General features: G+C 37.6%; 8 protein-coding genes and 2 long non-coding RNA genes across 14 annotated transcripts in view; 3 read left to right on the plus strand and 7 right to left on the minus strand.

Moving 5' to 3' along the window:
• The window catches only part of LOC114943803 (uncharacterized), a 76,626-nt gene extending 71,241 nt beyond the window's left edge, over positions 1-5,385 (minus strand). Inside the window, exon 1 of the mRNA XM_029319529.2 lies at positions 4,112-5,385. Within this exon, the coding sequence (XP_029175362.2) occupies positions 4,112-4,352 (241 nt within the window). The 5' untranslated portion in view covers positions 4,353-5,385. The remainder of the gene's footprint in view (positions 1-4,111) is intronic.
• Positions 5,386-56,186: 50,801 nt separating this feature from the next.
• Positions 56,187-59,322, minus strand: LOC114943586 (uncharacterized). Its single transcript, XR_014924598.1, has 4 exons — positions 59,008-59,322; positions 58,535-58,882; positions 57,018-57,260; positions 56,187-56,217 (listed from the first exon to the last, which is right to left on the minus strand). It is a non-coding gene; the product is annotated as an uncharacterized LOC114943586 (long non-coding RNA).
• Positions 59,323-59,905: 583 nt separating this feature from the next.
• Positions 59,906-63,571, minus strand: l(3)72Dn (UTP4 small subunit processome component l(3)72Dn). Its single transcript, XM_029319214.2, has 4 exons — positions 62,595-63,571; positions 60,950-62,489; positions 60,212-60,514; positions 59,906-60,131 (listed from the first exon to the last, which is right to left on the minus strand). The coding sequence occupies exons 1-4, from the start codon at positions 62,696-62,698 to the stop codon at positions 60,015-60,017; spliced, it is 2,064 nt and encodes a 687-aa protein (XP_029175047.2). The 5' UTR covers positions 62,699-63,571; the 3' UTR covers positions 59,906-60,014.
• On the plus strand, positions 63,346-67,853 carry Lfg (Glutamate NMDA receptor-associated protein 1 lifeguard). 3 transcript variants are annotated; one of them, XM_029319228.2, is made up of 6 exons: positions 63,346-63,405; positions 65,205-65,268; positions 65,792-65,896; positions 65,971-66,157; positions 66,244-66,514; positions 66,631-67,853. In XM_029319228.2, the coding sequence occupies exons 2-6, from the start codon at positions 65,223-65,225 to the stop codon at positions 66,988-66,990; spliced, it is 969 nt and encodes a 322-aa protein (XP_029175061.1). In that variant the 5' UTR covers positions 63,346-63,405; positions 65,205-65,222; the 3' UTR covers positions 66,991-67,853. The 3 variants fall into 3 exon arrangements, with proteins under 3 accessions (XP_029175061.1, XP_029175063.1, XP_085338491.1); XM_029319230.2 differs by lacking the exon at positions 63,346-63,405 and adding an exon at positions 63,433-63,804; XM_085482365.1 differs by lacking the exon at positions 63,346-63,405 and adding an exon at positions 64,075-64,171.
• A 399-nt stretch (positions 67,854-68,252) lies between these two features.
• Rab10 (RAS oncogene family member Rab10) lies at positions 68,253-71,035 on the minus strand. The gene is made up of 5 exons (XM_029319218.2): positions 70,455-71,035; positions 69,733-69,793; positions 69,501-69,639; positions 69,320-69,409; positions 68,253-69,197 (listed from the first exon to the last, which is right to left on the minus strand). The coding sequence occupies exons 1-5, from the start codon at positions 70,579-70,581 to the stop codon at positions 69,012-69,014; spliced, it is 603 nt and encodes a 200-aa protein (XP_029175051.1). The 5' UTR covers positions 70,582-71,035; the 3' UTR covers positions 68,253-69,011.
• Positions 70,487-75,431, plus strand: LOC114943574 (lethal (2) k01209). The gene is made up of 12 exons (XM_029319217.2): positions 70,487-70,885; positions 71,449-71,572; positions 71,932-72,092; positions 72,182-72,312; positions 73,040-73,210; positions 73,340-73,446; positions 73,565-73,735; positions 73,823-73,894; positions 73,968-74,219; positions 74,311-74,520; positions 74,705-74,890; positions 74,981-75,431. The coding sequence occupies exons 3-12, from the start codon at positions 72,037-72,039 to the stop codon at positions 75,290-75,292; spliced, it is 1,668 nt and encodes a 555-aa protein (XP_029175050.1). The 5' UTR covers positions 70,487-70,885; positions 71,449-71,572; positions 71,932-72,036; the 3' UTR covers positions 75,293-75,431.
• LOC114943572 (uncharacterized) lies at positions 75,360-79,431 on the minus strand. Its single transcript, XM_029319216.2, is given in 13 exon segments — positions 75,360-75,886; positions 76,000-76,135; positions 76,207-76,328; positions 76,632-76,847; positions 77,003-77,147; positions 77,265-77,398; positions 77,400-77,453; positions 77,531-77,606; positions 78,178-78,324; positions 78,435-78,503; positions 78,582-78,676; positions 78,752-78,829; positions 79,094-79,431. Coding segments are annotated over 13 exon segments (1,854 nt in total). The 5' UTR covers positions 79,376-79,431; the 3' UTR covers positions 75,360-75,586.
• A 401-nt stretch (positions 79,432-79,832) lies between these two features.
• On the minus strand, positions 79,833-99,323 carry Nhe2 (Na[+]/H[+] hydrogen exchanger 2). 3 transcript variants are annotated; one of them, XM_029319238.2, is made up of 17 exons: positions 96,934-99,322; positions 94,209-94,472; positions 91,638-91,834; positions 89,718-89,974; positions 89,060-89,277; positions 87,601-87,803; positions 86,834-86,923; positions 86,269-86,339; positions 85,768-85,983; positions 85,543-85,678; positions 85,123-85,263; positions 84,958-85,030; positions 84,751-84,876; positions 84,424-84,525; positions 83,955-84,122; positions 83,560-83,715; positions 79,833-82,741 (listed from the first exon to the last, which is right to left on the minus strand). In XM_029319238.2, exons 1-17 carry the CDS (start codon positions 97,397-97,399, stop codon positions 82,485-82,487), a joined length of 3,141 nt encoding a protein of 1,046 aa, XP_029175071.1. In that variant the 5' UTR covers positions 97,400-99,322; the 3' UTR covers positions 79,833-82,484. The 3 variants fall into 3 exon arrangements, with proteins under 3 accessions (XP_029175071.1, XP_029175073.1, XP_029175074.1); XM_029319241.2 differs by having other exon boundaries at positions 82,677-82,741; positions 83,535-83,715; positions 96,934-99,323; XM_029319240.2 differs by lacking the exon at positions 84,424-84,525 and having other exon boundaries at positions 96,934-99,321.
• A 7,870-nt stretch (positions 99,324-107,193) lies between these two features.
• On the plus strand, positions 107,194-120,637 carry LOC114943594 (uncharacterized). Its single transcript, XM_029319245.2, has 6 exons — positions 107,194-107,636; positions 114,054-114,262; positions 115,810-115,945; positions 117,496-117,629; positions 118,829-119,135; positions 119,404-120,637. The coding sequence occupies exons 1-6, from the start codon at positions 107,600-107,602 to the stop codon at positions 119,487-119,489; spliced, it is 909 nt and encodes a 302-aa protein (XP_029175078.2). The 5' UTR covers positions 107,194-107,599; the 3' UTR covers positions 119,490-120,637.
• Positions 107,304-108,993, minus strand: LOC146725222 (uncharacterized). Its single transcript, XR_014924604.1, has 2 exons — positions 108,177-108,993; positions 107,304-108,070 (listed from the first exon to the last, which is right to left on the minus strand). It is a non-coding gene; the product is annotated as an uncharacterized LOC146725222 (long non-coding RNA).
• Positions 120,638-122,634: the final 1,997 nt, after the last annotated feature.

The following is a 122,634-nucleotide window of genomic DNA, read 5'->3' on the forward strand; positions in this document are numbered from 1 at the left end:
AGCTACCTCTCTTCTTGTGATCCTTTCGGTCGAACGGAGCGATGCTCCGATTTCTGTTCGTTATTGTGAGCGAAAGGTAGATTGTGCACGAAAAGATACGAAAGAAAAAAAAGGAGCACAAGGGAGAAATGGGGAAGGTGGCTGCGCGCACGGTTGGAATAGTTAAAAATAACTCCGACCGCGAGGATCCTGCGGTTCCTGTAAACACGAACTCAAGCATGGCAAAACGAATACGACGCTGATCGCATACTCGCGTGTGTGAACCGGTGATCCGAGAGAGGGATTTTGGCGAGAGATACAAAAGTACGCGCGCGAATCTCATTCAGATGAATTTTAGGGATCGAACGAGGGATCGTCTTATGCTTTGTGGAGAATGCAATGTCTTTCAAAATACTGAGAGACGTTTACAATTCTTTGTGATTGAATAAAGCATTTGTAAAATTCGTTATTGATATATATTACCAAGAAAACAAGGGATTATATGATATTCGAAACAATCGGACAAAATATTTATTTCAAATCTATAGTATTTATTGTTAGTAGATATATTAGATTTTTAATCATTTTTTCTCGTCCCCAATCTGTAATCTTTAATTTTAATGAATATGTTTATGAAAATACACTACAAACTTTAACTTCGTTAATTAATGGCAATCTATTCAGATTTACAGATTTGTCAAAAGAATAATGATATCCGTTAATTAGATTTTCAATACAATTAGACTGTTCAATATTGTGTGTGTGCAGCTAACGTCTCATTTCGTGAAAATGTGCGGAAACAAGAGATCATAAGATTATAGATCAGAGACCAGAGACAAATTATGTCATCAAATCATAATTTAATTTTTTTAATTTCTTGTATAAGTGTGTATGAGAACGCTTAATTAAATTATTCACGTTACTAAATATTATATACTGTGTGCTAAGAGATTTTATTTAGCGATAGATGTGCTAATTATGTATACAAATTATCAGACGACGAAATAATTCGCTTGAGAAAAAGCTGATATATAGTCTACGTCAAATTTAGCAATCGACAGTCTCATTTTAAACATATCGGTACATCGCCTTACATGCGCCATCGATATTAATCGACAGTGCGAAAAATATCCCCTTCGAACAATATCTGAAAAATTTCCGGCACATATATTTGACAGTTCTTCGATACTTTAACTATACGTTCGGAAATAGTATTAATAATTCGCGTTATCGAAGGTAAATATCAATATAACCCGATAAGCCCCGTTAGTTCTCCCGCAGTTGTGTGTTTATGGCATGCCATATACTTCCTCCACTCCTCTGGTGTGTCGCAACCAGACATCCTTTGCACGTGCATGCGGGCGAAACATGCACCCACAAGAGGTTATTTTTGTTTAGTCTGTCGGTCGTTCGCGACTCTGTATTCTCTCAAAACTATCGCCCCGTATAATTGCCGCGCGCATTGGCGAAGCTGTCAATATACATCCGAATACTTAACTTTCCGCCACTCACTCCGAGAATGCGCTACGGCTGAATCTTTCATGCGATAAGAATCAGAGAAACGGTGATGCGACTTTCGCATTTACATTTCAGAAAAAAAAATTCTTTAATAATTATTAACTAAAAGTTAATAATTTTTTTGATTACATTTCATATAACAATAATTATTAACTTTTAGTTAATCAAAAAAAATGTGAAAATTTAATTATTTTTTGGATATCTTTTATTATATTCGCCAAACGTCAGTGAATTTTTTTCTAAATCGCTCTATTCTTCGTATCCGCAAAGAACGTTTGCAGACCGACAGAGTTCGCGATACGTTCGTCGTATTTGTGCACGACGATGGGCACAGAAAGGGCATAGAGAAACGATGTAAAGCCCCCGGTGCTCTTGGCACCCTCCACGACGGCTCGAAGGGGTGCACGACGTGGAGGCGATAGGCGAAATACGAGCGAGCGTTCACTTCGAACTGTAAAGTATTGACTCGCTCTCCCGTTGTAGGGAGAGCGCGCCATAAGCACCGTGTCTATAATGTTGGCAGACGGGACTCGCCTCCGTCCGGAAGGAATAACGTGACTTCCGGGGAGCGAGAAAGTAAATTTCACCGTGCAACCAAACCGAGCCGGGTTGGAGCTTTACGCGAGAAAAAAACGTGAATGCGTAAAAATGCCGATTACGACCAGCGGAATCCCCGTACCGATTTTAATCGTCTCGAAAAAGCTTAGTTCTCTCTCATCCTATTTTTCAGTTTAAATACAATTAGTTTCTTTGTCTCTTTTATTTTTACCCTCCTATTTTTCGCGTATATAATAATATTGTAAGAGGTCTCACGTCTTTAAAAAATTAAAAACTTCAAGTGTAAAAACGTTATAAGATTTTTTTTTATGGCAAATATTCAATAAAACATGGATGTAATATTGATATTTCGTGAATATAAGCGTGCTAATTGGATAAAATAAGAATTATAAAATATTTTTTGCTAATTTCGAAATTTTACGAATTTACTGTCGAAACGAGTATATTATAATTAGAAAACGTTCTATTATAGGAAACAAAATTTTAATTTCTTTGCAAAATTGATCGCTATAAAACTCTAAGATGTTTACAGAATTAAAATAACCCGCGTGATTATGTGAATATGTCATTCGATTATTCAAGCTTTAAAATCCGACGTTTCTATATTACAAGAAATATTCACCCTAACTAAACAGAATATTTAGATACTTCACAACGTGGCGGAAACAAAACCAACAATAAGACACAAGTCTTCAAGGTAGAATCCTTCGATCGGTTTCCACGCGTCTTTGATATAAAGATTGCCCGACAATAATTAGCGAAATAACGCAGCGCAAAAACGTTGTTGCGTAAGGTCCGTGACCGGAAGGGTGGCGAATGTTACAGGAGCAGCCCGACAGCAGCAGGGCGTCAGCAAGGGAGAGAAAAAGAAGGGGAGACGAGAGGACGAGTATCTAGGTCTGTGTAACGATTTTTAGAGCCTCGACCCTCCGATCGTTCGGGGCCATAAAAAACTTGAGGCACCCCACAGTAGTCGGAGAGCCGTGTGCCAGGGTTTCCATAGCGACGAAGCCCTTTCGCTCTTCGCCCGCGGGCCACCCTTCGTTCTGCTCTACGGTACAACCTACCGGCTGCCGGCTACCCTTAACGCTCTGTACCGGCCTCGAATCCCAGAGATATACGTCGTAATACGAACGCGACACAGAACCGATGGAAATCGCCCAGAGTCGATCGCTCGGTTAAATTTCTCGCCCTCTTTTATATCGCTTCGAAAAAAGGCCATAACCCTTTAATCCCTCGATATAGAAGATCCTCTTTTAACGAGGGTAGATACGAGGGTCAAAAACTCGTATAGTCTCCTCTAAGAATTATAACACGGGTTTAGATTTAAAATAGTTAAACGCACAACAAATTCATAATGGGATAAATTTGTAGATAAATATAAGATTTTGCAGATTATAGTAGATGAGAATGATGTGAAGAGAATTAAAGAATTTTTTTTTTTTTTTAGTACACACATACGCATTAATAAAGGAGACATTGACAGGGTGTCCAGCAGACTCGATGAGAAAATTCCCTGACTTTTTAGTATATTATTTCCAAATATATAATTTGCATATATCTATATGATAAATCAATTACATCATGAAATCCTTGAGGTATTTTTGTCAAGATTCGGAAATTTAAAAAAAAAAAAAAAAAAAAAAAAAAAATTTAAATCAATTATAAAATCTGCATTACGTACGATAATCGAAACAAAAATATCACTATAAACTATTTATTTATTATTATATTTATTTAATAAGAAATGTCAAATATATAATTTGTATATATCTATATGATAAATCAATTAAATCATGAAATCCTTGAGATATTTTTGTCAACCATGAAAAGGTTCGGAAATTAAAAAAAAAATTTTAATCAATTATAAAATCTGCATTATGTACGATAATCGAAACAAAAATATCTCTATAAACTATTTATTTATTATTATATTTATTTAATAAGAACTGTCAAATTATTGAAAGAAATGTAGAATATTGTGAAAAAATGCAGATAATTTCTAGATTTCCAGACACCCTGATTTATTCGGTTAAAAAATGCTTCGAGTACTCACGTGCTTCCATAGAGGTGTCTTGGGTCAGTGGTGGACGCTGCGTCGTCGTCGTCGTCGTCGTCGTCGTGGTCGTCGTCGAGGATACGAACGAATCTTCGACGTCGTGCGCGACGGTAACCTTGAGCTGCTCCTCGTCGCTCTCTTCGTTCCTCGGTGAATTTCGTTCGGAATTCGCGCGCACTCTTACACGCTCGGCCACCTGCACATCGTCTCCGGAGAACGCCGACCGCGACGATGACATCGGCTCGGCGACAGTCGTCGTTGTCCACTCGATAACACTATCACTACCAACTACGACCGCACCATTATCCTTGTTCCCCACGTGCACCAACCCCCTTCCGCTCTTATTATTACCATCCTTCACTCCGTCCTCGTTCACTTCCCCGACGTCATCTTCCTCGGTTCGCGTGCTCGTTCTCGTCGCCACCGCCGTTGTCGTCGTCGCCGTTGTCTTGGAGGCGCTCTCGTGAAGTAGGATATCCCGCAGGGAATTCTCCGGGCGCAATATCGATTCTCCGAACTTGAAGACGGGCTCTAACAGCGGAGTGAAAGCTCGGACTGCAGGGCGAAAGCCATCGTCGATGGTCGGCGCGGATTCCAGCTTGCGAGATGGTAGAGAGTGTTCGTCAATGCGTCGCCATGCCTCCGGCCAGGGGTTGATGATGTTCGGAGAGGTTTGATCTTTTAGCTTCGATCTCTTGCTGATTGGTACTCGTTTAGCTCTTCCTCGTCGCGCTGCGATCTCTTCATCCTCGTTGTTACGATCCGGGGTGATCTTGAGAGCGGAGAGATCTTGATGCTGGACGACGACAATATTCAACAGCGCTCTCGATAATGACGATGACGATGACGATGATGACGATGATGACGATGATGATAATGATGATGAGGACGACGACGACGACAGCGGTGGCGATGTTAATGACAGAGACGACGTCAACAACAACGGCGGCGCGGACGAAGACGAAAGACGCGTCGTCAACGTAGCAAGATGATGATCCAGAGTTCTCCGACTCGCGCGATCTTCAGAACCGATTTCGTTAAGGCTGGACGCGCACTTCCGTATCGTTCTTCGAAAGAGACGCGGCGCGAACGGACGAACAGATGCAGCGACGTCGGCTGGATGGAGGCTGTCCAGCGGCTGGGTTATCACCGGCGCGGCCGTCGTCGCGCGCGTGAGATCGTCGAGGAGAGCAACAACGAGAAGAAGCAGGGGCAAGCCCACCCCCGCCCCCGTGGTGGCACCCGCTACCCCCTGCCGTGCGATGAAAATCCGCGAGGCGGCCGTTCAGTCTAGTTGTCCGCGTCGTCGATCTCTCTCTTCTTCTCTCCTACTCCCTCTACTACTTCCTTCCTCACCGTCTTCTTCTTCTTCTTCCTCTTCTTCTTCTTCTTCTTCTCCACCTCCTCGCGATCTACATGCAAACAGCGCTTTTCCACGAGCACTTGCCCGCATTCGACGATCGGTCCACCTCGGCTCCTCGTAACGGCGTACTGCCGTTTTGGCATCTATTACTCCGTCACGCGTACCAGCCACGTGCTGCTGCTGCTGCTGCCCCTTTTGCGCTCGATCCTGCCGCCGCGATGGGCGATCGACTCCACCGTGTGCTCGATCGACGGGCCGGACGATACTGTACGCTCTGTCCGCGCGCATTCCGCCATCATCGCGCGCCTCGCGAAACAGAGCCGCGAGCCGCGTCTCGGCGATGCTCGGCGCGTCTACCTTGCCAGTCGCTCGGCATTCTCCGTTTCCGCTTCTTCCTCCGCGCTACTTATTCCTCGTGGTATTCCTAGAGCTATCTACTTTGAGGATAGCGCGAACGAGACTACAGTGCGATCTGAAACAATCGAACAATTCCACGGTGGAATTTAGATGCTTTTCTCTTTATGTAGTTTCTTAGTTAGTCCGACCGATATTTTACATTTTCGCGGGAATTTCGACATTTTTTCATGGCACTCATTTCTTCGGACTGTAAAAAGTACTATATAAAAAGTAGAAAATAAGTTCTTTTATTTTTTCTTTTAAATAACATCTTTTTGCTGATTTAATTTTGCTTACAAATATTTGTCTATACTTTATATTCTTTTTGCTTTTTCCTCTAAATTAATTTTGATCGAAATTAATAATTAAGATGAAACTAGATTTCTCTTTTAATCATAAATGGACTTTGATAGAATTTACATTTGAGATATACGTGTGTCTAATTATTATAATGTGATAAACGTGTCGCGCAAAATGAAGATAAGAATTTATGACAAGCTTATACGAAAATTTCGGTTCACTTAACAGTCGGTTGGTTAACGCGAGATGTGATCAAGCTCATGTATACCATTTACCGCCAATTATTCACAGGACGCAATTATCCCGCCGGGAGTAGAAGAGTTAAATAGTCCAATAACGAGCAGAAGTACAAATGTAATAGTATGTGTAGTACAAATGTATGTGTTTCAATGTGAATATCAAAACATTTTCCATAAGACTCAGTAGGGAATTATGCGACAAAAGTTTAAACAACCTATTATATACATATATTGTCGAGAGTATCGTTAACAATTCTTATATTATAAATCTCAGATATTCATAAATCTTATTAAATCTATATATATTATTTATTACATTACGCCTAATATATCTATATTTTGCCCGGATAATATACTTGGAATTTGCGTATTTGTGGACTCTACGCGAATAATATCCAATGCTCAAAATAGAAATATTAAATGAAAGTCTATAGATTTAGAAGTGTTATAAATTGAAAGTGTCACGGAAGACCAGCAATGAAAAAATGAATCAATTTCAAATTTTATTGGACACACTGAATAAACGTGAACGGAAACTATGTTGACTATCCACATACAATCTGTAGATAGTGGACAGTGATTACAGAGAGTGTCTACAGACTATGTTTGCATACAATATATATGTTCTAGACTTGAAATAGTTTTATATATATATATATAATGTATTATATATATAAAACTGCGATTTTTCATTTCTGACGCATCAAGTGTATCCCCTACGATGCTGTTTTATAATACATGTATTATACGTTAAAGTATCGTTATATTACATGAATATAGCGTGCCGAGCTCCAATTGGTTCTCGGCAAATGGGTTATACATTTTCGATATTCCATTCATTAATCAGCACGTCGATTTTGGAACCGCGCGTTACGACGTAAAAAGAATCGATCGCGCTTTCGCGTGCTCTAAATTTCAAATGCTTATGCATTGTTTCTTCTGGCTATAATAGCAAAATAGCTGAAATATAAAACTAATCCCCGTACATAATAAAGGTGACACGGCAAGCCATCTGCATAGAGCGAAGAAACACAGAAATACGGGCGTCTAGATGGGAGTGACTGATCTAAAAGTGTAACGGAGGAAATATAAAGGGAAATGAGAGTAGAGGAGATCGCGAGCCTATAAAGCCCTGTTAAGCTCCAAATTATTAAAGTGAACCTCTCGTCTGAGGTTAATTAATAAATCAGCAAATCAAAAGTCTCGTTATCGTAAATTTTCATTTTTTTTTATTTCAATCTTAAATTTTATAATTCTTTAAAAATTCTTATTTTTAATTATTTGCCTTCTCACAATTCTATTACCTCACAATTCTAAAATTTAAAATAAAAAAAATGTTTTATAATACATTTCTCTTGAAATATTATTTGCACGAAAATAAACTGTTTTTTTTTTTTTTTTAGTTGCTCGTTATTATTAATTCGACTTTTTACAACACATTCCTCGCATTAAAAGAAGGAATGGAAAATGTGAGACCTTGTGCCTAATATACTTATTGTATGTTAATAATATAATTATATTTATTGAACATCTTCTTAAACGAAGACGTGGCGAAAAAAAATTTTTTTACACACACGGTGTGCGCTACCTCTAAAAATATTTGAGACACGCGCTGAAAAAATAGATGGGCGAGCGAGTGAGGAATATACGGGCGGCGCTTCTCGTTACACGAGGGTCGACCCTCCTGAAATTTGTTTACTACGCCGAGGGACACCGGTGCCCGGGGCTAAGTATAGCCGTAAGGAGGGAGAAACCGCGAAAATGCTATTTTTATGAGCACGCGCCGCGCGAACATTGTTGTGCCCGATCGGCTGTGTCTCGACGACGACGACGACGCCGCCGTCGACCGGGTCGTATAGTCGTCATCGTTGATGTCGTCGCGATTATCGTCATCGTCGCTGCGACACGGGTGCGACTATAAAGATTCGGTCGAAACGATTACCTGAATTAAAAGCTCAACATACGACCGATCATTTTATTATTGAAAAACATTTTCCGAGAATAAAACCTGTTATAATGCGAAGAGACGCTTGTTCTTTTACGAGTGACAAATTTATATACATAAAAGAGTAAGTAAGAAAGTGTAATAATAGTATGATTTTTTATATAATTATATATAGAATCCCTTTCCATCCCTTCAATTTATACATATAATTTAAAAAATGTATCTTATTTGCCTATACAGCAAGAATTTATTTTGCTTTCCGAGAGGGCAATAAAAAACAAATCTCAACTACATTATTATCATGGCATTTTAGTTAAAATAAAAAATAAACAACATTAATGATACCACTCATATTGTTGAAGAGAATCTATTTTTAATCGTCGCCATTAATTATCTCGAGCAACGAATTCCAAAGATTTTACAACGAGGAGATCACGTGGGGCCAGCCTGTATCGCACGAATACCGAATTTCCAAGTGGTGGAGGGTCATCGGCATGGTAGAGATCTCGAAAAAGACCAGGGGACATTAGACTCGGGGTCTAATGCGAGATTCGTGTACGCGCTCGTTGATAACGATTGGAGAATGCACGCGCGGCCGATTGATCTCATCCCTAAAACGCGAGAGATCGCGCTTGCGCTCGCTCGCTCGCGTCTATGTATCCGCCGTACGTAAAACGCGGAATACCTGCTAATTATAGTCCCGTAGCCGAAGGAAGGAAACCGCGGAGGCACTATTTTTACGACTCTCCCGCCAAAATATCGTCGCGCGCGTCTGCCACGCGCTCCTCTTCTCCTCGACAGACGTTCACCTTTGTGTTACGTGACGTATTTTATCACGGTGCGTGAATAATTAAAGTAACTTAATTTAGAACGGAGTACGCGATATACTTGGTGTATTAAAGTCTGATTATTTGGGTTACTACGGGGTATCGATCGGCCGGATACCCTCGACGTGATTTTCGAGGAATTTTATTTTGTTGATCGCGAAGAGAAAGGTGAATTTTTAATGCACTTTGTAAAATACGATCAAAAATGTGTGCATGAATAATTCCAGATGTTTATTTCAAAAATAACAATTTGTATATATCGCTAACGATTTAACGATTAATGCTAATCGATGAAAATGTCTAGTAATCTAACGCGAAACATAATCATGAATAAATTAGTCGACGTTCTCGTTCGTTTTACATAGAATTGTGTGATTTAAATTGATCATCAAAAGCAAAACTGCGAGAATCTCTTTTAATTATCTTCGACGATTTGTCATTTAATTACATCCCCGTGTAATAAATTTGATTTTCCAAGAGGAGAAATTTACAAATCGTTTTCCAAGCAGATTTTTGAAAACGTGAAAACATTTAATTCAACAATAACAATGATATCGTGCAGCAGAAAATCTTGAAAAGTAAATTTACAGTTTCTCCGAAAGTTTCTCGAGCAGGGGTCGAATTCCGACGAAATTGGTCGCGACTCGCGTTATCATCAGCGTACGTGAAAACTCGCGATTTCCAGAGATGAATACGCGACCATCTCGGTATATATATATATATATATATACATATATGTTGGAAAGAGTTAATGCACGGGATATACAAGAGCCGGTCGTTCGCTCGATCGAGCGCGTGCTCGGACGAGCACTCGCGGGAATTCGCTGTTTTCACGAGAAAAATGCGTGCGTGGCACGCGCGCTGACATTCTATTTTCGAATGAAACACACGATCAGGGGACACGAACGAGAGACTAATGTAGAAACCCGGGGGGAGAGGAAGAGGGGAAGAAAAACCCTGGGGGAAGGGAAGGAGCGAGAGACTTTATTTGTGCTCCGGCGAAGCAATATGAGAAGAGGGAGCAAGAGAGAAAGAGAGAGACGCTACCACTGGGAGAGAAGATGCAAAACAGAGAGAAGGGAGAGAAAAGAAAAGAGCCAGAGGGAGCTGAAGCGAAAGGAAAAGTGCATTTGCGCAACAAAGATGCAATATATAAAAACAAGCGAGACGAAGCACGAGAGAGAGCGAAAGCTTTGCGGCGGCGCGAGAAGAGACGGAGAATGAGAGAGAGAAAAAGAGAAAAGTATATAGTCCGCGAATATGCGGAGAGAGAAAGAGGCAGACGGCGAGCGTGGACACCGGCAAGGAACTCCGATTCGTTTCGTGCTTAGGCGGCCATGCTGCGTCTCCGTCGCGTTCTGAGAACCATGAGAGCACCTTTGCGCCTGAAAAGCGTCGCGACTCCGATATCTCCGCCACGTTAGAAGACGTCTCTACCGTCTCGAGATCAACGTACGGAGACGGATAAAACGCTAGAGAGAGAGAGAGAAGGAGAAAGAACGGAGCGTGCGCGACAGACATCGGTCGCGGATAAATAAATAGATGCAGAGATATATACACACACGCAGACACAGGGTGGAAGATATTAGACCGCACACACGCACCATACAGGCTGCCGCGCATCCAGCTCGGGAGAAGGGAGGCCTCCTCTCTTCGGCGGCGATATTACAATACAGCGGCGCGCCGGGCGCTCTCACACACGCGTACGGGAGAGGTCTTCTACGCGAGAGCGCGGACGACGACACACGCGGCCGGATGCACGCGCGCGCGCGAGTGAGAGAGAGAGAGACACGACGCCCGCGCTTTCCACCCGCGAGTCGACCAGGTACTGGCTTTTCCTTCGTCGTCGCGGCTGCCACGCCACGCTTCGAGATGACACAACACAGAGAGAACGGAAGGAAGGGGGAGAGGGTGAGGGAGAGGAAGAGAGTGCGTGAGTGTGTGAGAGAGAGAGAGAGAAAACGAGAGAGAAGAAGAAGAGAGTCGGATGCGAGAGAGCGTGGCGGAGCTGCAACGAGAGCGCAGAGAGAGGAGCTCGGAGCGAGCCGAAGATCCGCGGAACAAGCGGTGCTGCCTATCGGATGGCACTGCGTTCAGCGCCGCGGTGCGCGACCCTCGTCGGCCCGTCTCGTCTCATCTCGGCGGCGCTCGTCGCTTTCCGCCCTTTTCCGTCCCGACGGGTATGCATCGGCCCTCCTCGCGCATATTCTGCTCTGCCCTGATCTCTTCTCGCGCTCGCGCGGTCCAGATTACGTGGTACTACGGTATTATATTATACGTGTTCTAGTCTCGTACGCTAAGTTCGCGACACCTCTGGCAGACTCCTTGGAAATTCGATTTGACATTTGCATTGTCCGGTCGCGCTAGTCGATCATATATGTTTTGGAGATTCACGCAGGGTTGGGTAATGACTGGTTGATTTAAAATGTAGTTTTTAATCTCAGGTATATAGGCTTTTTATTTTAGGTATAGGCTTTTTATCAGTTGTAATAGTATTGTTTTTTAAATAAAGTATTATTGATGTATTCATTTTTAACTTCAGCTATAGTTATTTTTCACCTTAAACTGTGAATACTATCATTATTGGCTTTTTATCAGTTGTAATAGTATTGTTTTTTAAATAAAGTATTATTGATTTTTATGTTTATTTGTCATCAGTTGTAATTACGAAAAAATATATTTCTATGCAAAAATCAAAATTTCTTTCTTGTTATAAATTTTAAAAGAGTTAACAAAATTCTAATTTAATATAAATGTTTTTAAAAATTAACTTTCGATTTAAACTTCAGTTATTTTCATCTTAACTTTAACCGAGTTAATTTCTTCTTCATGCAACTTTTAACTTAAATAAATTAATTTTATAAGCAGTTATAACTATAAAACTTAACTTAGTTTAAAATAATCATTAACTTACCCAACCCTGGAGATTGATAATTTATTATCTCTTGAAAGAACGACGATATTAACATGTGTTATATTATGTAAAGACAATGCTTTTAAATATCATATCATTTCGCGTTTTAATTCCGTTGCAAATTAAATGTGAAAATTCGATCGATTAATTTAAGTAGAATAATATATATTTTTATACAATTCCTCAGACCTTCTCGCGGTCTAGAATACATGTGATACATGTTCCATCGCACATCCTGGTATCCATCGCGAGGGTTGCGAGACTCCCTCATCGCCTTGGAAATTCGATTTGACATTTGTATCGTCCAGTCGCGCTAGTCGATTATGTTGTAGATTGATAATTTAATATCTCTTGAAAGAAGGATGTAATATTCCTATTATCATATATTTGTCCGAAAGGCAATGACTTTCATATATTATATTATTTCGCACTTTAATTCTGTTGCAAATTAAATGTTAAAACTCGACCGATTTAAGTAAGATAACATTTTTTACTATTCTTCGCGTAAAATAAAAAAAAGTTGTATAATAAAAGGTTTGATTGGAAAATAAAAAAAAATAGAATTAAAGATAGTATATTAGAAGATTATTTAATATGCGCGAGCTAAGAAGCTTTCATATCGGTCTCTTAATTGACGTGTGTATCGTGGTACGTATTTTTAAACGCTACTTTTTTTTCAAATAAAAAATTCGAAACGGAGCTCGACTGGCATTGATCGAATTAAATCTGTCGATCGTCGATCTGTTTCGCGGCAGCGAAGAAAGAAAGAACAGACATATCTCGCGCTGACATACGCTTCGAATGTGCCGACGTATTCCGGGTCAGTGAAAATAATTAATGGGAAGAGATGAGGATTGGGGAGTTGGGAGTAATCGTGGAACACAGATACCACGTGACGATACATGTGTTTTCGTATCTACGAGACAAAGCGATATCTCCCTCTTTCTCTCTACGTTTTTTCGTTCATATACGTCCCTTTTTGTTCCCTCGCGAAATTACAATATCGGTGTCACGACACTCCGGTTCGTTCCTTTATTTAGCGACAAAAGACGTCAGAGTCAAGCTTAACCAGGCGATCGGCCTCAATAATTCGTTGTTTAATGAATTCGTGACGTTCGACGTAGGAATTTCAAAGTATTCTACCTGCGGAGAGAAAGAAAAATACAATACTCTGCAACATATATAAATAAATGCAAACATTTTTAGGAGATGATTCTTTGTCGAAAATCAAAAGAGGGTTTCTTATAAACATATACTCTTATATATGTACCTATTCCTCCCTGAGGAGTTACACTTTTCTATAAAGAGGGAGGTAAAAATTAAGTTTTTTTTTCTCTTTCAGACAAATTGAAAAAATGAAATTTGGTGAATATTTTTCGTTCATCTTTTTTAATCAGGGAGGGATATAAAAAGAAAGCCCCCTTAATTTTCGACAAAGATTCATCTCCTAAAATCTTTCGCATTTATTTAGATACACCTTGTTGTATACATTGTCCACGTTCGACATGATCATTACGTCACGTATGTGGAATGTCGAATGTTATAATGCAGAAAAACAATAAAAATGCGCGGTCAAGAGCTATTGCGTGTTGCGAATAAGTATATATGTAGAATTTAAGTCGTGTCAATAAGAGACTGGAGAATGTTAGAAATGCCTCGTCGATTATGTTGCAGGCATTCATAGAGCGCTCGCTCTTTTCATATAGCATCATCATTTTCACTCCCCTTTCAATTCTTGTCAACCCGTCTAATTTCGATGTTCAGAATAATTTCACGTTTATCAATTTAAATTCATTACGCATGGATCTTTTATACTTATTGCAGATTTACCAATACAATACAGTTTCCATTTCTTTCTCTCCACAGATTCAGACTCCACCACTCGCTACGTTATATATATAATACGAATATCCAAAGAGAGAACTAATTGGCAAACCGGCGTTCGTAACAACAATAAACGTAATTAAATTCTCGTACGTCGTCGCCCTGAAAAACCGCGTATGAGCGGCTGTTGCAGCCGCGATGCATTAAGCTTTACGCATTGCACAAAGGTATACTCAGGGTGTCCAGCAGACTCGATGAAAAAAATTCTCTGATTTTTTCAGATTTTCCAAGACCAGAAATTCATTTTTTCCCTGACTCTTTAGTATTATTTTTCCCAAATATATAATTTGCATGTTTTTATATGATAAATCGATTTAATGTTAAATCATGAAATCTTCGAGATATTTTTATCAACAATGAAAAGGTTCGGAAGTTAAAACCAAAATTTAAATCAATTATACAATCCGCGTTATGTACGATAATCAAACTAAAACATGTCACACTATAAACTATTTAAACGATCACCTTTTTTATTTATATTATATATCAAATTTTTTAGTTCCGTCTCTATCAAACACATTGAAACGAAATAACACGACGATGAAAATATAACTTAACAAACACGCCGTAGATGAATTGATTTTGAACAACACAGAAAAGCGTGCTGGGAGTCGAGGAAAAGTTTATATTTTTATTATTATTTAGATATTTTTATCAACAATGAAAAGGTTCGGAAGTTAAAACCAAAATTTAAATCAATTATACAATCCGCGTTATGTACGATAATCAAACTAAAACATGTCACACTATAAACTATTTAAACGATCACCTTTTTTATTTATATTATATATCAAAATTAGACAAAAGTAGAATAATGTGAAAAAATCCAGATAAATAGTCAAATTTCCTGGCTTTTTTCCCTGACAATTCCAGATTTATAAAATTCCCCGGCAATGCCCGCACAGAAAAAAAGGAATCCTTGATTCAAATATATTTTTATTCTTGAACGCTATTTGATTGATATAAGCACATAATGCTCTTTGTAATCACAAATTTTCATTTGCCTTAATAATAAATAAGTTTGTGTAAACTATATTTTATCCTTAAGATATATTCTTGTTTTCAAAATCGCATATGGTATAAAAACAAACTTAGTCACATTTGAACTATTAGAATTATTATATATACTTGAAAGTACCTCTTATATCCGGTGCACACTTGTCACTTGTCCTTGCATTATTTATAAGTAAATTTCAGTTTCAACCAAGAATATTTTGCACTTTGTTTTAAGGATAAATTATCCTTTATCCAAAATTATTTACATTTGGCGCTATTATAAGGATCAAATATACTTGAATCAAGGCATATTTGCATTCTCTCCGGTGCACACTTGTCACTTGTCCTTGCAATATTTATAAGTAAATTTCAGTTTCAACCAAGAATATTTTGCACTTTGTTTTAAGGATAAATTATCCTTTATCCAAAATTATTTACATTTGGCGCTATTATAAGGATCAAATATACTTGAATCATATTTGCATTCTCTCAAGGATACTGTTTTTTCTGTGCGGTTTTCCAGATTTCCCTGACCATTAGACACCCTGATACTCTCTCTCTCTCTCGCGCGCGCGCGCGCGCGCGAGAGAGAAAGAGAGAGAGTACGATGTTCAGTGTTGTTTACCGCCTGCGATGACCGGTCGTCCTCGTCGCTCGTTCGCACCTTTCCTCGTCGCGCCGATTTTCTTCCCTTCGGTCCCCGTGTTCGTCGTGTCGGCGCCAACAACGGCGGCGAGGGCGGAGAGAGAGATGAGAGAAAGGAGAGAGGCAGACGGACACGGAGCAGAGAAGCGGCGAGGTGGTTTAAAAGAACCTCAAAGACCATAAAGACCAAGTGATAATCGGTCAAAGACCCTTCTGGGGCCAGACGGCGATGCACTCTGTCTGCGGCAGACAACGGACAGACAGACGGACGAATGGACGGACAGAGAGACGGACAAACAGACTGACGATGGACGGGCCGACATCGCGCAGCGAAATGTAACCGGAAGACCAAAGGAACAACCAATGTTGCATTCTCCCGTGTCCTTATAGTGTGCACAATCGCGATTCCACCCGTCCGGGGTTTCCGGGAGAAGGCGAAGTTTCTCCCACTCTTTCGATATGCGCGAGTAAATTCGCGCTCGCGTATATACACGGTATATACTCGCGGATGAGCGAGGCGATCTGTCTTTGTCAAGGCGAGTTTATTTTTGTCGGCGGCCCCATGATGTCCCGTAATGGCAAAAGCGATCTATACACCGGGAGATGCCCCGGCGAGAGATATACCACGGCATCGCTGCTCGTCGAAATTTATTATGCTCCTTGCATCCCAGACAACGTTAGCCAGATGAAGACCATTCGTTCGTTCCCACTCGCGTATTTTTTTTCCCTTTTTTTTTTTTCTCTCGTGCGCGTCGCATCCGCTCGAGGTGACGATTTGATTTTCGCGGATTTGCATAACGCCGCAAGCACGAGCGCGAAACGCCGCATTATTTTGCGATACTCGGCAAGAGAGGATGCTCCTCTCTTTCTCACTCTCGTTCGGGAACGATACACACTTACGCGCTATGCTTATGCTCTTATGGAAATCCATGCGTGACGGCTTCAATGCAGATAACAAGAAACAATCGAACGAGCGAGTATTATTGTCACGTTTAAAATATACTGTGCGGCAAAGGGTGTGACCCATCATTCCAGTGTCAGGAATAAATAATATATTCTTTGTTGTTTGTCGTCTACAAGACGAATGTATATGAATGATTTTTTTAATCGAATTTTACCGACATATTTTAACTGATCTTTTATTTTGTCTATACTCGCTGTATCACAGAAATATGTTTGCTCGACAGTAATATCGATAGAATCTAGTCTTATACATCCTTTGATTAATAATTTTATATTCTTTGATTAATATTTTCGAAACGAAATAAAAGTATCCGAAAAATATCTATTGAAAATTCTCGTATAGTCTCTGAATTTCTCACGTCGCACAATATGTATTTTACTATTCCTTAAAGCACGTGAATAAGAATAATGAAACAAAATAAATGTCCAGCCAAATTTTCTCTACACAGAAAAAAAGGAATTCTTGATTCAAGTATAATTTTATTCTTGAACGCTATTTGATTGATTTAAGCACAGAATGCTCTTTGTAATCACAAATTTTCATTTGCCTTAATAATAAATAAGTTTCTGTAAAGTATATTTTATCCTTAAGATATATTCTTGTTTTAAAAATCGCATATGGTAAAAACAAACTTAGTCACATTTGAACTATTAGAATTATTACACTGGAAAAAAAATTTTGTCGGATTAACAAAAATTCTATTCGAAAATGGACGAAACGGAATTACTAGTTGAATCTACCAGAATTCCGTTTCGTCCATTTTCGAACAGAATTTTTGTTAATCCAACAAAATTTTTTTTTCAGTGTATATATACTTGAAAGTAACGCTTATATCTGGTGCTCACTTGTCACTTGTCCTTGCAATATTTATAAGTAAATTTCAGCTTCAACCAGGAATATTTTGCACTTTGTTTTAAGAATAAATTATCCTTTATCCAAAATTATTTATATTTGGCGCTATTATAAGGATAAAATATACTTGAATCTGTTTTTTCTGTGTAGTTTAACGAGAAATAAAAAAGAATCGAAACAATGTGCGGTGTGAACCGATTGTGAGATTTCGTCGAAACACACGGAGTGATACTTTGACGTGTGCATTTAAGCGCGAATGTTATTGTTTCATCAAACATGAACAAGCGGACGAGAGCAGGCACGAGAGGAATGCACACGGCTCTCTCTTCTCTGCTACTACAAACTGAATTTTTACGGCCGATGTGTACATGGCTACACCTGCCGTTTTCAAGACACCGATCGTAAACGTCACGCACAGCGAACGGCGTTGCGTTCCTCATGCGTGGCATATGCGGACGAGTCTTGTGTGCTAAACTGACGATACGACGAGCAAAGACAAGCGGAGAAGAAGATAGCGCGCGAATTGTCAGCGGCGGAGAAAAGGAAAGAAAAAGAAGAGGAAACGAATGCACGGATCGCGCTCGTCGTGACAAAGCAGATGCGCGTTCCTCGTTGAGTCACGGTATTATGACGCGGACCTACGCGTCAGTCACGCGACTGTAAAAAAAGGAACGAAAGGAAAAAAAAAAAAGGAAGAAATCGATTTGTAACACTCGGAAAATTCCCTTTGTTTACCCGCATCGCAGCGAGCGACAATTTGCCCGTGGTTCATCTCTCAGCCCGATAATATTGAATGCAATGTCGCATGTGATGTAATTATCCGTAATTAAATGGAAATGATGTGTATATTATGTTGTAATATATACTACGTAATGAATGTATATAAATTACATGTAATTATGGTAAATTACGTTAAATATTATATCTCGTCGTTGGTAGCATATGTCTCATGATGGATGAGTCAGTTATACGAATTTGCATAATAGACGTGAAAATAATCAAAGAGAATATCTATTTTCCTATAAAGACACACCTCATTAACTATAATTTCAAGTATTTCATATTTTAGTTTATTTATCACGAGATAATGACATATATATAATCCTATATACATTAATTTTTTCCGTTATCATTAATCATGGTTAATTCGATTTTGTATATTTCTGTTAATACTAAAATTCTAATTGAAAAGATATTTATATATTTAATGAATTTAAAGATCACCAATGTTTTTTTTTTTTTTTTTTTTTTAAATAAATATACACGACATGACACACGTACGGAAATTGATTGATTCGATTAATCTCGATCCATATTCAATTATTCTTTTCAATTATTCAATTTATAAAATTTTCAAACTCGATAGCGTTCAAACGACAGCGTAAAGTTAAATGTCACGTCGAATGCATCGTGAAAAAAAATTGATATGCCGCGCGCGCATCAGTTATACGTGACGGCACTGCATCGTCGAGCTCTCTCGCAGTGTTTACAAGAGTACGATGACGAACAGGGGAATGTCCCTTTTCTTCCTCATTGGTGCTTTGATCATGACGATACGCATCATTTCGGATAATTGGACGATGGGGTGGTGCATCTGGCTGCGTCGTTGAAAAATATACGTTTCAATACGGCGCGTATATTTGTATTTACAATACCAGTTTGCGAGACGCGTCGAGAGTAAATTGGATTACCGATAATCGAACGTGAGATTCGATCAAATCCCCCCTATGAAAAAAGACTTCATCCTTTGTGTCGCGCGTCCTTATCGCCTAACATCGACGGCGTTTAACATCCGCGCGAAGAGAGAGAGAGAGAGAGAAAATATCTATGCGAGAGAGGACGCAAACATCAAAACAACCGGCGATGACGAATTAAGCGATAATTCTTTGGAATTCTTGGGAATTATGATGAGAGCTATAGTGGAAATATTAATATTAAATTTTACCATAGATAGAACGCAATGTTTTTTTGTTGGTGATTTGCCAAAATTATCAAAATAAGAATGCACATTTTAAAATATTTATTTATTACTGATGCAATTATTATGATGCTCTTATTAGATAGAAATGATGGAATGTTTCGGGGAAAAAAAATGAAATTATTTTTGATCTTCTCAAATGACAGTTAATTGAGCTTAAATGTTAAATTATTAAAACAACGGAAAAAGATGATAAAATTTACAGAAAACAATGTTGATTTTGTATTTTATTAACGGGGATGATAAAATCTAAAATTATTTCAAGTATTGCATTTATTTTGTGTTAAAACATTAACACAGCATTTGAGCCTTCATTTAACGTATTCATATATATTATAAAATGAATGAAATTAACACAAAAATGTCTGCGGACCGTTTGGAACACATGTGTATACATATACAGGGTGTCCGGTAACTAACGGACCAATGATTAAGAGCGAATTCTCTGGTCAATTTGGAGACGATTTTTCCTTAGCAAAAATGTTGAGAAGTCAATAATTTTCGAGTTATAAGCGATTGAAAAAAATGAGTTTTTCAAGTATATAGAGTTTACTCTAATAAAATTTTAATTTGAGGCTTAGTTATAAAAAGATACACAATGACAAAATATTGGAAAGTTGTAAAAAAATGATGACCTTTTTCGACATTCTCGCTGAGAAAAAATCGTTCCCAAATTGACCAAAGAATCCATTTGTGATATCGTTCGTCCGTTAGTTACCGGACACCCTGTATAACGAAGTGAATTTTTAAATAAATGAAATAGATGGAAGAAAATTCGTCATGCCCGTCGAGAAAAAGATTCCGAATTTCCATTCTCATCGCGCTCGACCTTCCGCTCTCTGAATACCTGTGGAACGGTCGATCCTGTCGCTCACGACGATCAATCGTCACCCGATGAACACGACCCTCGTGTTCCGCCGGCGTAACTGCGGACAATTTCATTGACAATTGCCACGCATCCAATCACGCGCGTATACACGCGCGCACATTCGGCCTGCGTGTGCACTCGCGCACTCGGCCGGCATGTGCACTCGCGCACTCGGCCGGCAGCAATCGAATCGCCGCCGAGGCGGCGACCTCATCGGTATCGCGCCTCCCTCGGGAATCGGTCGCTGAAATTCGCGCGAGGGAAGAGTGCGATCGAGGTCATGAGAGAGAGAGAGAGAGTGCAAAAGAGAGCCCTAGAGTTCTGTCTGCGTGCAGCCGTGACGGACCGCGCGGTGTTGCATTCACAAACGGCGATAAGTCTCGGGGCTTTGAAGACACCGGTCAACAGCGGGATAAGAGGCGGCGAAGAGGGGGGGGGGGTTCAACGACCCGTTGACAGCCAGACGGGCGGACGTGGGCCAGACCAGTGCATCAGCCCGCTCGGAGCGCGTCGGTAAAGAGGGGTTAAAGGGGGGGGGGACGAACAAGCGCGGACAAGGACGGCGGCAGGGTTAAAGAAAGCCGTAGAAGAGAAGGAGTATATCGCCGTTATTATCGCCATCGACTTTTATCGCCAGACGATAACTCCCGGCGCTCTCCTGACGGTTACTCTAGACGTTCCGGCGATGCTTCTTTTTTTTTTTTTTTTTTTTTTCGTTCTCGTATCTCTCCGCTTCTCCGACGCTCGTTGCCGATGCATCCCGTGTCGCGATAAACTTTTTTTTTTTTTTTTTTTTAGTTGCACTCTATACTCTGTGTCTCTTTTCTTTCCCGCTCCCCCTAATATATATTTTATTTTGAATTTAAATGCAAAAAATACGAGGAAAAGTACAGCTCGAATTTATATATATATATCGGTTGAATAAACATTCGGCGAGAGTTCAAGAGCGATCGAAAAGTGCGGCAGATGTCTGTCTTTTGACAACAAGCCGTTCTCATATCGCAGATGTAGCTTCTCGCACTATGGACGATGATGTCAGAGCGCTTAGTGCAGCGAGAATTCTCGGTTCGTTTGCTTGTTAGGAGTCAAGGGTAATAATGCGCTAACGGAGAGATTGAAATCAGAATTTCGCAGAACTCGGATTCAATGCTACGAGACTTTACTCTCATTTTATTAATGCTAGCGCAAATTATAATCAACTAGATTGCCCATTTTATCTTCATCGCAAGTAAGGTAAACGTTCCAGTGGTTGAACGTTACAAATTCATTTATTAATATTTTTATTATATAAAAACAAGAAATTTTTTTAAGGATTTGCATTTATCTTTATTGTTTAAAAAACATACAAACAATTGTTTTTATTAATTTTATTATATAAAAAAATAATAAAATATGAAGCTGTGTAAAAGTACCAGTGTTTAAACGATAAAAACGCGTTTGTCCTAATGGTTGAACGAATAATTATAGAAATAATTTGTCTATACAGAAGTTTTTTTCTTGTTCTTTCTTTCGGCATTATCTTCGAAATTATCTAAAATATAACAAGAAATGAAAAATAAAACGAATGTTCGCATACAATTTTTGGTGAACAAAGGTTATCTGTCATAATATTTTCCTCGTTCATTATGACATAAATATATATTAAGTTTTTTTTTTAATTCTTTAAATTTTATTACTAAATTAATATTGTAGATTTTTTAAAAATATTAAAATACTTACATTTTTATTGAAATTGAAACGAAAAAAAAACGATAAATAAACAAACGGTCGATAACTAGGCAACATTAAATTTATCATATTTAAATGAATTTGTTTAATAAAATAAAAATTTTAATTTAATAGTAAATTCTTTTACGAATCAAAATAACTTTTACTTGTTATAATAGCGTTTATATAAAAAATACACACACTTGAGTACTAAATGACGTTTCTTAACTAGATAGTTAAGAAGCTATTGAAAGAATAAATAAAAGCCGTCATTTAAAAAATAATTTTTTTCTTCAATCCGTTTTCTTGTTAATAAATATTAAGAAACGTTAATTTTAAATTGTAATATAATATTTGTAACTGTATGTATTAGAAAAAACTTAATAATTATATTAAATATGTATTGCATCGTTCAACCACTGGGACATTTACCTTACTGTACAATGTAAAAAAAAGTTGAATGTGTAGAATATATTAAACCGAGGAAATTAATTAGCAAAATACAAAATAATAATTTTTTTCTCTAAACCTTCTATGATATCAACAAAATTAGATTCAATTAATTTTAACTAGTATATATATGTGTACAGAAATATAGCTACACAACACGCAAATTAATCCGTGCGATTTCAAATTTTATTTATTAATAACAATCTTCAGCAATAATCTAAATGGAAAATAGTCTTAATAATTTATCCATAATCATGCAAATGGAGCGACTGATACGCGAAACGTATTTCAAGGTCTCGAGAAAAAACGTTACGAGAGAAGTTGAATTCACTGAAATTATACACCTATCTTAATTTAAGTGCTGAAACACGGGGAGAGAGAAAATTTCACGGCCGAGCTGTAAGAACTTATAAAACATTAATGACGTTTACCGTTTCCCTCTGTATTGTTTTACCCCAATGTATCCGTCTTCTCTTAATCAATTACTATAGAGAAGAAACAAAATCGTGAGAATACATCTTAATTAAAGAGATACATATTTTGACAGACAAACATCTTTTTTATCAAATCTCCCGACTTGAGAAAATAAGTCTGCATTCTCGAAGACGCGTCTCTTCGGACTTTCGAAGAAGTCAAGGCCAATTTAAACGTTTCATATATATCCCCTAGTTTCTCAATGGCGTTCGATACTCACGACGGATATTATTATTCGAGAGAAAGGCTTGAGACGAGGACAAGGGAGCGAGAGCCGAATAGAAGTTCGCGCGCGAATCAAACGCGAAGAGGAGCCGACTATCAAAGGAATGAATTTCAAATTAACGGGCGCTTTCGCATTTAAATGTCAGACATCTATTTTGCCGTCCGAAGAGGACGTTTTTCCTCGACAGAGATAAAAAGAGAGAGAGAGAGAGCTTCGCGTACAATACATCCCCCATTAAAACAATTTGAAAGACGGGGCCACTCAGCCGCGCCTCGTTTACGCGAAATAAATTCAAAGAAGCCTCGTCGCGCTAGGTTCTTTCCCACTCGCGCCAAAAAAGACACGCTAAAACGAATAAGACCGAGGAAATAGAGAGAGAGAGAGCGAAGGAATAAGGTGTCTACTAGAAATGGTAATAATAAAATCTAGAAGGGTTGGCACGAGACGACGACGACGAAGGAGAGCCTGCGGACCGACGCGACGCACGGATCGGTGCAGCACGAGGGGTGAAACAGTCTCAGGGGGAAGGCTTGAAAGGGGGTGGACGAGTCGGTAGACGGAGGCGCGAGGACAGAGTATTTTAACTTTTTAAGGGGGTGCGGCAGTGCAGAGTAGGAGCCGGAGAGAGCAGTTCACTCGAACGGTTTGGTTGGCCTGTCTGCCGGGGGTGGATCGGGGGAGAAGAGTCGGGGGGTTAGTCTAGACGGGAGGACCCCCGACTTCCACCCTCTCTCCGGAGCGGAGCAACGCCGTCTGCACCAACATCGCCGCCGCCGCGCTACACCACCACTCAGACTGCGAGTAGACAGATTGCGAGTACAGTGTCGTAGCGCGCGCGAGAGAGAGAGAGAGAGAGAGCGCTTCGCCGACGATGCCCTTGGCCAAATAAATTTTCGCCGCTGCCTCGACGGAGAAAAAACAAAGACCGCCGCGTTTTATTCGCGCAACGCACGCGTCACCGTACACGCAATTAACCTTGTGTGGCGTTTAAAGCCTGCTCCTCTCTCTCTCTGATATCTGATTTTATGTAAACGGAAAAAAAGCCGTGAAAGTACCCCTTGTTACGGTTTATCTTCATTTGTTTTACAGATCAGTTATTTGACTTTAATCTATTCGATATGTGTAATATGTTAGCGCTTGTTTTTTTTTTTTTTTGACGTAGTACCTTTTCATTAGCTAAGCGTTTATTGGTTTTTTTTTGTAGGTATATTTTATAATGTCGTCTATTAGTGTGAAAACATTTTTTTTCTTTTTGAAAAAGTGCAAAAGCGCTGTTTATTTTAACGAATAGGGTGCTATCGATTTAGGAGATTTATAAATCGTCGAGTTGCAAATTTAGAAAAAAAATATCTGTGATACGACAAGAGCTAATCCATATCAATAGGATACAATCTATGTATACTATATAAATTGAATGTCAACTTTCATTGACTTAAAAAAATATTGTCGGCATTTTTATTACATGTTTTGAGTGTCGAAGATTGTCGAAAAAAGCATATACGATATCACGCCGCAAATAGTTTGCAATCGATTAAAAAGTCGGATTAAATAACAACGCTGCAAAATATCGCGGAAATAAAAATTGATTTAATAAATTGAACAATGTAAATTTTTCCTGCATTAAAAAATATTATATATTGAAAAAAATAAGCGCGGAGATAAATATGGCAAATGTGTTCCAAATTTTAGCGACGAATGTTTAAAATTCATGTAACGCTCAGCGAACATTAGATAATGCAACGACGATTGCAGGAGTGTGCGTGCATACGGATGTGCATACGTGTGCACGTATGTACGCAGCCGCCGTATCATTAGACGGCGCGGGATAATGCACGAAAGATATAGCGAGAATATATAATATTGCACGTAGGAACAAAGACTGCAAGCACGTTCAAAACGCTCCAAAAAGGGCGGATTAAATATTTTGACATAACTCTGATATTTTTTCAAAAATTGAACGAGATTATTAAAAATAAAATATGATTCTTGATGAGATCACAATTAAATCATATTTTACACGGAGAGATTTTTCTCTTAAAATTTATCCTAAAAATCATTTATTACGATAAAAAGTATTAATGTTGTACATAGTAAAATTAATTATTATATTATATTAGTAGATATTAATTTTTTATTATGGTGTAAATATTAATCAGAGAAACTCATAAAATCTTTCCAATACCATATTATTTCACGATTACCATGATTTTCAGGGTAAATTATTCTAAGAGAAAATTCTCTCTGTGTATTCTTAATAATCTTGATCAATTTTTTAAAAAATTATATACGGTATAAATTTGAAACAATTGTGTGTTATCATAATTAATCTAAAAAAAAAATAATAATAATCTTATATGCATCTACACATATAAAGCACGAAATATGCATTTTATTTGCATAGGAATAGGCATTTCCAGTAAACCGTTAATTTTCACGATGCGTATCGAAATTTCGTGAGAGACGACGCCGGGCCAATATAGCGTAAATCTCGAAGGTCGCCCTGTAAATTTGCTCGGAAGGTACAAATTGAAACGTCACGACGTGACGCCCTCCTCGTGCGAAATCAGAAGCGGAATCCGGGGCCAAGTCCGCCGAGGACAGGACGGAGACGTATTGAAATGCCGGGCACGTAAGGGGTGCAGCTTTGATCTCGCGAGTGACCTTCCGGCGTCTCGTGTATCGAAATTTTCCCGACGAGGGGAGGTGAGGGAAGAGAGAGAGAGGGAGGGTCGTCCGGAGAAACTGCCAGAGATGGAATATAGATCGAGCGCGCCGGAACGAAGAGGAGACGCCGGTACTCTCAGGGATGAACGACGCGGAACGACGCGTGGAATGTAATTGTTGGACCGTCGAAGTATGCGCGCGGAGACACCGACAAAAACATTTTTGTCGCGATTCCCCCCGTTCGTTCGCGTGTCTCTCGCCGATGTAAACCACCAGTACGTGCTCTCGATCGGAGATTTATAGCCGCGACCATATTGCAAATACGATCGTATTATATCGGGTGCTCCTTTCGCGCGAGATTAAGCGACGTTAAATCAAACAAAATATACATGTAATTGACGTGTAACTGACGTGCACACACAATTTCAATATTAAAGATTCCGTAGTGACAAAATGTGGCAATTTTTTCCGAATAAAAAATAATAAATCTCCGAATAAAATTAATCTCGGTAATAATTAACTATCGAAGAAAAATTGTTGCTGAGAGAAAATCTACCTGGCATTAAATAAAAAATTAGATTTTATCATGCGGCGTCAAGATCAATATTAAAGGACTAATAAGAAAAATATTATGACCCTTTTTCCAAAGACTCTTTTGCGGTTATAAATTTCTTACTTTCATGCTCGTATATTTTTAAATCTATGACGCACTTCGAGCACATAGAGGACACGTTTATCTTTCATGTACGCATTGAAATCGATCGGCAATAGATATAATTATGATCGTATTTAGACGTAATATTACGACATATTCTTCTGTTTGTATACGCAATTCATTCATATATTTAATTGGAAATTCAGAGTGTCCAGCAGATTAAATGAAAAAAATTCCCTGACTTTTTCAGATTTTTCATAATAAATAATAATACCTATTATTTTTTTCCAAATATATAATTTGCATATATCTATATGATAAATCAATTAAATGTTAAATCATAAAATCCTTGAGATATTTTTGTCAACAATTAAAATGTTCGAAAATTAAAACAAAAATTTAAATCAATTATACAATCACCTTTTTAATTTATATTATATCAATTTTTTTAGTTTTATCTCTATTAAACACATTGAAATAAAATAACACGACGATGAAAATATAAATTAACGAAAACGCTGTAGATGAATCGAAAAGTTTATATCTATTTAGTAAAAATGTTCAAATTATTGAGACAAATGTAGAATAATGTGAAAAAATCCAGATAAATAATTTTCCTGACTTTTTTCCCTGACAATTCCAGATTCATAAAATTCCCTGACAATGCCCGGTTTTCCAGATTTCCCTGACCGCAGACACCCTGAAATTTTCGCCCTACGATTTTCGTTCTATGTAATCTGAAAAGAACCATCAATAAATATCTCTCTCGACACTTATCTTGCTTACCAGACGCTCTTAATATTATCCCGGGACATTATTGGTCACTCTCTGTCTGGCGGCTATTTTTTCATGTACACTCTACGCATACGTATCCATGCGCCAGACAGGCAAATAAAGCTCGATCCAGATTCAATGCCTCGTTTGGCTTCTTCAGTCGTCAACGAGAGCTATAACAATCGAATACGTGACAAGCAGTAGTTGCATGTGTTTATGACGATCGCAGTCTGCGCTCGTAAAGCTCGATTGGCTGGCCCGTTAAGGCATCCTCCTTCTCGGTGCTCCTTGTTTTAAGGCCGAGCAAATGCGCGATTAGTCTTTGTAGCGGGATACGTATATATACGGTTAAGAAATGCATCTAAATACGACCATAATTATGTCACTGATCGGTTTCAATGTGTACATGAAAGACAGATTAGCGTGTCCTCTATGCGCTTTAATTAAATCATTAATACAAATATTATTCGAAAACCAATTGTAAAAAAGGATTTGTCGAATACAACGAAGAAAATTGTAATAGATGACAAACATTCATTAAAAAATTAGTGATAATCGACAAACAAGTTTTTGAAGAAAGTTTCGCTCCTGTCTATATAAATCTAACATAATAAATTAAACATTAATTTTTGTTTTTTTTAGAAACTACAATAATCATGTATAGATTGTGTGATTATGTACATAACGTAGTAAAATAAGACATAGAAATGTCATGTTTCGAAATAAAAAAGAAATATTGATTGCACTGTGTGAGAATATATATAATTTAACAACCAAATTTTATCGGTAACAACCGTATTATTGTTTGAGAAAGAAAAGGATTAAGTAATCGGCTATTCTAACATATAATGGCTTATTTTCGACTCGGTTTTTCTTTTCTTTTCTTTTTCATTCTTAGTCGTTCAGGAGAAAATACGCGCTCGTGGAAAATTGGATTCGAGACGCGGTCGTTGAATCGTGTTCCTCGGGGTTTGTCGCTATCAGCAACCGATGAACGCGAGCGATTCGATTTGCGTTCACTCTCGACGGATACAAGGCGTCTCGATTGTGCGCAAACGATCGGTGGCGATGTCGTCGGCGAAATTTACGTAAGGATTCGCTCGAAACAGAGGCACGCGGCGGAATGATCGGAAATGCTAGAAAAAAAATGTAAAGGGGAAGTTGGGCTGGGATGCGAGGACATTCTTTGCGGTCGCGATCACGGAAAATAGAGGGAAAGATTTTGCGCGCGTATGCACAGACAGGTTAAACTCTTTTACGTGGCATGTCATAAAAGAAACGGATGTCTTGTCGACAGGAAAGCGGAGGCGGCGAATGCGAGATCGAATAGTGGGGATATATGTATGTATATATGTGCGTTTTACCGCTGTATCGACGAATATGGGTCTCATTTTAATTATTTATCCTTGATTTTATTCTAAAACGCAAATTCACCGAAGAGAATTCGATTTCATCCAAAATAATACAGATTTTATTTAAGGATTATCGATCGTATCAGTATTTTTTGGTCAAGATTTCTTAAAGTAGACTATATTCTATAGGGTGTATTTTTATAAGAACTTGGAAAAACCTCCCCCGAGAAAATATAAATAAATAAGAACGATAAAATTATTGAATAATAAATCGAAACTCATACTTTTTTATTAATGAGATCGAAATAATCAAGTTTCGCGGAGGCAAAATCGACCGGCAAGAGAGATGAGAGATGCAGATTGCGAGAAGAACATACGAAGCAAGCACGGGGAGAAGCGCGTCTTTGTTTTGCAATTAAATATAGTCGCCGATCGAGAAGCACGTTTTTAAAATAGTTCCCATTCTTAGCTTGCCATGTAGGTATGTAAGCAACGCGACGAAACGTTCTAACAGTGTTATAGTCATGACGCGAGAACTTTCTCTAGAACATGGATTTCAAACTTCCCGGTAGTATGATTCAATATAAAACAGTTTATATAATCTTGTTTTATTTTTAACACTGCGTAAAAAGAATTTATTAAAGATAGAAATAAGGTCTTGTAAAAATTATTAAATATGAATTTTAAAAATATTTGCCGTTTCTCTTTTTCAAAAACTAAAAAGAGAAATTTTTTATTACAAAAAATGATTAAAAATCTCGTTTGCTAGATTCATATTTAGTGAGTTAGAAAATTCATATTTAATACCAATTTTAAGAATTAATTTTTTTTTAAGCAAAAGCAGTGCAAACGGGAAAACACGAATGATTCGTATGATGATTCTTATGTTAGAAGAAAGAATGGGAATGACAAATATCTTCTCATCTAGAATACCTCTGTCTCGACCTGAACCGATCCAACTCCAAGTGTGAACTCTCTATCGTCACTTGATAAAAAACAGTTCGCCGTATCTCTGGTTCATTCCGATGCATTGGCGTAACATGCTGCAGACTTCGAATGCATCAAAACAAATGAATCAATGTTGATACCAAAAAATAAGTGTTGGTCTAAGAAAATGTTTATGGTATTATATATCATCAAAAATTTATCAAAAAAGATGTCATATAAATATCTTTTTATTGCAAATATCGTTACGTACGGTCATATATAATTTATCCGTAAATAATACGCATGTTCTGGGTAAGTAAATAAAAAATGCAACGTAAGAATGATGAATAAAACAAAATTAAAATTTTTCGCTTCGAGATCGAAATTAATCTATCTTCGCTTAAAGACTATTATTCGCACTTGAAAATAAGTTTCTAATATATATTAATGTGAATCTGACAGGTGACTGTAAAGAATAAATTTTTTGAATCCCGAAAATGATAGTCGTTCATAGATGTGTGAACAATGCTTATCGCACGATTTGGAAACGCTATTCGAAACTATTACTCGAACATGAAATATCAAGTATCTACCGCACATGCCACCTGGACAAGGCATCGATGCACACCGGTCGTGCATTTGCGCCTTGCATATCTAATCGAGACACGTGCGTCCGTCGACAAAGGTCGGTGCAGGTGCGAGTACGACGACGATTCCGGGAGGTCGCGTCGGCGTCGTCGTCGCGCGCTTACGCCAATTTCCATCGAAATGTCGTCGAACGTGTCGCCGGTGCGCGTCGACGCCACTGTAGAAATTATTCCCTGCGACCCCCTGGACCGTCTGAGCGGTGTCTAGCCAGCACCCCCTACCTCGAACCGGCTGAGCTCTCGCCCCCGCTGCGCCCTGTCTCTCTCTCTCTCTCTTTCTCCCTCATTCGGTCACCCTGTTCTCTCCCTTTCCTGCCTTCCGTTTTCTCTGTCGGGCACATTCGCACCCACGTTTTATTCGCTCTCCCTCATGGGGCCCGCCTGAAACCCAACCAACCAACCAACCAACCAACCCGACCAACCACCCGTCCACCCACTTTGCCTAACCCGTCGCCGTTTCTCCCGCTGGTATCCACAATCTCGCTCTCTCTATCTCTCTTTCCCTCCACACCAACCTTTTCTCCTCGGTCGGATGCAGGGGTACGGGGGTGCAGTCTAGCCAGCGACTATAGTTCCCATGTTATATTATATATCAGGCGGCCAGATGCACCGCGTCGAACGGATCGCGCGAACTATATCCGCTGGAAACCCATCGATGGGATGGAAACGCCGCCGCCGTCATTGAATCGCGGAGAAGTCCGGTTTTTTTTTCCGCGTTTGCCCTAAGTGCGCCCGCACTCTGTATATGGCACCCAAAATCGACGGATTTTATCTAGGACTTATTGGGAAAGAAACTTAACAGACGTCTTCTTATATGTGTAAAATAATTGTTCGCGTAATAAATTATATGTCTGCGAAGCAAATAATAAATTTGTGAGAAGCAAATATTTGTGTACTCTCCCTAATTCTCTGAGATGATTAAATATCAAATAAACATCTCCATTAATATTATTGTACTGCTAATGTATGATTTAATAAAATGTTTTAGTAATATATATGTTATATACTCTCTCTTATACTTAACTTATATACGTACTAATATAAGTTAAAATCTTAAAAAATTTAAAGGTTTAAAAGAATTTTCCCAGTACAAAGTCATGAATTTATAATTGAATATAACTTTCTATTTGTTTAATATGTTGATTTTAATAACAAAGTTTCAAAATGCGTTTTATATTCTTTATCATTAAATTATTTAATTATTTATACCTAATTCGAATACACATTCAATAATTTTTTATAAAATTTTAAACTACAAAAATCACAATTTTTTAAATATTCTAATTCAATGTATTTAAAGAATCAAGAACGAATTAATTGATTAAAAAAAATAACCGTAAAAATATTCCAAATTTTTTTGCCTTCATATAACTAAGAAAGTTTCAAAATGTTAATCAAATTTTGTCACCAAAAAAAAATTCCATATCTATTATATAGATTTACTCACGATTAATTGTAAGAAATGTCTGTTGGATATAATACATCGATTTGTTTCGGTTGACAGGACGCAGTTTTTTACAAGGATTGTTTGCAAGTCCCGTGAAATACACGAAAACAGTGACCGAACCGACCGATTCGATAGGATCGAAGTGATTTAATAGTCTCGCGTATTAAAGAAACTTTAATCCCGTTATAGAGAGACAGATCAGATGGGCGGGAAAAAAGACGATTTTATTCAAACAACATCTCAATGTTTGCGAGTCGAATAAATTAAACGCCGGTGTTTTGCGATTGCTTTGTCATTTTATAATTGTACATTGCACAATTGAAGCATTCCATATGAAAAAACTTTTATACAAAAACAAAGTTTCTTCAAATGCTACTACGATAAACTCTCAAATTAAAAACCGCACCTATCGAAAAAAAAAAAAAAAAAAAAGATTTTATTATCCATTTATATTTAATGCATATGTATGTAATTCGACATTATACACTGTAATTCCTGATATAAGTGACTCTTGTAGTATTCACTAAAAAATGAAATGCATTAATCTACCAATATATTAATGCGTCAATAAATAACAAGACTTTTTGCACGTCTAGCGAATGACGCAATTAAATAATGTTAGTTTCAATAATGTTGTCGGTTAATCGTGCTGTGAAAGCTTACTCATCCGCGAAGATTTCGATGGCATCATCGCTAATGTTCGCCAAGCCGCTACCAAGTGAATGGTGGAACGCACGCGACAGACTCCCTTGCGCTTTTCAAACTCGCCTTCTTCTCGTCGCGTGACTCAAGACGATTACCGTGCTTGTGCCCTAGCAGGGAGCGCAGTTCGTTTAGTTGGTCTCGCGTTTGATTGGGGTAGGTCTCAACCGTAACCGGGGCGTTATCGCGATGCAACGGCCAAGGAAAGATTTTCGTCTGCGCCGAGGTCAGTGATGATCGACCGCGGCGTTAGTTACTTTAATTTACATACATAATATCCTGGAGTGGCATTAATCAAAATCTGCGTATAATTTAAAATCGCATTGAGAATTGTGTTTCCAATTTAATTGATACAACGAAATACTTTCTCCGATTCGTATTTTCGCTTCTATTTAACATCGTTAAATGAAGAGATAGCAGCAGTATCAACACGAGATGCAAATCACGATGGCATATTTATAACACAAGGAAAATAAACGTCTTATAGCCGAAGTTTTCATTTACACTTAGCATTTGGTCGATGTTGCTCGTGCTTTGAGTATGACTAATACCACGAGCGCGTCGAATGTCAACATGAGACGAGAAACGGAGAGAGGGAGAAGGACGCTATTTAGCGCTAAATATGCGCCGAGAATACGCATGGCCTTTGTCTCCTCGTGCGTACGTACATACATACGATGTGTCAGAGTGGCTATTGACTTTGATATCGAGGTGAGCCGTTATGTACGTAGCCAATGGTAACGTCGCCGAACAGGCTCGCCCCGGCAGGGCAGGAGCCAGATGGTTGTCGTAGGTTAGTGATCGATAAAAAACCCATTTCTTCCGTGCATGTGCGCGCGCGATAGCCGTGCATTTACGCGATTTCCATTACCAACTTCTGTGCGCATTTTAAGTGCGAGGGTTGCAAGGGCGTCATCGTCATCGTCATCGTCATCGTAGGGGTCGTTTTGTTGCGTTTAGTTCGCGTGGAAGATCAATGGACGGACTCGACGACGCCAACTTATTGAAAAGCACGGAAATTACGTACATATATGTACGAGCGATAATGTGAGCAAGGAAGTATATACCTAATACAAGCAACTGCGTATATTCTACAAACATTCTGCGAGTTTGTTTTATCGATACGAGAAATTCAAGGTCGATTCGAGAGATTTCTGGATACGAGCGCATATAGTCAGAGATATTTGTTTGATACTATTCTGCGATAATTAAGAATAAAGTATGATAAAAGAAAAATTTTAGATTATTTGTAAATCGTTTTAATTGACTTTTTACATTGCAAAATTATTCATAACGTTTGATTTTACTCTTGTCTCAAAAAATATTTTTAATTTACATTTTCTTTTCATGTTTTATTCTATGACACAAATGTCAAATTGTAAATTAATTTAATTTGTGAATATATTTTTGCTGATATATATGTGTAATTCTATATGAGTAGCTCTGTGAGAAAGAAAATTTCATTATCTAAATATATAGAATGGGCGATCACACACAAATATAATTACTATCAGGGTGATGTGGGATATCTCTGCAACCCTCGGCCAGTTGTTCGAGAAACACGCAAATAAATTGGACGCATGCATCTCTTCTACGAGTCCAATTTATTTGCGTGTTTGTAATATAAACGCGTGGTTACAATGTCTGTCATCGAGCGAAATTACTATCTTTGTGGTTCTCCGACCATCGATCATTTCGAATTATATAATAATCGCATAAATGCGCGTATTCACGTAATTATTATATATGTAGTAATATAATAATAGCGTTCATTAAAGACGATTGACTGTATTATTCGCGCGAAAATGTATTTCAAGATCTGTGAGATCAATAAAAACAAGTTTTCTTGGAAGTTTTCTAAGTATACTTTATGGAACGACACCTCTAATTTTTATCGAAGAATTCGTAAGTATAAAAAAAAGTTACAGAGAGATTTGGGCATCCTTTATATTGTATACATTAATATTATATGAATTTACATGTTACTTATTACAAAAATATTTTTTATATATTTTACAAATGTCTAAATGTGCAATGAAGTTATTCGATATAATGAAAAAATTATTGAAATTGTTTCTCCATGACCATATGTAATATCATATTAGGTAAATTAAATTAACCTAATTATAACATTATATAATATAATTCTGCGAACTGAATCAATCGGTTGACCAGATGCACCACGATAATATTTAAGTTACCTAAAATCAATATAATGCAACGTTTTTCTTTTTACTTATGAATTCTTTAATAAAATTAGAGATGCGATTCGATGAAGTACTTATTCCAGAAAAATAACTTGGTTTTTATTGATCTCACAGTTCCTGAAATACATTTTCGCGCGAATAATACAGTCAGTCGTCTTTAACGAACTAGCTATTTCTCGCAGATACATTTCTCGGACCGTTCAGTCGCGGAAACAATATACATGTTCCCCGAACGTTTCGGTACATGTTCGCCGGATGTTTACAATTTTTCGCATCTTAAAAATCTTTTCACGCGCATTTAACCGTATGATGTAATACGCGGCGATGTACTACACACGCGGGGCCGCCCGCGCAAAAATACACGAGGACGCACGCACTCGCGCACGCACTCGCGCACTCACGCACGCACGCACTCGCGCACGCACGCACGCGCCGCGGTATGCGCGTTCGAACGAAAACACGCTTTTCTGCGTCCAAAAATAGTCGCGTGTGAGTCAACTCGAGGGTCTAAATAGGAGGTTTGCCGCATTTAGAGCTCGTATCTAGATTATATACGGTCCTCAAACGCGAAATAACCCAGAAAACGCACGACTGCCGAAAGAGGGTCGATCGTAATGCAACGCGTTGACGCGCGAATCAGCGTCGCGGAATAACGCGATGAACCGCGCGAGAGCGAGATGTACGAGATATATCACTCGCCTTCTCTCGCCTTCGTCGGGTTCACGAGCGTTTCGACGCGACAAATCAGGAATTTCCATTGTCAACAAAATTCGATACTCCTTTCGCTCCGATCCTAGGCAATAAAATTGCTTCTAATAAAATTTGCTCGAGAATGCAGTCGCTGGTATAATAAAAATATGATGGTAATATAAATGCTTTCGCAATATACATATATGTATACATGATATAAAAGATTCAGGGTGTCCAGCAGACTTAATGAAACAAATTCCGACTTTTTCTGATTTTCCAAGGGCGGTATTCATAGTCCGTTCTTATATTTAAGATCGTCTTAAAACCTCGTTCAACCAATCAAGAGATGATATTTCGATTGGTCGAACGAGGGCTTAAGACGATCTTAAATATAAGAACCAACTGTGAATACCGACCCAAGACCAGAAATTAATTTTTTCTCTGACTTTTCAGTATTATTTTTTCCAAATATATAATTTGCATATATGATAAATCATGAAACTCTTGAGACGTTTTTATCAACAATAAAAAGGTTCGAAAGTTAAAACAAAAATTTAAATCAATTATACAATCTGCATTATGTACAATAATCGAAACCACAAACATGTCACTATAAACTATTTAAATAATCATCTTTTTTATTTATATTATATCAAATTTTTTAGTTTTGTCTCTATCAAACACATTGAAATAAAATAACACGACGATGAAAATATAAATGAACGAACACGCTGTAGGTGAATTAATTTTTAACAACATAGTACAGAAAAAAAGGAATCCTTGATTCAAGTATATTTTTATTCTTGAACGCTATTTGATTGATTTAAGCATAGAATGCTCTTTGTAATCACAAATTTTCATTTGCCTTAATAATAAATAAGTTTGTGTGACGTTATCCTTTATCCAAAATTATTTATGTTTGGCGCTATTGTAAGGACCAAATATACTTGAATCAAGGCATATTTGCATTCTTTCAAGGATACTGTTTTTTTCTGTGAGAAAATTAGCGCGCTGGGAGTCAAAGAAAAGTTTACATTTATGTAATAAAAAATGTCAAATTATTGAGACAAATGTAGAATAATGTGAAAAAATCCAGATAAATAGTTTCCCTGACAATACCCGATTTTCCAGATTTCTAGACACCCTCACAGAAAAAACAGTATCCTTGAGAGAATGCAAATATGCCTTGATTCAAGTATATTTTATCCTTATAATAGCACCAAATATAAATAATTTTGGATAAAGGATAATTTATCCTTAAAACAAAGTGCAAAATATTCTTGGTTAAAGCTGAAATTTACTTATAAATATTGCAAGGACAAGTGACAAGTGTGCATCGGATATAAGCGGTACTTTCAAATATATATAATAATTCTTAGTTCAAATGTGACTAAGTTTGTTTTTACCATATACGATTTTTAAAACAAGGATATATCTTAAGGATAAAATATACTTTACACAAACTTATTTATTATTAAGGCAAATGAAAATTTGTGATTACAAAGAGCATTCTATGCTTAAATCAATCAAATAGCGTTCAAGAATAAAAATATACTTGAATCAAGGATTTCTTTTTTTCTGTGCTGATACACATACGTCCACGATATAAAAGATTTTTTGATCGGAATATTATTTACGAGTGGGTAACCACTTAATGTAATCGTGAGACAGTGTCCCCGAAATCATTATGAAATCCTTATGAAATCCCGTGTAATCGTTTGCAATCAGATGTAATTGATAAAGTCAAATGAAATCATGCGGAATCATTAGAAATCATAATGAAATCATATGTAGTCAGCAGAAATCATTTTGAATTTTCGTGTAATCATTGGAATCGTGTGTAATCATTATGAAATCTGTGATGAAATCATGTGTGGCACGAGCACTTTCCGTAGTAAATTGCGATCAAATTCAAGATAAAATGCTATTTATAATTTTATGTGTCACATAAAATCCTAAATGATTACATGTGCAATCACGAAAATGCATTGTGTAATCAGATGAAATCATTACTTTTATGAAATGATTTCATATGTAATGAAAAAAATCCATTTGCAATCAGATGAAATCATTTGTAATCAGATGAAATCGTTTGTAATTAGATGAAATCATGAAATCAAATGAAATCATGTAATCTGTGGGACAACATTTTAGCTAGTGGTTACCCCCTCGATTATTTATCTCGCGTGGAGACGCGGACATAATCATTGTTTCTAGAAAAAACAATTGCTATAAAAATAAAAATTTATTCAGACGGATATAACTGAGAAAATTCCATCCATCGATGACAACAAAATCGTCCGTCTCGATCGAGAATTGTCACACGATAATTGCTCATATTCGGATCCATCATCGCGATAAATGAAATAATTCGCGCATTTGCGGCCGCGCCTTTGATTGAAGAGAAAGGGGTGGATCTAACTTTCTAATAAAGTAATTCCGACTTCGCCTCCCTCTCCCGAGGAAAATTCAATTCGCGGTCACTTTGACGCGTTGTCCTCTCTCGTTGAGTCGTCCGATACGACACTTTCTCCACGAGGTGGTGGTGGTGGATACGGCTGTCTTTTTGTTCCCGAGTATACCCCCTCGTCACCGCAGCAGTCGCCCCTCGTCGTTTACGAGCGCACAATCTCGACAGTTTTATCCCGCTGCCTATATCACGTCGCGCTCTCTCTCTCTCTCTCGCGCACGTGTATAGGGATACACGGCCGCAACTCGTACGTACGCAGAGGCGACCGGTAACAATTCCTAACCAAAAAGCCGGAGTCACCCTCGCCTCCTTCTTCCCCTCCCGGTGCGTCTGACTGCGACCGTCATCGGAGCGCGGCATCGAGACGGCGGCTGACGCCGGGGGTGACGACGGGGAGGACGAAATAAGAGAGAAAGAGGGTACCAAACACCCGGCGTAGAACCGGCGCGGAAAGGGCGAGAGAGAAAGGGGGAAGGAAAGAGTCCGCGGGCTTCGCGGGGACATGTACCGAGTGAGAGAGAGAGAGGACGCGAGGAGCGATTGTCTGCGCGAGGGAGCGAGCGAGCCGGTCGCGCGAGACTGCGCGGAGAGAAAGGGGCCGACGATGGGGGAGATGTACGGACCGACGGCGGCGGGCCGCGGCTGGTGCCGAGGGGACGGGGCTAGGTATTCGCGTGACGTTGCGTCTAGACGCCCCCTCCATCTCGACCCAAAACGACGCGGCGCGGCGCGGCGCAGAACGACGGCGGCGGCGGCCGTGTAACGCTCGTTGTACGTTTCGGCTCCCTCTGGACCAAGCGCGCGTGAATCGGCGGCCGCCGGCGTTTCGGACGCGTGTTGTTAGATGGCAACACGCGGAGCCCGCACTGTAAAAAAATTCTTGTAAAATTACATAAATAATAAATGTAAAATTACATGATAAATAATGAACAGGTAATCATTTCGATTATTTATCGTGTAATTTTACACTTATTATTTATGTAATTTTACATATTTTTAATATATTACACAAAAATATGTAAAATTACATAAATAATAAATGTAAAATTACATGATAAATAATGAAAAGGTAATCATTTCGATTATTTATCGTGTAATTTTACACTTATTATTTATGTAATTTTACATATTTTTAATATATTACACAAAAATATGTAAAATTACATAAATAATGAATGTAAAATTACATGATAAATAATGAAAAGGTAATCATTTCGATTATTTATCGTGTAATTTTACACTTATTATTTATGTAATTTTACATATCTTTAATATATTACACAAAAATATGTAAAATTACATAAATAATAAATGTAAAATTACATGATAAATAATGAAAAGGTAATCATTTCGATTATTTATCGTGTAATTTTACAATTATGATTTATTTAATTTTACATATTTTTAATATATTACACAAAAATATGTAAAATTACATAAATAATAAATGTAAAATTACATGATAAATAATGAAAAGGTAATCATTTCGATTATTTATCGTGTAATTTTACACTTATTATTTATGTAATTTTACATATTTTTGTGTAATATATTACATATTTTTTACAGTGCGCTGGATATCGCGAGATGATCAATTTCTTCGACTTCAAGATTAAGTTATCAATGTGAAAATCAAGAGGGAGAGGGATCAAATATTCTCCAATTTGAAATATATAGATGTCTTTAATTTTGGATATTAATTTTGTAATTATACTTCGAGTCTCTTTTTTGAAGAGATATGAAGTTTGAAATAATGAATGCAACCTACATACGCGTGCATACATATATTTTATATTTGACTAGATTTATATCAAAATAGTCTCGGCTCTTAAATTTAATTTTGCTTAATCAGTAATGGATATTTTTATTCGCGTTTACAAAAGTTTGAAATACGTAAATGCTTGAAACTTTATCGAAAAGTACTTTTATTATAATATTTATATTATAAATTTTATTATTAAAGAACAGTGGAATTATATTTTTATTGCATTGAAGAATGAATGTTTTTTCGGATTTTTCATTTCTTGATTAATCCAAATCTTAATTTTTATTTTGAAAGATTTTTAATTTTGTTAATAAATAGTAAAATATATTGATTTTTTCTATCAAGTTACGCTTGGTTACGCGCAATGATTCGAAACAATCACTTACAATTGCGAATAATTGTCAAACGATAGAAATCGCATAACACGGTTGAATTATTACTGGAGTATCGACATGCCAATCGATAATTACGAATAATTGTCAATCAATAGAATTGGCGCGCAAGAGAGCAAGGGTTAGTCCTCAAACAAGTATCACATCGTATCATTGAGCTCTATGCACGATGATTGCATTCTCGTCGATCGTTCAATATGCGACGGCGTTAAATCTGCATACGATCGTAAATGTGGACTAGGTCTCGCGTTCAGACTAAACAGTGTAACAAAAACTGTTTGCTTTTTTTTCTAGCGTTTCTCGCGGTATTATTGAGGCCAAGGCAATTTGCGACTATTTTCTATTGTATGACTGCGACCGAAGGATAATGATATAAACTGCAACTGATTGTAAGAAAAAGAATGTCGTGTGAATCGCCTGCGTCATGCATCGCTGTGTATATATTATAATATAGAATACATATACATATGCTAAAGAGGCAAAGAGGAAATTTCACAGCTTCTTTGCAGAAATAAATAACCCGAGGAAAAAATTTAAATAATGTAATTAATTCTTATTACGAAAAAAATCATGACAAAAATTACTACATAATTCGCGCAGTAATAAAATTATTTATATATTATTAAAAAAAAAAAAAAATTTTTTTGGTAAAATTGGAAAATTATTATTCACTTCATAATAAACATTGTTATACTTAACAATTGTTTTTTAATAAAAACTTTTTTCGGATGTATATCTGTTTTAGACTTGTATTAAGGATGATATATATTAAATGCGCAAATTACTCGGATTTGATTATTTAAGAAAAAAAATAATACGACTACTTGTAATCTCTTGTTACAATCAGTTGAAAATTTGTTCGCGTGACCGAGATGATAACTGAATTAATGCAAGTTGAGAATTAATGTTTATAACGTGCAAAAATTGCATAGCGAGATGGCTAGACTATCGTCGTCGCTTCGTGTGTTAAAAGAAAGATATTGGTATTAAGGTCGTGTGTGCACGAGATAAAAAAGGGATTTACTGACGTCGCAAAAGTGTTATTCATTTTCTTTGATGTAACACTCGACTTTGTTCTATATCGCTTACAGTTTAAAGAATACAGGGCTGTCAAGGCGACAGAATTCTCGCCACGTGATCTCCGATATCCTTAGAACTTTACTATGAACGTATTAAAATTGCGAATTAGAGTCGCAATTCTATCGGTATAATCATGACAATTGCCGTAACGCAGGTTACTGCAATTTTTATAATTATTCGTGTGATACAGTTATTATAAATTCGTGATAATTGTAGTAATATCTCAAATATTTGAGATCAAGAATATGATCGCAATTAATGTATCAATTGCTGATTTATGTCGAATGTTTCGATGGATATTTTATTAACTATTTTTTTAGCGATTTAATATCGATTTCTTCTTGAAAAATGCTATTATTTTTAGCTATCGAATAATTAAGAATTGAACACACGAGACTAAACTAAAATAGAAGACAAAATCATATACTTAAATATAATATTTAATACTATAAAAATATTACTATAATATTTAATTTTTTACGTTAAAATAATTTAACAACATAATTTTATCTTCTATTTTATCTTAGCTTCGTGTATTCTATATTCTTAATTATTCTAAAGCTATAAAAGATTCTGATTTTTTCAAGAAGAGAAATTAATATTAAACCTATATAGTTGATTAATAAAATATCCACCAGGATTAATATATAGATTCGATATAAATATAATATGTTAAAGATTGGAAAGCTGTAATAAAGAATGATGTTCACGATATTCCTGCTAACATATAAAACCTATAAATCGCCTTAAAAAAGTAATATAAAATCTATATGTATAATGTATTAAAAACAATATAGCTATGATTCTAGGGAGATATACGCACGAACGAGCGGCAAAAAAAAACCGAGTCTTTCGACGTCGTATCCGTCTCTTGTCGGCGTTCTCGTGGAACCGTCTCGTGATCGTCGGTCTCCCGGAAGCGTGAACACGAGGCGACGGCGAACGGGCCGAAGCAGGATACGGCAGGGAGACAGGTGGCCGACCGACGTCCGCAAGTGGACAGGAAGGAGGACATCGGCGGGACCCTAATGCCTCGGAGGGAGGAAAGACAGACAGAGTCGGGGAGGACGACAATTAAGGAGAGTTACGGTTTCGCGGTCGGTTCTGTGCGTGCGACGTAATTTCCCGCAGCGCCGTCGTCGTCCCCATCCATCCGTCCGCAGAGAGAGACACCGGTGCACGTATATGCATGTGCATACTGTGCACATGCCGTTTACGCCGCCATTGTTCCGACTCTTTCTCCTCCTACCATATATCTCGCATACGAAATCGAACCGCGCGCTTCCTCCGTCGGGATATAACGCGATCTCTGCTCGGCGAGACGGCATCTCCAAGTGGCACGGCATCTCCGAGGCGTCTAGACGTCTTACATCGCGTATAGCGTGCCCGTCTCGTCTCGTCTCGTTTCGTCGCGTCTTCTCCCCGTGGAGCAGCTCGCCACCGGTATCGGGATTTCCCTTGTTACGTCTCTCCACGATAATTCGCTTCGGGAAGGGATGAAAAGTCACCCTCGGTGACTTCGAGCGATCGGCGAGGACTTTTAACGTTCCAAATTTCGCGATTCTTCGATAAAGTACGTTCACAGGGTGTCCAGCAGACTCGATGAAACAAACTCCCTGACCAGACGTTTTAGTATTATTTTTTTCAAATATATAATTTGCATATGTCTATATGATAAATCAATTAAATGTTAAATCATGAAATCTTGAGATTTTTTTGTCAGCAATGAAAAGGTTCGGAAGTTAAAATCAAAATTTTAATCAATTATACAATCTGTATTATGTGTACGATAAAAGAAACAAACGTGTTACTATAAACTATTTAAATAATCACCTTTTTTATTTTTATCTCTATCAAATGCATCGAAATAAAATAATTATTTTTTACACGACGATGAAAATATAAATTAACGAACACGCTGTAGATGAATCGATTTTTAATAACACAGAAAATTATCGTGCTGGGAGTCAAGGAAAAGTTTATATTTATTTAATAACAAATTTCAAATTATTTAGACAAATGTAGAATAATGTAAAAAATCCAAATAAATAGTAAAATGTCCTGACTTTTCCCTGACAATTCCAGATTTATAAAATTCATTGACAATGCCTGGTCTTCTATAGATTTCCCTGGCCGCTAGACACCCTGGTTCAATTTGTTCAGCTTTATTTCTAATTTGATCACTTATCATTTATTTTTTCAATCTTGCTATATCTCGTGTAAAATGTACGAACTTCGTTTTAAAATGATTACCGTGGATCAAAATTTTTTTCTTTTACGTTTTCGATGTGAACGTTTTCGTTAAAAATAGATACCTTTCATTATTATTTAAAGCTTTAACTTTGATGCATAGCCCTTACGATTTTACACTCTGCAATCCCTATGAATTATAAACGAACGCTTTTCTTCGAGACGGTCGCATCGATCCATTTTCGAGAATGAGGCACCTTGACGACGACCTTGCAGTCTCGGCAATGAATATACATGGATAATGCGATTGCATCTATGAAAGGGAAACAGTATATGATATTGGTGTTAAGTCGATTCCCCTATTGTTCTAGAGTATTAGAGGAGCATCAACAAGATAGTATCGATTGAAGAAAAAGAATTCGTTTTTTGCAAACATTATAGGAAAAAAATAAAGGTAGATGTTTAATTAAAAAGTGTTGATTTAAAAAATTGTGAGAATAACTTTGGTTTTGATTAACTATAAGAATTTGTAGATTATAAAATATATTAATCTTTATTAATTTATAAAATATAATATATATAAAGCGCAAAATATTATACATTATAATTATATATAATATAATATTAATCAAGTAAATAATTCTCAAAAATAACTTTCCTTCCAGTATTTTGGTATCATCGTGACGATCAAGTCACTCCAAATATAATCTCTTAACGTTTTGCTGTCAATTTCACTTTAAGACAGATACGTGGAACTCATAATACTATTCCGAGAATTAAACATTCATACCTAATAAGACAGAACTTAACGGAGCGCTTTCTCAATGGCAGGTTAAAGGCGTTAATTGAAGACCAAGAAGAGACTGCGAGTAGTCGGATAATAATCGGATGAACCGCGACAAAACGATGCGAGGGAGAGAGAAAAAGAGAAAGAGAATTTCACGCGAGACTATGTGTATATCCGAGGACGAAGCAACGATGAAACAAGGGACAAAAACGTCAACGGTTATAACTGTTGTGGCTGCGACTGCGGTGAGGACGTCTGACGTCTGGCGCGGGTGAAATGCACTAAGGGGTGGCAGACAGGGAGAGGCGACCGGGAATGGGTTACGAGAAAGGGGTGGCGGACGTGATACTCGGCGCACAGGACGATTCCGCAGGGTGGTTCCGAGGATTTTAGCTTTTATTCGAATCGTTTCGTCTTCCTTTCGGCGATGGATCCCACGTCTCGGGTCTGCAGCAGACAGCCCTGCAGGTTCCCTGCCGCTTTGATCCACCTTTTTTCGGAATTTCGCCACGTACGCGCTGCTCCCTCTTGCTCCGATAGGAATAGAATTTAAGTGCAATTTAAGCACTTTCCGCCTAGATCAAAAGTCGACAGCGAAATAATCGTTCTACGTTCCTCTGTTTCTCTCGAAATCACAAAATAATAGGTCCGTTCGTTTTAATTGCGCTCTATTTTTACATTTTACTATAAATGTCGAATCTCATTAGATTCGTGAGAACCGTCACGAGAAAGAAATTAGAATTTTATAAATGTCTAGAATTAATTCAATGAACAGATTCTTGTTTTTCTAGTAATCTACGGCAATATTTATATTATATAATATTTAAAACATTTTAGGGTATATAAGAATTTATGAAATTATTTTTTATAATTAATAAAAAAAAAAATAAAATGTAAGTAGCATATAATCCCAAAGTGTATTGTTATTTTCAAAAATTTTATTTCGTAAATAAAATTTGTTTCGATAGTTTACTGCGTAATTGTAATAATTAATATTCAAACATTATACACGAATGACACGCACACGTATACTTTTTATATGCAATTCCGGAGACAAGAGACACAACAACGTCGATGTCGTAATGTAAAGTCTAGCAAAGTCTTAAGCAATCCGCTCGGCAAATATGTTATGCCATTATGTATCTTTTCTATCAATTTCTGCGTATTTATATTAACTGCACGTGCAGATGAATGTCGCATAGCATATCTATGAGTCTGCTTCTACGCATATATACGCGATATAAAAAAAACTAATATTCCATCGTGAGTGAGAAAGTAAACTTCCTATTTGTCGCTATTTTAAGATCTCATGCGATTTCTCGTGAATTTTTACAGACGACAACCTGACGTCATATACGAAGGCGATAAAAGTCGCGCACGATAAGAGACGATGTTTTCTTCGAATTAAATACGCATGCATCGAGAAAAGAGTGTTAATTACTCTTGTACACATCGCCTGATTTTGTTATGTCTAATTTGCTTTATCAGCAAGCGTGCATATCCATAATATACGCGATGAACCATTAAATTATCTCTCTTCTTGGAAACGTTCCATTTTATCACGAATAATATCCGTTTTTTCTCTCGATACCTATATTTATATTTTATTTATAAACATATAAACGTATCTGTTATTACATTTTATAAATTAATTAATATATTTTTTGTTTAATTTCACGATGTTACTTGCAGGTGTACTATTTTACATTTAATACACATATACTACAGTTATTCAGTATAATATTAACGCAACGTTTCTCCTAACTAGTAGTACCGAGAGAAAATTTTCGACATTTCGAATGCATCCGGAGAGGTTTCCGAGAACTTTACGCAATTTCAGACGAGTCTCTCTCTCTCGGAGGGAAAAGTCTCGAGACCGCGATAAGATCTCCTCGTCGTATCCCTTAAACTAAAGAGGACTGTAAAGGAAGTAAACGAGGGGCAGCGTTAACTTCTTGTTTCACAGCCGAGGCACGGAAATAGTGAGTCATTTCGGCGCGACGACGCCGCGCCGAGAAAACTGTCTGTCGGAGGAGTTACCGTTTTCGCGTATAATTCGCGGCGAGAAGAAGGGAATGTATGCACGGGAGTTCGTGACCTCCGGGAGCAGCGGTAAAAAGTTGCGCGCGCGAACGAGATTGGGTCGCGACTCGCGGTGCCGCAGACATCGCGTTGATTGTCGCGGCCGCTCGTTAAAGCGAGGAGAAAAAAAGAAGAGATCCGGACGGCGCGAAAGGGCAAGCGAGAGAGAGAAAAGGGAGGATACGCTACTGTGCAGAGAGACGCGTCCTTGCGAGTTATGATTATTACCGCACGGCCGCGGCTTTACAACCCGCCGCGTTACCCCGAGATATGCGATTACATGCAGCTACCCTCCCTCGGGACATCCTGGAATCACTTTCTCGGTGTTTCGTTATATAGAAATAATCAAAGGGGTCTGTCGTTAAGAGCAAAGGGATACGTCGCGCCGCTCTTATGATTTATTAACGTTGCGGTGACGACACGGCGGTGAAATTACTGTGGCCAACGACTCGAATCGTCCCCGACGATCGCTCTCGTCGAAAACTTATTCAGGAACGAAGAATGAATCGCGTCGGTGGCATTAAGCTGCCGGAAACAAGATGCCCACCCTATCTACCATCAACGAGAACGCGCGAGTCCGGGTCAGTTGATTAACGACCCGTATCCGCTTTGAATCTTTATTCGTCGTGGCGTAAACGAGCGCCAAGACAGAACTGGCGAGACGTGACGATTGGCGATCGACCTCTGAAATATAGTTGCTCTAGAGAAGCCAGGAGAGCAGCGATAATTAATTACTGAAAGTTATGATTGTAGCGGGAATTGGAAGTTGCGAGTAATTGATTTAATCGCGAAGCTATCGTAATAATGAAATTTGTCGTCACGTAATTTCACTAATGATGCATTTTAATTCAATGTATTATTTTATATCAAGATTATGTAACTTGAAAAATGTATGTATGTCCAAAAAATATTTTTTTAATGTTTTACTGTGCTACTTTTATCACAGCTTTTTGATATTTTTAGAATCAGGAGATATAATTGTTTATTTGCCTAATGGATATTTTTATTATAATAAATGATGAATATCTGAGTAAGTATTATAAGAATAATAATACATCCTCGCGTTATATACAAAATTTTTAAACATTTTGCGATTTTTCTATTTGCAATATACTTTATTTACAGCGTCGAATTAATTCGTGAATATTTTGTATTATCCAGAAATCAGAGATAGAATCGCGAAGCATATTTGGTCAGATGATACAATATTTCTCAGTTGCGCATCGCGACGCCATCGAATAAAACATTAGCCTTTCTTTCTATATGATGATATCGATAAATACTAACTTTGTGGGAACAGTGTCGACGCTTTCGGTTTCGCGATATATCTCAAACCGGCTTAATAGCGCTGTTGATACCGTATATTATTTGTGTGTGGTGTGTGAAGCTGACATATCAATTCGTGAAAGATCATAAATAGTTGAGTTTTGACTTTATTTTCAATAGTTTAAAGTTCGTGATATTAGAACTTGGAAAGGTATTGTACATGCTCAGAACTATAGAAATAATAGATTTATTTCGTAATAAATAGAAGTCTCGAAAATTAAACGGCATTTTCTTCAATTTAAGTTTAAAAGTATAAGATTTGCTGATGTTTATTTAGTTTTAATTAATATTTTTTATTCTTAGAAAGCAACACTCTTTTTAGAACTCTTGTAGAAACTATAAATTTTTTAAATTTGAACAATTATTGATAAGGAATATGTCGTAGGACAAAGTGATATACCGCGTGAAGTTGACAATAATATCAATTTCTTTGGTTTAATCGCCAAAACTATTTGTTCAAATCAATATCAATGTATGACTCTCAGATTATTTATGAGATTCCAAAAAATGAGACGCTCACACACCCCTATTACCGCTATATAGAAATGTTATAAACAGTTTCTCACTCACCGATAGGTGCAATAGCGGAGTTGTAGTACACAGCATTTAGAGTTGCCCCGCTATTGTTTCCGCAATACCTCCACGGGTCTCCTCTTCCTTTCTTAATCCTTCGAAGCATTCACTCGCGGAAACACAATAATTATGATTGCCCAACACTTTACACGGCACTCCCGACGCGCGACATTTTTACACGGCACTCCCGACACGACGCGTGAATCGCACTGTGTCTCGCAATGCTACCTGTAACAAATAAAATACACACATATATTAGAATAATCTTATTATTTCACATTATAATATACACAATATAAATAGGTAAGCTAGAAGTAACGATAGATATATCTAGAGATATTTATAGATATGGATTGCAACAAACTTAATATTAATAACTAATTAAAACTCGAAGGAGATTCGTTCGAAAATATACATATAGCTTTTTAGAATAAATATAAGTCTCGAAAATTAACTGGCGTCTCATCTCAATATCTATATAAATATATTCGGTTGTCTTTATTTTAGCTTAATTAATATTTTTATTGTTTTTAAAAATAGAAGAACTTTTTTTAGAACTCTCGTGTAAAACTAAGTATAATTTTTTTAAATCCTGATAATTACTGATAAGAAAAATGCTGCAGGACAAAATGAGACGTTGCATGAAGTTCATTTTGTTGTTTTAATGGCCAGAATTATTTGTTTAAACTATCAAGAACTCTGAAATTATTGAAAATAAAACCAGAGCTCTTAATTATTTCTGTGTTTCCACGAAATCAGACACCGACTTCACACACGCGAATAAATAAATAATAGTAGTATATCCTCGCGTTATGCATGTGTGCACATACAATTTTAAAATATTTTACAATTTCTTTAGTCTCAATATACTTCATAGTGTCGAATTGATTCGCGAATATTTTGTGTTCTGAATGATTCACGAAAAATGTTGTGCATATAGCGGTCGGAGCATATTTGGTCCCATCAAACGATACAATATTTCTCAGTTGCGTGTCGCGACGCCGTCGAATGACATTAACTTTTTCTCTCTACGACAGTATCGATAAATACCAACTTTGCGGGAACATGTCAGCGGTTTCGCGCTCTTGGTTTCGCGGTAGTATCTCGAACGGCTTAATGGTGCTGCTAACTGCCGTATTATTTAACGTGGATTTATGCATCGGAGTCGGCCGATTAAAACGCCACCGCGGTTAGCGAAGGACGATGGCTGCCGAGAGCGCGAAAAGAGGAAGGAAGAAAGAGTATGAGAGGAAAGGATACAGACGTTGGTCGCCGTCGTATCTCGGTGCTCTTAATCCCTCGTTATAGCCTGCTCTGATAAACAGCCGCAGCTCCGCCGGAGGATCGCCGGTGAAAAATACGGAAACCGATTACGCGACGACGTTACTACCTTCGGCGAGTTCTAGCCGCGTGATCAGACTTAATGCATATCTCGTCTTCTATTTTGCCAAGTTACGCCGGTGATTGAAGCACTTCGAAACGCGTGAATATCTGATGATTTTTCGACGCGAATGAAAGAAAAGACATCGTACGAGAAATTTTATGTGACATAAAACCGCGCGCGATCACGCATCTAATAATTTTGAGAGCTAAGGATCATCGTCATAGCGACACGGCTACGTTAATTTGATTCAACTTTTTATGAAGGGACGCTGTCATTTTTGAAGAAATAAAGAAGAGTACTTTTGCGTTGCAATAATATCTCTACAAAGTTAACATCCCATTTTTTAAACGTCACGTTATTAAATGATTTAAATGTAAAAGCATTTAAATATAAAAAATATAAAAAATGTCTAGTTATATCTTTTGACAATGAAAAATATATTTTCTAAGAATTTAAGCTTTTTGATAATGCGCAACAATCCGGACATCTCACAATGCGACGATTGCGAGCGACGTCTAAGAGCCCTATTTTCTCGAGATTGCAGCCGTTGCTGCAGTCAGTGCAAGAGCGTGGCAGCATTCGCTTTTAAGGGTCGGGTGTTTTCCAGAACGCGACGAAGACTAGGGATCCCTGGCACGCGGAGAAACGGAATAATTCTATGCGCTCGTGGTGCATACGCGAGTGGTTGTTGGCGAGTGGGTGTCGAGAGAGAACTAAAGAGAACGAGATGGAAAGAGAGAAGAGAAAAAGATGGATGAGGAGAGACGATGGCGGTCGGGCGACGGTCTCGTGCATCATCCACGTCACGATCGCTGCCAATGGGATATCTTGGATATCAGGTGATGCTATTGGGGATTTGCATCTCCTGGCCGTGCCGAATGCATGAGAGGCGAGGAGGTTCTCGTCTGTGAGCCGGCTGGCGCGACGAGAACGATGGGAAATCCGGTTGGGCTGCATATATAGGCGAGTAAGACGAGGATGCAGTTAGTACGTATACAGGGTGCTTCCGAATTAAACCGTAATAACTTTATACGCGTGTTCTCTAATCACATTTTTTTCTTTAATTTTTACTAATTCAATACTCTTAATTATCGAACCAAAATTATGGCGTTTAATTTTCAATAGGGTAAGGTTTTTTTTACATTTAGTGATTACAGCATGAGAAATGTAAGAAATTTTGTGTCTACATTGATTCGTAATATAATTACATAATCAGTAATAAATGTAAAAAATATAGTGTTACATGTATAAAATGATACGATTATTTCCTTATAGATTTTATAAAATTTTAAGAAACTTCTCTCTTCAAATAAATTCTCACGTAAAAAAGAATCTTATTGCACTAAAAAAATCTAACAAAAAATAATATCTATTAAGGATTGACAATGAAAATTATCGAGCAAATTTTCGCTACACGGAGAAAAACACGATTGCACGTGTTGTTTAAAAGAATATTCTAGTTAAGTTTGACAAGTTTTTAATTCAGAACCACCTTGTAGATATCGCGGTGGACGCGAAAAAGAGACACGGATAGATAGCTAGATAGTGAAAACGGGAGAAACGAAGAGAAACGGAACATGGTCGATGTGTCTAGCGCAACCCGGCTGACTGGCTGGCTGGTTCGGGTAGTAGCTGGCTGGCTGGTTCGGCTGACTGGATCAACCGGGGACCGTCTAGCTTGCGTCTACCCCGCACCAAGTCAGCCCGGCATTATCTATACGTCTAGACACCCCTGCGCCACCGAGAGACCATAGCGGTTTGGCGCTCCGCTTGTAATTTACAGCGCACCCCCCGTGTCTCTACACCCACGAACCCATCTTATTTCTCTCTCTTTCTCTGTTTCTCCTTATTCTTTCTTTTTCATTGCTCTCTCCCTCTTTTTACCTCTTTCGTTTTTCTGACAGCGACTAAGATCGCGCTTGCACGTCCTCGCGCTTGAGTTTTTCCGCATATCCCTTCTCGGTTCCACCCCCACCCCCATTACCGGTCTGACGCTTCTTCATTTTTCTGCTATCCGATACCAACTCGAGTGACTAGGATCGAAAGTTCAGTCACGCTATCGTAAATCTCGTATATCTAAGATCGTTTCTCTTATATATATACTTAATTTGGAACATTTAGTATAAAACGAAAAAAAAAAAAAATAATTGCACTTACTGATGTGATGTTATTAATTGTTATTGCATATACTTAAATTTGTATTGAAATTTAATAATCATGCACTTAATGCTAATTAGTAAACATTAGTAAGATTTGGATTATTCGAAATTTTGTAAACTGCATAGCAAATCGTATATAATTTGTTTTTTATTAATACTAATACACCGATTTATATGTATTTGCATCAATGCAAGATCGATAAATTGCTTGAATGTAATCGTCCATTCGATTTTTCCTCCCATATAGTTAGATTTTAATAGAAATTAATTTCGTAATATTTCGTCTGTACGATTTGAAAAATAAGGCAAGTAGCCTTGTTGTATTGTGAAAAGTTCATTTAATTCTTAGTTAAATAATGTAAATGTAAATAATTATAAATCTAAACAATTAAATATATATATATATATATTTATTATGTAAAATAAATATTTTATAAATTTTAAAGTAAAATCTAACATACTCCATACATACATTATATTGCAATAATAATATTAAATAAATCACTATATCGCAAAAACAAAATTGTAAATCAAAAATATCGCAAAAACAAAATTGTAAATCAAAAATATCGCAAAAACAAAATTGTAAATCAAAAATATCGCAAGAACAAGAATTGTAAAATAAAAAATTGATTTTACAGATAAAATAAGTAACAAATAATTTATAAATCCTCACTTTACAATTGCGCTACTGAGAGTTAATGCTGCATAAAGGTTTTCTCTTTTCTCTGATTATCCTTTATTATTTCTTTATGACATTCATAAGAATTTTCGTAAAAACAAAATTAATTATGACCACACACGTAATAATTAATAATCATTAGAATACGGTGATTATGTACTGTGTGGTATTTTGCACACACCATTACCGACATTAACCACACAAAATGCGTATTTTATTATACTAGAACAACGGAAACGCGCGCTATTTCTCAATTTTATATTAACTTTGAAAATTTAGAACTTGCCAAAAATACATTTTGCCTAATATTAGTATTATTTTTCTTAATATTAGTTTTTAATATTAGTTAATTGAAGAAAAGAGAAGTCACTGCAGTAATTCTCTCCCAGAAAATAAAAAAAACATTTTAGTGCTCTACATTTAAGCATTTAAATAATTATAAAGATTTTTTACATAATATATATTCAGCTTAATTATATTTATTCAAAAGTGTTATTATACAATATTGTATTCAAATTAGATATTTCACAATAAAGGTTTAATTTGCGAATGCAAGACATTCACGATTTCAGAAAATTGAAATAGAATCAAATTCAAAACTTCTTTAATTTGTCTTTTTTTTAATTTCTCTCGAATTTGTGATATATTATTTATTCTATAAAAATAGATTAAATGTTAATTTTTAATATCGCAGAACTCGAGCAATGACTCTAACGAGTGTCAAAAAATTCAAACGACGTCAATTCTCTTCATCTGCTATTCTGAGAACGAACATTTTCTTTCTCGACACCTACACGCGGTGTCTCAAACAAATAAAAATGAAAGTTGCGAATGAGAGTGGCAGAAATGTTACATTTCGTAGATAATTAGTCGAAAAAAACTGTATATATGCCTCTCTCGCTCTATTTTTTTAGAGTATTATAACAATATATTTTAAATATAAAATTTCCTCTGAAAATTTTTTATTTTTTCTTATTTCATATTTTTTTAAATCGATAAAATAATTTTTCTATTTTATAATGTATAAATAATTTTGAAAATTTAATTTAAATTATAAAATAACAAATAGTATTTTGTAATTTAAATATTCTTATAGCAACAATGCTGTACATCTTATATTTCAAATATTATTTTGATTGCGTGTAATCTGCATTAATAAATTATTATAGAAAGCTCAATATGATATATAATTATAGAGAGAGAGAGAGAGAGAGAGAGAGATACAGAACATTTTAATAGCAACATCAAGTGCACTGGTAGTATAAATATTGTTAAGTACATGAGTCAAATTTAAAACATTTATTTCCACTCGCTTTTTAAATAAATAGCTGTATATAAAATGTATCGTAAATTCGACAGAGATGTGAAAAGAGATAAATTAATCAAATTTTAGACATAAGCAAAACTTAATTAAAAGTGATACGTGAATTTGATTGTTCAGAAAATAATGAACACAATTAATTTGTTGTCAATTGTTAAAATTAATGTAACTTATCATTTATCATAAAATAAGCGTTAAATTTGTAAATTAATATTTATTGATTAATAAACTTTTGGACATTGTCAAAATTTTTAATTATTTTATTTGCGTCAATAAATAAATTTTCTTTAATTTCAAATAAATATTATTTTTATTTTCTACATTCAGTTAAAATTACGTTTTTTACTTTATTAATATTTTCTTAACTTCATTATTAACAAAATAATTTCAATTCTAGCATTAATTAAAATAATATATATATAAATTTTCTATAATTTTATTTTTAATGTCAAAAAATTTTTTTATATTTCTAAATTAAAATAATATGTAAACGCAATATAATTTTTTATTATTTTCCGAACAATGTAACAAACAAAAAATAAACTCACATTGTGTTGAGTAGATTATCTAACCTCTCTGCTTTAATGCATCCGCTTTAATGTTCCTCTGCTGCTCTGCTATAATCCCATATGGTTTGGCACACTAATCACTGCACTGTTTTTTCTATTATTTTATATTTGTAATAATTATTTATCACACTTCACTACACACAGATGCATTTCGAAATGAACGGACGATACGAAAAAAAAATAAGATCACTCGTGAATGCATTAAGCACTTTCGATCCCGCTCGATTACGTTCGATATCGCATTCGCGAATAAAAACAAAATATCCGTTGACAAAATTACTTTTCCTATTCCGGGAAAGCGAGCGTCTAAATATTAATCACATTAAACGCATCGAAATACCTTTAAATTAATTTGTGACATCCATAGAAATCTATGGTGCCATCTCCCAGCGGCGCACCGCGGCTCTCCGTGACATCGCGAAGTGAACGAGGTGTCATGGCGAAGTGACACTTGCGCGCCAGCGACTCTTACGCGGATAGTCTCGGTACCACAGTATCTCCAGCAACGGTCGCCATTCCTCCACAATTTGAATTTTGTCGATCTCAATGAATTCGCGCTTCTCGGACACTTTTTCCGGCACTAGGGCACTCCTAATTCCGCGGATTCGCGATGCTCCTGGACACTCGTCGACGCCGGGATATCTTTCGAAACGATGAAGAATCCTCGCGATGCTCTCTAGCCAACGAATAGCACCGAAATACGCGCGAAAATCACGGCGGAACGTTCTTCCCCTTTCCCCTCGTCTATCAATTCGCGATCCTCTGAGACTCCCGGGTCCCCGTTGACCCCTGGATGCCCTTCGAGATTATTCGGTCCATCGCGCCAAAACACGACACTCCCGGACTTGCACTCCCGTTTTTTCGCGTTACTCGCGCACGAAATCCAGCCGAAACGCGGAGCACTCGCGACGCACACCCTGCTCCTTCGCCGCTGGACTTGCCACTGATCAGTGGCGGCGCTGGCTGAAGTATGTCGCGAGTCGTGACGTCACGTCAAAATCGGCCGATTTCACGTGTTACCTCGCGCGGGAGTTTTCTACGCGTAAATAGTAAATAATATAATCAGCAAGTGTACATAATTTTAATTAGCCGAATTTTTATTATGAACAATATTAATTCTTGAATTTCTATTACGCACATAATTTTAATTCGCCGTATTTCTATTATGTAAATAATTGAAATTATACATAATAGAAATTCGGCCAATTAATATTATTTACATAATACATAATAGAAATGATGAATTTAAATTATTTACATAAAATAAATACGGCAAATTAAAATTATATGCATAATAGAAATTCAGCCAATTAATATTATGCACATTATATGATGATAATAATATTTATAATTATTTCTCGTAGAAATAAAAAATTCAATATTTCAAAGATACTAAAAATGATCAAAATATAATAAATTTTCAAGTATATAATATATAAATTTCAAAAATATATTGAACATATAGTTCAAATTGTGTCGAAATAAAGAATCACAATAATTGATTTGACATACAAAATTGTGTGATGATAAAAAATACTGGAATTTTAAAATGTACGATCGAAATAGAGTATACTCTAATCACAATATTAAAAATATAATACATGAAATTTATTTATTAATATTAATAAAATCTTGATAATTTCGTTGATTTCATGATATATGTCTATTTCTTGATATTCGTAGATGATTATTCGATAATATTTACATGCCAAAGATTTTATGCATTAAGTGTGGATGGTAAATATCTCTGATATGAAGTTGGATTCACCTTAACAGCAATTCTCCAACATTTAACCAATTTAAATAGACAAAATGCAAAATAAAATCATATTTTCTTTTCTTTCTATTATATAATTATTTAAAATGTTTTTTCTCCGTTATATGACTTTATATAACTCGACTTTGATACCTCTACGTTGATAACTACTTTGTATTTCTTGACAATTTGGAATGTATACTAACAATAAGATTGTGAGCTAGAGATTGAATCGTTGTCTTCTCTCTACTTCCTCCGTTTTCATGCTTTGGTATGTTTGCTTCTTCTTCTGGGAATTTGACATTTTTATTGCTACATATATATATGAATCATCCTTCATGATTATAATATTCTCATTGTGCAAATCAAATATAATATTAGTTATCCATAAATGTTTTAACCATTGTTTTAGAAAATTATTTTGTAAATTATTAGAAAATTGTACTGTCTCGAAGGAATATTATATTCAACAAGCTGAAAAACAAATATTGTTTATATTAACATTGATAAAAACATCTTAATTCTAAATAATTAAACATTTTATATATAATAATTTTACATTTTAAATAACTCAATATAAAGAATATTATAAAGAAAATATTTCATAATTTTAATATTTGTAGCACTTTGTGTTTAAATTTGTACTTAAATTGGTTAAATGATGGAGAATTGCTGTTAAGGTAAATCTAATTTTGTTATCGAAGATATTGCACATATAAACACTAAAGCAAAAATTCTTTGACATGTAAATATTATAAAATAAGAATAGCTAAAAACACCAAGAAATAGACATCTATCAAGAAATAAATGAGATTATTAAGAGATATTTTATATATTAATAGTAATAAATAATAATAAGAGCATTACTTTAGAACATTGAGAAGAACATTAGAACTGTGCCCATTTCTTGATATTAATTTTGAAATTGTCATTTTCAATCTTCAATTTAGATTTTATGATTTTGTAATATAATATCCCATAATATATATCTTAAAAGTTAATATTATCCATTAACATCAAAATGATGAGTATAACAGAAAATTTTATAAAATTCATATAAATGGATAATTCAATAACAGGAATAAAAGCATTATATATGAAACTATATAAAAATAAAGCTGCAATAACATGTGTAAATTGTGAATTTTTAATACCTAATCATTAATATTGTAAAATATATTATGATAGCATGTTATGTTAGACTCAAACAGAGAAAATTCACGTAATAGGTGATTTAAAACTTATTCAATATGCATGTGATATTATAATCTCACCTTGACAGACTATAACTAAATTAAGCGTGGCTTCTTGCACAGCAATCGCCGTCGCTAGGCAACTGCATTTAAGTAAGTATATCCATCCTCTGTGCCAATAGTCAAGTATGTTTCTTATTATTTACATCCACTCATCACGATATGCTTCCAATTAGCATAATTTCATATTTGATTCTTAAGGTCCTTAAGTCATATTCACGGCATCTTGTAATCCTTGTAAGCAGATTTTTGAAGTTATCGTTCCTTTAAAAAAGAAAGACAAAAATTAGAAAAATGATTATAATAAATATTATAGTTGTGTGGCATTTTAACTATATGTTGTATTTAATCATATATTTTTTAATTACCGATATGTTATACTTGTATTTTTATATATATATATATATATTTTTTTTTTCTTATATATTATATTTATACTATATTATATATGGTTAAAATTGTTTTAATACATTATTGATACATGTAAAAATATTGAATTATTATTACGCAACTGTGTGATAACAAGAAACAAAGAGCCACATTTTTATTAATATATGTATTAATGTAACACTTCTATTACTATATGTGTAATGCAAGTTACATACTTATACATTTATACCAATAATTTGTATCACTAAGTGTTAGTGGTTCTTTGTTTCTTGTTATTACACAATTGTGTAATAATAATTCAATGTTTATACATATATTAATACCTAATGTATTAAAATAATTATATATATATTATTAAAATTATATAATTATTATTAAAATAATTATATTGTGTGCCATTTTAATTATACATTGTATTTAATCATATATTTTTTAATTACTGATATGTTATACTTGTATTTATATATATATATATATATATATTACTTATATATTATATTTATACTATATTATATATGGTTAAAATTGTTTTAATACATTGTTGATATAAACATTGAATTATTATTACGCAATTGTGTAATAACAAGAAACAAAGAGCCACAACATTTTTATTAATATATGTATAAATGTAACACTTCTATTGCTATATGTATAATGCAAGTTGCATAATAATAATTCAATATTTATACATGTCAATAGAAGTGTTACATTTATACCAATAATTTATATCAATAAAAGTGTTGGTGGCTCTTTGTTTCTTGTTTTTACACAATTGCGTAATAATAATTCAATGTTTATACATATATCAGTAATGTATTAAAACAATTTTAACCGTATATAATATATAAATATAATATATATGTAAGTATATAAGTAATTTATATAAATATAATATATAAGTAATTAAAACACATGATTAAATACAACTACAATATACTTATTAAAATACATCATAATGTTACATGACTCAAAGTCGATTCGTTTTATGACTTTTGTTAATTAATGATTGAAAAGATATGAAAATGAAAATCTTATTTTGAGCAGCTCACATAATCACATAAATTGACTTAATTAGATGAATATGTAATTACAGGAATTAATTAATCAATGTGGCTTGACAATCGCGTTTAGTATCTCATAATACTTACTACTATCACTCGAAAAATGATACAAAGACACACGAAATAACTCGAGCTGCTGTCTTTTCTTCCGATATGATATGATAACTGATAATTGATGCGAGATTCGAAACGGGTACGCCAAGGTCGCCAAGTCGTAAATCGGAATAGAGAGGATGAAACTGCATGCGCAACTCCAATCTGACATCAAAGCGTATGCCGCACAATCCGACATCAAAGCGTACGCCGCATATGACTGACACGTGTATGTGACAAGTAATTATACGTTGTAAGTCATGTTAGGACTTCGGTGTCGTATTATTCTTCGATTGAAAAATACTCTCGACACATATATACGTACATAAAATGGCTGATTCCCTAAAAATAAAGAAATTGATTGAAATTGATCGAGACATTCACAAATATCAGAAAATGGTCGAAATATGTAACGAATTATTACACAAAAATCAATGCAATCAATTAGAGAATAAAGATATACATACGAGATGGTAATTCTGCACCTATTTCCCATAATTTATGTCGAAGAGAAAAAGTGAGGTATGCGACAGTGCGATTTCAGAGGGGCCCATATTGTAATAACGATGTCACACGGTTTAATACCGCTTCAATGTATGTCCGACACTTTACGAGAGATATTCGCGATAATTATTCAAGCACAAGATTCACTTTTAGACACTAACACTCGCGATAAATACGGAGCGGTTTTGAATGCGACCAAACGGTCGCCGCGGCACGTACGGACTAAGATGGCTGCCAGACTATCGATATGACGCAAATTGCGATTCTCGAAATATCGAAACGATCGAGACTACTGTAGAATAGCAGCCAACTTCAATAAAGAAAAAAGATTAGCGCATAACACGAATTATTATATAAAAATATAATCAGTACAATAAAAATATACGTACGCAACGATAATTACCTGTTTCCCATGGTTTATTTTTCTAAGAGAAAAAAAATATATATGTATATATATATATATATATATATATATATATATATATATATATGAAAAAAATAGGAAAATACGAGTGACATAGATTCCTAAATTTGTAATAATGATAAAAAGATATTTAACATTATTTTATATTTATAAAAAATAATTATAAATATTATCATTATATTATATTTACATTATTTCTCGTGATACTAAAAAATTAAATAATTCAATAGATATTAGAAATAATAAAAATTATAATTTTAGAATATGTAATATATAAATTTTTAAAATTTGAACATAATTAAAAGTGTGTTAAAATAAGGAATCGCAATAATTTATTTGACATACATAGAAAATTGTCCGATGATAAAAATAATACTATAAAATATCGGTCAAAATGCATGGTCGAAATAGAGCGAACTCTAATTATAACATAGAAATATAATACGAGAAATTTATTTATTTATTAGTATTAATAAAATACTCTTGATATCATTTATTTCTTGAAAGGCGTCTATTTCTTGATATTCTTAGATGATTATTTCATATTTACACGCCAAAGAATTTTTGTTTTAGTGTAGGTGGTAATTTCTCTAATAACGAAGTTGGATTCACCTCAACCGCAATCAGTTCTTCCTCATTTAACCAATTTAAATACACAAGATGCTGCAAATAATAAAATTATGAGATGTTTTCTTTCCTTCTTATTTAATTATTTAAAATATTTTTTCCATTTACAACTTTACCTTGTACTTCTTGACAACTTGAAATGCATGTTGAGATTGTAAGCTAGAGATTGAATTGCTGTCTTCTGTAATCTCTCCATTTTCACGCTTTGCTATCTTTGCTTCTTTTTCTGGCAATTCGCTATTTTTATTGATAACATAGACGCTTGAATCATCCTGCATGATTATAATATTCTCGTTGTGCGAATCAAATATAATATTTGTTATCGGGAATGGACGTGCTAACCAGTGTTTTGGCAAACAATTTTGCAAATTATTGGAGAACGTTGTGTACCGTCTCGTAGGAATATTGTATTCGATGATCTGAAAAATAATTATTATTTATATTAGCATCGATAAGAGCATCTGAACACTTTGAAACATTTTGAGAGGAACATTAGCGCTGTGCTCATTTTATGATATTAATTTCAAGATTATCATTTTCAATTCTCAATTTAGATTGTATTTATATCTCATAATAACTTAAAGTTAATATTGCCCATTAATACCAAGATGATGAACTATAACAGAAGATTTCATAAAGTCTATATAAATAGATAATTCAATAACAGGAATAAAAGCAATGTGTAAAATCTCTATAAAAATAGCATATATGTATAAATTGTAAATTTTTTAATAGCATAATTAATATTGTATATTTTACAGTAATGCACTATATTAGACTCGAAGAGAAAAATCTGCATATTAGGCGATTTAAAAATTATTGAATCATATATATGTGATATGTTATAATCTTACCTTATGATCAGAATATACTATGACCAGATTGAGTGTGTCTTTTTGCACAGCAATTGCTGTTGCTGGGCAACTGTATTTAGGTAATCGCCACGACTTTAGAGATTCTGCTGTTACACCATTGCCGATAAAATACACAGCGATTCCGCATTGTCGGTCTGTGCATATGAGATATTTGCTGTCCGGAGAGAAGCAGACCTGACCAACATTTGTAATTAACTCGTTTGTCGTGTGGAATGAACCGATTAATCTCAAACTCTTCTTATCCACTTTAAATAGCGTCACGGTATTTTCATTGCCATCATTGTTAATAGTAATGAATAATTTACCATTCGGACTAAACAGCATCTTTTGTATTCGGTTCATAGATAGATCCATATCATTTCTAGACAATTGGGCGTCTCCCTCGACCACGTCAAAGTTGAAAACTCTGACATGAGTGTCCGTCGAATACACGATTGTTTTGGAATCTTTATTAATAGCACAAGAGATTATGCTTTCATCACCCTTTGTTTGTAATTGTAATAGTTTCATAGGTTCTTCATCCAATTGATGTAACATAGATGAGCGTACTAATTCCGGGGGATCTTTAGTAATTGAACCGAGTCTCCATAGCTCCAGATAATTTTTGTATCGCAACAAAATGCATCTAGATTTTCGACACATTATAGCACAGGGTGATTGCAGTAATGGAGGATATTTTACAAGAACTTTTGGTGGATAACTCGATACAGCGAGGTACCCGTCTACTCCAGCTGAATAGAGTTTTCCATTGGCTTCTGCAAGTGCTCTGACATCATGAATATGTAATCTCCTCTCGATTCCTTTTACCCATTGAAACTTTCCACTTGATTTTTGAATAACCTTGCAAAAACTCCTTACAACTGGATCCACGCCTGCGCAATATACAACATTCATATCGTGTGACAAAGTGATGGCTAATATATCAGCTGTATGACTTTCATGAGACTCTATCAATACTCCCATGTGAGGATCCCAAAAGCATAAAAAGCCCTGAGAGTCACCAGAAATAATTATGTTGTCATCAGTGACCGCAAGGCACCAAACTATTGTACTTTTCCTGACATTAGATCTGGAAGTTGTCATTTTATGAATCGCATGTCCAGATATGGCACTCCATACTCGAATAGTGTCTATGGAACCTGTATAAATCATCTCGCCAGTATTATCCCATTTAATGCACAAAATTCTTCCATTCTGCTTATCAAATATTTTTTCAAAAATCAATTTATCCTTATGTACAGTGAAAGTATTGATGTATCCATCCTCTGTGCCAATAGCCAAGTGAGTTTTCTCATGATTCACATCCATGCACCAAGCTGCGCCTCCAACCACCATAACTTCATATTTGATTCTCAATGTCATTAAGTCATATTCTACCAGGGCACCTTGTAATCCAGTCGAGAACAGTCTGGGACCAATCCAGAGTATACTTTCCACTGAATTCTCGCCGTGACCGGCTATAGTACATTCGATAAACGACGCATTTTCAACATTCCAGATTTCTATGGAATTATCGTTCCTTCAAAAGAAAAGAAAAAATTAGAAAAATGATTAGAATAAATATTTGCACATTAAAATGCGTTTTTATTATATAAATATTATATAGTAATAAATGTCAACTAACCTTGCAAGAGCTAATTTTTTCGTTTTTGGTTCGTGACACAAACAAGTCACGGATTTCGGTTCCAGAGTGTAAAATCTTATATTATGTATACGATATGAAGCCATAATTTCTAAATTATATTATTATTAACATAATCATAACTATTACACACGTGGAATAAATTGAATATTATAGGTTAAGAATATAAAGAGTTTAGACTTCCCTCCCTCTACCTCTTTGTCAGGGATTCGCTGATTGGGTGATGCTATTCTAATACTCTAGTCAAAAACATTGACTTCATGATAAATTATTTATGAATATATATTTCATCTCAATTTTGCCCCAATTGTTATAATTGAAAAAAATGTTTTTATCAATTTATACAAATCAAATTTATATTAAATTAAAAATGTCACGTGTAATTAAGTATGTAAATTCGAATTTCGCGCGCGGGTGTCTTGTTTTCCGAATGACGTCATCGAAAAAAATCACCGAAATAATTGTCGGGGATTTTCGCGCGCGATAATTCGCGAGATGTGACAGAAGACACGCGAACGCGCAGGCGCCAGCACTGGCACTCCCCAGAAAGCTCGGCCCGCTCCACATCGTTCGGATATTCGGCGACGTAGCGGTGCAACTTCAGTCGACGGGTATATAGCCGGATACTTATCGCGGGTGTCGTGTATAACGTAACGCGTTCGCGCCAAGTGTTGCGCGTGATTGCGTCGTTCGCGGTCGAGGCGAGAATAAACAGAGGTGTGCTTTTTCTTGCGCTGCGCAATATTACGGTGCCGCTGAGCCGATCGTCGAGGCCCCTGTGCAAAGTGACGAGGTAAATAACTCATGCAACGCATTGCAATATTCGAGGATACGCGTGTATCGATTGCGGCTATTCCCAGAAAGAACGGGTGACGTATCGCGTTCCTTCGCTCGCGTGAATGAGCTCGCGATTTCGCACGTTGTAGTAAAAGTATAATTGCAACGCGAGTTTGTCGTTCGCGCACTCGGTGACATTGCACGCAGCAAGGTTCCAGGAGAAAGCGCTGTTTTCTTACGTTAGTCATCGCCTTGTGGGTGGGAAGGGGAGGACTATAATCTCGGGGATACATTTCCGCGGTTCGATAATACGAGTGACCTTGCAGTGTCGTAAAAAAGAATATATTAGAAAAGAGCGGCGTGTCATCGCGTTCGAAATTCAATACATTCAACATTTTTACATTTTTTGGGAGAGGTATTGTTTACTTAATTATTCTTTTCCATATCGTGTCATCGCATCTACTGTTCTACATCCTCATGTTTTATCGTGATTAAATAACATGACGTATCATTTACGCATACATATATATGATATATACCATATATATATATATATATTTACGAACATATGTATGTAGATGTGAAAACGTAGGCGTGTAAGTGTGCGCAAACATACACACACACCCAAGTATTTTTCCAAGGAAAATTTTAACGAGATAGATTCAGATTATTATTAATTTTACAGACAGACGCAACAAGATATCGTGTTTCAAGAATATGACGTTATATATTCCTTATTTAATTATTGACAGAAAAAATGAAGAATTTTACATGCATTAAAAGTATGCATCAAATGTGTTGTAAGAGTTGAAAAGTATTTGATAATTGCATATTCTGTTTTACGACTACTAAATATTAACGTAATTGCTTGCTACAAAGTAATACTCTATATAATTGATACATATGTTGATTAATTTAATGATTTTATAATGTGCAGTGCAAGTTTATTTTTTTCCTTTGTTTTTGTAGATAAAATTATAAATGTGTAGATGATATATGTGTAATGCATATTACTGTGCATTAAAATTATTTATTCGATAGACAATATCTGCGCTTTTGCATATTAAAATGTATTTTTTCTATCCTTATAAGAGATAATAACGTAGTTGCTAAATTAATTAACATATTGTTCTTATTCAATTAGAAATGATTAATTTTCGAATTTTTTAATTATTAACAACTGGATCAGTTATTCGAAAGAAAATTCAAAGCTATGAGATAATAGTGAAAAAATAAATCTGAATATAAGACAGTGAGATTTTTTGTAGCCTATATAGTTATGCATGAGCCAAAATAGTCCTTCATTATCAAGTATATATTTTTTCAGGTGTTAACCTATGATTCATTGAATGCAAAAGTGTGGGACATTAATTCTATGATGTATTTAACATTGTATCTATTTTGTTGTTTATAATGTATTTATAATGTATTTTTTATGTAGGAAAAAATATCAAAAAATAATAATATTATTTATAAGTTAGAAAGCTTAGAATTCCAAGCATGTAAATTGCCACAAATATTCTCATAAGAATAAATTTGTAAAATATACACTTTAATATGATTAATATGTTTATATCTAAATGATTGTTTTTATTGCAATAATTTCTTTTTATTTTCTTTTTATTTTTTTATTCTTGTTTAACGTTACATGTAAATTTAACATAAGAAAAAGAATGAGAGATACAGGATAATTGTTTTTCAAAGATTTTTAAAAATATTTCTAATAATGTTGATATTAACACAGTTTTATTGACATTTTTTTGTAAAAGAGATTTCTCTTTAATTTTATATATATAATGATAGGTTCTTTTTCAGCTAAAACAAAACCAAAAGATGACAACTTGGCAAGCACCTGGTGCGGGATTCTATCCAGGACAAGGTTCTGATCTCTCTTTTTCCTTCTGTTTTTAATATATTTTCTATTATATTTCTTTTTATTATTCTGAATCTATACTGATTATTCAATCAGCAGTTAGCATCATAGCACTTGCTTAAAAAGGGTATATTATTCTATACATTTTAAAGCACTTTGTTAATATAATGATTATTTTTAATTGACACTTGAGAGAATAAGAAAATTGTTAGTGAGTTAATATATATGCAAATATTGTGTTAGAAAAATAAATACTGATTGACATCATCTCATTAAGATTATATAGTTTGTATAGTATATTCACAAATATACATATATTTCAGCAAATTATATTAAATATAATTAGTGTCTTCAAGAGAAGCCAATTTACTGCACAACCATATGGAAACTTAATCTTACAAAAGCACTATGTAAAAAGTAGTGGCTGCTGTTAGTGCACAGAGTTCTTCAAGTTGCTACTGCTTATCAAGGTTAAATGAATATGATATTGCAACGTTGATATCTATGTTTTTCGAATTTGATTGTGCAGGTCCATATCCTCCACAAAATCCTGGGTATCCACCACCGCAAGAGGGCTACCCGTATCCTCAAAATCCAGGATACCCACCACCTTATACCGCTGGAAATCCACCAGGTAAATATAACATATAAATGCTAAGCAATTTAACAATATAACATTATTCATTGAGCATTAATATTTTTAAATAGCTCCAGGATTTATACCTCCACCAGGTGCTCCACCCTACGGTGAAGCACCACCAATTGGTTCAGGATTTGGAGCGGTACCACCAGTTCACTCAGGAATGTACGGATCTGGATATGGAGAAGATCCTCTGCAGGATGAGGTCAAAGGATTTGAGTTTAATGACAAAACAATTAGAAATGGCTTCATCAGGTAAATTTTATGGCTTCTAAAATTTTTAATAACATGCTCTACATGTAATTTATAATAAAATATAAATATATATTTTTCTTTTATAGGAAAGTATACAGTATCCTGATGTGCCAGTTACTCATCACACTCGGGATGATTTGTTTGTTCCTCTATCATAGACCAACACAGCTATGGGTCATGAGACATACAGAATTGTTTTGGATCGCCTTTGCTTTAACAATTGTCTTGCTTATATGTATGGCTTGCTGTACCAATGTAAGACGTAAGGCCCCGATGAACTTTATATTCCTGTTTCTATTTACACTGGCAGAGGCTTTCCTGCTGGCTATAGCTGCTTCAACTTACAAGAAGGACGAAGTAAGATTTTAATATTGTAATATTGATTCCGACTTGTAAATATGTGCGAATAATTTTTTTTATTACATTATATTAAATTGTAAGAAATTTTATTGATATCTGTAATACTTTTACAGGTTATGTTAGCTGTCGGAATTACAGCAGCGGTTTGTCTAGGATTAACAATATTTGCATTTCAAACAAAAATTGATTTTACAGGGTTACACAGTGCTCTGTTTGTCGCTGTCCTGGTCTTACTTATTTTCGGTATAATCGCGATGATCTGGCCTGGAAAAACTATGACTTTGATTTATGCGTCATGTGGTGCATTAATATTCTCTTTATATCTGGTTTATGACACGCAAATGATGATAGGTGGAAAGCATAAATATTCAGTTTCGCCGGAGGAATATATCTTTGCCGCGTTGAGCTTGTATCTAGATGTTGTTAACATTTTTATCTACATTCTGACTATTATTGGTGCTTCGCGAGATTAATTGCTGTCAATTCTCTTTCTACTTTAACTTGTGTTATAACTACTACAAAATATACAACCAGCTTTTACTTATTGCCGTCCTGCTCTGGCTCTCTGCAGTTATCGTCCTGAGAGTGCATCGTAGGCGAGCAAATAATGAGAATTATACATTTAAAGAAGTATAATATTGGCAAGACTTTAATTTCTATGGACAGACATAGCTTTTACAAATTTTCGAAGATTAATGTGTATGTACAAACAGCACGCTTGGATTTCAAAGTCTCCTGTCTAGTTCTATAAGGCATAATATAACAAAGTGTTTCCTATTGCCTTATTGGGTATGACACCAAATTCTTATTAATTGCTCTAACACAATAGCATATGTTAATATTATTATTATTATTATTATTATTATTATCATAAAATAATGTAATAATTTTATTTCTTTATTTATATTATTTTCTTTGGCATACGTAATTATCATCAGAATCATTTATTATAAACACAACCGTTAAATTATTTTTTTTATTTTTATTTTTTGAAAGATTAACATGGATTTTCTAATGTGATTGATAAATATATACATGTAATTATATATATATAAATACTTTATTAATATAATTTAATATTATATTATACTATTATAATATAATATTATAAATATATTCTATATATGTCTATTAATGTGATTAAAACACCGAGCATTAATTAGTTGTAGTATTATGTTATCTGGACCCGACTGTAATTCCAGAAGCAACCCTGAGAAAGATGCTTGTATGTACCTGTGGTTGCCCATATACATATATACATATATATATACTCATATATTTAGAAAATTACTTGTGTTTTCTTTATTCATATTTAAATAAAAATTATTCTCCAGTATTTCTGATCTCTTCTTTCTGATTTCAAATAATAATGTATATTGCAATTCTATATTTAATGTGTACTATATATTCGTTTCTAATAAATATGTTAATATATTCCCATGCAGGAAAATATAAAATTTCAGGTCTTGTGTAATATTATGTAATGCACACTAATCCTGTTTATATCTTCCGATATACAGAAGAAATAATTAGATGATTATTGCTGATTATTTTTATCAATAATACATATATACAAAAAATATAGGTTATTTATAATTTAAATCTTATATTTTTAGAATTTTTTATATATAAATAGTTGACATATAATTGACATTTATATATCTAATTTTTGCATTTAAAAATATCTCATGCAAGATTCATATGTGTGTTTTTAGGAAATAACAACAAAATAATATCGAAATTGTGGATATTTATATTTATAGTAAATCGGCCGTACACAAAACTGTATAAGCTTTTGGTTTTAAACTTTTTCACCTTAACTTAATATACAAATAAGCACGTGTTTGGTGCAATTATCCATGGAGGAAAGCTTTTAATGTCTAAAAAGATTTATCAAGATCAAAGCTGACACTCTCATACTCACATCACTCAACATGGTAACAAATTGCAGCCTCGTAACAAACAATATGTCCTAGTTCTCTTTGTTCGTGCAACAATGCAATGGTGGTTTCACATGAAACATGAAGGTTCATTACAAAAACTTCCATGTTTATGCAAACATGTTTCGTCATTCATGTAAACTAATGAAATTTCAAGTTGTATATTATAGATATAAATCCATAATATATGCATGAAAAGGAGCAATTGTTTAAAATTTGTTGACACTTGTGTAAATATAATTACACAAGAATTTTTTAATACAGAATACGAAATACAATTTTCAAATATTAGGAATATAATACATAAACTTTCAAATATATTGGATCAAATAATGTTTTTTACCAATGTCTGTTTTGATTGCAGCATAGAAAAATGTGTTTTTACCAGAGCAAAAGTGAGATTGGATTACATCTGATCAGGCAGTGTCTTGAAATGTTTAAGTATATTATTATGCTTTAAATTATGCTCTAAATCTATTAAGAACTCTATCCCAAGTGTGGCACGAGCTGATATATAGTTCATCATGCACCGTTAAAATAAATAATATATAAAATTAGCAGCACCGATTCGAACTTCTTTCTACTCTTCGATCAACAGTCACTCTGTCGGGTGCATCTTGTGGTTCCTTGCCGTGTGTTTTGTCCAATATTGCTTCTGCTAGCTCACTAAATGCTCGATCGATATTAATATTTGCTTTCGCAGACGTCTCCATAAATCTAATGCCATGTTCTCTTGCTATCTGTAAATGAGAAAATTTTATTTATTGAAACTATACCTTGTATTTTTGATAATCGATTAATTTTACCATATTGTTTTATCATAATATATTAAAATATGTATGTAATAATTAAAAGTATTTACCGCTTCTCCTTTTTCAGTGCTGACCACACGTTTTTCTTCCATATCACTCTTATTTCCTAATATCATTTTCTCCACATCTTCGTTTGCATGCTGCAGGAAATATTTATAGTTAAAATTATTGTTTGTTTTAAACATAACATATGCTAAAATATTATACATATGTAATAAGTTATATATTTACTTCATCAATATTTCTCAACCACTTCACAATATTTTCAAATGTTTTTTCGTTAGTAATATCGTAGACCAGCATAATTCCCATAGCACCTCTATAATATGATGTCGTAATAGTGTGAAATCTTTCTTGTCCAGCTGTGTCCCTGCAAATATATATACATCAATACATTGATTTCTTTTTAAGTATATATATATATATATATATATATGTATATGACTGTATATATAAAACTCACCATATCTGTAATTTGATTTTCTTTCCTCTTAATTCCACTGTCTTGATTTTAAAATCAATACCTATAAAAAGAAAAAAAAATTTTACATTACACAAATTTAAAAAAAGATATAAAACATTTGTCTATAGAATTTCAAGAAATTATATCTATGTATATATATATTTATATGTGTATGTATAGTTTTATTTATATGTATTATATATATATATATATTTAATCTATATGTTCTGTCAACTTTTAATTAAATATATAAAAAATATTATATAATTATATAAAATAAAAAAAATACTTATAAAAGAACTCTTTTGCAGAATATACATTAAAGCGTCGTAATTGACGTTGTTAAATTGATACATGTATCAGTGAAATCTCGTGAAAGCAAAGTACAATGATCACTTTTTTACGAGAAAACACGCTCGTAATTGCATCCTGATTGACGTTCATACGTGAATATATATACACGCATAAACTTTTGCACACAAAACAAAGTAGCGATCGGCTTTATCGCGTTTGATTTAACAGAATGAGGCGTGACGACTGCTTTTTTTTTTCAACGATAACCGCGTTTTCTAACCTAATCATCCGCAAGTCGTCAACGGAGGAATTCACGATTCCCGGTCTTTCTATCCATACACATGTACAAATATATATACACGTATCCATATAAATTATCATACTTTCATATCTATATTTTTTAATCTCTCTCTCTCTCTCTCTCTCACCTATCGTAGAAATGAACGTCGTGGAGAAGGCATCGTCCGAGAAGCGGAAGAGTATGCAGGTCTTGCCGACGCCGGAGTCGCCGATGAGGAGCAGCTTGAAGAGCAGATCGTACGTCTTCTTCGCCATTTCGCCGCGGTTATTACGCGTCTAGGAGTTCGACGGCGCCGAGAGGGAGGTAAATAGAGGAGCCTCTTCAGCGATCAGCAGCGACGATGACTCTCCGCATCGAGCGTCACGCACCGGTTATAGCCGCCCAAGGTCGAACGAGGGCGCGTCTCTCCGGACGAGAGAGAGCCGTGCGCGTATATCCTCTCTTCTGTGTCGTGCACGGGCGAACCGGTCGTAGAGGAGGCGGCGTACTATTAAAAGACGGCGCGACGTCACGCGACCGAGTCAACACGACGCAGAAGCCATCGAGGGTAGACTCGGGGTAACTTTGCCTTCTCCTTCTCTCGCCTGCTTCACTCTGTCTCTCTCTCTACGTGCACTTGTGTACGCGCGCTACTCGGCCGGATCGAGCGGTCCAGTGTTACCGGCTGGATAAAAGTGCATGACGTGACACTGCGTCGAGTTCTCTCGCACAGGCTTCTATGGATGGAATAAGAATGTGATATTAAAAATATATTGTTCTACGTAGGAGCCTGTATATGGTTTCTGACAGAAGCCCGCTTGGTCGTTTCAAAATTAAATTCCCTCTTGGAGCGCACGATTTGATCGACCAATCTGGGCGAAGTATTTTTTTTCTTTCGCGCTGATTGGTCGATCGAACTTTACTCCGAGGAGGAAATTTTGGAACGCAACCCTTTCGTTACCGGGGAGATTCTCGCGAGTGCTTTTTTCATTGTATTATATTTGATTAAGATGCAGAATTATTATTTATATTTGATTGAAAATAAGCAAAATTGTACGCTATATCTTTCGGAAATTATATCTATTTCAATTTGCTTGGTTTAATATAATTTTTGATTACATTTTACTGTTTTTTTATTGCAGGTTATAAACGCTGGATATTTCAGGCCGAATATCGCTTGGAATATTATCATGTGGAAGAGGAAGTTCCTAGATAACAAATGCTGCCCAGATAATATCTACGGAAGTAACAAAAATGGAAAATATGGTAACGAACACGCACGTAAAATACCAAAGTTTTATTGATTTATTCTCGTTTATCAATACGTACGCAAGCATGATCTCTTTTTTGAAATCTTTATCAGTCGTCATTACACGTATATGTAAGAAAAAACAAGAAAGATTGATGTATACATTTATGCATTTTGAAACGTAACATGTCGTATGTTGACAATTTTGTTGGCAAAGCATAGAGTCACGTGGTCGGTTGCGCGCGTTTGCAAGCATGCGTGAAATGCATCGAGATGACGGAGTGGTGGGGATTTTTCCCACGATCTAGGAAATGACACTGTACGTGATACTGTGCGTTACCGCGTGTTCGCTGCATTAAACGTGTCCCATTCGCAGTGTCGCGCTCACGAACGACGTAGTAGATCGCCAGCGATCGTGCACGTTGACGTTGACGTCGTCAGAAGGTGACGGGTCCCCGAGAGTCATCGGAGTCGACGGAGTATGGCAGCTAAGGTGCAGCATCCGTTCGAGCCACCCAGTTCAGCGAGTTCCGAGAGGTAGGGTAGTTCGAGAGCTTGTTGTTGCATTCGCTCAAACGGTAGACAGACATACATATGTTTTCTTATCGTGGAAATTTTCTCCGCAGCGACGACGGCGACGTGTGCCTGGACGATCGCGAGATCTTCCTCGCGGACGAGTTGTGCGAGGATGCCGAACACTACAGGCCCTCCGACGTCAGCACTCCGACACCGCAATCTCCACGTCCACCGTCCACAGGTAAATTCATTTGGATCAATTTTCTTATGTGCCTTCAGGTCTGATTATCCCTTCTTCGACAAGTTAAACATGGCTGGATGCCATGTGAATTCCATGTGATCTTACATATATGTTGTCGATGATTTTTATTTTACTTGTGGAATTTGTGAGATAAAATTAAACATTTTCTACAGACTTTTTTTGGATTTATATATGTCAATTTATAAGATTGATTTAGATATATGTTGATAACGAAATGATATCTTGACAAAAATCGAAGTTATAATTTGTTGATATTACATCAGCTGATCAATCTTATCAGTAAATGAGTGATTTTAATGAAATTTATCTTAATGAAATAAAAATAGATTTTTTTGTGTATTGTATAATTAATGTGTCGTATTTTTAAAGTCCCATACAGATGGATTGGTTACAAACTTAGTGGTCCTATGAAATTGCACTTGTAAGAGAAGATGCAAACAATCAAATGCCACAAATCCCTTAATGAATTCATAATGAAGACTGGATAGAAGTATAGAAAACCCTTCTCCTCTTTTTAATCCTATTTCTTTAATCCTGATAATTATAATTGTTAAATCTTTTTATTGTTTATTTCTCACAGTATATAAAATAGAAATTAAATACATGTATCACTATATTAATATGTTTGAGAAAGAAATATTGATTATATAAAAATCTCTCAAAAATTTAAAAGAGCAAAGAAAAATCTATTATATAATTGTTATAGGTTCACAAAAATCTCCAAGATCACGTAGACAACGCACTACCAGTATGTCACAATCGAGTAAGAAGACATCTGCAGAATCCATCCTGAGAAGCAAAACACGAACCATTTATACAGCTGGTAGACCTCCTTGGTACAATTCAGCTGGTCAACAAGTAGAACCTTTTGTAATTGGTTGGTATAGGCATTTTTATTGTTAATTATTATTAATTTTTAATTGTTTCATATATAATATCAATTATTTATATAAAATAAATAAATATTTTTTTTATTTGTATTATTAAAAGATATTTTGTGCAATAGGTATCTGTGGTGGCAGTGCTTCTGGGAAAACAACAGTTGCAACTAAAATTATAGAATCTCTAGATGTACCATGGGTGACTCTCCTCAGTATGGACTCCTTTTATAAAGTACGTTAAACATTCTAATCAATAGAATTTAGTGAAAATATCTTTATATTCGCTCAATTTAGCATGTTTATCACTAGTATAAAAAATAATTTGATAATGTAATAGACATCGAACACAGGTGTTAAACGAGAAGCAGCATGAGATGGCTGCGCGCAATGAGTACAACTTCGATCACCCTGATGCGTTCGATTTCGAACTCCTCAAGACTACAGTGCAGCGATTGAAGGAAGGACGCATGATAGAAGTTCCGATTTATAATTTTGTAACACATCGTAGGGAAAGCAGAACGGTAAGTTGACATACTCGTTGCTATTTTTTTTGTTCTGTGTGCAAATAATCAATGCAATTTATAGTTATTTCCTCTTTTGTTTGGTAGAAAACCATGTATGGTGCCAACGTCATTATCTTTGAAGGAATACTAACTTTCTACAACGTCGACGTATTGAAAGTAAGCAAATAAAAAGATATTAAAGATTGCATAACGTAAAAGATTGAAAGTAACAAAACAAATGTTTCATAAGATGTGTGACATGAAAGTTTTCGTCGATACCGATGCGGATGTCAGACTAGCCAGACGTTTGAAGAGGGATATTTCACAAAGAGGCAGAGATCTGGAGGGTGTATTGAAACAGTATATGCAACATGTTCAGCCGTCGTTTTATTATTATATAGCGCCTCTTATGGTTCATGCAGATATCATTGTACCGCGCGGAGGAGATAACGAAGTAGCCATAGAACTCATTGTACAACACGTTCATACTCAACTTCAATTGGTAAATTGCCAGCTTTTATTTAGCCTTATTTGACATAACATTGTTTATAAAATTATTATCTGTGCTATCGATTTGTATGTGTCACTTTTAGAGAGGTTTCAAATTGAGGGAGAAGTTGGCGCACTCGTACATTGGTCAGCCGTTGCCTTCATCATTATACTTACTTCCAGACACACCACAGATAAAGGGTCTTCATACATTTATACGTAACAAGGACACGTATAGAGACGAATTTATTTTTTACTCTAAACGATTGATTCGTCTGGTCATCGAATATGCATTGTCTCTATTGCCTTTTGAGGTAAATATACACGTGCATTTTATTCTTTTTTTTTGTTACTTATAAGAGAAGTGAACTTTGATCAATTAGATTATTTATGACGCACATTGTGCTCATTAATAAATATTCAATTTGCTGTTAAATTGATATCTATGTATTAAAGAGAGGTTGGCATATCACAGCATATTGTTTTTTTTATGTGAAGGATGTAACCGTCGAAACACCACAAGGAGTGCTGTACAGCGGCAAGCGGGGTGCAACAGATAAGATATGCGGCGTGTCGATATTGCGTGCCGGCGAAACTATGGAACAGGCTGTTCGGGACGTATGTAAGGACATACGCATAGGAAAGATTCTTATTCAGACTAATCAACAGACTGGCGAGCCCGAAGTAAGTATTCATGTAAACTTTTCTTTTACGTAAAACAATTTTCTTTAAATTTTCTCACCAATCGTAATATATTTAATTTCCCGCACATAGTTGTATTACCTTCGATTACCAAAGGACATCAAAGACTATAGGGTAATATTAATGGATGCTACTGTTGCGACCGGTGCCGCCGCAATCATGGCGATCAGGGTGCTATTAGATCATGATGTTGCTGAGGAAAATGTGTTGTTGGCATCTTTACTGATGGCGGAATCCGGCGTGCACTCTATTGCGTACGCCTTCCCTCGAGTAAAGATCGTCACTTCAGCACTTGATCCTGAGATAAACGAAAAGTTCTATGTATTACCTGGCATCGGCAATTTTGGCGATAGATACTTTGGCACCGAGCCATCCGATGATTAAATAGGTATAGATCTCTAAAGTACTTATATATATATATATATATATATTTATATATATATATTCGCTACGTTGTGTACATTGTGATACAGATATTAAAATAATCTGTCACATATTTAATAAAAAGTGTGTTATATCAGCATTTATATGTATTGCATCCTTGTTTACAGGTTGTATTTTACAGAGAATTTATTTATCGCTTTTTTATATATATTTATCGCTTTTAAATTAAAAACTTGTTATTATATTGCTAGTTTTACAATGTTTTGGGATTTTTGTTTAGATATTAATTTATGCTCAAAGAGGCGTTGTGCCAACATCACCAGTTTCGGCGAGATCGGCAGCATTGCCACGTAACTGTCTGTATCCTCGTGAACTAGCTCGATGAGAACGTCTCCACGAATCTAAATTGCTATTAGGGGGATTATTTGGGCTCAGAAGATACGTAATTAAACGGTCCAACGCGGCTAAGTCTTCGCTCGTATTGCCAGAATTAGTTAAACCTTTGTGCGAGCGGAGATCTCTGCTTACTATCTCCTCGACACTGTCGCCTTTCTTTACGTTTCTTCGATTCTGAAGACCAAATCGAGATTCAATCTGCAATATTTTTTTTAATTATGAGAAATATATATTTCAAATAATGATTTAAATATTATAAAGCAAATTTATAGTACTTGAAAATCCAAATTATATTAAGAATATTGCAGTACCTCTTCCGGTCCGTGTTGCCCGTAACTAAGTCTTTGTACTTTTCGGAAAGTCTCGTCATTCATCGCTTCTCTGACCGCTTCGTTTAATGTGCGTTCCAACGCTCGTTGTTTAGTTTTGCTCAATCCATCGTAGAAACTGAATGAACAGAGTGTAAATATTGTATAATGCCATCCCTTTAAATATTTACATTCGGTTTTTTTTATTACCTCGAATCCAGGGAACTGTTATCTCTGGAAGAGATATTCTTATCGCGAACCAAACGGATGTCATGCTCCCAAAACCGGCGCAATTCCGGCGTGGATGTATACGGTGCGGCCACTTCTTTAATCTACGGTTTTGATTGAGTCATTACAGCGGAGATAAAAATAACATATGACGCATAACGATAAGAAAGTATATAATGTAATGTATTAACAAAATCGATAAACTATCGCACGATTAATTATTGCGCGCGGTTATCAATATGCTTGCATATATTTTGATAATTAAATTTTGTAATAGGTTGCGCGATGTATATATATGTTCTTTATCGCGATGACGTAACAAAAGCGAGGCAAGCTATATACATAGCAATAATTTGTGATTGTTCTCGGCTATTATCAGTCATTACATCGCGTGTTAATTTAGTTACCTTCAAGACTATTATCGCCGTAATAAAGATGCATATTACGTTGATAAACGTCAGACACGCGCTGATAATGCCGTTGCAAAAGAATTCTACGGGCAAGTAATTGCTATAGATATAAGTGTACGAGCTATTAAAATCCGTATAAGATTCGCCTTTGATGTGGGGCATTTTTATAGGCCGATATATGAGCCATATGCATCCCAGAGCCCAAAATAAACCCTGGAAAAAATAAATATATGTCTCTTCGATCAATATACGAATGCTCGTTGACGCCAATCCTAGCAAAAGAAAAAAAGATAATGGATATCTTTACAATTGTAATTGTTGTATCAGACTATTTATTTTTCTACCATATGCGCTCTGTTGTTTCTTACACAGTTAACAACTGGTGGCAATAATGAAGCCGATATAGCGACGCCAATTAATGGCCCATTGCTACCTTGCATCAAAGCGACTGCGACACCTGTGCCAGATGGAAGAGCCCAAAGAACACCCATCCAAAGCGATCTGTAGTTGCCTCTACAGGAAAAAACGTTATTTAAATGAAATTTATAATTGAGGCGATTATAATTGAAAGTTGCAGCAATGCAGTTATTGCATGATAAATTGCAACTGATTGTTTTTAACGATACGTGCCTACCCTTCATTTCTTCGGTTGGCCAATCATTGTAACCCCAAGGCATCTCGGTTGTACCGAGGATAAGACCGAATATAAATCCGAAGAGAATTGATAGAAAAATACCGAGCATCAAACTCTTCAGGCCGACCACCTTGCAGATCTCTGTCGGCTATGATAGTCCCGAAGGTCAGAGACATTACAGGTCCCTTTGATCAACGAGATGACACGATCAGAGAAATATGAAAATGAATAATTAATAATGTTGCATTAAAAGGTTTTATACCATAAGAGGAGAAACTAGCATAGCTGCAACGACGTTAGGCGCATTGTTCTCGATAAGGCCGAGTGCAGCAAGACAGCTGTAAGATTGTAATTCTTGCAGTTAAAAGTTATGCGCGAATTATTAAAAACCGAATGTAAATATTAAAGGGATGGCATTATATAATGTTTACACTCTGTTCATTCAGTTTCTACGATGGATTGAGCACAACTAAACAACGAGCGCTGGAACGCACATTAAACGAAGCGATCAGAGAAGCGATGAATGACGAGACTTTCCGAAAAGTACAAAGACTTATTGTTAGTTACGGGCAACACGGACCGGAAGAAGTACTGCAATATTCTTAATTTAATTTGGATTTTCAAGTACTATAAATTTGCTTTATAATATTTAAATTATTATTTGAAATATATATTTCTCATAATTAAAAAAAAATATTGCAGATTGAATCTCGATAGAATTTATTTATTGAAGTAATATGGTAATTTTATATTTGATAATTGTATTCAACAAAATTGTTAATAATAAGGGATAAGAATGTTAGTTTTCGATAATGTTAGATATCGAAAAAAACTCGTATTTCTGATCAATTATTTATCTAGGAATAGCGTATATAAAAAAACCGATAATAATAATTTTTGCCTTCTTACTCCGCAGTTAATACTAGTAGCACGTAATCAAAAGTAAGATCACCGCCGCTGCGAACACCATCGACCACCTGTTTCACTGTCAATTTTGATCTGATAGAGTCTACGAAAGCATTCCAAGCATTCTTATGCTCTTCCGATTCCTTTCGCCTGAACATAAAATATGTATATATATTATATATGTTAAATAATGTTTTTTTAAATAATTTAATTCTCTGTACTTTCATATTAATTTCATTAACAAGATTAATTAGAGAAACCTGCGAACAACGTCATCTTTGACAGCCGGCAATCCTGCACCGCTATACGTACATTGTGTCGGGATTACGCTGAAAAAAATTAATCAACATCGTCATGATGCTGAACTTATATCGTATGCGTAAGATCTTCAGCTTAGCATAAATCACCTTACTATCGAGTTCATTTTAACACCAATACCCATCTCAGTGAGACAATGTATGCAATTTTCGCAGGGTTCGCCAGCAGGGACCGGGAATATCACCTTGCACCGGAAAATTTCGTTTGGATTTACAAACATTTAGAAATGAAAAAGAAATATTTGCAATTTTTTCTATACCTCATAATACATATCCTCTTTATCCTTGCACCATACGACATGTTCTACTTTTAGCTTTTTGAGGAGCTCTTGCAGCACCTGCGATAGAATGCAACTCTTATTGTTAGCGAAATAATAATTTGATTCTATGAATATCGATTTATGAAGAATAATTTGATTTTTGTTTTTTAAAGATGAATAATTTGAAAAGAGTAATAATAGAAAAATATGTGGAATTTAAACTATAATTATATACGTTTGATTGTAAAATATATAGTAACATATTTATTTTTTCAGAATTCTAATAATTAATAATTTTATAATAATTGATAATTTTAATAGTGATGTTTTTTTATATTCTACCGTTTCCATCGACACGAAAACTGGCGTTTTCGATCGCGCTGAATATCCACGAATGCGCTTCCTAATACCGACGTCGTCGTCTTCGTCGTCGTCATCATTGATCGAGAGCAATTCTGTGCGCGTTTTCACTTCTTTCAGACGTAGATCCACCTTAGGCGATACTGCGATTTTACTCTTGTTCTTTTCGATTTTCTTGGAACATTTCAGCGGCACACCGAACACAAGTTCGTGTTCATAGCTCAGGGTGGGAATGCAGACAAGAAATACGACACCCCCGGGCATGTTTGAAATTTTATTTAAAAAATGCAAAAATCACTCACGCGATTTGTATCGTTCAACAGTCGAGGCTTCTCTATTTCGTTCATCTCGAACGATCTTTAAAAGATCGAAAATATCAATTTCATTAGCTAATGATAATTCATTTATTGCCTGGCTCGTAATTGTTTAGCAAACGATGACGACGACTTCAATGCTGTTTTCAGATGGTTGCAGAACTGTGTTTGATGTTCGAGGGTTCGAAATATTTGAAGAATTATTAATTAAAAAAGCATTTGTAAATTTTTTGTATTTCATAATTTTTTTATTTTTTTTCAGAAAAGAGAATGTCAGTATAGAAAAAGAAAAAGAAGGAAATTTGGAGACTTGGGAAAAGTTCGTCTAATACTCAATAAGGGTCATCGTTGGCGAGAGGACAGCAGGATACTTCAAGGAGATCATACAGGTAAGTGATATACGATCCTTTAAGAAATAAACATTTATTTTCTTCTTTTAACAAATCAACAGCGCGTTGAGACTAGCGTCTAGAAACTAGTCTGACGTTTTTTTATCCGGTCTAAGTAACTAAAGGCCGCGAGGAATATTCCATGCGAGGGGAACTCCCAATATATACCCGTGCAAAATCATTTTTATCTATCGTCAGAGAAAATTTTTCATTTTTTCTTTTCGTTTGTTTTTTCTTTTTTTTTGACAAAGCAAATTTATATTACCCTGTCACCCTTGTGCAAAAATGGTTCAATAGCAGAGATCATATATGTTCAATCAAGTGCTCCGCAATATCGTCTAGAAAGAAGTATAAGCGTATAAAAATGCCTCCAAGAATTATGGAGTATAATGGTCAAAGATTAAAAAGGGTCCAGTTTTTATTAAAATTTTAAGGCTAAAACTTTATGACAATAATAAAATTGCCATTAATTGTCAATAGTGATGCACAAAAAAACAAAGTGAGAAAGATCGCAATTTTTTTTTCTACACTGGAAAAAAAATTTTGTTGGATTAACAAAAATTCTGTTCGAAAATGGACGAAACGGAATTACTAGTTGAATCTACCAGAATTCCCTTTAATGCAACAAGAATCTACCAGAATTCCTTTTAATGTAACAAGCATCTTGTTTGTACAACAAATCAGTTTGTTTCGTCCATTTTCGAACAGAATTTTTGTTAATCCAACAAAATTTTTTTTTCAGTGTATATATATGCAAAATTTTTCGGGACGTTCGATGACAAGGTTTCATCATTCGCGAGATAATCACGTTTAACATTGTTATGTAATATTTTCGACAATAATTTGATAATCAAAATCAATGATTTCCAGTTGTCAAAAAATTCCAGTCGACGTTCCCCTCGACTTTCGAAATCTAGCAGAGCTCGATGCGTTTCCGCTTTCTGTCTGCGATGGCTATATAATCGCATTATTGATTATTAGTAGAACTAGTATTCATCACTAGCGAGATAGAGTAACAATTGTAACAATAATAACTAGAATACCGAATGCTCTAAATGGTTCGCATTCTGTGCCTCTTTTTTTCTCTTCTCTTTTCTGAAGCGACGAAATAATACTAAACGTTAACAAAAATAGTAAGGATGAAAATGCAGTTGAGAAAATGACGATGAGGATGCTGACAATTTTCTAGCGTATCTTTTTTTTCTAAGAAAAATTTGTATGTACATGCTGCTGTTTCTTTTCTAAATATTGACCAAGTGGTGCCGCGGTGCTGGTATTAACAATGTGTGACAGTGTATTATACGCACCACATGCACCGTTATTACACACGAGTATCCGTTTTTTTTACAGGAAAGTATTTTTTTAAGGCCATACTCGAAGGGAGAACGACGCGTCTGCTATTTATCTCACTCGCGCTGGTTCTATGTAATGGTATTTATTATTTTTTGACTGAGTCGTTCGCTTAAAAAGAAATTTCCTAAATTCGGCCGCGGATGCACCGCTATGGGATATCATCTATACCGCGGCATATATTGCTGCGTGCCATGCATGCGTCAGAAACCGTGACAAACGGGACTGCTAACGATGCTGGACACACCTAACGCTAGATTTTGCGAGATAGCTGCGATCGAACTAACGACTTGGTTCACCACAAGTGAACGCGTATCGAATGCGTCGCCTTATTACTTTATTTAATCAAGTGGTAAATTGCGAAAAGCGCAATATTCTCGATTTTTTAAAAGTCGATAGTTTGATCATAGCTCAATTTGTGAAGCACACAGCAGCGATGATCGTGGTGTGTGAGCTCATCATCGAATCAACCTCCGAGAGAAGGAACTCGTGGTAAATCTTGGGACAAGTCATTTGCGGCGAAATGATTTCTCTGCAAGATATTTACCGATAGCACCGACAAATAAATTTGTTTTTCTCTGTTGCGCCAACGACGCAATCGTCGGCGTTTAAGTACTTCCACAATCCTTAAGGCCACGATTCCAAGACGTCTTACAGACGGATTTAGAAATAAGCCGTTGCTCTTGACAAGCGCCCTCGTTCTCGCGAATAATTTGTTTTCCACAGGAAAAAAACGGTGATTGAAAGTGATTTTCCTATTCTTCGTCTACCTGTTCCATTTCCTTTGAATTCGCGTAACGATCAGAGTATCTCTAACGCAAGCAAAAGATCCCGCTTTTAATAAGATTCATCGTATTATATAAGCAGAGAAACTTATTACTTAACTTTTAGAAAAATATCTTATCTCTCTCTTTTCTCTCTCCTCGCAAAAAACTTTCTCTATTCAGCGCGAGAATTTTCGCGCTTCCCTATAAATACATATATTTCTCCTCGTAGAAAATCCGAATCGAAAAACATCGACGCAATGATATTTCTTCGCCGTCCTTTCTGCGAAATTCGTCCATCGCTGCTCGCGATTGAAGATTTCACAATTACAGAGCGGAGGCGCAATCAATGAGATTCGGGCCGCGATTCGCAATAAGTCTCCTCCTGCAGAAGGCGACTTGTCAAGGGCAGCTCCTCTCAAACGGGGGCACTTGGGCGTCGCAGGAGCGACGTGAGCAACGAGTGTCGTCGCGGCGGTCGTCGAAAGGGACGTCGTCGACGCTCGACGTCGTCCGCGTATACGGACAGTCGCTCCTCGGCGACGGTCCCCAAGGGTCAAGCCTTCTCCACGTCCTCGTCGTCCTCCACGTCCTCCGACGACTCCGACGTGGAGGAGGTGATCAGGGCGGTTGACAGGCTCGGCATCTGGGCGGACGAGCAAGCGAAGGAGTTAATACGCATCCTCTGGGCGCTCCAGCAGTCTGGCAAGGAGTGAGAACCGTCATCCCCAGTCCTGTCCATCGAGTTCTTCCGCTCGGCGGATCCGAGCTCCATCATCGACACCCTCCGTCTCGCGGGCACTCTCGAGTTGCCTGCGGATGGAAGAGACCATGTTCCTTTTTATTGTTACTGGATAGAGAAATGCGATATTCAAATTCATACGTTAGAGGAACTGAATAGCTCAAGCTGTGCGCTAAGTCAATACTAAATTTATTTATTCAAAGATCTATGTCCGCCGCGGCACCATCGCAAGTATATACCGTAGCGGATAGTATTCGTATATATATAAGAAGCTAGTTCTAAAAAAATTGTATTTACATACACAGAAAAAAGTGAAAAAGCTAAAGGAGCTTAGACTATACTTTTTTCTTACATGACAATATTAATATCTATTGCACAATATAACGAAGAAATAAGATTTCTACAAATCGAGTTAGATATTTATGCATGCAATACATTTTAGAAAATATGTCTGTAGCAAAACAGTTAATAGTTCTAACATTGTAGAGCGCCTTTCGTGTCGATGCTCATTTTGCAATTGCTCGCAAAAATAGCTCCGGATGTACATAGAACGCAATATGAGTGACGCCCGTCAGCACGCATGAAGAAATAGCTTAGAGGTTCTCAACATTTTTGCTTCTTCGTGCATTAGTTCTCAACATTTTTGGCCGCTTAAATTATTTATTTATCACATTACTCAATAATTACAATTTACAATCATCGTTGAGAATCTCTCCCGCAATTCTTGGAACTCTCAGACATATTTACGCCGATGTATATCTCGGTCAAGAGCACTTGCTCCACGCGGTTGTAAAAGAGGATATACGCGTTTAGAGAAAAAGGGGAGCGAAAAAAAGAGAAGAAATAAAAAGACGACACACGTACCCTCCTTCTGCTTTGCGTCACGTACCCTTGGTTTTAACGGGGGAATCCATTTGCGCGGGGGTGTATTCGTCTGTTTCGTCCGCCTCGTCGACGGTCTCCTGACAATCGATATCGGGCGTACACACGCTCTCACGTCGAAATAGGCCAAACACGGATTGGGCTTTCGGTTGTTCGATTCCACCTAAAAAATGGAAAGACATAATGGACATCGCTAGCGAGCAGACAGCTCTCTTAAATATTAAATACTTTTTCAAAGATTTTTCTTTTTCTTTTTTTGTGGACAAAAATTTTAAGAAGTTTTTTAAGCAAACATGTGACTTGCATTTCTCATTGTTTTTTTTTTTTTTTAATATAAAAACCATCGAAAATGTAATAGTAAATTGATATTTAGTGATCAATCGATCTGTCCTCATTTTTTACCTAAGAAAGTGGCAGAAGGCGAGCTGTAGGCGAGGTATTCCTTATTGGAGCACCAAGCTGGAAATTCGTTCTGCTTGATCGGATGACCTGACTCATAATCGTCTTCACGTTTCCACGGTAACATGGTTTCCGTTGCCGTGGGGGTGGTTACCCTATAGCCTTCCGCGCCTAAACCAAATACCGCAGATGCCAGACAATTTCAAAAGGAATATCAAAACGGAGTTTCTGAATCCGATACGATTACGAAGAATCGGATTCAAATCAAATCTCCTTAAATAAGATGAACAGGCGCTCGAAAAATAAGTGATTAGCAGTAAAAAAAAAAAAATACGCAAAAAAAGAAAAGCAATTCGCGGTACAAAGTCAACGCTTGATCAATGTAACAAATACGCAAAACAGAAAAGAACGATTCATAAAGCAACACAAAGTCAACGCTTGGCCTCTTTTCTTTCTCTTTGCGAGAACGTACCGTCGCGTCCTATTTTCAAATCTCCTTCATCCGTATTTATCGTATCCATCGACGTAGTAGCAGTGGTAGCGTGTTGATTCTCCGCGTTTACATTGGGCGAATCTTCCGTTTAGAGATTTTAAAATTTATTAGTTATATGGCTATTCTTTTTCTTGAAAGAGCAATTAAGTACACTTATGTGTCGTGTGAGATAATTTTGACTATCAAAAAAAAATCGAAATTTCATTTATTTTATGACGTTTTGGCCGCTTAATCGTTGCATTCGCGGCGACATACACTCATTAATCACTTAATTTAATTCAATAATTTATAAAAAAGTTTTCTCACCGGACGTTCGTGCGGTGAATGTGATCGCCGAATCCCAATCCTCTTTGCTCGAAGGCTTCTCCGAGGTTTCTCCGTTTTCTCCATTTTCTCCGTTTTCTAACTCGTACAGCACGCCATTGATGTAATCTATCGCACGATAATACATGAGAATAATAACGATACTTCGTGGCACGATTAATTATACGTGACATTTTACCATACACGTACCTTGCGTAAATAATTTTGTCGAGCCGTTTTGTTGTTGAAATTCTGGGAAACTAACGTGATTCTGTTTGCCGTCCTACACAATCGAAATCGAATAAATAAAAAAGAAGAAAAATATCGAAATTAAACTTATGGGAAACGATTGAAAAAATACTGATCGAGTCTTACTTTGAGTAACTTTTTGCTGCGTTTGTGGCGATGCTTGTGTTCTCCCATCATCCGTCGAATATTCATGTGCATTTTGTAATTGACTTGTGTCGACAAATCCCGATCGTTTACTGCGTGTCGACTGTAGCTTAAACGCCGATGCTAAATATAAAATTCTTTATGCTTTAGGTACAATTTCTCTTACGAATTTAGAATTTAAAAAAATTTTTAAAGCTATAATTAAGCGAGAATTAAGATAGATGTCGAGATATTTGATTAAAAATTAAATTGTCTTGAAATGTTTTCGTCGAGAAATTTAATTTAAAACTTATATAATATAGAATAATAGAATTATTATTTTATATTTAATATATTATGCGAGAGATCATATCTATTATGGAAAGATCTAAAAATATCTAATATTTGATTATAATCTCTTACCCTTTTGTACGGTTTACAAAGCTCTTCGGCAAGTAGATGGTGAATTCTCGCGTCCGTTAGGTCTTTTTTAGAAGGATTGTACTCGAGTTCCTGAAGATCGATATTCCATCCGGTCTCGAGCTGGCTGCAGCTGGGACTGGAGAGGAAAAAAGAATGCGATTAGACTGCACTTTTATTTGAATACGACGATTGTCAGCAGAGAAAGAAACAATGAAAATTGCGCACCTTCCATTAAACTGTCCGGTATTACTGTAATTACGAAATATCGCCGACATACTTTCGGTGCCGCTAATATTGCCGATAGTTGAGGCATTTCTTCTTATATAATCCAACGCATCCTTCATCGCCAGCTTCGAATAGGTTTCCAAAATTTTCGGCTCTGCGCCACAGTGATTTCTCACGAGATAAGGTCGGATGAATCTGTTGTCGAATCGCTTGAATCTATAGCAAATCAGATCAGCTGTTTTTATACGGAAACAGAGAATAGTCTGACAATTAGATTGCAACTTTGTTGTTTATTTGTTAAGCATGCAATTGTATTGCATTTTAGAAAATACAACTCTTTAATCTTTTTTATTTGAATTAGAAACAAATTTATAAAAATTGTACTTTTAATTTAAATACAGAAAAATACAGATTCGCTAATTTTATCTTGCTTCTGCTTAGTCTATCGACAATTTTATCCAAATCTCTGTTTGATTAATTAAACAAATTTTATTATCTTACTTATCGCGCACGTGGTAGTTGCCGTGTTTTCCCAAAATATCCTCGATACCCGCCATCGTATGATCCATTATCTGAGAATTAGATTAAATTAGAGGACAATCAGATTAGAAAACAATTATTTATTTTGCAGTTTACACGACGAACAAAATGTGTCACGTATCTATAATACGAGGATTTGCTACGCGAGTAAACGCAAACGTAAGCAGAATGCTGTATCAAAGTCCTGGTGAAAATTGCCGTTATGTACACATTCTATAATGCGGCTTGACAATGACAAACGTTATCCTATTTCATAATTCGACCTTATTCTTCGTATCGATTGTACGGCTGGTTCTGTCGTTCCGTTGAAGAAAAATACGCCGGGACTCGAGAGCCAACAGGCTCATCGAGGATGACGATAACAATTCTCTCCGAATCGAATTTTTACATCAAATTTTTTTATCGAATTTTTTGCATTTGCATATACTCTATTTCGATCGCGTATATTTCCTCGAATGACCTCGATTTATCAAAACGTATAAAGCAGGAAAAACCGTCTTCGAAGTATTCGTATTGTGAAACGTACCCTCTCGTGGATTCTCTCGTTCATCGTCGGTTTCCTTTTCTCGGCCCTCTTGACATTCAGAATTCTGACGAGGGGTTTGATGGTGATTCCCTAAAAATAAGAGCCCGTTAAGCATGGCCTGTCATCGCGAGACGCGACCGTTTCTGACGTGAGCCGGATTATCGGTCGGCGCCAAGCGGAGAAAAGGTAGTATATGGATGATAAAACGCTCGACGCAAAAGTGTACGCTCAAGTGTGTACGACATAGAGATATTAGGTTTCCGATCGATCGAGCAACAAAGACGCACACGTGTCTAGAACAGAGCTTTTTTTCCCTACTTTTTTGCGACTTTTCTTCATCTCATCAACGCTCGTCGCGCGCTCGTTAATCGCCGATCGTCGAACGGGCGATCGATTTATATAATGACGGAGTCGCGATCTCTTTCCTTTTTCTCCTTCGCGTTCTCTCTTCTGCTCCGAAAATAAAATATAATCTCTCGTTGGAGAAAGATGCTCTTCTCGGTATGCACACGCGTGCCTACACCCTACACCTTTGGCCGCGTCTCAAAATACGCACGAGTCATCTGTTCTGCGAGAGAGACGACGCTGACTGCGTTTTCGTTCGGCAAGGTCTACATCTTGCATCTCTTCAAGTAACACGCGCGACCGTCGTCGTTACGCAACGACGATGAAGTCGATTTGCATTCGCGTTTCCTTCCTCTATATCGATCTCGGCCGTTCGTGATCGCTCCACCGTACAATAATCTTACACAATCGTACAATCTTACCTGGATGAACACGGTGAAGTAGATAACTGCGATAGTCGTGGTGACGAACATGGGCTGTAGGGGTACGTGTCTAGGATCTATGAGGAGCACCAAAGCGAATGCCACCGCGCCACGCAAACCGCCATAGGACATCACAAACTTCTCCACTTTGTCCAATTTGTGGAGTCGGAACTGGTTCGCCACCGCCGTGAGCACTATCACGCCTGCAGCACACGAGGTCAAGCGTGATTACAACTGTCATACATATCCCGCACGTGTGACATTATTTGATACAATATGTTACGACTCGCGATAACTAGAACACATTTTTTTATAGGACTTCACACATCAAAATCGTACTACATACCTATGTATATGCACAAATAAAAAAATGTATGTCTAAAAATATAATATAATAAAACATTAGTTAACGTATGTATATTTTTTGAACTAGTTTTTTATTATATTTTTAGACATTATATATAATCTTTATTTTTCATATCCACATATATTTTTATTCAATTGCAATGTAAATGCATAGAATTATCAATTACAAAGATGCGCAAGAATGCCGGTCTAATATATCTAATAAAACGTTTAATGGAACGTTTAATGAAACAAACGCGTTTCGTTCCTATTACAAATTTTCCACATGATCGAACGACGAATTGTCCGGTTAGTAGAAGAAGCCTTAAGTGAAGCGCGTCGCACGCGCTAATACGCGTGACGTAAGATGGCTCGTGTAAGCAGGAGTCAATTGTCTTAAGTCCCATTATGATTTCATCGTTTAATCATATCGCCTTACATCATATCATCGTTTCGCTCGCTGGTAAAGCGATGCCCTTAACGCCTTCCAACTAGTCCGGTCAAGGCCCGCGCGATCGTGTAAGAATTCTTCGACACGATTTTCCACTTTTTCTTTATCTCACGCTACGTACTTTTCCTCATTTCTTTTCTCGTAATATATTATTCCAACTTTTTTCCACGCTAATAATTGAAAGTTTATTTTGCAATTATTGTGGAAATTATTATTAGGAGAAAAATAAACGAATAAAATAGACACGCATATCATACATATCGAAAGTGAGAGCTTTGATATTCATTAATTAAAATTAAACTCCTGCTAAATTTAAATATTTTTTAAATATAAATTTTCTAAATATAATTCTTTCTGCGACCAAGATAATTATCTGCTTATCAAGTAGTTGGTTTTTCTATGAAAAAATGTTTTGAAGTTCTACATCCATCATCGCTTATGATTATATCATGAGGGAAAGTTTATAAATTAGAATTAGTAAACAAATACATAGATTTATAATACAAAGAGCACGCGCAATAAAAAAACACAATTAATTATTCGTGTAAAAAGCTGAAGTAATTATTTGCGTATTCCATAATAGCTATTTAAAGATAAGAATTTAGTGTGGTAAGTTGTAGAGAGGAAGCTTCTCTAAAATTAGAAAATCTGGCTTTTACTTGCCCACAGTCCGATAAACGGAGCAGAAGACTATCGTCATGACGATGAACCATGTATTCCAGTTGTGTGTATTGTTCACTGTGGCGACACCGAGGAACATGAAAATGATTGTCTCCGAGCTGCTCGACAGCATCTTCATTGTATACTTGACGGTCGTGTGGGACTTGTGTGATATATTAGCCTCGACATAATTCTTCATGGTAATGCCGCAAAAGGTTATTCTGGAATAAAAGAATTAGAGAGAGAGATATATAAAATGAATAGCATGACAATTGTCGTTATTTCAACGATTTTAAAAGCGCATGAGCGACAGCCTTACCTGGAAACGCGAGCAATTATGACAGACTACGGGAATTAGAGCGTACCATTTAAAACGTCTCTCTATGTACATTTAATGCTATTTCATTTAATATTTCCTCTAACGACAAGTCTTTGACGCATTTATATCAGTTTCTTTGAATTTTCGCATTATAATAAACGATTGACATTTCATTGATTAATTTTTATATATATTTCATAATTTATAATATTCTGCGCGAATCACGATGAAGGCAAACAACATTGAGTGTTTTGATCTTTTAATTTAGCGATGCTGCAACTCTATGTTTCCCGAAGCTGGAGCCAACACAACGCAATACGTCAAAATGGATTATTTACTTACGCCAATATGCCGGACAAATGGAAGATCTCCGCGCTGAGGTAAGCCAAGTACGCCATCACGAATATGAAGATCGGCTCGATCACGCGCACCTGGTAAGTAAATCTGGTCACGAAGCCAGTAGCAAAACCCCAAACTATACCTATGAACGCTCCGCCGATCGCCACCACCAGAAACGAGGCTAAACCCGCTAGTACGTCCGTGTAGATGATCCTGGAAGGGCCCATCTCGCTGTAGGTCTCGAACATGTGATAGAGCACCTGCCAGTATTAAATGGCTTTTTACTTCAAGTTGTCGCAATAACCTCTGACACTTTCCTTCGCTCGCTTATTCGCATGTGTATATAGCACGAATTTAATGAGCAGCGGATCGTTAACGGTGCAACTTTTTTCGCATATACCATTCTTAGCCCCGACCTGACTTGAATTTATCGCAATAAAAAGGAAACTCTTTTCCGAGCGATCAATTAATGACCCGGTAAGTACGAAAATAAACTATAAATTTCATTTGGAAACAGTGATCTATATCTCGAAAGATTTCGTTTATTTATAGAATATGCATATACTCGCTATGTAAGAAATAAAATTAGCGCAAATGAATGAAATTCATAATCGTAATGTGCGCAGCTATTTTTATTTTTGGTTGAGCGATAAAAAGATACTTTTGGAGAATTAATTGCCCGTGAACGATATTAATAATCGTCGAGGCGCCAGTGCATTTTAGCGAGGTCGTCGCGACGATTGCGTTTCATTACGTCGTTTTGTTTAATTCAAGTGAAGCGTCACAGATCACCGATCGTACGTGTTTCATGAACAAATATGATATTAATTTTCAAGCGAGACGAAGCTATTTGATGCTTGAACTCGCGCTTACTACGGACAACGTGATCGATATTATATCGATCGCTTGGTTGACGAGTTTGCTTGTCGTTTCGCGAAATCACAAGTAAGCTTTAATATTCTATCTAGGTATCAGATATTCTAATGGGAGCGTTTGACAGAAAAATATTAATCTACGTCAGCTTCAGGGCCAATTCCTGAACGCGGCTGTAAGAACAGATCGCAGCAAGAGATCGGGTCGTGTATAGAAAATGATATCGCGGGTATATTGATCCTATCTTTCTCCCTCTTGTCACATATTACCAATTATTTATATATTCATGTTGGCTCGCAATCACTGACATAGTTAAAAATTAATCTTTTCGCGGACAGAGATATATTCTCCATTATTTTATTATTCCTTTACGCGTAATCAATTTAAATGCTTTATTTTACTTCTACATAGAGAGAATTTTCTCTTAGAATTTACTCTGAAAATCAGGGTAATTGTAACACAATATGATATTGCAAGAATTTTATTTTATAAGCGTTTTTCTGATTAATATTTACCACAATAAAAATATTAATATCTACTACAATAAGATATAAAATACGTTCAATTAATTTTATTATGTACATATTAATATTTTTTATTGTGATAAATATTAATCAGAGAAACTCATAAAATTCTTCCAATACTATATATTGTCCTACGATTACCATGATTTTGAAGATAAATTCTAAAAGAAATTTCTCTCCGAGTATAAAAATTTCTATAAAATTTCTATAGAAATTTACCTCGACAAAAATAATATTCTCGTGTTGGATATATTTATATGACTTTTTGTCGTATTAATTACTTCCAAAGGAAAAAGATATTTTCTTCTAATATCAATTTATCGTACATGAGACACAGAGATCTTCTCAAACGATGCGCGACCAAAGTTGATCGGCTTTCATCATCTCTTGGAAAGAGATTTAACCTTTAACCCTTCACGAGAAGAAAAAAAAACAAAGATTTCTCTTCACTGTCCCACCTACGTAGCGAATTCCTTATTGACATACACACAGGATCGTGTAATAGAAATAATGTAATAATACTCACGACAGTGACCGCGTCGTTCAATAAACTCTCCCCGAACACGACGATGTAGAGGATCTCGTTTACGTGGATCTCCTCGAAGACGGCTAACACCGCCACGGGATCGACCGCGCTGATCAGCGCCGAGAATAGGAACATGTCGAGGATAGGCGTATCACAGCCGAATATGCCGCTTTTCCCCAGTAACCATAAGGACGCACCTAAAGCAGACATGGGGCTTCGTCTAATGCGAACGCGTATGCGATATTCGATATCGTTATCGAATCGGACTAATTATCGCATATCGTTAAATTATGATTCTCAATCCGATTTCAGCGCATTCGGATAAATTGTCAATTCAACGAGATTATTATTATCCTATCGATTCGCGAAGTGTCATTGAACGCTACCGCGATACGGAAGAGGACGGGAAAGAGAAAGAGAGAGGGTGAGAGAAAACGATTAACGTTGCCAAAGATAGAAATTTGCATTATCGAGTACCAGCGCCCAGCCCAGCCCACGCGTGTTATCGTACTTATCAAGGCTTTCCTTCTCACTCTCGGTCGAAATATTAAGTCCTCTGAGGATTCACAACGATTACAGGGTAGTTTTTAATCTGCGCTGATCGTGTACGTTGATTAAGACCGTAATTTCGTGTTATCGATCGACCTTATTGTTGTGCTTAATCCCGAGCCACTTTTATTTGAAAGTTATGCATGACACGTTTCTGGAAAGGCGAGGAGTTTTCATTTCCGCCACATTCTTTTTTTTTTTTTTTCATTGATTAATTCAGTTAAGATCGTTAAGACTTATCGTGATAATTATCATAAACGTCGTTAAAAATAATTAAGTCTTAACGTAACGTCTTATCGCGGACTTTTCAATTCTTTTATCTCGTTCTTTTGCTCTCCTTCAAAAAACATCTTTGAAATTACGTCTTCTGAATACAAAATTCATGTCTTTATATTTGTCCATTCATCTGTATATTAATTAAGATCGCAAGTTATGATTTCGGTATTCGGCAGAATTTTAATACCTGATGTTAGTTTTTTATTCGAGAATCCAGAAAAAAAAACAAAATTTCTCCTAATTAATTGCAACAGAACTATTCCACGTTTCTCTGCTGCCGTGTGCTTATTAAATAAAATCTAATTATTTGAAATTACAATTGAAATAATTAACGACTTAATATAAATTAAGGCCACAAGAGCTAAAGAAAATTCTTCGCTCGCTTACGCGGGGAAAAAGTTTATAACATTCTATTTATTTATAAAAAAAGTGTGATTTTTGCATTCATAATTTATATTCGTAAATGATCGTACGCGAATAACTCTTATCTTATTTTCACTATTAATCTTGGTTAGCTTTCTTGGCGTCTCCCTTGTAATAAAAACTAACAGCCTGAAAATTTATGACACTGACAATCTCTTTATATATGAAGTCTTCAATCCTAATCGATTATCGTGCCTGTCATTTACGCCCGTCATATCTGCTGCTCTTAACGAGATTTTATCGGATGCTAAATTTTAATTCAGACTTCATCAAACATCGCTCGCCAGTTTCCCCTCTTTTTTTTTCGTCGCGATAACTTCGCCCGCGATTATCACGGAGTCACCATCGAAATTATTTAAGTTATCATTCTGATAGCGGTTATCACTGCGGATACGTGACAGTCATCGCCAGATAGACATGAATAACGCGCATGTTCCCGCGTGTCATCGCGTTCCCTTCGACGCACGCGCTATTTTCGTTCGCGCGTTCTTAAGCTGCGTTTTCTCCGCGTTCGCAGATCGAACATCTGCGCGAACAGGCTGCGAGCGCAGAAGCGAAGAATGAAAACTTTATTCGATTTCGGCGGCGATCAATTTTCCCCACATGTGCTCCCTCGCATATGTATACGCGGATCAACTCGTTTCTGAATTTTTTATTAGAATTTTTTAATATCTTTTCAATTACTTTTTTTCCAATATTTTGTGACTATTAATATTTATGACCATTTATTTTTTTTCCATATTTTACGACACGTTCCGATTTTAGCATTTCAATATGCACAAAATTTGGAAAGCCTTGATAATGTATACAGATTCACGTTAAATTAAGATTTCCTGTTCGTAACATTTGATCTTTCTATCCATTCATGGAAAATAATTCTAAAGTTTTTATATTTAAATTCTCTATATGTGATAAAAGCAATAATTCGACTTAAACAAAGGATATTAAATATTTCGAATCATCTCTACACTCGTAATAGAACTGATAATGCAATAATCTGAAAGTTATTTTTCGGTCCCGACACGTGACATAATTTTTTACAGCAGTATATCCAAGTTTATATATTTCATGACATTTTATGCCTGAAATCACTCGGATAACACGCTCAGTTTTGTCCCCTGGGATAGGTGGGTGGATTATACGTGTCCGCGTTTCTAGATGAGAAATCCACGCGTTAAGTACGCGGGCGAGGCAAAATCGTGCCCGAGTTAGAAAAGATAGAGGACTCGCGTCGAGGGAAAAGAATAAAAAAAGAATTCGATTCGAAAAAAAATTGTCCGGCGCGTCGCGTCGCGTCGGTTGAACGCGCGTAGTCTTACCGACCTATCGACATCGTATTAAATATAGTCCCAAGGACGGCGAACAGCAGTATCGTTCCGAGATGGTCGAAGAACAGCCGATTGGGCATGAAGTAGCCAGCGTCCAGGATGATGGGCGGCAGCATGTACAGGAAGAACGTGTCCGGGGTCAGTGGGGACACGTGGACGCTGCTCGCCTGGAACAGCAGGAGGCCGATGATCACCCCGACGGCGATCAGCAAGCAGGACTCGGGAAAGATCTTGCTGAGCTTCGGCGCCATGTGGAAGCCTGCATGTCGAAACGTCGTGTCATATTTTTTTTTTTTATTATTTTGCGGATCATTCATTGGAAAACCATCGTCGGAAATTAGATTTTTCTCGGAATTTCGAATTCCGATGCTGAAGAGACACCAGAATGACATCTCTAACCAGCATCGGAATTCACCGAAGGATCTTGATCTCGAATTTCATTGAAGATATACGACGTGCAGCGAAGATTCCAGGTGGTGCAACGTGTCGCGTGCGTACCCCCGTAATTTGACATCCCTTATTGACGGTAATTCCGAGGTGTCCCATTCACCTGTAGATGTATTGTGTTATGTCCATAGGCGTCCACAGGGAGGGATTTGGCCAAGAGGAGGCATTTGCCCTTCTTGAATTCAGTAAAAAATTAAGACATTTACTCTTTTTTTTAAATAAATACTGGAATTTCTTTGCATATTTAATATAAAACAATTTTAATTTTAAAAAATTAAGAAAGACCAAAAAATAAAAAACAAAAAATTCAATTATACCCCTCCCTGGAAAAAATCCTGCGGACACCCATGACTATGTCGCACAACAATACACGCCATTCGAGAATGGTGTCGGATATTTTATGCACGGTGCTATATATAGATATATATTTTTTTTCTTTATAAAATCTCCGCTGCAGTCATGTGCAACCCGAATACAATAATCGAGCCGTTGAATGGAATAGGTATAAATCACGTTGACTCATTGTCGAAAACAAGATTCACGAAAACAGTCACGATTTATACGATAGAAAATATTTATGTAATTCTACAAAAAGAACGAAACTTGAAAGCTTACGTAAGATAATAGATGCGCACGAGCATGTTTTTATATTCTTAAATTCGTGCGATTTGCTCGAGATTCTTTCATCGTCATCAGACGATAAAAACATCAGCGACACAGTTTAGATTTGATTCTTTTCTTTCGAGACATTTTACCTTTCTATCCATTCATCGAAAATCCTAAACTTTATTCTCTATATTTAAATTCCTCACATTTGGTCAAAGCAAAATAATTCGATTTATATAAGTATACTTAAGATTAAATATTTCGAGTTATCTTGCATTCGAGTCGTCATGCAATAAAAATATTTTTCTTGGAATAATCACGTCTTGAACCACGTGCTTACGTGTTCTACGCGTGCATAATTAAAATTGTACGTATCGGAAAGAAAAAGTGCATTCAAGGAGCATCAGATTGCTCGAAGGTGTCCGGTAAATATGGAATATTCACATTCGATCCCCTTTCCTTAACACACACACACACACACACATATACGTAGTCGTTACGCACACAATGATGGGCCTAAATGTCACAAGATATTACATTCTCAAATTTTTCGATGTGCTGATGCTATCTTTTTATTCGTCTCAAAATGTAAAAAAAAAATCATAATCTCTGTCACATAAGCAATTTCTCAAGAGCTTTTGCAGTGAACTCTTGTTATGTATTCCACGATTATACGAAATAGATCACAGGTCAAATATGCGTTGAAATGCAAATTTTCAGCGACATTTTCGATACAATGAGGACTCTTTGTTTGCATACCGAATAATCGCGAATATATATAATATATTAAATTATTAAACACAAATTTTATTGCAGCAAAACAGTATAATGAGCCTTGTATAACGTAACGAGTATTACAACTTGGTTTTCAATGACGTTTGCCACGTTTTTGTTACGTAAGCAAGCGGAAAAATATGATGCGCGCTAATGTATTCACATCGAAAAGCGCTGCTGTAAAAATTGACATTGGTCTGATATGCATAAGCGGATAATAAAAGTATGGCAGATGTGTTTTTGATTACAATGGATATAAAACATGTTAACAAGCACAATTTTCAAATAACATGTTGTCTATTAGAGGTTTAAAATTATATATTACGTATTATTACATTGCCTAGTTTTACTGGTTTTATAATGTTGTCGCTGATATTTACGATTAAAAAAATTTAGTTACGTAAGAACGACTTGGGAATTATTATTAGAATGGAAATTTTTTCATTTGATTTAGCATTCTTTTTAGATTACATTATATTAAGGAATCGCAAAAATTACGCTCTATTTATAGTAAGAAACAGAAATAGAGTTTGATAAAAAAAAAAAAAAAAAAATGTTTAGAGAGATTTCCTAAAGACAAATATACTGATACAAGTATATTGGTAAATATCTCGAGAGAAAATACATAAACGTGTTCAACGTTTCTTCGATGATATCCGAATTTATTTAAGAACTTTTTGATTTATCAGAAATGTTTATCGTAAATGTCATATCCGCCTGTCAGCCCCACAATAAGTTCGCTCTCGAATATCGAAAACTCGTGTTTACGTTGAACACGATGTGTTTCAAATAGAGATAGACTAACGTATCTCACGCCTACATCTTTCTTCCGTCATCACCTTCGAAAAGAAGGAAAATAAATTTCGACCATCAGCACACAGAATGAAACTTACCGATTTTCGCGAGACTGGCGAAGAAGATCCATATCCCGATGACGAAGGGCGTCTCGACGCGCGGAAACTCAACGGTGATGATGCGATACTCGGGCTTCGGCTTCTGCTCGACGTCGTGCTTCGTATTGGAGTCGCGCGCGGTCAGCTGTTGGGTACCCTCGGGATGTTGCGCGGCTTCGTCCGCAGCACCCGCGGCGGACGAGAGGCTGCGCAAGGTGGCGTCGTTCGGCAGCGCCGAGCGGACGACCGGACCCATGGGTCCGAAGCCCAGGCCGGGATAAGCCGCGTAGGGGTCACCGGGAAACTCCGGGTCGATCTGCGGCCCGTGCGGCGCGGAATGCTTGTCCACCGGGATCCGCTCCGCGGATCCGAACTCGTGGAAGCGCGCGAGCGCGGCGAGGCCGCATCCTGGACAGTGCAGGACGGCGAGGACGAGCACGGGGATGATCATCGCGGCGGGGCCCATGACGGATGGATGACGGATTGGCAGCGACGACGACGACGACGACGACGACGATGGTGGTGCTTCTGTTGCTGGGGACGACGGCTGTCCGCGTCGTCGTCCGCGCTCGTTCGTCGCCGGTGAGTCACTGCTGCCACTCGCTGTACCATCAGAAGGGAACCGCCACGACGACGAAGCACACGCTCGCGCTTTTATATACGAACTTCCCCTAATCTCTCTCCGTAGCGCACGGCTATTCGGAATAATCAGGGGCGGGTTTACTTTTCACGAACTCGCTACCCTCCGATCACACGTATGCACGGCACACTTGTACGTATACACATGCACAGACTGTCGCGCTACCCAACGCAGCGTGGTCGTTTCCTGGGTCGTTCCCGAGTCACGCTGTTGTGCGGCACGCCGACTCGTTTTTCAGGTAGAGGAACCTTTTTCCGTTCTTCTTTCTCTCCGCCTTTACAAACCCTTGTTGCGCGTCAGCAAATTCTTTTCCGATGAATAATTTTATTTTATTCCCGCACTTGTCCCTCGTCAAAGAGCCAATGTTGTCTTCGCAGTCTGCGGCAAGTATAAGTTTATATACGACCGTTTTGGGAGATAAATAAATAAAAGAAAGCTATTTTGTTGTATAATCGTTCCGGGGATCAAGTAGAAATTGCGAGGGAAACAAACGACAATAACAAATCGCGGCCGTAAATCATTGAAACGTCAAACTCAATAATTAAGCGTGACTCACACTGCTTCGGCGCCAAGAAACGTCGCGCGCCACGATGACAGCTGCTGGTCCATGTTCCTCGTACGCAGCAGCATCCAGAGGAACGACGTCGTCGGAGTGTAACAAACTATCGTTGGAAACGCTCTCAGCTGCTCCGAGATTGAATCAAGATTCACCAGCGATCACAGATCACAACGGGAGCCAAAAACAACCGCCAGCTTGGCTCGGGTTGGCTCCGTCTTGGACTGTTCTCGACTGGTTCGACATGTGTGAGCGGTCGCGTATATATGCATGGACAACTCGTGGGACACGACCTGTCAAACGACGTGAAGGAGACGACCGGGGACGGGAGCTGATGAACTCGTCTCAAGCGCGACGCTGCTCGCGTTGAGCGCCGCTCGCGAATAACCGCGACGACGTTCTCGAGTCTCGACGGAGTCGGCCGGCGGCGAGCGCGGCCGCGGCGGCTCGAAGACGTCGGCGACGACGTGGTGGAGGGACAGGAAGAAGCGTGGCGACGATAACGCGGACGTGCCGCATTATGATAAACCGAGCGAACTCATCGAACCGGACGTGTCGTCGAGTCGCACCTTCTCGCCGGCGTGCGCTCTATCGACCTGTGCATCGACGACGCGCCCCAGCAGCAGCACTGCACAGCACGGCACAACACGACGGCGTACTGACGTCGTGGACGACGTCGACGGGCGACGACGCCGATAAACGTCGAGAGCAACGGGGAAGAACGCGCGTGTAACGCGTTGGATGTAGGACGTTTTCGCACTGTCTATCTTCGTTCTACCTAGACCGTCCACCCTCTCTTTGTCTTCCTTCACCTACGAGCCAAGTCCCTCGTCGGTCGCTCTCCCACCCGATAGACGCGCGCTCCCAACCAGCTGATCGTCGATGAAATCCGCGCAAGCGTCGCGACGCCCCGATATAGTCGCTCCTCGACGGCGTCGAGAAAGGTATACGCGTTCGCCACGCCGATGCGCTCTTCTCTCTCGCCGGAGTTTTTCCAGAAATACCCCGAGACGCGTTTATTTACGCGCGGTTTAATTGTTTGCAGTCGGGATTTACAACCCCCGTCTCATGTCGCCGTTTCAATAACGGCTTTTCAACGTCGCAGTCCTCGTTTTCGTCGCGCTCGCGGGGTTGTTTTGCCCGGTTCGCCACCCTCGCTCGTGGCGATGACGCGCGCGCCGGACAACGTTTCCTTTTATCGCGAGGCGTCGCGATGCCGGGCGTCGCGCGCGAGGAGACCTGACTGACGCCGACCTTAAACCGACGAGTCACGTCGCTGTCGCCTCTGGGGTGTCTCGAAGACACACGCCGCACACCGCGCGTTTATTCGACCCTGACCTTGCCCGGCGTCGCTCGATGCGATCCGCTCCGGCTCCGAGATTTCGGCGTATGCGCGAAAGAGCTTGTTTGGCATCTCGCAAGCGGCGACGCTTATCAGTCATATCGCGTATTATCGTGGGACGCCGGAGGAGGAGGATGACTCTCTTTTAGGTACCATTTCATGTGCAGCATGCTGTTGCTATTGGTGAAGTTCGATTGAACGAATAGCAAGGCAGAAGAACGCGCAACTAGTTGATTCTAATTATTATTATTATTATATTAGTTAAATAATGGATTTTAAGAATAAAGAACAAAGAGTAAATTGTAATCACGTGACTGATTTGCTGCTGCATATGAAAAGGCACCTTTAGTTGAGAGATTCTCTTTCCTCGACTCCGGTAATTATCGTGACGTCTTCTCTATTAATACGCGACGAATTAAATCGGGAGTCTGTGTTCCCTCTACTTTGCGTAAGACATTTAAGACCGGGGAATTCACGCGTCGCCCGATGAGGAAATGTGCGGTCGGAGAGAGAGAGAGATAACGATTTATGGCATGGCGATTTATGGCCTATTTGCATGAGAAAAAAATTATCAAGACGTCGACTAGCCTGCCTCTTCTCTCTGTTTGACAAATAATTCTCGGTGAAAAAGGCATCCGCTATTTGCGAAACGATAGAGAGACGCGGCATTTCTCCCTTTTCTGTCGTTCTTATCTTCAGCCTCATACGTACCTCTCGACAATCGTCTGGCGTTTATCAAGATCTAACGGCTTACGGTAACCCCTTCGTACATTTTCGCGCGAAGGTAAATCCCTCGGGATATAAAAATTGCCAGTCCAAGTGCTGCACTTGACATATAGGTTTTTCTCTCTTTCGCATCTCATCTTTCTCCGGCAGACGATTAATTAAACAAACCTGCTTTAAGTTGGTATCCCGAATTGACTATTTTCCGAGTTGCTCGTCGCGTGTTTCACGGTCGACGAGTCTGTTTGCTTTTAATAAAAAAAAAGAGGTAATCATCCGGTCGGAAAGCATCAATTTGATTACGGTCTATCGTGGCTTGTATATGGGGAATAGCTTATTTGTACAACGATAAGGTACGATTAGCTGTAGAATGATAAGAAACGATCTGCTCGTCCTTGTGGACTTTCGTGTACAACCGTAAGCGATGAAGTTGGTTTGTAGCTGTTTGATTTAGTGCGAGTCATTATCGCGCTATCCGATGGAAAAATCGGGACGAGACGATAAAAGTAACGCAAACCGCTCGAAAAATGGCACTATCTTTGTTCTCCATTCTTACACACTGTAATTCTTCGTCACTGTCGCTGCTCCCATTAATGACGACAGATTAAGGAGATGGGTCGATTTCTCTTTCACAAATATTTCATTGCAAAATTGTTATCTCGATATTAAGTAAAAAGGAAAAGAGACCGTCATTTTATATTCTGTGTAATTTGTTGAAACATCATTAAAAGTCCATACGTTGAATTATTTTAATGATACTTTTGCTATATATATATATATATCGTCCCTTGAAAATCGTCGCAGAATCTATCTATATAATCTATATAATAGGAGCAGCGATAGCGGCGGATATCGCACCCCACATACTTATTTTCTTTCCGCCTCTCTCTCTCGTCGTCTCGCTAACTCGCCTCGTTCGTGCCTAGCAAGTATCGATTTTATGTTTTACGCCACGTGCAACCTTGGATTGGTCGCATTTTTCATCGAGCATAATCGTGAGATTATTTCCGCATCAATACCAAGTGAAAGTATACACGAGCGAATAAGTCGGCCGAGCACGAAGATGCGATGAAAATTTGACAGATCACGATGATTGTCTGTATTTTGCGTGCATCCCCATCATTATATCCGTGGACGGTCGTAGGATTTTTTCCAGGAGGGAGCATAATTCATTTTTTTGTATTCCTTGTTCTTTCTCAATTTTTTAAATTTTATTTAAAGATACAAATTAATTCCAGTGTTTATTCAAAAGGAGAGTAAATTCTTAATTTTTCTATATCGTATTTGGATTAAAGAGATTGATATAATATACAGGGGGTAGACAAAATAATGTGAACACCTGTGAAAATAGGGTATTTATATTTGTTTGTTAATAAGATGTTGGGCCACCATTTGCCTTTTTTTTTCAGTGAAATGTTGTCTCATTCTTCTATTTGTCAATTCTCTATCTTTTTCAAAATTGTCTACAGTCCGATGATATTAAGCTATTAAGATGCCCAAACATTCTCTCTGGCCAGCACAATTACCAAACCCAAATATCATCGAACCACCATCAAAAAACTTTTTACTAGTGGCTCGATGATATTCCAATTTGGTAATTGTGCTGGCCAGAGAGAATGTTTGGGCATCTTAATGGCTTAATATAATCGGACTGTGGGCAGTTTTGAGGAAGAGTGAGAAGCGGATTTCCTTCTTCAACATCTCTAGGGTAATTAACGGATTGAAAAAGAATAAGACAGCATCGCACTAAAAAGGGGACAAGTGATGGCCCAACATTTGATTAATGAACAGATATAAATACCCTTCTTTCACAGGTGTTCACATGTCTTTCAATATTATTGTCCGCCATATAATTGCTCGTCACTTTTGATCTTTTTAAAACAATTTGTTTTCTTAATTTTTGTACTTGTTCCAAGGGATGACAAATGTTCTCTCCTGCCCACGGTTATACCACGTATTATTTCGGTAATTACGTGAGAAATTTATGTAATTTCGCCATTAATATTCCTGATGGATAATCGTGGGCCAAATGGTGCTCTAATGAAGGAGGCAACATCGATCCACACGTCGTATATCGACGAGACGCTGGCCGGATTCACCCTCTTCCTCTTCGTGTCGCCGACCGCGTGACGATTGTACGCGGTATTACAGCGGCTTATCCTGAAATTAGCCTGCTGGGTATCATTCCCGGGCGGCGTTATACCTACCTATCTACGGATAGGAGTTGGGTTGCGCGCGCGAGTATAAGGCAAGGGTTCGAGCAAACAACCCTGTAGGGAACGACCGCTTGTTGCAACCGGGCACGCAATCGTAACGTACAACATTTCCCGAGCTCCATAATTTAAAGGGCATTCTGGACTCGACGGCGACGTTATACACTCTACCCACACGTATAGCCGTGAATTACGACCGTCGTAGACTTTTAATCAGATCGGGCTCGGGGTGCATATACATATTAACAATGAATTTCTCGGTGATCATTGTACGCGCGGACTAGGATTTACAACACGGAGATATTATTGCACCCAAAACAGATATTTGCTCGCGAGTGGTATCACCCAGCTAAAATAACAATAGACGATATCTATATATACTATATATGTGTCCATAATTTTCCTTTTGTATATACAAGTTGGATCTCGGTTACATAACTTGTGAGTTATATTCAGCTATATATTTTTTATATAACAAGATTATACGTAATCGAATATGATAAGAACTTATTCTTATTCTTGTAATACGAGACCAGCAATTTTTCATTCTAAAGTTTAAATGCGCATTGACAAATGTATATCTATATATAATGTATATATATATATATATATATATATATATATATATATATATTCTCTATAACTCTATACATGTATATCTATGATATGAATACAAAACATGTATATAGGTAAACGCAACTTTTCCAATCGGATGTAAAGCCGTAAAATTCATTAAATTTATATCATTTTGGAGAGAATTAACACACAGAAAGTTCTACACGCTGGAATATATCAGTGACGGTTTTTCAGCACGATCAGCGCTTTTCCGCTCCAATATTCCCTAATGTTCTCCGAGAGAGTACGCGCGAGATTTAATGAAGTCGCGAATTATTTCGCCTTATTCCTTGTCTCTATTACCGGCTTGGCGCAAGATTGGATAGGTATAGGGACGGTTTATATACATACATACACATCCTCCCGACGCGATGAGCTTCTACGTTATTTAGAGGGTATATCCCGCTCGATGATTCGAAAGAGGTAACGACGCCTCGCCTCGGCTCGGTCAATGCTGCGTTAACACGGAGTCGCTACGTCATCCCAGTCGCTTTCCGTCCCTCGATGCGAGGGTGAGAGAGCGAGGGTTCCACGAGGGCGACGATGCTGGCGGAAGGAGGGAGAGAAAAGGAGCGATACTCTTTTGCGGAGAGCGAGCTCCGTGTCTTGAAAATGTCGGCGTCGGCGAAACTCTCGTTTATATCGGCGACGCCCCGTCTTCGAACGATATAACTCGTCGCTCGTTGCATATTAATGCATCTATCCCGGATGAGCGCTATTTATATAATCGATAGCGATCGTTTCGACGCTAAAGCGCCCCTCATTCAGCCGGATGGAAAATTCGAGGATATATAAAAACGAACGTCTTCTATCTATATTTATATACGAGGTAGGAGTTCGTTAACTCATATTCGATCTGCGATTCTTCTCGCCCCCTCCTCAATCGGGATTATTTCCGGCAAGATTGAATACATCCCTCGAGTATCCGCGTTGTAGTTTCTATTGAGACTTTCAGATTACAGGGAAAATTCATATTGCAATTTTCAATATTTTTCTAACTCGCGCAAGTACAAACACACTTTTGTTTCTCTTATGAAAGATATTGTGTTGTAATTTTATGATAAATTCACGATTCGCCGCGAAATAGAGTACGCAGTTTGCCAGATAATTCGCGGCGAATTTACGAATGAATCGTAATTAAGATGTTAAACAAATGCCGAACGCGAGGCCGATGGATTATTAATTAGCCTGCTATTCATTCGCGCGATCACGTTCCTATGAATCCGAAATGAGATCGCGTTGCATCCCCTTCCCGCGATCATCATCATCCGCCTGTTGTGACGTAATTTTACGGTGTAACCAGACGCGACCGGATTGACAAGTGCGAAGATATTGACGTTACTACAAACCTGAAATACGAAAAAATGAGTCGCGATCTTTTTTCTAACAAGTATATTTTGTATTACACGTGCAGGCAAAGTGGCATTTTGTGTGCGTGTTTTCTGTGCGGAAAGCGGTCGATTTCCCACGCCGCTATCTAGCGCAGTGAGTGAATAAGCCGCATTCAAAGCCATTGCCTACGGCTGAGCCGCGTTCAAAGTCATTGCCCACGGCTTTAGCCGTGGACAATATACTTTGAACACGGCTATTCCCGCACCGTGCCGCCGCAAGATGGCGGCGTGCACCTCGCGCACAGAAAACGCGCACAAAGCCACTTTGCCTGCACTTGTAATACAAAATAGTATGTGTATCACGTGCGGATTGACAATTGTTCACTCGTGTGGGGTGGTCCATTCCCCGCACTCGTGACCAATTGTCAACTTTCCGCACTTGATACACAATATACTATTTCCTCTCGCGATTAACCGCTCTTACATCTCTTCTCATTTTCGCGACGGAAAGAGATTTCTTTCACGGCTCCAGTCCGCCGTACAATCAGATGCATTGCAGCGCGAACGACCTGCTGCCTCGAGGTGAAAACGTACCATCGATCTTCCCGCGTCTCACCAGAGACCTTTCAGGTTTATTGCAGCGTAAACAGGACCTACAGAAGGATCATTTACCCGCGCACACCGCCAAAGGCGCGACTCATCTCTCTCTGTCTTACACTCGCGATGCGTGCTGGCGCGCATTTACTTACGACAGGAACATTTATCGCGCGGAAATTCACCGGCTTGGCGCATCGCGGGTAATTCAATCGGGGGGACGATGGGTGAGTGTAATTAGTTTATCCGGAAACGCGGTGCGCATGTATGTATACGAGAAGTGTCCGGCGTGAATTTAAATTTCCCCGTGTAAATGTGTCGTCCGACGTAACGACACAAATATTGGTTTGTCGATGCCATTTAATGGACATGCAGCTACGCGTAGATGCAATAATGATTAAAGTTATTTATATTCCTGACGAGGAGTCGGAGTCTAAATTGGGACGTGCGACGTGGATTTACGTCGCGGCTTGATTTCGCGGAGAAACGCGGATACGACGCTGAGGGGTGACAAAGTTGATATAAAAATATGCACCGCACAGTCGGAGTCGAGGTGATTTCTCGAGTTTCGGAAGATTATTATTTCGCCTTAGTTTTTTAATTGGACGTGCGAGATCGAAAGCTGCGCGAATTCGTTTTTTTCTTCTTTTTTTAATTAAAATTGACATCGTTCGGAAGAAAAGAGATTACGCAGGCTGCACCGATTGAGAATAAAACAATCCTTTCGGAAAGTTACTCCGGGGGATTGCGGGAGTCTGTGCCTATAGTTCTGTGATTTACCTGTTTTTTTTATTTGATGACGTCATGCAATCGGCGCGCAAACACACGCCAATGTTATTTACGTAAACCACGCAATCGTGTTGTACTACTACGGTACGACCCTCTCTGTCCATTCCACTTTCTTGTATTACGTCGAGGTGGGCGACAACGATAAATAATCGAGGATGGTACTCCTCCCCGTGTATGATACTCTTCATGTAAGTTATGTTCGTACATTTTTCTGCAGGATAAAAGCTGAACAATATCTACGCTGCCGACAAGTCGCGTTCATTGTGTTACGTTTTAACTGCTCTACCGGAAATAGCCAGGACAGGACAATATTTTTCTAGGCAAACAGATGAACAAATATCCCCGGATTGATCGTTCCTTTTATTTAAACTTTTGGCTATAAATCTTTTTCTCTTCTTTATTAAAGTAAAGTTCAGTTCTACATACTCTCTGATATAGACGTAAAGACATAAATACATAAATATATGTACAGGGTGTCCCAGAACTGGCGGAACAGTTTTTAATGACAGATTCCTGGTATCATTCAGAAACGTTGGAAACTAAGCCTTGTGGAAATAAAATATTAACAGAACTGCATTCTTCAGTCTTAGATATAGAATTTGCTTTGAAAGAATTTTAATATACGGCTTAGTTATAAAGATACATAATAACAAAAATTGGGAACACGCTAAAAATGATGATCTCCCTCAACATTTTCACTACGAAAAAATCGTCTCCAAATAATACCAGGAATCTGCCATTAAAAACTTTTCCGCCAGTTCTGGAACACCCTGTATATACGCAAGAGTACAAATATTTGGAAAAATAAGCAGGTAACTTATACAATCGAAGTATATAAGAAGCAGTCGAAGAACAATTACCCATCTTCGAAAAATTAATCGCAATTATTTATCAAGCTCGACCTTTGTCAAGAATGTACAAATACTCTAAACAAGGAATAAAGCGGTCTCTTCGCTCGAATAGACACTCGGATAAAATACAGCGATACGGAACAGCCAGACCTGCAAATAGACAAACGGATAGGTTGGTCTGATAGAATATCGATAGCGGCATCTCTCGAAAAAGGACGAAGGAAATACATCGCGCGCTACAAGACCGCCCGCCACGTAAGCAAGAGCGCGTTTATCCCGCAAATGCATACACACATTCACATCCACACACACACACCCTCAAGAAGGAGGGAGAACTGGCCTATCGAAGAGGGGTCCCAGCTCTCGGGGTTGTTCGGAATCTATCGGTGGACCAGATTTTACTCGTACGCACATTCACCCCCGCGGCGCCATCGGGGGATGCGTGTTGCCTCGTGTACGTGTCTCCGTCATATATATGCACGTACAACATCCGACACACCAAGGCACCCTACGTGCGGGGGCGCAAGCGCGCTCCCGCGCGACCGTGTTCGCGCACTCGCGTCGCCGGCTCCGCGCCGTCGTCGTTTCGCGAGGAAATTGATTCTGCGCGAAACGCAACCGAGAGGGGGAGTTTCGGCGGAGCCAGCCGTGCAACCATCAGAGAGAAGCCGGGCTCGGCGGATCGCGCATATCCGAGGTAGATTTTCTTCGCGCAGATCGCCGCGTAAAGTCGCACAGAGTCGGCGACCCGAGTCGCTCCGGCGTGCATATTATGTAAGAGAGAAATGTTGCCTCCGTCGTTGATCTTTCGCTCCGCGTTACGCGTCGTCGCTCACTGCTGCTGTTGTCTTTACTGAATACAGCCGCACGGATATAGGCGAGAGAGAGAGAGAGAGAGAGAGAGAGGTGCCTCTCCGGACGACATGCGAAGAGACGCTTTCGATGCGACGACGACGATAGACGAGCGAGGATCAGCCCTAGTCAGACGCGTCGACGAGCGACAAGAGCATCCATGGAATTGAAAATCCTGCTGTGGGTTCACATCGTGGGTAAGTCTGGTCCCTCGGCCTCCTTGCGATGCGACGCGCCTTCATCCCCTGCTTTTCATCCCCCTGCGTTATGCATGATGCACTGCGTGTTTCTCGCGACGTAACGTGGGATTTTCTCTCTTTCACCTTTCACTTATCGATATATATATCGCGCTTCTGTCGACGACAGCTCCGGAACGTTTCTTTCGTGTCCTGTAAAAATCGCGTGTCTCCCGAGTGCACTGCCTGCTTTATATACGTTCATCGCCCCGACAGGCTGTATATATCCGGTATATAGATCCGTGTCCTCGCGACCCTCGTCCTGTCGACCGAATTGCGGATTGCCTGCACCCGATGGTTATCGATGGGAATGGATCGCATACGTACGCGAACCCTTCTCCGTTCCTATCGAGATGAATCATCTTCGCGTCAATGACTCCTTGAATTTCGAGTAGCTGCGAAACACAAAGATAAAGAAATTAGAGTCGTGTACAAATATTTCATTCCCACGTTAAGAAGTTGCCTGCATCTCTCTGTAAAGTTGTGGATATAATACGATACCGAGAGTATACGTTTCACTTGTGCATCCTGTATTCGAGTTTCCTCAATCCAATTTTATTATCACTTTAAGCTTGCGCGATCAATTATTCATCAACTTAAATTGGGATTAAATCAAATTGCGTCGTAAATAGTAAGATAATTAAATTATCTTGTTATATTATTGTACAAAAACGTTGTGGTGTACGCCAAGCGTATCATGTGCCAAACTATAAGAAATTCCAGCCACGAGAGAACGACTATATACATTTCTATCATGATAATTTCGCCCCGTCGTAAAACGCGAGCGCTCCAGGTCAGAGAGAGAGGGAGAGAGACACTTTTTTTACGATATCTCCGAGAAAGTTCCCTCATTACGGATATTAGCATAAAGTGCACGCATACATCATGCATGCACATATACGCGGCGAGGATCGCGAAACGCCGTAAGTACGCGTATATATACCTACATATTTAGGTAACGCGATGCGAACGATGTCAGGGATGAATGTCGAGGGATGTTTGTCGGATTGTCGGGATTTCACGGAGGCAGGCGAAACGGATTTCTCGGAGTTTCTATATGAACCTCGATGGGCGTTGCTTCTCTCGCGGCGGAGAACAAAAATGATTAGCGGAGAGACACAAACGCACCGGATATGAGAGAGATCCTCTTCTCGAGGCGTTGAATTAGAGATCGGCGACGGGACTCCAGAAATGACAGGGTCGTTGGCCGTTCGCCGTAAAACGTGCGGGCGTTCCCCGTAATGGGGCATTAACGAATTTAACGAATTCCCATCTCGACGGGATAATCGCATTAATGGCGAAATTCCGGCGAATGCGATTTTACGACACGCGGAAGAGTGGAAGAGAGCTTCCGACGATCTGCCGCTTCTGCTTTCTTTCTCTGTCTTTCTTCCCCAACGTCAGCGGAACGATCGAATATTCGATCGTCTTGAAACTTTGCGGAGTAATCCGATCTTTATTCGCGACTCTTCTAAGCTTGCAAATGGAAGCTGCATATGCTCGTCGCTTTGGGCGTTTGCTTCTCTTTTAAAAATGCATATGTGTACTTCGAAAGTAGCTCTTGTCGATATTAGCTCTCTTCTTATTCTTATAGTATTTGTGATACATAAATTGCAATAAATTGATAGTAAAAAAAGTCATCTGTATCAATTTGTTCCAGAGAAATGACTAAAACACCAAAATTGTCGGAAATCATTATTAGCTGGTATTGTCAAGAGCACTTATGAAAAATATATGCATCAATAACGAAATAACGAATGACAAACTGAAATTGACAACAAATTAAGTGTTCGGTACTAAAGGTACATATGCAAAAATAATTTCAATGTTTATTCGTCACAACAAAAATAAATGGTGCAAATAAGAGATACTTTTCTTTCATAACATATCAATAAATATATTCATTGAAAATTGCGACAGTTTCTAATAAATAAAATCGATTGATAAATGAAGCGTAAAGCACATTTCGCGTCACCAATGTCATAAAGACTAACGCATCTGTCGCGAACAAACATTTCGTTTCGAAAACGAGAAGCACCGTACAAGTTGATCATTGAACGAATGCAAAAATCCGATATTAAACCAAGTACCGTATCTCTTTCACGTCGAGCATTAACGCGATACTTTTATACTCGCAGAAATCCATTGTACGGGAAAAGCGCGAATTATTAAAAATTCGTTTCCACTCTTTCTCTTGGAAAAGTGACAGAACTTGGCTGCTATCTATATACGCGCCCCATTCATAATGTAGCACCCAGGGGGAGTGCTCGCAATTGTTCCGCTATTACGTTATCGCGATTTATCGGTTGTAAAAAAAAGGAACAATGGTATAATTCAGATAACGCTGCTACTCGCGATATCTCAGAGTGCTCTTACGAGGAAGCATCAACGTGTATGTGCGCTAGTCGATGATTTTGTTCGATCGTGCGAGCCTTGCCGGCTCTCTCTCTCTCTGACAAAAGATAAGCTCCCTATTGGGGCTCACGGGAGTGCGAAACGTCCAAGTGATACGGGCCTCTTTCTCTTTCTCTCTCTCTCTCTCTCTCTCTCTCTTCGGAAAACGCGCCGTTTCGCTCGGCGGCTAATTAAGCCGATCGCTCTACCGAACATCATATCCGTTTTGCGGATCCGCTCGCGCGATTGTCCGATCGAGTGAAATCGCATTCATTGCGCGAGAGCAGTCCGTTAAACCGAGCGTATCGCCATTAGGGACTAGTGTAAGCGAATTAAGCCGAGTCCGTATCGGCATCGGGATATTCCGAATCGAGATGAGTCTCTGTGCCTCTCGAGCAGAAAGAGAGGCTCCGATGCTATTCACTTCGCCACTTCACTCGGACTGCGAAAATCATTGCGCGACACATCATAGCTTTTCCTTTTGTCAGAGGGCAAAAGAGTGCATTTGTAATCAATCAACAAAATCAAGCATTTGCTCTCCTTTTGAATAAATACTGGAATTTATTTGCATATTTGATATGAACAAATAAATGTTTCAAAATTAAGAAAGAATAAGAAATAACAAAATTTTAATCATGGTCTCTCCTGGAAAAAAAATCCCGCGGACGTCCTCTTCTGTCAGTTTTTTTTTTTTTTTTTTTTTTTTTTTTGCGGGATAGGATAGAACATAACGTGTTCGGCGACGAAAAATTCTTTCTCTTTCTCGGGTGCCTCGATAGCCAGCTCGGCTCGTTAGACGTTCCAGCCTTAATCGTCGGCCCAGAGGGTGGTTTACGTTCCTCCTCGTGCGTGCTTATCTGTTTCTTTCGTACGACGGCACGTTCGTCACTTTCAGTCTCGACATGGGACGATAAGTAAGTCCTCGAGTGTAAGGGCGGACACTTACCTCGGTGTAGCTCTCCCTCTCTTTCTTCCACTCGTCAGTCTTGTCGCACAAATCTGCTTTTTATATCATCGACTAACGACCGACTGCGCTCAAGAGAGAGAGAGAGAGATTCGTGGTTTTGTAACTAAATACCCGTAAGCTCTTCGTAAAGTGCCTCTAAACGGGGGATAGAGGGGGGAGAAAGGGGGGCATTACGCCGGGATCGTCACACCCTTTAATGCGCTGGGGCAATATTTCCCTACAACTTCCCCGAAACTTTCATCCAATCCGCGGAACTGCGAGTCGGATTATATCGATCCCGTGAAAAGAAATGCTAAGAGCTTCTCTTCTTCGGCGCGCGGAAAAGTTCGCGTTGAGAATGTCGCGTTGAAATCGTTATTTGTTACGTGTACTGCACATGAATCATTTACACGGGAACTTTTTAATATCCCAGATTTCCTTTACATAAACAGAATTTCCAATTTAAGTTTAACTATGTTGTTTCCACTATAGAGGAGCGTGATAAATGAGAAAAATTTTATTTTATATACATATATATTTGTATATACATATAATTCAAAGTTATAATTACTCTCTTTCAAGACACAATATGGAACATCCGCAATTAATAAACAATCGTCCAACAATAGAATTCTCATGCAACGAAGCACAGGGAGAATGTGTGGAGAGAACAATGCTGAAAAAAGGTCAACATTTGTCTGTAAGGGAAATGTAAAATTGTTATATCTTTCTGTTTCGTTTTATCTTATATATTTTTGGATCTTATATATCTATCAAAACTTGAAAATAAAGTTTAAAATTGTCCAAACGTCGGGGATAATTGCGAAAATGTATTTTTTCTACAGAAAAACCGCTATATATGTTGTGATTTCTCATTTTAATTTAATTTAAAAAACTGATACTGACGTCTGTGAACTGTGACTTACGTCTTACGGTCACAGACGTCATTCACGGTCACAGACGTCACAGTCTATATCAATTAGTTTTTTTAATTAAATTCAAATGAGTAATCACAACATTTCCCCCATTCTCTTTTTTCTCGAAACATTAATAACATAAGATCTTTTTCGTTTACAATTGTCACTTGTTCATTAAAAAACATTTGCTTCAAAACGCGGTTTTTCGTAGGAAAATTGCATTTTCATCATTATCTCCGGTACTATACGGACAATTTGAAGTTTCATTTTCGAATTCAGCCGCTCCAAAAACATAAAAATATACCGATTTCGTATATTCCCCTTCCAGGCAAATTTCGACCCTTTTCAGCATTGTTCTTTATAGATTTATTAGATAAACGTTAAGTGCAAAACTCGCGACATAAATAGCTGTAGCGTGGAAGGGGGTTGGTTCTCTGAAAGGGAGTCGAACAATCGCGTCTCTCGAATATATCGGCACGCGAAAATTTCCCGAAATTCATACGGAAACGCGTAAGTTCTATTTCTCGCGTGTGAGATCGATTCTATTTCTCGTGAATGAGAAAATTTGGTCGGCGCACCAAGAGAGGATGTGGGAACCGGGGGCAACGCGAAAGGATTGTATTCGCGATCGATAGAGGATTCCGACGGTCGGCGTTGGAGATACGCCGAATAATTTCGAATTCGCGGATGAGAAAGCGGGAGAGAGAGAGAGAGAGAGAGGTAAAGCGCGTTTTGCGCATCGTCATTATTATAAGAAACTATTTCTCACGGGGTCGTATTATATTCGCGGCTGCTTTCATTACGGGGACTTCCTATGTAATGACGATGTCGGTCTGATAACCAGTCGCCGCTTGCAACGACGAAGCCCAGTGGTTCCCAAAGCTCTTTCTCTAGGAACGGTGCAAGATCATTTGATCTAATTAAAAGATGAGGCTTCCTTACGACGTTCGCGCGGAACGGTCCTGGAAATATAATCTTTTAATTAACGTAATGTATCCTTTTTATCGGCCTTGCGTTTCGTCGTCGAGCGTAACGCGCGAAGGCACGATAGAACGAGAAGATACGATTATTTTCATTTACGGTTGTACGCGATTTATTCAAGGAAGAAAGACAGATTATTATTTTCGCGTATATCGTCGCACTATTAATCTAAAGATAGCGAGATGATATTTTTAGCGACGTTGAAACACGGAGAAAAGTGGTCCATGCGCGAAAACACCACGTCAAAGTAGACTATCCCTTGAATTTGATAAAATCGATAGAATATTATGTGAGATGGAGAGACAAAGAGAGAGAGGGACGTACGTACTTTTATTCAACTAGTCCTTCGGCAAGACATAAAAGGACCCGTCACTTTTCCAATTTGGGAGACACTGTCCGCAAACGTAATCGATGAGGTATGCATCGCGAAGCGATGTTCAGGGCTGCCTCTCATGACATGATACGGCAGAAACTCACCTTCGGCTTTCATTTCCTCTTTTTCCCCGGGGGCATGAGTCGAGATTCGGATTTATACGCGAGTATCCCCTGAATTCATCCCTCTCCGAATGTGCCCTAATAACCGCGCCGAGATCGCCCGTTGCGATAAGGCATAGAATCGACGCAAACTGCCTCGTAGTGTCGTTTTCAACGACGTATAATACGACCAAGAGAGGGCATTTGTCCCCCTTGTATCAGTAAAATAGTATATTGTGTATCAAGTGCGGAAAGTTGACAATTGGTCACGAGTGAACAATTGTCAATCCGCATGTGATACACATACTATTTTGTATTACAAGTGCAGGCAAAGTGGCTTTGTGCGCGTTTTCTGTGCGCGAGGTGCACGCCACGGCTGAAGCCGTGGGCAATGACTTTGAACACGGTTTATTCACTCACCGCGTCGCCGCTAGATGGCGGCGTGGGAAATCGGCCGCTTTCCGCACAGAAAACACGCACACAAAGTGCCACTTTGCCTGCACGTGTAATACAAAATTTATTTGCATATTTAATGTATAAAAAATGAAAATAAAATAAAATGCCCCCATGTACTACATATAATATGGTCCTTCCTGTTCTCCTCGTTCTTACGAAGCAACCAATCAAGTATAATTAACTAACTCTTTTCTTCTGCCCTCTTCGCAGGAATTTGCTCGGGTCTGCGGGAAGTACGCATCCAGATACCGACGGCCGTGAAGAAGGGCGACTCGGCGACGCTGAGTTGCTGGTACGACACCGAGGGCGACCCGTTGTACGCCGTCAAGTGGTACAAGGGGGGCCGCGAGTTTTATCGCTATGCTCCGAACGAGAATCCGCCAGTCAAGACTTTCCCCATCGGAAATCTGACGGTGAAGGTGAGCTTCTTCCTTCCTTCCTTCCTTCCTTACTTCCTTCCTCTCTTTCTTTCTTCCGTTCTGACGAACGAGCTTACAACCTTTCGCTCTATGTCCCGCGGGCCATCGCGAAATCTAGAGATCCTTTCGCGTCCCAGCGGGATCGGGCGGAGAAAAAAAAGGAGCGGTGTCGAGAAGGGAGGGAGAGGGCAAAAGCGAGGATTTATTGCGGTCGAGAAGTTGCGAATGGAACACGATAACACCGAACGCGCCGGAACGTACAGTTCCTGCCCGATGTATAGCGAGGCGCGCGTTCTACATATCGCTCGATCGAAGTTTTTGAATTCGAGCTGTCTCCCTGCGAGAGGGGTAACTGATGGCCCTCGTCGATGTGTGCTGCTCGTTCTGGTGTCGCGCTTCTCTCCATTAAATTTCACGCGTTTTTGTTTTTCTTTTTCACTTTTTTTTTTTCAACGTACCAGAGTTATTGTATCTTTTATTGCAATTTTATGCTCGATTTATAGAATCATATATTTTATTTAAAAGAGAGAGAGAGAGTTTTATTTCTCTTTATATGTATCTTCTTAATCTGTCAACCTATTTTTAAGAATATCTTACTGCATTAATTATTCTTACTATTTGCGAGAAAAACATCAATATTCTTCATTATTGTTTAATAAAGAAATATGTCTGCAAAGAAAATTGAATTCTAAACACTCTACTTTCTATATATTCCAAGAGAAATCCGGGAATGTCTCATTTACAGGTTTCAACCTAGTTGCTTAAAACACCGTCAAATATAATTTTGCGCGCTTCGCGTACGAGATATGCGGTCGGAGCAAAGCCCAATGTAGAATTTCGCGTTTCAGACACGTGACAGCTCGGATTACGAGCTAATAACGTTTGTTTAACGAATGCCTACAGTGAGACACGACTCTGCCACGATTGGCGAACGTTTTGCCCTCGCACACGCGATTTTTCACGTCAACTCTCTTCCGGTAGTAGTTGCTTACGTTTATTTTTACGCGATTATCCCCGGAAATACCCGGAGAACCGCGGGCGTGTGTTTGCTCGAAACGCAATTCGAAAAGCCCGGACACCTTGCTACGATATTTATTACTTTTAACATCGATAACGATTCGCGCGCAATTGGCACTCGGATTGGCAATTGGATGTTAAAAAAAGAGCAAAAAAAATATAAACAAGCACGAGTGCATCGCGAATATTTAACGTAACGGGATAAAAGCCGGGGTCGGAGATGCGAGACGAGGGATCCCGTTTGGGAATAAACGAGAGAGGGCTGACGTATCGAATAACCGGATTGGTCGCAGATCGCGCAATCGACAAAAATATCAGTCATTAATGGATTGGACCGATTTTTATTTTATATATCTCTTTCTCTCTCTCTCTCTCTCTCGTGATATGTATAATAAAGTGCCGCGCGAATAAGTTTTCGCCGCGGGAGAATTCCCGCGATCTTCTGTGTCCTCGATAAGATGAAGGACGAGGAGAACTCCTCGTGCCGGAAGAACCGTCGGACGTAGTAACGAATTACCGTTGTTCCACAGAAAACGGAGAGCAACGCGACGCAAGTCGTGCTGACAAAGTTGGAATTGGAGGCGGCGGGCGTCTACAGCTGCGAAGTATCAGCTGATGCACCTTCTTTCCACACGGCTATAGTTTACGCGGCGATGAACGTCGTCGGTAAGTATCTCCTCTCTTTAATCCTCTTATTTCCCGTGTACATTAATAACCCGGGACGTTGTTGGGATCAACTGTGCAGGAAAAACACGTTGGTGAGAATCGTCGCGAAGTGGGAGGACAATTTAACGCTCTTTACGGTGCGTTCCATCGTCTCGTAATATCGCGCGGTGGTTCTCTCTGATAAGGGAAATAATATAATAATAATAGTAATAATAAGCGCGTCACTTAAATCGTACTTTCTCGACGCGCCGATAAAACTTTTACGACCGACGATCATTTATTATACGTTCGACGAGCCCGTGCGGAACGTTTTAGCGAGAAAAAAGCGTCATCTTTCGAAATTTACAAGGGTCGTATCCGGCGATATATAGTATTCCGACAACGTAAATTGCAATTTCGCGAGATTCTGTCATTAAAATGTGGCATCCGATAAATTCAGCGCCAACAACCCGGGTCCCCTTTCTTCCGAAGAATACCCTGTAATCTATTCCGATATTACGATATAACATAGGCGCGGAGCTCTCTTCTTCATCGGAGAGAATTAAATACCTTTTTTAATTACTCTCGCGTCTCTCGCGCACGTCATAACCAGCCTCGCTCGCGAATGAAAAACAAGAAACATATATATATATATATATATATATATATATATATCCGCGAAAACGCTCGCTCGTATTTCCGATGCGACACAAATCTTCCGAAAGAACGGATCTGCTCAATATTCGCGCTCTCTCGTCAGAGCGGCGACATTTTTATCCGTCGCGCGTTTTCCGCCGCCGTAAAGGCGCGACGAAGCATACGAATTTACGTCCTTCATAAAAAAAAAAAAAAAAAAAGGCGGAAAAAAGTAATATTTCGCGAGCGAGAACTCCAGCGGTGACGTAACGCGCTTGTAACAATTCGCGCGCACATGCGTTGTACGACGACATGTAACGAGAGACGGTCCGTATATATCGTAAGAAAGGAGAGTTTCTTCTACGAGCGATACGAGAATACGAGGGGAGAGCGTTCGCTCCCTCGTATCGACCGACCGTCAACGCCGCCGAAAGTTTCGGGCTATGTCGGGCTTTGGTGAACGACGACGGGTCCGGTCAAGCCCGGTCAAAGCGACGACGACTCGGCTGCACGCAAGCTCGTGCGAATGTTTAGACGCGTGTATACAGTACACATACAGGGTATCCCAGACCTAGCCACCTTTTACATGCATATGTATATGTATTCTGTGATTCCCCAATGTCAAGCCCTTGTGGGGAACTCCTTATCGAGAAGCCGATTAAAAAAAAAACAGAGAGAAATTCCCTTGAAAATGTTATCAATCTCGAGTAACTTTTATTTGTTGGATATTTAATTATTAATAATTTGAGAATTATTATTGAGAATTTAATTATTAATATTTGTCGGAAGAATTTTTAATATCTAAAGAATAGCTAAAAAGGAAGAAAAGTATGACGGTTCGATAATTCGCTGAGCTATAGCGAGAAAAAAATATAAACGATTTATGGAGCGAATTAGATCCGGGATTATACACGGAATATATCTTGCATTCGCAGAATTACCCTCTCAGATGCCGTCGATACAAGGGCTAAAGAGGAAATATCGTGTCGACGATATGCTGCGTTTGAACTGTACATCCGGCCGGAGCAAGCCAGCCGCGAATCTCACTTGGTATATCAACGATCGACAGGTATGCTCCAACTGCTAATGATGGTAATGCGCGTGTGGTTAGACGAGGAGAGACGGAAAGGTATATGGGGACGCTCGGAGGAGGGAAGGAAACAGATACCTCTATTTAGTTTACCTTGGCTTTGATCCATTATCCCTGATCAAACGTCGGAGACAAGGGAGCTTATGGGATACCTTCCTCCTCGACATGTTCCAAAGTTAGAGAGGGCAACGTTCGCGCAGGGTGGAAAATCATTCAACATTCTGATCTCTCTCACGCGCGATTGACGTACGGTATATTTCCATAAATATCGCCCGGACTTAATTAAGATGTTATAAGATAATTCGAGATGTTCGGAAATTTCTTTTAAATTTTTGAACAGCCGATACGTCAATACGTCAAAGTATCTAAAATTCGAAATGTTGCGGATATAATATTCTGAAAACTGTGCTCTTAAACTGAAAATTTTCTAGAAGCTTATAGGCGAGTTTTACAGTTTAAAGTGCTTTTTCATAAAAACATTATTTTCACAGAATAGCTTTCATAATTACCTCGCATTAACGTACACGTACGTAAATTATTTCGCGTGCTAGATACGAATACTATGGAAAAATGAAATCGCCATCCTACCGACAATTTATATAACAACGGCATTAAAAACGTATGAAATAACGCAAAAGAATGATTTTTCATTTCTACATCGCAATTTCACAATTAAATGTATAATACATGTAATTTATCTTGCAGTAGTGTGTTCATCCTTTTATATTGTCAACTCACGGCGTACCGATTAAATCGATTAATAAAACTTGATTATTTTATATTTCAAGATTAAAATTATTTGAAATAATTTATACTTCTGTCAAAGTACATGAATGCATGCTCTAAATGCATGAATGCAGGCTCTAAATGCATGAATGGTCAAAAAAGTTAATAAGCTTTCAATTTCGTTATCAATTACTTTTCTTCACACATTCTATACATTTAATCATATATTTATATCTACAGTATTCTGCTATCTATGGGCGTCCGCAGAGGGAGGCATTTGCTCTTCTTTTGAATAAACACTGCAAGTTGTTTGCATATTTAACGTAGAAAAAAAATTAAAAAAATGAGAAGAAAAAATATAATTATGTCCCCTCCTGTGGACGCCTAGAGAGAAATTCCCGATAATATCGTTGATTGATTTTTGTGATCCATTTTGGTTCTGTCTTGTTCAGCCTCTCAAGTCGCACGTTCGCACGTACAGCCCGCTCGACACGAACGAATCCGAGTGGCAAGTCTCGCAGATTGGACTCCAGTTCCTGGTTACGTCCGAGCACTTCATGACGGGCAAACTGAAAATACGCTGCAGCGCGTCAATATACGATATTTATTGGCAGAGCACGGAGGTCAGCGCCGAGGAGGATCGGCCAAGGGTGATACATTACGAGCCTGCCGCGACTATCGTCGGCATCAACTACTTGCAGCCGCCGCCGAATTTTCAGACCGGTCAGAAGAAACCCGACGGCCAGGTCGGAGTGAAAGGTAAAGGTCTTCTTCTTATCTCTTCTTTGATTGCTTCAACGTAAGAGCACGTAAATACGTTCTCGCTTATTTATCGAAAGATATTCAAGAACCTCGCTTTGTTTTCAACCGGGCTTGAACACAACATCCGGCGAGCTCTTTGAACAGGCACGTTTGCTTTACGTACAATCGAGGCATTCGGTAAAGCGAAGCATTCTAAATTCCGCCGCGTCTTAATCGAGCGAGAAAAAGCAAGACTAAGACCGTCTCGTACGATAATCTTTTGCAGTGCTGGGGTCCTCCACGGCGAGCCGGCGACTCTCGACGGGGCTCGTGTTGGAATTGCTTGCGCTTCTTCTAATCGTCATTCGTTAAAGGCGTATCGTGCATCGTTCGGGAAACGCGCTTTGGAACACTTTGCGTATGTCGACGTGCTTGTGAGAGCTCGAGAGGCGCTTTGTGCGATGATGACGTTTCCTCTATGGGATCGCCTCGGATCGCCACGACAGCAGCAATATACAACCGGAGCGAACACAGGGAGGGCTCCTTGGGCCACGTCAAGGCGTTGAAACCTGAAAGGCTTGTTCGTAGTACGGCGGAGGAATGGAAGTGACGGGGCGCGGCTGGGAGTTCGATCTGCTTCGGGGATGACAGGAGAGATTAGAGGGAAAAAAAAGAAAGAATCGATGACGAAATTCGAGGACAAACTCCTGGCGAGATCATTTATTCGACGTTCACACATCAACGAATGTTGCAAAAAGCACTATAGCGACGACTGGATATATACAGCTGGATATACTTACGATATATATGTATAATGCGTACATATGTATCGGGAGATATTTTTTATTATTATTAGATCATGTACTCTTGCTTCCTTCCAGCGGGATAATGTGTTTGCAATGTGTAGGTATATATTATATATATAAATATATATATTATATATAGCACGTTTTGTCGCATCGTATGAAAAGATAGTTTTTTTTTCGTACTTTTATAACTCAGAAAGAGACTATAATGTGTAACATGAATGTACGTGCGTATTCCTCGACAGTCATACAAATATACATACACACATAATGCATATAATGCAAGCATACGCAGGGATATGCATCTGCGCGCCAAAGGCGAATGCGTAAAAAAAAAAAAAAAAAAAAAAAAAATTTGTTCGACACACACGCTTACACTTATCAACACTACATACACTTTCTCTCTCTGTACGAATAATCGATAAGTAAAAGTGATCGAGGATATATTGCGGCCCGCCTAAGTATTTTACAGTGTGCGAGATGATGTACCTGAATCGGATATTCGCGCGAACTTCTTTTGTGTTGCTACTTAGGGACAATATACTAATAAGCGAGGAATAAAAAAATGTGTGCTATATCGAGTTATATGATAACGACAACTTTGTGTATCTCGATTATTCCATATTTCGTATTAAAGTGTAACTAATTTACTAACAAGGCTGATTTCATTGATGTACAGACTTATGGAGTTTATTATAAATTCATTTAACTAAATTGTGTTCCTGTTTTGTGTGTTTATCCGTGTGTGATGAATATATTCCTCCATTTCTCACATTTGGCAGCAGTTCAAAAAACATTCATATTCTAATATTTTCTTCACTATGCAAATAGACTCTATTGTCCGCTATGTGTATTCATCAAAATATCGACTGATGAAATCATAAATTATATCGCCTGCAATTTCAGCTTATCGATTTTCATTTTAAATCGAGCAGTTTCAGCGAATATTTCGATGTGTCTGGAAGTCGCATTCAAATTACCCTGTAAAAAAATGCAAAATTTTATTCAAGAATAGAATATCGCGGAAAGGGTGTCGAGTGAAATAAAATATTTCAGTTTTTGTTTGCGTACAACAATCTCTGAATGATATTGGCATCTCGGTGCTAAATATGGCAGTATATATAAAAATATAATTCTTACAATAATAAGCGCGGCAACACGAGTACAAAACAATTATATTCTGCGTGTTGCTAGGAAGCAGAATTTAATTGTTACTCGTTATTTTATTTATGCGTTGCGTCGACGATGTGTTATAATTTTATTTTCTACATACGCTATACACCCAATATCTTTATTCATTTTAAACGATCCGAATCGGTGTTAAAACAATGCCGCTGCATAAATAATGCAAGCGAACACGAAAGAAGAGGGCCGACCACCCGGGGCCGGGGCTCTATATATATATGTATATATACCAGCGAAAACGCACACATGATTCCCACGAACATTAAATAAAATATCGTTCGACAAAAGCGCGCGTTAATTCGCTCGGCGAATCGAGGAAACGCCGCTTTGCGGATTATTATATTTATTTATGCATGACCGACGTGTGTGCGCACGCCGTTAATGTGATAACTCGATTATTGCACGCCGTAATGTTTACCGTATGCCGCTATGTGAAACACACATATATATATATGTAACTGCGCGAGTACTGATACTTGTGGGCTTGCAATAGAGTGCTTGCAAGAGAGTGCGGGTTACTGTCCTGAGATATCGACTTTGCTGACCGTGACAATTATGTCTCGACTTCTTCTTCTTCTTCTTCTTCTTCTTCTTCAAGTCTCACAAGTTTCAGCTAAATTCCCAATCATTAATAATTTTTTAATTACAACGGTCGATTTTTACGATATGCGCAATTGAATTGATGAATATGACAAATTCAAGCATAGAATAATTTTCAAAAATAATATAATTTTATAATTCGACAAGAGAAAATGTTAAATTCTCTGACAATTTTCATTTTATGCACATTGAATCGAAAATGCACGAGATAAGATGGTCTTAAAAATCTCTTTCTCATATTTTTCTCTTTTATCTCCTAAGCATCGCGTTGAGTATACGGTTCAAGTGCTCGCAGAATGCAATAGTAACAATCTGTGAACGTGATTATTGACCGAAATGCTGCTCTCGTCAGCATGGAGATTGGAGTTTTCTCAAAGAGTTCTGGAAAGGTGCTTCAATAACGAAGAAACTGAATTCTTTATTCGCGCCCGTAAAAGTTATACATTTTTTTTCAGTTTTGCATTTTTTAGAATTTCGCGCAGCCGCTGCATGAATAGACAATATGTGAGTATATTTTTATGAAACATGGTTTGAGCGACAAAAAAAAAAAGGAATTACAACGCACGAACGATTCACCACTAAACGTTCGTAATCTATAGCAGAATAAAAGATCCTCTCGTCACTTATTCAGTCGCCACTTGTAATTGCCGTGATACGATGAAAAAGCACCCGTCATTCAGCATCTGCATCACACTCACATATAGTGATTTAGCGGCTTATGAATATATAATCTCGCTCAGATATTTCGATGCTACTCGTTTGTGCGAACAAAAAACCATTAAATTCCTCTCCGTCGAGATATACAAATGAATAGAATAAAATTAATTATTATAAATTGTAAATGTGCACGAATTTTTTTTCTCGCGTATCTGTTGCAATGAAGATTTCACTCGATACATATAACAGAGCGAGAGAGAACGCGCCTT

This window comes from Nylanderia fulva, unplaced genomic scaffold, assembly GCF_048542155.1.
Source record: "Nylanderia fulva isolate GAGA-0341 unplaced genomic scaffold, ASM4854215v1 Scaffold10, whole genome shotgun sequence".
Lineage (NCBI taxonomy): Eukaryota > Metazoa > Arthropoda > Insecta > Hymenoptera > Formicidae > Nylanderia > Nylanderia fulva.

Excerpts from the sequence above, each read along its gene's own strand:
- Nhe2 (XM_029319238.2), bottom strand. The coding sequence starts at position 97,399 with ATGGGCCCCGCCGCGATGATCATCCCCGTGCTCGTCCTCGCCGTCCTG. Across the intron at positions 85,679-85,767 it reads ACCGGACAGTTTAATGGAAG|TCCCAGCTGCAGCCAGCTCG; the intron begins GTGCGCAATTTT and ends TTTCCTCTCCAG. Across the intron at positions 85,264-85,542 it reads TTTGTAAACCGTACAAAAGG|CATCGGCGTTTAAGCTACAG; the intron begins GTAAGAGATTAT and ends TTTTATATTTAG.
- LOC114943594 (XM_029319245.2), top strand. The coding sequence starts at position 107,600 with ATGGAATTGAAAATCCTGCTGTGGGTTCACATCGTGG. Across the intron at positions 115,946-117,495 it reads CGCGGCGATGAACGTCGTCG|AATTACCCTCTCAGATGCCG; the intron begins GTAAGTATCTCC and ends TTGCATTCGCAG. Across the intron at positions 119,136-119,403 it reads CGGCCAGGTCGGAGTGAAAG|TGCTGGGGTCCTCCACGGCG; the intron begins GTAAAGGTCTTC and ends AATCTTTTGCAG.
- Rab10 (XM_029319218.2), bottom strand. The coding sequence starts at position 70,581 with ATGGCGAAGAAGACGTACGATCTGCTCTTCAAGCTGCTCCTCATCGGC. Across the intron at positions 69,410-69,500 it reads GGTTGAGAAATATTGATGAA|CATGCAAACGAAGATGTGGA; the intron begins GTAAATATATAA and ends TATTTCCTGCAG. Across the intron at positions 69,198-69,319 it reads GCACTGAAAAAGGAGAAGCG|ATAGCAAGAGAACATGGCAT; the intron begins GTAAATACTTTT and ends TCTCATTTACAG.
- LOC114943574 (XM_029319217.2), top strand. The coding sequence starts at position 72,037 with ATGGCAGCTAAGGTGCAGCATCCGTTCGAGCCACCCAGTTCAGCGAGT. Across the intron at positions 72,313-73,039 it reads TCCACGTCCACCGTCCACAG|GTTCACAAAAATCTCCAAGA; the intron begins GTAAATTCATTT and ends TAATTGTTATAG. Across the intron at positions 74,220-74,310 it reads TTCATACTCAACTTCAATTG|AGAGGTTTCAAATTGAGGGA; the intron begins GTAAATTGCCAG and ends TGTCACTTTTAG.
- Lfg (XM_029319228.2), top strand. The coding sequence starts at position 65,223 with ATGACAACTTGGCAAGCACCTGGTGCGGGATTCTATCCAGGACAAG. Across the intron at positions 65,897-65,970 it reads TACCGCTGGAAATCCACCAG|CTCCAGGATTTATACCTCCA; the intron begins GTAAATATAACA and ends ATTTTTAAATAG. Across the intron at positions 66,515-66,630 it reads CAACTTACAAGAAGGACGAA|GTTATGTTAGCTGTCGGAAT; the intron begins GTAAGATTTTAA and ends ATACTTTTACAG.